Genomic DNA, 144,179 nt, shown 5'->3' with positions numbered 1-144,179 from the left:
ATATATATATAATTCTGGCTACAAGTGCAGAATCAAATTGCTGACTCCAGGTGTGGTTTATGAATCGCCACATTTTTATTAGGAATCAGACTGAGTCTCTGTTGAGCCAAATACTCACAATCTGTGGTCCTAGCTCACGAGGAGGCAACATTTTACCATGCAAATTAAAACTGCTTTGGGACAGGAAAAATCCTCCTCAATGTGCCTTTAAGGGAAAACAAACATAGATGAGCATAAATCTGAAAGAGTGGCTGTTTTTTCCAGCCATTATCCAGGTCAGTCAGGGTTTTTGATTATCCGTTACACAACTGCTCTCAGTTTATAATAACATGTTTGCCATGGACACATACTGTACCATGTGTTTGTTGAAGCAGTTGTCAGGTTAATTGGCCTTTTAAGAATCAGATGTACCTTCAGTGGAGAGCTATCGATTTCATAATCACAGCTGTAGTGCTTTCTTTGACCTCTCCTGTACGTGGTGAAGAGCGATCCACTATGTCTCCAAGAGCGTAATTAGAATGGATCTAATATCTTTTTTATATGCGTCCATGACTCTGCTGAACCAGGCTGCGCTCTTCCCCCTGCCAGACCTTTATTTACCCGTGTAGGCCTGGTGCATTTTGATAAGAGCCTCTGTCTGGAAGAATTAATGTAATGCCTACCCAAGGAGAGGGGTTTCAATTAGGGAGCAGGACAAGTTAGAATGGGATGAATTCAAGCAAAATGCACTAGCACCTCATCCGATACATGAGAAGAATATAGAATCCACCACACTTTTGAAGCCGAGAAGGCACCCTGTTTTTTTTCCGCCTCAGTGAATAGTCTTTGTATACATCCACATTTTGAACATCATTTCCATGCAGAGCATCCTTTCTCGTTTAGGTTGATGTACTGTCAGGGTCTGTGGAGCGCTGCCTATTTGTACACATTATGCGCTTATTCTTTATGTAAAATGGTGAAAACTCCCCCAAGTGCTGTTGAATGCAGCAAAGTGGTTCAACTTGTGACAGATCTGCAGGAGTTGAGTCTTTCATTTTTCAGGAGAGCAGAACTTTGGGGGATCAGCGAGGAATGCATCGCAGGGGCCTGTGTTGACTGCTGAAGGATGTTGCGAGCCAGTCCTCATGAATTCTAAATCACCTTAAATTAATGAATGTGGAAATGCCACGCTGCAAATAGGCATTCTTTGAAAGAGAGAGGAACCGGCTGTTAGCAGCAACGCTGCTCATCGACAGTAGAAGGAAAAAAAGACCAATGAGAGAATTTGCATGACTTTTAGGACAGGACCTCAAATGTCCTCCCGTAGCTCTTGAGCCATCGTGCCCCTCTCATCTTGTTTCTTCTCCCTCCTCCTTTCTGCTAACTAATGCTAATGCAAATTTCTTCATGTTCTTGGCCTTTCCATCCTGAAAGCACAACCATGTCCTTCAAATTTTGAAGACTGTAGAATATCAAGATCCATCATCATCCACCCATCTCAGTCATTAAATATGATATAAAAAAAAGCAAACTAACATACCGTATTTCACCAATTAATCTCCCGGGCGTTTAATATGCAAAATCAACTTGGACCCCGGGCGTTTAAAAGAACCAGGCGGCTATTCGCTGCAGGCCTTTATTTATTTTTGCACAGACCTGCACCAGGCCATTATTGTGATGACAGTTACTGTCCAACATATTTACAGTCGGGCAATTTAATATTACGGTACACCCTTTTTTTCTAACGTTAGCTAGCTCTCTTATTTTGACAGAAAACGGACGTGCCGCACAGTTATTGTGCGGTTAACTGTTTACTTCTGCAAAAATAAGGTGAATAGCCTTATTTTGGGTTACCTCATTATAATGCAAATAATCGCCCCGGCGGTTATTCGGGTGGGCGTTTAATACGCAAAATGGGTGCAGACCCCAGGTGTTTATAAGAACCCGGTGGATATTTGCGGCCAGGCGATTAATTGGTGAAATACGGTAAACTATATCAAACCATAGTCTGGATATTGCCAGAAATTATACGTTCTTTAAAAGGCTGAAAAACCTTTTACATCTTAACTTGTAGCTACCTTTTCTTTCCTTTCTATCCACATCTATGTGCTTGATCATCAAGGCCAGAGAAAAAGCTCGGAGTGAATATTCATCGTTTCAAACCCAGTGTATATAGAATGAGATGCAAACGCTTGGTTCGGTCTTTTATTAATTATCAGGAGAAACTAGTAGACAAAGGAAGTGCAGGGCTGTTATTGCCGTCCACAAGCAAATGAATTGGGCACTAACAGATGAATTAGGTGAAAGGCTCATGTTCAAAAAGGCGGGTTGTACCTTTTTTTTCTGCGGCTATATCTTTCAGTAGTAAATCCTTTCATAGATCTAAATGTAACGTGTCATGTCTGCTTATATCATCGGCCAATCATAGCACAGGTGTGTGGAGAAATGGCTTGTCTTGCATGTCAGCGTAGCAGAAATACACAGACATGACAGAAATCTAACCACCTGAATAACTTGTAACTGTTGAAAAAATAAAAAAAGAAAGAGAAAATCAAGAGAGAGAGCTCAACAATGCTTTATGTCTGCAAGACAGAGCGTATGTCATTTGGAGGACGCCTTTATCCAAAATGCCTCCGAGTGCTTATATTTGGGGAAATCAAACTCCTCATCCCGCAATCCAGTCACTCACTAAATCATGAATCCGGCACGGATGTTTACCAGTAAATGTCGTGCAAGTGAGAGTTGTTGAGCTGTCCCATTTAAAAGGTGAACAGCTTTTGAGGGTTTTAAATGAGGTTCCAATGAGGACACAGAATAGGAAATAAAGGAGAGAGAGGAAAGGAGATTTAGCTCCGAGTTAAAAGCTGCTTCCTCAAAAGAAACCCTTTGTCCTCTGCTAAAGGGAAATTTCAACTTCCTGGGCTGAAGTGAAGTCATTATTTGATAGTGCAGCACTCTTGCATTTGTATGTGTAATTACCCTGGCTTTATTTATCTGGTATTTTTAGTAATTTACAGGGTTGTAAATATTATGGGCCCTACCTTGTATGATAAAGATATATCATTTTGATGCACATGATCAGCCTGATCCGCTGGGACAAAACTGAATCATATGAAACTTTAACCTAGAAAACATCACACATTCTTCCTTCCTTTGCTGAGATGCTATGTGGTCATAGTCTCTTGACTTTCCATTCATACTGTATTCCCTTCGCTGCTGCTGGTTATATTTAATTGAAAGGTAGATTAAAGTTTAAAATCTACATTTGCTACATTGTTAACTTAGCGTCTTTCTTCTGCAGGCCGCCTTGCCAGAGAGGTTTGAAGCAGACAAAGCACAGCGAGCAGACCTCCAGAGGACGAGGGGTGAATCTGTGGCTTTGTCTGTGGATATCTGCCAAACGCTGTCGAAAAGGCAGAATAGAACACCAATAGGGCTCGTGCAAAGACCCGCTTTCGTCTGTTGTGCGGCTTTTGGACATCCTCGCCTTTTAAATTACCATCTGCTAGGGATCAGAAAGTTTTGTTCTTCTGTGGTTGGGAAAAAACCCCCTTTATGAGCAGAAAATCCTGACTCAAGAATCGGAGCAGCACACTTAGTGAAATGTAATCCCTAATGTGACTCTTTTAAAGAAAGTGAAAAAACAAGGCAACAGGAAATGTCATCCCCAGCTATAATACAGCCCCCCCTCTGGGCCAATCAGTAACTATATGTCACCTTGTTTTGACTTGAAATTGTGGCACCCCCTTGGGCAAATCAGTGGCATTGAAAAAAATAATGTAAAAAAAAAAGAAAACATAAACATCCATAAATCTGCCCACCTTCTTTTCCCATTGCATAACAATGCATATAGCAAATGGCAAAAGTCCATCAAGGGTGAAGATATTTCTACACAAAACAGTCTCTGAAATCTGTCATATATCTATATCTATAGATAGATAGATAGATAGATAGCCCACCTGGCCCATCACCTGGTTTTATAGAACTCAGCGTCATCGGAATGCAAAAAGAGAAAATGCGTGGTTGGCACTCGACATTCAGACTTGAGTTGATAGAATGGTAAGAAATAGTACACAAGCATCTGGCTACACCTCATTTACACTTTGGCAAGCAAAAAAAAAAAAAAAAAAAAAATGTTTGTTTGTTTGTTTGTTTGTTTTTTGCAGAAATACACAAAAACATTTCTGCGGAACTATGCAAAGAAGGGTTTTATGGGTAACCGCTGCCCGTCAAACTAAGCTGACCGGTTGAATTGGCCTACTCTCTGTCAGGAGGTGGGTTCCAGAGGAAACGCTGAATGAAAACTGAGCAGGGGAAAGAGGAGCGCCTTACAGATCAGGGTGGGAATTTCTTCTCACTGGGAGCGAAAACAGATTTTTGTTTTTATGTTTTCTGTATTTTGTGGTTAATGTAATGTGGCACCTTCCCTGAGCGCTCACATGAAAGGATCTTACCAGTGATTTTGCATGTTCAGCATCTTTTTCCACAGCAAGCGGTTGTATTTTTGAACTCTGATATCATTTTTCCCTCCTTTGTATCCAGCCTTTGGTTTCCATTCATTCCTTTATGATATGAAAATGGACTTTCAGAGACATCAAACTTTCTTCACTCCAGTATTCCATCACTGTAATAAAGTCCACATTCGTTTTTCTAAAAGCAGCAGCACTGTTGTGTTTTGATGACTTAAAACTGGTGGACTATCCTAGCGAGTGTTTGGAAAATAGTGCCCAAGGCAGTGCTTTCCACTGCCATTGATTATATGATATATATCTTTGTACGATGTGCAAAATGGTTTGTTGCAATGGAAAATGCAGGGAAACTGTAGTGAATGTGCCAAACATTCAGAGTCACTGGTATGATCCTTTTAATGTACACAAAATCTATACAAATTTAAAAGAAAACAGCCATATTAATGTCTCCGCATGACACCCATGCATGTTCACTGATGTGCAGATGGAGAGGCATGTCAGACCTTTACTGTTTGTTAGATCATTGTTACAGATCAATACCATCACCATTCCTAATGTGCAGCCTGATTTAGATGTGTGTTTTTTGTGCAGCACTCTAGGCATGGGGCTTGGCATATGCTCTGCTTTTAGATTTGTTATGTTTGTCAAGGGCAATTATTCATAAAAGTGCAAATACACATGCATTTTATGCAGGGTTTGGTTTTGGCACAGAGAAAGGGAGGATGGTTTATTTTACCACAGCATCAGTTCATCAGATTCAATTACCGCCTGGTTTAAGGTCAGAGTTTCCACCAGGGATTTTTTTTTGAAGACAAAAAACATATTTATCCAGCACAAAACAAAACCCAAAGTGTGATGCAATTTTCCTTGTGTCTGAGCACAGACTGTTGATACTGCAGTGAGAAAGTCAATATCAGAGTTTCTGTATGCTTTTTCACTGTGGCTGTTTTAAGTCCCAGTTATGTCCCACCTCAGATCACCACAGTAATTATATGAAGCATTCTCCAGTTAAGCAAGGACCACAGCACAATGCCACTTAAGATCATTTCTGAATTATTTATCAAGATTCTTCCTGCCCAACTTCCTATGCTGGAGATTGTGATGACAAATAGGTGGTAAAGTTGATGTGGCCATTAGAGAGGGCTCCTTCTCCAGCGTCAATTAACCCCTCGGTGCACGGCCTCAGCATTAGCGGCCTGGGACTCAGGCTCTGCCTCAGGGAAAAAAAGAAAAACAGGACCCTGCAGTGTGTCTTTCCTATCATTTCAGTGAACAAACTGAAGAAATGAAGCCCGTCTTGTTGTGGATCTTTCTCGTTTTGCTGCACAGAGTTTTCCTGTGTGGCTCCGAGGTCTGGATCAGGAATTCAGGAACAGTACGTTTTCAAACTTTTTCATGTTTTGAATCCCAAAGTTGACATTCAATAAACTGCAGGAGCCCACTGGAAGTGAGTTTGCCCATATATGAAGAGCTGTTTTGGTTCATGTTGAGCATTTAAATAAAATTAATCTGACATCGATCCAGCTTCACTGATCTATCATTTAAATGTATTGTTTTAAAAATGATAAAGTTATTTGGTTTTCTTATAAATGAAAGAAATGCTTTTTTTTTTTTTTTTGCTAATTTTGTAGTAATTTTTTTCACTTTTTCTGGTATTTTTCTTTCTTTCGTAATAATTAATAGTTAATAATTTTTGATAATTTTTTGATAATTTGCTAATCACTTTTTTCAATGTCTTTGTTCAAGTTTCAAAGGGTTACATTTTTTCGCTGTCATCATGGAACACTGACAAATCGTGGTGAGATTTAACAAGAAAGAAAGTCAGAAAAAATTACAAAGCTAAAATGATTCCTCATTTATTTTCTGCATTTTAACAATTTCTAGCAAATGAAATTACAGCGACATTAAAGTATTCCTCATTTTGCTGAAGGGCCCCTGGAGGCCCCTCAAGGGCTCCACTTTGAAAACTGAAGAACCGAGGTTATTTGGAGGACTCAATCACTTTAACGAAATACCAAGTTGACACCAAAATATTAATAATGCATATGCTCATGCTGCCAAAAAGCTGCGTGTGTAAGTAAGAAAATGGCCACGATCATTCAAAATCTGAACAGGTTCTGCCTCGAAAAATGTTTTTTTTTTTTTTTTTTTTTTTTTTTTTGGCATGAATTAATTACCATCTTTCTGGGGCTATAGGCAGCCACAAAATATTGTATTTATATTTTGTTGAGTGGCTGATTTGAATGCCTGGGGTCTTGTTTTGGATAGATAAACCTCACATGGGAAATTTGTCATCTGGCTCATTACTTCTTTCTAAAAGGTGACTCAAACTGGCAACAGCTACGCTAATTTAACACAGCTGGTTGAGAAAAATAACATTATCTACATGTTTCCAAGGTTTTTTCTGACTCTGATTGAAACTTTGATCAAGTTTAGGTAAATGATCCACGATGGCCTCAGCTGTTTCACAGCAATTGTATTCAACTCAGAACCTTTTCAGGACTCATGTCTTTGTGTGTTACAGATACCAGCCAATGAGCTTTGGTGCACTGTTCAAACGCTGTCATGTTTACTGGGTGATAGACCTTGAGTCGCGTCTGACTATAAGACACTTCATTTATCGAAAAAGGCTGAACGGAGCCAAAGGGATGTTTCTTTTGAGGTGTACTCTGTAAAGTGTCTTTAATTCAGGAATTTAAGATTTTCCTGTATACATTTAAAGGACCATACCAGTGATCTTCAGTGTTTGGCCTGTTTACTATAATTTTCCCCACATTTTACATTGCAACCAATCATTTTGCAAATCGTTCAGGGCTGCTCAAGATTTCATAACATACAGTATAATCAAAATTCTTTGACTTTCAAATATGAATTTTTGGTCAAAGCAGCTACCTTACAATGTTCTGCTTCTGTGGCTGACAGAGTCATGAAGATTTATTAATCACACAACTGATAATTGGCTGTGGAAAACAAACGTTTCCTTGGGTACAATTTCCCAAATAGTCCACCGGTTTCAAGGCATCAAAACACAACAGTGCTGCTGCTTTTAGGGAAATTAATATGGAGGACTTTATTATGGTGATGGAATACTGGTGTGAAGAAAGTGTGAAGTCTCTGAAAGTTCATTTTCATATTGTAGTGGAATGAATGGAAACCAATGGCTGGAGAAAAGGGAGGAAAATGATATCAGTCTTGCTTTGGGAAAAGATTAGCAGAAACGTGAAGTTTATACATTTTATAGATATTAGGCCAAACATGCAAAAATAAGAAAGATTAGCAGAAATGTGAAGTATATACATTTTGCAGTTGTTACAGTAAATGAAATGAAGAAGGTGGGAACTGTGATGCAGGGGAACAAAAAAGTTTTATTTACTAATTTTAGTGCTCAAAACTACAACAGCATTTTAGGGCCATTGCAGGGGGAACAAACATTTATGGAGCCGGTGGAGGGGGGTAAAGTCATAAATTTATGAGGAAAAAAAACTCAAAAATTCTGAGATTATTAAGTTGCAAATTTACAAGTAAAATCTGCAGCTGATGAGGTCATCAGCTGTGACTTTAAACTTAGAAATCCTGAGTTTCTTTATTGGAATTTTGCCTCCCCTCCCCCAACTCCATCATATTTTTCTCCCTGCAGTGGCCCCAATACACTGCCACAGTTCCCACCCTCTTAATTATACACATTTTCATCCACTGCTTTTCATGTGAATTCAGATATATTACACTACAACATGCAAAATCACTGATATGGCCCTTTAAGCCACACACAGTCCTCTCTGTCTCTGTCTCTCTCTCTCTCTCTCTCACATACCCACACACACCTTCTTGTGCCTGACACAGTGTTTAATGACTGTGATCAGTTATCTGCTGCACAGATAGTTCATCACCTGTCACGTGGACGCCACTCTTAACCTCACAAAGCATTAGACGTGTTCCCAGCCCACCCTTAATAAAGAGGATACGGTTGCTTCTCGGCAGGTAAAAAAAATGAGCGGCTGGTGTGTATGCAGAAGATAGTGTTATACACCCGCTGCAGCCACTGCCTCAGCCACGTGGAGTGTTGCCGTATGAAGTGGGATTGAATTAGACAGGCTTAACTGAGGAGAGAACTCTGTTTGAAGAGGCTTTCCACAATGTAGAACAATGCTGCAACAGACTCAAACGAGGAAAGGGGCTTGAAAGACACATTCAGATGAGAAGAATATAGGCTGGCCTAATGAATCATAATTCATAAAGTACCCCAGTCGCGCAACACCGTAATTGGATCGCACGTGAAGGCGCAGGGCACCGCATCAAGGCTGCCTTCCAAGCGAAAGTAGCCGCTGGCTTGTGTGTAAATCGCTGGGTTGAAAGGATTTCAGACCGCAGCTGGTAGAGCACGGCATGGTGGCCAAATGAATTTACTCTGAGAATGCAGACAGGCATGAGATCAATAGTAATTAGATTCCTAATGTGCCTCACTTTGCACAAGTTTGTTTACATGGCACAAGTTTGGTTATAAACTTCTCAAGGTGAAACAATACAGCGCAGGGGAGGGCTTTCAAGGACCAGGCTTCCCCCGAAAACCCCCCCGCCACCTCCAGCAGAGCAGATTAACACAGAAACTCATTCACTCTCAATACTTGTAAACGTCTATCAACAATCCATTCAAAGGCAGCGGCTTAAGTCACAGCGAAGTTTGTCATCATTTGCATTTCATATTGCCCCTGGAATTGTTTTGACTCATCGTCTCATTTGCTTTTATTCATTTTCATTACAGTTGCGAGCTAATGGAAGATTTGCAAATGTGCCGCGACACACCAGGCATGATTAGTGCTCAGCCGAGGGTGGCTTGACAGCTGGGTCGGCCCCTCATCCAGAGGTGGGGCCGTCACTTCAGCAGTGAGGGAGATGGAATGCACTTTTTGTTCTCTTACATCAATATTAGTCAGCAGCTTTGTGTCAGTGTTATTGTTTGTATGTATTAACCCTTTGAATCCCAGGAGCCTGTGGGTAGGACTTAATGCACATTAATGTATTGGTTTTTGTTTTGTTTTGTTTTGTTTTTTGAGAGGGTGGTGGTGGTTCTTGATTTTTATTTATTTTTATTCATTGATTTTATTTTTTCCCTAAATTTTAATGTAATTTTCTTGTAATCAAATTTTAAACATATTACATATTCATAATAATTATACACACTTTTCTTGTAATTTTTATGGTTGTTTTTTGTTTGTTTGTTTGTTTGTTTGTTTGTTTGTTTGTTTGTTTGTTTGTTGTCTACACCAGATGGCAGCCTGGAGGGGATCATGTGTTTGGTCGTGTGTGTCTGTCCACAGCTAATCTCACATTCTACAGGGCCTATCAGCCTAATATTTTTTTTTTTAATGTACAGTTATGACTGTATGATTAAGAGCTGCTCATGGTTGTGGTGATTTAAAATCTTTCAAAAATGAGCACCAGAGAAGGAGACATATGGAGACAGTGAAAATAGTTTTACTGTTTTCCTTCTAATTTTTCAGTAATGTCCTGCTAATTTTATGAGATTTTTTAATGGTGATTTTCTTGTAAAATTTTCCTAATTTCTTCTTTTCTGTTCATTGTTTACTGATTTGATTTGTTGCCTTTCCCCCCATGTTTTTCTTTCACACGCATCTGACCCCTGGCCCCTGTGAGCCCACTATTGCTTGTCAATGCTTGTCAATAATCTAATTTGACTGGCTCTGCTTGGAATGTGTGGTTTCTCTTTTGCTACGTGTTTTTGTTGTTGCACCTGTCATATACCTGTGTAGCCACATGTACCTCACCAAGATGTATGCAGGGAAACTGATCCTTATGTATTTGAGTCTTGAGTCATTATTACCAGGGGTAATATTCAGAGAAAAAAAAATCTGAGATTATAAAGTCACAAATTTACAAGAAAAAAAACAAAAAAACTTGGAGGAATAAATTTATATATATATATATATATATATATATTTATACTGCTGGCTTGCATAACAAGGACATCCTGGTGATTTGAGCCCAGAATCACAATCTTCTCATCAGCATCTGGACTCTGAAGAGACATTGCTGTGACTTGGGCAGATTCAGAAGAAAACAATGTTATGATTCTAGGCTAAAATCACTATTTCCTTGTTATTAAATCCCATTGCAAAGTAGAATCTGATGAGGTCATCAGCTGCAGGCCTGATACTCTGCAAGCAGCAGCGTCTGCAGTGTGAGGCTGATCCAGCCTTGCAAAATGAACCATGGGGTGTTGTGTGTGTTTAGAGTCATCCTGCTGCGTGAGTCAAATATGCATCCCCTGGACATTCCTGCATCTCCTCCATGACTTTGATTGAGATCCTGTTGCTTCCAAATGGGCTGATCTCCTCCCCTCCCTTGTCATCAAGCCTCCATGATTGAGGTCAATTTCCACGCCGACGTCATCTTTACGACCGGCCAAATGTTAAATCAATTTTCAGGTCACTTTTATCCTGCGGTAATCACATGCCTCTAATTGGCCCCAAGGAGGAAAGGGGAGGGCGGAGAGGGGCGGATGGCCTTGTTCGTTCCAGAACGCCGTGTCTAGTGTTAGAGCGCAGCCGAGACCAGCTGCAGCTCCACCACCACCAGCGGCAGCCGCTGGCAAGATGTCAGCCCGCTCAGGATGACTTCATCCCAGTCGGGAAGGCATGGAATCGCTTTGAAGCCGATTTGAGAAATCCATGTTGATTGTGACCCCCAGCAGGAAGGGATGGTCTCTTGAACTGTGGCGGTGGCTGTTGATGAGTTCTCAACAGGGGCCGGATGTGCTGGAGGGAGCCGTGGCTCTCTAACGTACCGAGGGCCTGGTGGTGGACGGCTGCCCCGGACACTGAGCTGTCAAGCAGAAGGCGCGACACTCCATATGGAAGGTGGACCTATTCAGCCACACTGATATGAGTCCTGGGGTTAGGCCCATATGTTGTCGATATGCAGGGCTGATACTGGCCTTTTATCAAATATCTGATATCAGCCACTCCGAGCTGTCAACCCACCCAGAAGAATTTCATTTTGAGTTTCAGTGTTGACTTTTCGTGTCACATGATGCTCTAAATGCTGTTTCAGAGGCTTTTCCACCCTGACAAGAATACAAATGTAGGACCAAATATCTTCACTTGTTCACATGAAAATGGTCAAATCATGAGGAATGCACTGCGAATATCTGAAAGTAGCAAGTCATTTAGTGTCATATTTAGTTTTCTTAAGGGACCATCTCAATGATTCTGCACGTTTAGAGTGATATCTACAAAATATATGACCTTCACCATTCTGCTCATCTTTTCCCAAAGCAAGCTGTGGTATTTTAGAACTCCAATATCATTTTTCTTGCCTTTTATCCAGCTATTGGTTTCCATCAATTCCACTACGATATGAAAACGAACTTTCAGAGACTTCAGACTTTCTTCACCCCAGTATTCCATCACCATAATAAAGTCGTCCACATTAGTTTTCCTAAAAGCAGCAGCACTGCTGTGTTCTGATGACTTGAAAATGGGTGCTTGTTGCCAGTATTTTCTTAAATCAAGTGTCATTTTGTGATCCTGGTGACTGATCTGCCTTCTTCTGCCTTGTTTCAACACATTTATGCTTGTTCCATGAAACTTCCTGAGACAAGTGAGACAGCATTAGAAACAAGTGGATTTTTTTCCCATTCCACTGGCAGATGTTTCACTTGTTTTAAGAAAAATAACATTTTTAAGGCTCAATATGGGAGCAAATGACTTGTTGGGGTTGAGATTTTGTCAGTGTACTGATACAAAATATCAGCTGTCAGGCGCTTCAATCCAAAAATACTTGTACCAGCCTTCAGAAATTGGTTGATGCGTTGTGAAACATCTGAGCATATGAGTCTACTATGGGAGAGGAAAGGCAAGGGAAGTCAACACCTGCTGTCATATCACTGTGCTGAAGTCATTTTGACAGACTGCGGTGTGTAACTCTCATTTTCTTCTTTTTCTATGAATGTGAATGATACAGTGTGGAGCTGCACTGTATCACTGAGTGTGAGGAAGACAAATGGATCGTGGAATCTGTTTCTGTTTGAGTTCCCTCAGATATGAGAGTCTGTGCAGGGCCGATGGGGCCCACTGAGCAAATCAGGCACGGTGGCGAGCGCCCTGCCTTCCTCAATATGAGACTCCCACAACCAATCAGATTTTTCTGAAAGATCATTTAAATGTCGTTAAAAGGCATCTGAATGAATTTTAAAGAATAATTTGATATGACCCTTCGAGTTAGAAAAGGAATCAGTATAAAGTGATCAGAAAACATTCAGAAAGTCAGCAAAAATCTGTCAGAAACTACCAGAAAATTTGAAAATTACCCCCCAAAAAACATGAAATGACTTGACTTGCCAAACTTTTCCAGAAAGCTAAGAAAATTTCACCATTATAATTGTCATAATTATATATTTAAGATATATTACAAGAAATATTATCATGAAAAAGTTACCACAAATATTGCTTAAAAAAAGGGAAAAATAAGTGAAATGACCATAAAATTACTACCAAATTTGTGGGGGGAAAATTTACAGGAAAACTGCCAGAAAATAATAATAATAATAATAATAATAATGGTAATAATAATGGACCTGTTGATCTATTCATGGTAAAGCACAAGGGTCCCCAAATGATTTTATGCCCAGGGACCCTAAACATTGAGGGATGGCACTGCATTATGTTTAAGGTGTGTGTGAGCTTTGCAGCACTGGAATGATGAAGTTTACTCAGTTTAGGTCTTCATATCCATCTTGGGTTATTTCCATTAGTTGAGTTTTGCCCCCCTCCCTCACTGTGTATCGATTCTGTTTTCCACCACTGTGAATTAAAGTGCTTTTCCACTCGTGAGCTGCTTAGCTGCACTCAGGCTTCACACACCCACCGTTCCTTTCAGTGTTCATGCACACAGTTTAGAACCAGAGGAGCAAACTGTGGCCGCCAGTCCAGGGGGCTTCAAACTTCTGTCACAGACCCCCGAGGTGACTGTCATGATGCCCCGGACCCCCGCTCACAGTGACTCTGACATGAAAACATATTTTGGCTTGTTAATTATGGAACTGTCTAGGTGTCACACTCGTCAAATACATTCAAAGTGGCGAAATTAAAACATGATGTTAAAATAATCACTACCACATATTTTTGTGTCAAAGCAATTTCTTACATTAGCAAATAATTACTGGAACATTAGCAAAATAAATGAATAAATAATAACAGAAATTAACAGAACAAATACAGAGAAAAAAGAAAAGCAAATTATCAAAATAAAAATGAAAATGTAATTAAAATAATAGGGCAGATCAGTGTTAGTGGATCAGATTTGTTGTGTTGGAATGCTCGTGAAATTAATGTGAAATTAAACTATTTTGCTGAGGACCCCCTTGGAAGGACCCAACTTTGAGAACCTATAAGTGCGACATGAACTCGCACATGAAAACATCTCTACACCATGTAAAGGTACAACGTAGAAAAAGAAGAATTTGCGTTGGAACTGTTGCAGTAATAAAAGAAGAGCTCCTGTTACTGGTGAGATCATGTTTCCAAGAAGATTGCCAAATTTGCCCGCACCAACGTCAGACATGGATCCAAGTGCCAAGTCAGAGCAATTTATAAACAAAGTTGTTCCTTTTGCTGAATTCAAGACACATCTTGTATGCGCAATCCTATCAGTAGCTTAGCAAGAAGCTAAATTCTGCCCTCAGGCAATCAAATCAAATGAGCTTATTGCAAAACGAAATATTTTGGACTGGATGTTTAACACGACTCCAACTGACTGTCAGCCAAAACAGAAGCTCTCTGCATAACTGTAATTAAGAGAGGATGGGAGTAATCGTAGGATTTCCCTCTTGGTTCAGCCCAGCCTCTCTGGTGCATGGAAGAGTGTGTGTCATCTAAATAATCACATCTGAATAGTCTTTAACAAAGTTTAATGAAGCAGGAAACCTTAACTCATTACACTAACTTAAGGGACTCTCTGCCTAGCCTTTCATTCAGTCAGAAAATAGCATGGCATCTGTTTCGTATTAACTTGATCTTGTAATATTTTGTAACGATTATATCATCATGTTGCCTTATGGTCCAGCTGACTTGGGTACGATACAGTGGCATTTTTCAAACCGTGGGTCTCAACCTTCTGGTTGATCCCAGCATGGAGAGCAACCTTCTGTTTTCACGACCAAAAGATGGATATTTTGAAATCATACAAGGCAGCGACCATGGATAGGTAATGTAGAAGCCTTGTAATCTACCTGACATTATGGACACATTTTTAAAAGTTTTCACTCTACTCTTTCCCACTTGACCCCATTAAGACCCACGCTCCTTCATGCACACCATGTTCAGGTAGATCTGTTTCAACCAATCAGCATGAAGCCCATGACTGGATCAGGTGTGCAAGAGTAGAGCTGGAAGAAGAACCTGCAGGACAGGGGGTTCTTGAGGACTGGTTTGGGAACCATTACTTTAAACTGTATCAAGCACTGAACAGGATGGGACAGCATTTTACATTTTCAAAAGTCATTGGCGGGATATGGAAATGAGACAAAAATACTGGACCATCATGCACAAATCGCTGTTTCACCGACATTGTCAGTAGTGTTGTTCTTTAATGCTGATCATGAAGAACCAATTGAATATTTCATTGTATCTACATTAAACTAAGGCGTGACAGATTTGATCATTTTATCATAGTTCATATTGTGTCCATTGTGGTTGTTGTCCATGTTAAAGCAATCACAAACATCAAGTAGTTCCATTTCCTTCCTCTTATTGGAAAATCTTCAGCAAATATATGTAAGAAACATAGTTCAGCTTCAACACTTTGGTAATTTAGAAATTAGCAAGAACCTCTTTCAAGAACATTTTATGCCTCAGACACCTCCACATGCAATGGAAAAGAGTACCAGTTTTTTCATTGCATTTTATACTATATTATAAAGCATACTGGGATTAAAAAGGTGTAATTTACCAGGTGTTATGTAAGTTCTATGCCTGAATTAGATCTTGAATTTTTAGTTTTAGTTTATAAATGGTATCTCTACACGTGGGTCCCACCATGAACAAGACTGGCCCAGCTTCACTGTCTGAGTCAGGCATGGCTGTCGACGAGGCAGCTCCAAACAGATGATATAGGAATATATATAATCAGCTGTCAGGGCGCTCAGAGCTCAGCTAAACGATGGATGTTATTAGCCTGAGGCTGGTTCAATACCTAATTTAACCTCTTACTCTCCTGTCTTTAATCATTGATCAATCAAACATGGCAATCGACTTGATTTACATCTCAGGCGCTACGGGCACACAGTCACATCCACACTTCTACACAGAAAAAAAATATGTACAATATACTTTATAACCTATATACTGGCATACATAACCTGTACACTTAGACTTTATAGCACACATTATGGTCAGACTCATTTACTGTATAGGGCTGATATTGACTTTCAGTAAAATCAGATATCAGCCAGCTCGTGCTGTCTAATGTCGATACAATGGAGGTTAACAGCTTCAGGACTGGGGACAGTTTTTGGCACACAGTTGTTTTAGCAGGGATTTTTAATAGAGAAGTTTTGTGCGGTGTAAATTCTGTTTTCCACCTTGCAAAGAATATAATTCTGGGAGGAACGCTGAAGACTTGTTGCAAATGCTTGGGAGATTCAGGGGCCAGATGTATAAACGCTACGGACTCAGAGAAATATGCATAGGCCATTTTCTACACATAAAAAAATAAAAATAAAAATACATACAGTGAGAACCTGTGTACTTTCCAACATACTTCACACAAGAAATACAATGAGTTTTAGCTGCAGGCTGGTGGAGAACTGCTCGAAAATAACATGAAAGCGAAAAAAAAAAAAAAAAATGCAGTATTATTGTAATAACTTTATTATTTCAATATATTAAGTGTCCTTAATATCCAATTTCATTGAGTCATTGAATGCTTTTGTACAAGCCTATTTACTTTTTTCTCCTTTAAATATTATTACAATTCTTAATGAGAATATGTGTATTGCACTGTATTGTATTATACAGATGGGCTGATGGGTGGATTTATTTAGACACACGTGTGTGATCATTTTAAAGTCATTATGATGAGCTATAAACAGGCTGAGCTGTGCATCATGGCTGTGTGGAATGACAGCGATGGCGGCTCTGCTGCTGTTAGAGGACCTCACTGTCCTTTTAGTCGCCGTGTCTAAAAAAAAAAAAAATGAATCAGCGGCAACAGGTATGTGGTATGGAAATGAACTAATTAGGGGTGTGTCAACCTCCATTTGTGGCTGATTGTGGGGGTGGTTGAGATTTATAAATCAGAAACATGCGTACACACAGCTTTAGAAATCTGACAAAAAGAATGTGTATGCATATTTCTGCCTTAGTGTGTACACACAGTTTTAGTCATGAATCTACACAGAGTTTCATGCACGTGGGCCCAGGTGTGGAGGTAAGTAATTTCATTTGCATGATAATTCTGAGTATCCCCATATAGAATATTCAGAATCATAGACCTGAAGCAAACAACTAGGAATGGCTAAAACCCTTTATTCTATCAGTTCAAAGAGGGGATATTACAATACAGGAAATCTCAGAAATGGAGAGAGAGTATTCAAGATTCAATTCCATAATAAGAGCGGGGGCCATTTGCAAAGCATCCACACTCAATTTCTCTGTTAAGGAGGGTTTTTTTTGTCAGATGTATGAATAGACACGTATACCTGTTTGATTGCAATTTGCGATTTGCAATCAAACAGGCGATAGGCAATAGGCTGTTGAAAAAAATCTAAAGCGCTACAATGTGAGAACAGTCTATAGTGCAAAAACAATAAAATCATAAATGGACTTGACAGTGAGTGACAGCAGAGATGACAGCGCGTCCAGGCTCCATGATGATGCAGTATATTGAAGTTTGCTGCACACAGAGCTGAATTTAACACTGACTTGTTGCCATGTCAGTCCACAGTGCTGTCATGAGCACTGGGGGACTGAATTCTGGCATGTTAAATTAACATTTCACCCCTTGTTTTGTTGTATATGATTGCATCTCTTATGAGTTTGGATGAGGAAAAGACAAGGCATGAACTCTTTTTGGCCAGAGCTGCTGAAAGGAGGGAAGGGCCCTTAGTGATGGAGTCTGCCTTTCTTTTTACTGCGTGACTGTAAAGGTCTGAAAATTGGGTTTGCGTGGTGCTGGTGATTTTGGCGATTTTTTCTTGTTTCTCTCTGAGAGAAGTAGCACCAGGATGTAATTTTGAATGGCTGATATAGCGCTGTTAGAATGTCCTTTCACATTAAAACCTTCCAGCGTCCTCAGGAGAAACATGTGCTGTTGGGTCTTTTCATGCACCCCATCTGCATGTTGTGTGAAGGACAGGTGGTGGCTCAGTCAGACAGTCTCAGTGCCCTGGTACTTGAAGACCAGTCCATTGCTATTGCAGGTGATTTGGTTTGTATATATAGAGAAGAGGATGGGTGGCAAGACACAGCCCTGTGAGAACCCAGCATTTAAAACAATGTTGCTGGATTCAAAACCATTCACTGACATGTCGGGGGGCTGCCCTATAAATAATCCTTAATCCATTAAACCAATGTTGACTTGTAGTCCTTGGAGTCAGTGCAGAGGTGAGTTTGTATTTACTGTATTAAATACAGATGAAAAGTCCATGAATAAAAGCCTGACATTTGGAGAGTGGAGGTCTCTAGCTACAGTATCTGGAAGAGACAAAGTACAAAAAAGACATTGGTTTAATGGGGTGAGATGAGGCCATGAATTAATTTATGAAATAAGTTAAACTCAAATTAACAAAAGAATTTACAGAAGGGCAGAACCAGATATCGCAAAACACAAATGTATAATAACGATAGTGCGGAGGACAAGGATCCACATCTCTGTAAGAAGCATCAACTCAAATGTCTTGCAATAAAATGACTAAAACCAGTGATGTTGCTGGTGCACTTTGTAATGTCCAAGTTTCCAGTTAAAAGAACTTTGTACTGTCATCCCTCTGGACATGCATGGAAAAGATCATATCTCACAATGTTTTAGTTTCAAAAAGGCAACTCAGTATCTTTTTACAGTACATTTCAAATGAGCTATCCTTTTTTTTTTTTTTTTTTTTTTTTTTTTTACTTTTACTCAAGCAGAATCAGTCTGTGTAATCAAAGTCTCTTCTTCGTACTATTCTCAATTACATAGAGGAAAATGGATTACATTTCTTTCTGATGTATCACAAGTACATTTCTAATCAACATCTCTTATTTATCATGTCAGACAGCATTTTAGCAAGTTTCATTACCTTTACCCAACAAAACTCTTTTTTAGTTAGGGAAAGGTTAGGTTTAGGCATAACCACTTTGTCTGGGTAACATAATGTATGTAATGTTTGCAACAAATTAACACTCACTCTCAGGTTTGCCTGGGTGAAATTCAGTTCTTTAACCCATCCGCCACCTCACCTGCCTCTTAGTGAGGACTTCAGACTAGACGATTGTGTTATAAGATACATTCCCTCCAAATGTAATTCAAAATGCAGTTTAATTTTATGAGACTAAACCAAAACTGTCAGCATGGGCCTTCAAAATCTCAGGTCAAATCACAGGGTGGGGTACACAGGGTGTCCAAATGAGTCTAATATATACACTGTATTATCAGATTGCCACAGATTGGTATATTATTAGAGTGATGGTGAAATTTGTATTCTTCTAAAGTGTAATATGACAGTGTGCAATAAAAGTGCATAATAGATGATCCACAGTGGTAAAATAAAGTGTGAACTGAATGAAAAGATAACACAGGGCTGTTTTTCCTCAGTGCCTTACCCACATAATGGCTTCAAGTTGTTCAGATTTAATGATATTGCACATTTCCCAATGTAAAGGTCACCCCTGCATAAAAGTCAGTCCTGGTGATGATCGATTTGCCTGCAGGTTAGCCAGCATATGCCATGCAGCTATACTGGATGGAAGCTCAAAACGCAGCTTTGAGTTTTCTTGGCAAAGGGGGGGTGGAAAGTTAAATGTGAGAGCAAGTGTGCAGAGACTTAAATCGTAACACTGTGGGTGGATCAGAGACTCAGATGATACACTCAGTGCACAAAATAGAGTTCAAAAAAGCAGTGTCTTTACTGGTGAGCCAGGCAGTCATACACAGGAAATCAGTCTGAAACAAACTTACAACACTAGGCAGGGAGTCGGCAAAGTCCAAAAAACATGACAACAAACACTGGGAAACTGCTGGAGAGCAATGAACACACAGATGAACAAAGACAATCTGGCAAGGAAACAAGGAAACCAGAGCATATACACATGGCTGACAAGAGCAGGGGCAGGTGAGTAATTGGAAACAGGTGTAGATGATCAATGGAGCGGGAAACACATGAAGACAGGAAATTGAGCGACAAGACAGGTAAGGACTTCAAAATAAAACAGGAAGCACACAGTCCAGACCATGATCATGACACAAACAAAAGGACCAAGTTCTAGCAGAGCTTTAACACAGCCATGATTTCTATACTCCAATCATACTGAATCCTTTTACTATGGTACTGGTTGACCTACTAAAATAATAACTGCTCAAGTGTCAAAACATAAAAAATAAAATTTAAAAAAAAAAGTGAAAAATTAATTCCCACCCATTTTTGTATGTATAAAGACAAAACACATTCCTTGTTTTTTAAGGGTATTTTAAGGTAACTATGATTTATTGGTAGTATATTATAACACTGTAGAAATAATAATGATTAAAATTGTAATACTAATTCTGGATGCTACTGCAACTACTGTACTACTACTACTTATACTGTGGAAAAACCTTGCTTTAACCATAGGAAAACTATGGTTTCACATTTTGAACACAAACAAACAAACAAACAAACAAACAAACAAATATTTTTACCATGGATAACCATAGTTTGCTTACCTTGGTAAATCCATGGTTAATTTTCAAAAGGGGATATGTTCAAGAGACTCTTATGGAGGTTCTGGAACAACATTCCTCCATTGGAATGCAGGCTATATCAGATGCAGTCTTACATTTCTTTGTTTTCATAGTCCATAATGCAGACATCCAGAATGACATCCAGTTCCAAGTGAATTTTCACCCTAATATCTAAACACAAATCAATCGCAGGGAGTGGATAGCTTTTTGATTAAGATCCTCCAGACACCTAATTAAGAAAGCTCTCTCTATATTTTCTTCCTCCTCTCCTGTTGCCTCGTTGCAGAGGAAGTTAGAATCTATTAAAATGGAGAGCTCTCATCTGGAGATGCTGCATGGTTAGAGAGAAGCATGCAGACCTCTGGACGTGAGGGATGAAGCGAGTGAGGCATTACAGATGGATAGCAGGCAGTGGGCGTATTGATTGCAACCCAAAACTCATCAAGCCATTCCAAGAAAATGTCCTATGGATTCAACAGCAAGTCGACTCGGGCCTCACGATTCCTGGGGCCCCTACTGATGGATCCACTGCTGTATGTCATGCAACCATCAGGCTGGCCAGCACATTTGTCACTTACGCCCGATACAAACTGATGGGTTTTTTTTCCACTGTAGGGCCCTGATTGCATTCATCTGTAGGGTGTGTGACTGCAGCATGATTCACACTGGAGTCCAGATGACAACAAAAGGTTGACAGCTCAGAATTGTGTATCATAGAACTTGCCAAGTGCATACAAAGAGTTCATTTGCAAAATCAGAAACTGAAAGTTTATTCATTCCCAGATAATGTCAATCGAAAATCATACTAGTGGTTAACCCTCAAAAGATGGGGATAAACACAGTTATTAACCTCTAAAAATAAGTAAATAAATGAATAATTTTACATTTTTTAATAGTGTCTTTGAGTACAGAAAAGCGCTATATAAATCCGATTTATTATTATTATAATTATTAAAAATTGTGATCAGTGATTTGGGATTGCCAACAGATTTGTGCATTCAAATGTTATGAGCTTATTAGCAAGAAATGACCCAAAAATTAACAAGAAATTTGTCAAAAGTTAGGCTGCTGATCCAGAACACTGTATCTCTATCTCTACATTCACTTCCATAGCAAAACAGCTCCCAAAATACCATCTTCAGCACATTAGACAACATAAAAAACAGATTATGCCAATCAGTGTCTTTGTGTTGTTTCTTCCTGTTGTAGAGTTATATGGGTGTTTCCTGCAGACGCTACCTGCCGGATATACTTTCCGATTCAAAAAGGAAAATAAGAAGAAAGGAGATGTTTCATTTCCTCAAAAAATGGGTACCAGAACTTGTTGTTTTTGAAACTGGTTGGGACTGATTTTGCAACACTATTGAAGTGATTAGAGAGATAGAAATACAATATAGAAATACAAAATTCTTGTGTCAAAACCTGAATAAATATTGCATGTCTTCTACTTTAGTAATATTTACTCCAAACTAATTTTAGTTCTTCCATGAGCATTAACTACATCATTTCCTGTGATTACACATCTTTTCCTGGGGATGAGGAACCAGAAACCACAAATATTAAAATATTTTTCAGTGAAATATTATTCACTGATCCTGGGAGACACTTTCTATTCTTCCATGTTTTTTTTAACATGTTTGAATGACATTAAAAATATCTGAAATATTAAAGCTGTCATGACTGTCATGACATGGCTATAGGTGGAATCACTGTTGTGTAGCATTAGTTGGGAAATAGGGAGTGGTAAAAGATACACTTCTTTATAGGGAAAAAAATGCATATTATTTAGTTTAGTGGCAGTTTTGTAGCACACATGATGAATAAAAGAAAAAAATTGAAATCACCGTTTATTTAATAAATAACCCTTTAACACCTCATAGTCTGTTGCTCTCTTGTTCAGTGCAGATGCCTTTTCATCAAGGAGCTATTTAAATTTATATGCCTTTTCATCACCTCTTTTAGTTCATTTTTGCTACTTGCACCTGACATAAACAAGTCCTTCACCACTTACAAAGCCACAGACTGAGGATTTTAACTGTGTTGCCTGCACAAGGGCTTCTTAATGTTTTCATGCCTTGGATCCCAGTAGACACACACTGACACCCCCCCCCCCACAAACACTGGATCTCCTGTGGACATCCATTAGATAAATATGAATCAGATTCAGTTGTACAATTGATACATTTTCCATCTAGTGAATCAACTTATTGTGAAATTAAAGAACCTCCTGCTGCTGCTTCAAGGACGCTTTGGTGCCTCCAGACCCCACGCTGAGAATTACTGGCCTATACATCTTACCCATCATGTGTCGGCCAGTGCCTCCCCTCTTTGCTCACCCTCCCTGGTTTCATAAGAGGCTTTCTGTGTCAGTGAATTTTCTGCACCCATGCCTCCCGTCCACACACTAACCCCAGGGGCGCAGCCTTGTTTTATGCATGTCCTCTTCCCGTTGTGAGGCCCATAAATGGTCTCACAGTAGGGAGAACTGGGCCAGAGCTGCTGCATGCCACTCACATGGGATATGCAGAGCTGCTGAATGCCAGTGATGGTCTGCCCTAAGCCTTGCTGACTGTGGGTGAATGCCCCCTCACCTCTCTCTCTCTCTATCTTACATACATGCACTGACACATACTACACACTCTGACTCTGGGAAAGCGACTGTAAAACAGTGATTGCCTAGGTCACTCACTCTGTTGCTGCTAGATTAGAGGCAAACAAATATCAGCACTGAAAGCATTAAACAACACCACAAGCGTGGAATTAGCACCCCTTGAAGGGCCGGGTGTGAGGGAGGTACAGCAAAAGCGTGCAGTTGTGGACACATCATGGTGGGTAATATTTTTTGCATGTATCCATGCAGATAAGCCTGGGAGTATAATTGTAAATCACATGCATAGGAAAATATTCTTTTTATTTTTTAGGTATTGATTCACAGTATCTATATTAAATGGTTCTATGATTACCATGCAGGCTTAGAGGGCAATACTCTGTGAAGTATTTAATGATACCATAGCAACTCCATAATAACCTAAGAACCACCTTTATTGTGACACCATAAAATCCACTAGTAATAACCTAACAACCACTCAGTCACACCCAAGCAACCACTAGGCAATCACAGTAAACACTAGGAATAACCAAAGAACTGCTTAAATGACACCATAGCAATCACAATAACTGCTTAGTGACACCATAGCAACCACTCCATACTAACCTAAGATCCACCATAGTGACACCATAACAAGTAGTAATAACCTAGCAACCATTTAGTGATACCATAGCAACCACTACGTAATAACCTGACAACCACTTAGTCATGTCCTAGCAACCACTAAAGATAATCTAAGAACTACTTAGTGACACCATAGCAACCACCAGTAATAATCTAACAACCACTTAGTGACACATTTGCAACAACTGGTACTTTTAATAACCTAGCAACTACTTAGTGACACCACAGCAACCACTCTGTGATAACTTAAGAACCACCAATAGAGTGACACCATAGCAACCACTATTAATAACCTAGCAACCACTTAGTGATACCATAGCAATCACTAGGTAATAACCAGACAACCACTTAGTGACACCATAGCAACCACTAGTGATAATCTAACAACCACTTAGTAACACATTTGCAATGACTGATACCTTTAATAACCTAGCAACTACTTAGTGACACCATAGAAACCAATAGGAATAACCTAGCAACCACTTAATGATACCATAGTAAGCACTAGTAATAACCAAACAATTACTTAGTGACACCATAGCAACCACTACAAATGTTTAGTGACACTAGCAGTCACTAGTAATAACCTAACAACTGTTTAGTGGCACCATAGCAACTACACAACTGCTTAGTGACACCCTAGCAACCACCAGTAATAACCTAAGTGACTGCTGTTTTTGGAAATACAACTGTGTGCATGCATTCCATTCTAGTGCTGCATATTTCTCTCTCCTCAACCAGCCACCCCTCCCAACTCCCGCAAGCATACTCTCTTTCTCTGTTTCTCTCTCTCGCTTTCACATACACACACACACACACACGCACACACACGCGCGCACACGCACGCACAGCACCACACCCCCATGGTGTGATTGAACCCAGCTAATCTGCACATGGATGCTGATATGAGCTATAAGCTATCTATCAAGGGAGCCGTATTCTGTCACATCTGTCATTTATGCATTTCTTTTTTTTGCCATATGCACAGTCCATGGCTTTGAATGTATACAAGTAGTGTGTTTATGCTTTCATCTTCTCGATATGTGGGCTATTGTTCAGTTTTGTCCCGCAGCTCCAGCCCTGCATCAGCAGTTGTATATGAGGAATTAAAGTTATTCTGTTTCTGGTACAGATTTTGTGTTCCCGCTGTGTCATACCTGCTGTTCTGTTGAATCTGATGCTCGAACAGATAGTGTTGTTCTAAACCTCCCACACAGCAGATTAATATACCTGGAGTAAGAATTATTTATCTGTGTAGATTCAAGACTTAAAACCTGTGTAGATAGATAGCTAGATAGCTGGATAGTGATAGATAGATAGATAGATAGATAGATAGATAGATAGATAGATAGATAGATAGATAGATAGATAGATAGATTTTAATTTTAGTTTCATTTAAATCAAATTTTAAAAATTACAATGTTCATAACATCACCTTCATCAAAACAACACTACAAAACAGAATGATGACCAATCCCAAGTAGTTATGACTCACGAGTCACATTAAATTACATAGGAGAAAACAATGCACAAGCATTAATAAGCATATAATTTAACATTACAGACTCATAAAAGGTTGTCTTCTTTTGATAATTTGGTGGCAGACCTTGAAAAATAACACACAATCTATTAGTATCATCTAGATCATTAAAATTAGCAACCTATTCTGAGAAAGGGAAAACAGTTGAGGGCGTATATCATCATAAAGACTACAAAGTACATGGGATTCAATAGCTTCATTATTACAGAGAACACAGAGACGAGCACACCAGTTTCTACTGCCAGTGGAGCACCAACACACCAAAAATTTAGCAAAGGTACTTTGAAGCTGTTTTGACACAAGATCCTGAATATGTTACCCTTCTGTTTATGTGTAAAAAATGTACAATCCAAAATGTATGGTCCACATGCTCATTATTCAACACTATCATCTTTTGTATTGCACTGTGATGTTGGGTGTGATCTGATGGCACTGTGTGTTTAATGTGCAATGTTTCTACTGAATTGCATTTTTAATGTATTAACCGATGAAGAAACATGAATTTCCACATAGGTGGACTAACAAAGACTCTATTCAATTCGACTATTTATCACCTGAAACAACTTCTAACAATACACCATCACAACTATACAAGTCATTTCTTGAGTGGCCCCTGTCTGTATTGGAAAGATATATTTAAGGACCAAAAAATAAATAAATAAATAAATAAATAGATTTGATAAGTGGGAGGCTCACAAAAACACTTTACAAAGCCTGGCATTGGGCATGTTACCAAATCTATGCCAGTTCCTGTAAATGCACAGTCATTGGCAATGCCATAGTGTTTTCCAGCCCATGTCTTTTTGTATGGCAGCATTAGTGGTGTGTTTACCTACTCCCAAATCACATCTACATGCCCAGTCAAAAACAGCATCAAGACAGGAGTAGCTTTTATAACCCCACATTACAGCTACGTGGGTGGCACTACTTTTTTAGTTGTACTACATACGTAATACAACTAAATAATCAAATGAAACATTTAAAGGGGAGACCACCCATAGGTTCAGATTTTGTTATTACAGAGCCCAGAGCTCTATTAGCATGCATGCATAAAATTTAAAGCATGCACACAAAGTGTTTGCCTCTGATTTATAAAACCCTGTTCACTGACCAGGAACATGAGCATAAAGGAATGAAAGTGAACTAGACAAAGTGCACTCGAGACACTGGGGTAGTCACCTACTGGTTGCTCTCTAGTGTTCAGGATAATGAAGCAAATGAATGGTTTGCAAGTTAATGCACCACTACATCGTTTTGAAGTCCCTTGACAGCCCTATGAAATAGTCTTCAGCAAATTGGCTTGCTGATTGCTCTTGCAAAAATGTTTTTTTTTAAACAGGGCAAGAAGCAACATTGTTTCTCCATTTCAACCCTACTGTAATATAACTTCATTTGTATGCATTAACATCACATGCATATGGTACAGAATGAATGTGCTCAGCCTCTAAAAGAGCACCTTTTGTTTCCAGTGTGCAAGTTAGCAGGCTGAAACTTATGTATGTAAGCATATACATGCATTATGCTGTTCACATCCTAAATAGGAAGTGGCATTGTGAAGCAGCTGTGGTGTATTGCATCTTGAATGCTTCGAAATACGTGCAATGGTTCCCCAAATAACCTGTGGTGGAACACTGAGTGTGCTTAGATGCGCAAAATACTGTGCATACTAGCTTATACTGCAGTTGAGATCTTATTTAAGATGAACTGTTCACATGCATCTCATATTCCAGTCATGAATATCCCCAAGAATGTCTCTAATATCGCCAAAGAAATGGAACTTCCATGGGCCACAAAAAGCAAAAAATAGGCTGAGGAAGGCGACTGAATGCCTCAGTATTCCGGCCTATACTGGCATGCCCCAGCAATCAAAGCAAGGTTTCCTCCTACTTCCAAACTCCAGGCATGAATGTATCTGGACTTTTGTAGATCAGATATGGTGATAGCACACAAGACACCTTAAATAGCAGAAATTGGAAAAATCCTCGCTGGAGAGGGGTAAAGTCTAAGGTATTCATAAGGTAAAATTTTATTACTCAGGCTACACAAATATTCAGTTCGTAGTGGGTTTATGACCCATCATAGACCAAAAAAAGTTCACTCAAAAATGAGTTTTTCTTTTGTTTATGTCCGCTAAAATGTCTGACCTTGACTTTACTGATTGGTGTCTGTGCAAAGTTTGTCACTAGGGAGCTGTTTTCACACTCTACTGAAGGTGGAGGTGTGTGTGCATGGCCCTAAAATCTGAGATTCAAACGAAGCCCGGGCCAGCTGGATTTGATATGTCGCAACTCTGACAGCCAATAGTGATGCTACTTGCGTGAACCACTGGATACTTTTGGACGGCTCTTTTGCATGAACAACGGGAACCAAATCATAGATGACAGCCGCTTTTTATTGCTTTTTATTGCTTTTTATTGCTGTGCCAAAATTTTACTGCCTGCCCTAATCCACTCCCCTTTATGTGAAGTGACGGAGAACAGTCACAAGGCCAACTTGGATTCCAGGAACACCCTCCCCTACTCTGCCTCTGATTGGCTAACCCCAACCCTAACTGTAACCTTAACAAACCTAAACCAATGGAGGCAATGAGTGGCAATGAGTACTAGCCAATCAGAGGCAGAGTAGGGGTGGGCATTACTGGAATCCAGGTGGGGTAACACCGTCACACTACGAGGTAGATGACGTGTTTGGGAAAAAAAAGAAAAAAAAAGAAAAAAAAAATGAGCCAAAAATGAAAACGCAGCAGCATCTGGATGAACTTCAGCAATAAAGGCAATTATAAGGTGGAGTGTAATATTTGAAAATCAAAAATATCATTTAAAGCTGCTTCACATGAACAACATTAGTGTGACTGGGAGAGTTCCTGATTTTTTTTTTTTTTTTTTTTTTTTTTTTTTTAATTTAATTTTTTTTTTTTACATGGTTAGATTATCAACTACAATACAACTTTCAGGAATGTCGCTATAGGGACTTGGCTGTGTGTGGCACAGAGCTGGCCTACACCAGTATTTTGTTTAAAAAAAAAAAAAAAAAAAAAAAAACAAGACCAACTGGAAATGGTTGCTTCAATATTAGTGTGACTAAGAGTCACTGAAAAAAAAAAAAATACATGGATAGATTATTATATATGATAACAGTTATTTAGCTATTTGTATAGTGATAGATGCAGGGTGCATTTAGTTCATGCATGTAGTTGTATCTTTCCCTTCATGCCATTTTAAGGCATGAGGGGATGTTTTTTTCATGTAAAAACACTAAATATGTAATAGTGGACAGAGAGTTATCAGTTGGCTGGTGGGGGCCTGCCATGCGTCGTCTTTAAGGCCCTCAGTAACTGCTCAACCATCTAAAGCTGATTGTGTGGCTGAATCACCTACTTCAGGATGCTAATTAACAATAAAAAACGATTACATAATGTCCTTTGATAGTATAAAAAAGCCCTATTATTGTATTGTTTAATGAAAAAAGTAAAGAGGAGCAGTCTTTTTCCCCCACGTTCTTGACATTTACAAGGAATCAAGAAAACGTTTTAGCACTGATGACTTGTGCTCTTGTTCCTGCTGGTGGAAGTTCAGTCGTGGTGTTCGGATATTTTTTTTTTTGCACTGTAATCACATAAAATTGGCTGCATGATGAATGGCAAATGAAAGGCTGTGATGATTTTGCTTCCTGTTTCTTCAATACTTAAGATAAAAAAAATAGATTAATGTGGTTAGAGTTGCAAGATTGCAAACCCAAGACTGCAAGACTGCAAATCCTGATTATTAAAACTATGGATCCCAGCGTGGGGACAGGTGGATCTTGGGAAAAATCATGCAATGTAGTCAGTTTCTATATCCACTATGCCCCTAAAACACCACTGACCATGATGCCTTTTGAAAGTAACAATAAAAACAGCCTTATTAGCTATTTGACGACATGGACAATTTTTTAAAAACCACGAGGAGCTGATATGCTGTATAAAATAATAATAAGGATCACTCTCCAAAAACAAAAAGGTATGATAGATCATATATTGATTATCATTTGGTAGCTGCTAAGGACCTGATGCTGTGGTCTTTGGCATATTTTCACAACACTGGATTGACTGTACATTTAAATGACATGCAGTCTTGAAGAAAAAATAATACATTTTGGTGATTTGCTCATATTGGATATAAGACAATATCATACAAGTAAATACAGAGCATACAGAATTCACCATAATGATGGGTACAGGTGCACTGACAGCTTAGCTTTTTTCCTGTTTTTTTTTTTGTCTTTTTTTGACTACTTAATTTTGCTACACCAAAACCCACCACGTATCACATGTTATAATATTACATATTGTTTATATGTAATCAAAATTTGAGGCACGCTTACTAATCAATTAGTTGGGTGCGTTTCATACAAAAATCTAACATAATTCCACTTTTCAGGACTGAAATATCACCAGTAAAAATGTCAAAAAGCAACACAGCTCAGGTGAATGGAAGACAGCAGACCTGATCTTTTGGCTTGCTGTTGTACTCTGCAGTGTGTGCATGCCTGTGTATAAATGTTTCATATTTCAAAGTCCATATCCAGCGTTGGCTGTTGCTGCATTACAAAGATTCTCTATGTAAAAACAAACTTCACAGGGAGCGAAGCTGAGAAAAATAGAGACAAATAGCAGGTAAACAGCCTCTGTGTTGTTTTCTCAGTGTTCACTGTGCTGTTTGCTGGCTAGATTCTGTGGTACTGACAGTGTATTTCTGTCTGTGATCTTGCCACAGTGGTAGGTCAATGGTCTTGAGCTATAAAGTCAGCTTCCTCCAAAAGCTCCCCTATTCTGGTTTAAAAAAAAAAAAAATAGAAAAAGAAAAAAAAGAACACATATAGAAGGGTGAGGCAAATGCTATTTGCATGGAGAGGCAGTGAAACTGATTTCAAGGCCAGCTGTAAAATCAGGAGGATTTTTCATTGCTTGTGCAAAAAGGCTTGACACTTCTGAACAATTCTTCCTTCTGCTGCCACACGTACATGTTTGCAAATGGGTTGACATTCCCATGTTGATCAAAGCTTTGGATTCATGTGTCTCTGACCCACCATGATCTACCACAGACTATGTGACACAGCAGCATGCCAGAACATGGCAGCTGGATATGAACAAGCGCTGAAACTGCGTATCAGCGGCCAAAAACATGAGCTGAAAAAAATATCTGACATGAGATATCACAAATATTTCAGAGATCACAAATATTTCCAGGCCATTACATCAGTTTTCACATTTTCCAGGTTTTCCAAGATGCATGGGAACCCTGTTTGAAATGCCACAATGGTGGTTCAACAAAGCAGGAGAGTTTTTCCTTCTGCAGAGAGTAGCATTAGCTAGTTTAGTAGCAGAAATATATCCATAAACAATAACCCAGCCTCCACATTCTCTCAAACTTTAAATGCCACAACAGCCATACCTGAACTTTGATCTTACCATTCAAAAAAAGGCTAATAGCCTGGTATAGATTAACACATTATAATTTTCTTCACCAATTGTATTTTACGCCAGTGAAAATCCATAAATCTAAACCTGAATTGTCAGATACATGTTTCAGGTGTGGCATAGAGGTTGGCTCCTTTCTACATTGTACCTGGCTTTGTGATAAAGTGAGGCCCTTCTGGCATGACCTCTGTCACACATTAACCAGAATTACAGGAGTTACATTCCCATTAGATCCAGAGCTGTGCTTATTAGGGAATTTTGCAAACATTAGTGACTCTTTAACTGGAACACAAATAAAATTTATGAGTATTGCTTTATGCATGGCCGGGAAATGCATAGCCCTGACATGGAAATCTGATTCCCCTCTACTTATTGATAGGTGGTCCTCGGAAATGAACAGCTGTGTTCCTCTAGAAAAAGTTACGTATAATCTGAGGAGAAGATACAAAACTTTCTTGAAATTTGGCAGCCTTATCTGGATTATATAATCACTTAACTTCTTAATAATGTTCTGATGCAGTGTCTCTCTACTCTCTTTTATTGGATCTGATGCACCGACCCTATTTCTCTGTTCTTTTTTTTCCTTTTCATTATATTTTTATTAAATTCTTAATTTTGAGTAGGGGAGGGGGGATTTGGGACTTTGTTTGTATTATTATGTATGTACCAAAATTGAAAATAAAAAACACAATATTTCAAAAAAAAGGCTAATAGAAATTTCTCTTCCGGACAAGAGGCTGAAACAACGGAATGGACGGGATGTACAAGAGCATCACGAGTGCTGAATCTAAATCTTAGATTATGTTTATATACTGAGATGTGCACTGATAAAATGCACATCTCTCACATCTTTAATTTTTCCATTTTGCCAATTTTGGCAAGGTCAGCCGGCTAACTCCTTCATATAATAAATAATGAACTTGGGGTTTGTTTGTTTTTTCCACTGATGCTCTGCCCTTCTGCATCCCCTTTGTTGGCAGCCATTGCAGTCACTGATCCATGGGGATGAACTTACTGATGGTACCAACCTAGCTGTGAACGGGGGGAAACACATCTAACGCTGAAGAGCATCGTCTCAGGTGCTCACTGTATCACTTGCGTGAGAGAACTGGAGCATATTACTGTTATTGAGCTTGTTAAAGACAGATGAGATTTTTTCAGAGGAGTGCCCATTAAAGATGCAAGATAATATAGTGAGTTTTAGAGGTGCAATAGCTGTCTAGAAATTTGTATCAAAGAGAATAGATTTAGAGATCTGAAACAAAGTCCACCATGTAGAGGGAGTTCTCGGTATGCCTAAGAGTGAAAACCGAATCCCGGGTGCCATACCTGTTATGAGTGGGCATGAAACATGTTGGACTAGATTAAAAGAGTCAAAAATACAATAAATAAATAAATAAATGATAAAAAATCATAGGTGAAGCTGTTTGAAGGGTCATCACTATAGATATAAAATCAGCTTTCATAATGATACTTAACAACAGAGGATAAAAAATCAGAAAACGTAGATAACTGTCAAGGTAAGGCTGCCTGTATCAGATAGGATAAATGCACTCAGGTTTATAAATCAGGATATAAAACCGGAGAAGTCCACGGAGACAAAACAAAGCATTCTCATCCCCAGGGCGTCAAACACCGACGCTTTGTTATGGCCCCGCATGTTTCATACCTGAGATGACACAAACAAACCAGGCTGTCTTGCTTTTAGTGTCACATGGTTAGGTTTACAAGCAAAACCACTTGGTTAAGGTTAGGATAAGGTTAGGCTTAGGCATAAAAAAACATGTTGTTGAGGTTACATGTGGTTAAGGTTAGGGAAAGGTTAGGCTTAGGCATAAAATGAGGCTGATTCACAAGGTTCAGATTTGCACCTAAAACTTGGTGGAAAAGTTAAGGGCCAAGGATTGATTGACTTTTCATACTGACTGGCCAAAACTGGGTGTGTCAGTGGACATGGCTGGCTAATATCCAACAAATCATGTTGTAGATACCTATTGGCTAAAATCTCTGGATTGTTGCATTGTTACAATTGGCCTTAGAGTTCGATGTCTCTTGTATTATCCAATGTATCTCAGAGTTCAATGTTTCTTGTACTATCCAATGTATTATATAGTTTAGGACAGCTTGACCGCTAGCAGAAGACAGATAAACCAGGAGCCAGATGTACTTTCTCTATCTTGTTAGTTAGGTCTGTTGCATTAGATACACGCCCAGTCAACATTCACACACTAGCATAGCACATTCCAGAAACAAGGCATGGACAGTGGTTGGCCTGTCCATGTCCGGGTAACTGGCCAATTATTCTCGGTTGCGTTTAAGTCCAACCTCTGTACGGGGCAGGCCCAGCCCAAGAACATAAATGTGTATCATTTCCTGATATCGGGGCTCTTTCTGACTGAGATGCTGCGAGAGCTCTGTCACACTGAGACCAGCGCTGCCTTGCTTTATATATGACCATAATAAATATTTCATCAGAAAATTCAAGATTGACTCCAGTCTGTTCTTGGGCTTTCAACAAAAGAATCGGGAGCTAACAGCATCACTTATGCTTGTCCAAAACACAATGCAATCTCTCTGTGCAATCTATTCTCATGTTTCATTTTTTATTATTTCCAATTTGTTTACTTCTCATGATATTCTCTGGGTGACACGATTGCTTCCCACTGGTTGTTGCATACTGTCCGTTTTAAAGCCCAGATGAAGGCCTACAGCAGCAGAAATGCATTGGCTTTGTGATGATTTCACCACTACAGTAAAGGCTTTTCAATATTTCCCTTCTCGCTGTGACATCGTCTTATATTTGGAGTGTCGGGATTGCTTTCTGCTTTGAAGCACAATGCAACCTTTTATTGCTGAATGGAACACAGGGAGCTGCCAGCTGCACACATACCAGCTTGTCCCCCTTTTGATTTTGCCCGTGGATGCAAAACAGCACATCTGTGGCAGTTGGCCATGACATATCACATATCATATCATTAAACTCAACCAGAAGGATGACCCTCAGTAGAGCACATACCTCTGCCAACACAAGACACGCCATTTCAATGTCACATAGCTGACCATCATCACTGCTTTCAGTCAGACACTGAAAGTTTGGTGCAATGGATTGATTTTATTTTTTACTGTGTATAGACGCTGCCACAAAGTTCAAATGCTATACAGCTGTCCCTTGCTATAATGAGGTCCACCTTTCGCGGCCTCGCAGTTTTGCAGATTTTTTTTAGTGCAATTTTGCATGCTTTTTTTTTTTTTTTTTTTTTTTTACAGCGCATTGTGTTCTGCGTCCTGATTGGCTAAGGGACTGTAGACCATTGTCAATCAATCTCCTCCGTGCCGTGTCCCCTGTACAGTACAGAATGCGTTCATTCTATAATACTGGAGTGTAACTCCCACGATAAACGAGGGACCACTGTATAAAATGTTCTCACCAGACAAATGCAAGTTGCTCCAGGAAAATAGACAAGAAGCTTAAAGAAACAACTAAATGATAGAAAATACCAGGTGAGGCGCCCCGGTAGCTCACCTGGTAGAGTGCGTACCACCTATCAAGGCCTTGGTTTGAATCCAACCTTCACTGCATGTCATCCCCTCTCTCTCCTCTGACTTTCCTGTCTCGCTCTACTGTCATCATCAAATAAAGCAGAAATGCCAAAAAAAAAAAAAAAAAAAATGCTTTTAAAAAAAAAAAAAACTAAATAAAACACCAGGTGGCACATATTTAGTTCCCACACTGTGCTGAATAACATACCGCTTTCATACGATTTAAAATTGAAATTCAGTGAGCTGAAGTCATTTGTGTGGTAGCCAATATAGTCCAATTAACTTCATGTTTTGGTGCTCTCAGGTCCCATTCAAGGCAGTAAATGAGAGGTGTTTTACACAGTGCACTGAGATTTGATGGGCTGTATTATTTCTGGCATGATTTCTACTTGGAGGAAGACACAAAAGTATTCATGTTTTTTTTTCTTTTTTCTTGCATCCTATGGTAAGACATTTCTAATGAGCAACAGACACTGAAGAATCTATACTGGTGCTATGGCTCAGTGATATTATACGCTTTATCTTAGAGTTTCCTTCAATCTGGCAGTCATCTGAAAGTTCTAGTACCACAGTAAAAAAAGGAAAAACAGGTATCAGGCTTTGGTAGAGTTGCTTTTATTCACTGAACGATGAATAAGACCCAGGTGTTGAACAAATTTCCTCATGGGTGTAACTGCACTGCACTGCTTATTTCCCCAGCCGCAATTTGACTTTCAGGCTTAACTGAACTACATGCGTACAAATAAATTAATTGACAACTGAGGTAGAATGAATGAATAAAAGCAAGTGACATTTTTTTTTTTTTTCCCAGAGAGATGTGAAGACAGGAATGGATTTGGTACGCACTGATTGCTGAAGAAATTATACCTTACCCAGCACACCAGCCAATCACAGCCCATGGATTTTTCAGCTATACTTGTTCAGTGGAGAATTAAACAAGATTACTTCACTGCCAAACAAATAATTGATCCCGCAGGCAACATTATCATATGAGGCAGCTGTATGACTGTGGCCTGCTATTTTATTTTTTATTTATTTGAATTTTATTGAATAGGGATGATGCAATTTAGCATAGCTTGAATACAGAGCATGAAGCTGCACAGTTAAAAGCTATTGCTAATTTTCAGCTCTAATTAGGCTTTTGCATGACCAGTGTAATTTAAAGTATACAGATTTTGTAATTATAAAATCATAATACACAACATATTTCGCATTTAATTAAAATGCACATGTCAAAATACACTGATTGTCAGATACAGTAGGATACAGTAGTTTTCACATTCCTCCACTGAAGGAGAGAGGCTTGTCCATACCTCCTTGAAATGTGGTATTGTGTAGTGCCCATACAAGCACAATTTGTCACATCACAATTGATTGTATAGAAAATAAAATTATTAAACATGGGGGAGTGCAGATGGTGTATTTAGTAGTCTCACAAAGTGCACGACACTGACTGATGTTACGGTGCACAGCGCAATGGTGCACTCACACGAACAGTTGCTAGCTGACAGCAGCATAAACAAATTGAGAAATGAATTTGCTACTCACATCATCACATCAACAAGTTTCAGATTTTGATGCAAACTAGCATCAACTTTTCTTCAGAATCAGAGTTCAACTGAAAACAAATTTGCATATTAGATTCTGGCCAACTCAATGAGGATTAGGAAATAGACTTGCTTTCAAGCCATTTTCAGTAGTTTATTATTATTATTATTATTATTATTATTATTATTATTATTATTATTATTATTATTATTATTCTCTTGTGGAATACCAGATAATTAATTAGTAACCACTTTCTAGGCATTTAGAATTTGTGTGTGTGGGTCTTTATTTAAGCAGAGCAGTGTTTCTCAGCTGGGGGTATGTGTTCCCCAAGGGGTTTGTTGGAGTAGTCTGTAGGGGGTATAAGTTTTCCCTCTGGGTTTCCTGAAGGTGTTAGATGTGTGTGGTTGTTGTAACAGTGATGCCACTGACAACAAGGAGAAAGAAGAGAAAAAAAAATGCAAAATCAGCCAACAAAATGTCTTTACCACGATTGAGAACCACTGAAGTAGAGCATGATTGGCTAACAAAAAAAAAAAAAAAAAAAAAAAATGGTGCACCTCTAATTAGCTTTTACCCTGCACGTAACTTTTGTTAGTATTTCTATCTGGAAGGAGTTTGATTTCTGTTGGCAGCTCTTTATGAAAAAGCTAATTGTCCAAATTCAGCTCTACAATGTGGCATTTTGTGGATGCCACCTATCATGCTCCTAGTTACTCTGTTACTGTCTTGTCTTTGCATAAATCTTTTGGTACATTTGAAAACTAATTTGAGATAACAAAAATTAATAAGGTCTCAACGCTATGTGGGTTTCATTTACTGGTCCAAAAGATAGAACTCTACCACTGGTATAATGAACATAGCCAACATAGTTGTTTTCCTCACTCTACTGACTCTCACAGCCTGCAGACACATGGGATTATACAAACTAATGCATGGTGCATATAATTTTATGTGATTAAAGCAAATTCCTAAAGCCAGGCAGTGAGAGGACTGCAACATCCAGTTTGTCTGCCAATGCCTAATGGCCTTTCAGTGACCAAAGCCAGTACCCAGTGTGTGGCATGACCTGCTTTTTCCAGGTCAAGGTGATGGATTTGTTTTTGTCCCACGGCCCCACTTAGCATTCTGGCTTTTGTCTCAGTGTTTGAACGTTCACCAAGTTACCTTGGTGGACATGCACGCAGAAAACAAAGAGTATGTTCAGACAGCAGACAAATGTGATTTATTTTCCAAATGTGATCATCTTAAAAGGAAAAAAATCCACCTGCTGATGTACTACCTTTCATTTCTCAGCCCATTTGAGTTGCTGCTGTATTCAGTGAGCTTAGGGTTTTGGCAGTCGGATTGACATGATAGAAAAGGCAGAAATACACATTTCTGCACTGACAGTAGCCTCAACAGACCATGATGCAACACAACTAAGAAGTGTAACGTAACTTTGACTACAAACTTCTGTCCAAACATGGAATTGCAGATGCAACCCATTTTCTGTATGGGGAAAATTCATGGCGTTTTCACGTCATCATCCCTGTCATGGTCTGGAATTTAAGCTGCCGTCCAAAACATTTAAGTTTTCATCTGCACATTTCCCTTTTAAAGGAACACTCCAACATTTTGGGCAAATTTTTTCAGACTTACCCAGACTGAGACCAGATGTTGGATATCATTTTTACCTCTGTCCATCTAGTGGTTCAGTTCTTATGGGTAGCATTTCCTGTTAACTTATGTTATGGGAGTCATTAGCCTGGTTCTGTCAAAGTGAAAAAATAAACCTTCCAGCAGCTCTGAAGCTGTCTTATTTACACAGTGGAGCATGTGGATTTGAAATACACGTCTTGGACTTTTGTAATATTGGACCTTCCTATACCTTCAGTGGTGCACAGATCACTGCAATAGATGGTAGGATACTTGTGTTCAGCGGTTACAGTTCCACCATCTAATGAATTCCAAGACATGCATTTCAAATACCTAACAGTGTAGGGTGGATTTTTTCCTTTAGGACTGACTGTGCACATTGTGATTAGCTCTCGGACTGGTTAAGTTTTTGCCCTCTGAGTGTTAGCGGGATATCTCGAAAAGGTATAAATGGATTTTCACAAAACTTTGTGGAAAGGTTAGTCATGGGTCAAGAAATATCTGATGGACTCTTTATGCTGACTGGACAAAAGGGGGTGTGCTGGTGGGTGTGGCCTATCACAAAAAGGTGCATAACTCCAGCAACAGAAATAATCCCTATATCAACCACATACATAAGTGTTAAATCTGTGAATTCATTAAAAAAAAAAAAAGAAAGAAAGAAAGAAAAAGAAAGACTTTCAGTTAAAAACATGAAATGTAAGAATTGACAAAAGTTCAATTTGCTCAACTATGTGATGTGGAAAACATATCTTTAGAATTACATAGTGTTGGTGGAGTCCGCTGAGTGTATCTCTCTAGTTTAATAAAGATGTATTCCACTGTTTTAACACTGGCTATCACAGGCATGCACACGCTGACTAAGGCTGAATTTTGCCTTTGCTTTATCTGACTGTTTTTTGACAGCATGTTCTAATGATGAAACCTCTTCACTCTTCTCTTGCTGACTCTCCTCCAAGTTTGCTGTTCTCTACTCCTCTTGTTACGCTGTGTAATGTCAAATACACATCTCATGGGAGGTGACAGAAAAAAAAAAAAAAAACCTGCTTGAAATCCAATCTAAGTGGTCAGGCTGGGTTTCATTTTCAAATGTGCAATTTGATTTGTACTGCAAACCGTCTCCGAGTGTGGTGTAAATCTGATCTGAAAAGTTCAGCTTCATGTTTGTTTGTTTTCTCTGTTCAGACTCTAGAAAGAATGTCAAACTCATTTTAGATATCAGATCTGAGCTGCCTGTGTGAAGATAGCATTGGTCCTTTTTGTCTCGTAGCCACAGCTGCTGCCGTTGCTCATGCCAACTACCAAAGTCTTCTTCTGTTTATTCCAAACAAACCCGAAACATAAAATGCATCACTTCCTGTGCAGCAGGGAAGAGCTGCCAGATACCGAATGGTTAGAACAGCAAATGAAAAAGCTTTATGAACTGGATATGAACTGAATCATGGTATTACAGAAATCACACAGAGAGGAGCAAATCGTAACTCATTTTGATAAAAATAAATAAATGAATAAATAAATGTTTATTTCTAGTTGCTACTTCAGTTTCCATGGATGATATACATTAAATATAAATTGACATATAATATTTACTATGTACTGCTATTAAACTCCCAGAACCTTTAACTTGGTGTTTGTGTGTTTTGACTTTTTGTTTTCAGTTTCAGTTTAGTTTTAATTTGTTTTTAAAGTGTGTTTGCTAATTTATTATTATTATTATTTTTTAAATAATGATTAGTTTTAGCTTAATTTTTATGAGTTTCATTGTTAGTTTTAGTCTTGACAGAAGGATATTAGCCATCTGCTGGTGTAAAACTGCCACAGCTAAAAAAACTGGAAAATAGATTTCATATCCACCCAAAATACCAGACTTATGTATGAAATAAACTAACAAAGACGAAAACTAAAGACATTTTCCCTACAATTTTAGTTTATTTTAGTTAGTTTGGGAAACTTGCAATACAGTTTCAGTTGGTCATAGTTTTTTTTTTTTTTTTAAAGCCTTGTTTTTGTTTTTATTTCAGTTACAAAAAATGTTTTTTTTTCATACCTAGTTTTTGTAATTTCATTAGTTTTCATTAATGATAATAACCTTGTTATGAACAAACATATCAACAATATTACATTGGAGGCTAATTTAAATCCACTGGCTGTCAGGAGGAGTCCAGTACCCACAATCATACATGATTTAAAACATTCAAAAAATATGCTATAAATATATTCAATAAATAATCAATACATACTCATCACAAATGCGCACATACATGCAATTTGCAAAATGTTGTTGAGTGCAAATATCACTAGCAAAGTGCCACTATGAAAGTGCATGGTTACAGTTGTTTGCTACAGTAAAAGTGCCATCAACACAAAGCCCCCATCGTGAAATAATTACAAGACAAAGCCACTGGTAATGAAGTGCCCTTTGTTGAAGTAATATGATAGAAAAGCCATTATGAGGGAATATTCATGAGTAGAATTGCTACAGTTCATATTTGGGCCTGGGTGAATGACTTGAACTGCCCTTTGGAGCCACAATAAACTGACTGTGTTCCCTGTAGAGGGAAGTGGCTCCTGAAGTCGGAACCATGATGACAACAGGCACAGGCATGCATTATTCTACAGGGAAAGATGGAGATCTGCTGAAGAAACAAAAATATTGCTTTCAGTTTGGACATCTGAAGTTCAAGAATGATAGGAGTACCAGTAGAAGCCATTTGTATCACAAAAACTGCTGAAGGGTTGGAAAAGGCTGGGCTTGTTAGAACCCAGGAAGTGAAGAGTGCAGTGATGCTGGAGTCGGTGGCCAGCGACTGGGCAGCAATGGTTCCACTGCAAACTGGTTCAAATGGTGGGACGCTTCACTGACTGGGAGCTCAGTTTCAAGAATCCTGAGTGGAACTGGTTCAAGAACCAGGACTGTTTTGGTTGAAATGAGCCATTGGACTAATTTTATCCATTTGGTTTAAGAACATCTGTTCAGCGGAACCCCATCCAACAGACCGCAATACAGATCGCATTGCATTTTATCCTGATCCAGTCCTTTCCTACTCAAACACACTTTAAACGACATCTAAACCAATAACATACACTCATTAAAATCGCTGCCAGACACCAGCTGCAACACTGAAATATGCTTCTCTCTTTAGATTTTATGATATCCCATGCATATTGTGATCCATGACGCCCCATCTGTCTGTCTGGCTGTTTGCTATGGCAGCTGCCATTTACAATTTGGATCAAAAGCCCCGTTGGTCAGCGTATAGCCCAGAAATGTTAGCGGGTCTAAGGTTGGGGAGGAAACTGTAGGCAATATCAATCCAGATTCATGAGGCTCACAGGTGACACGGGACGTCTGCAAGCTGCTCTTCTCTGTTTCTGAATTGAGCATCACTGACGGGTCAAGGAGACGGGAGAGTGGAAATATCAATGCGGGAACAAAGTCAAGGAGAGGAGGAAGCAAAAGAAGAGCGGGAATAAGAAGAAGGCTGCTTAACCATTCCACTGTGTCTAGACAAGGACAGCAACTTTTTAAAGAAGCGCTTTGTTTTAGAATATCATCTTGCCCTTGCTGAACTTATTATCTACACACACATAATGGATACTTCTAGTTATTCAAGCATAGGCTCCACTAGCCTTGCCATTTATTACATAGTATCTGTCGTCTTGGCTAATTCTATTGACAAAGTGACCTATGAAATTGATATGCATGGCTTCACGGTGTTTGCTCTTTTCTTTCCATATTGAACAATTTACATAGCATTATAACAAGAGAGAAAACTGCTGAGGGATCTCTTCTTTAAAGAACCCCTCTCAATTTATCTGGGTACTAAAGTTAATAAGGGATTATTTATTCATACTGGGATTAATATTTAACAGTTAGATCAAAATTAAGAGGAGCCCTGTTTTTATTCCATCATACAGTATTTACTGGATCCTTCCAACTGCAGTCTCTGCTTCATTGTTTTCTGGATTGGTGTGTAAACTTAAAAATAAATAAATAAATAAATAAATAAATACCCACGGAAGAAAAACTAATTTTACCATACAGTGCCATACAACACCTGCTGTTTTACTATGAATTTGATTACATTTGACCGATATGGGTTTGTGAAGGTCGGAAGACAACGGCATTTTGAATATTTCACCCAATTTAAATGTGATGGAGCTTCAGTGATGCACTGCAACCAGCAGATACACAAAATGGATGTGAATTATGTTTTTTTTTTTCACATTTTGAAGCTACATATGGGGAAATTTAATGGAAAATCAGTATTTAAGGTTAAGGCAGTTGAGGCAGGTTTTACAGAATCATTTGGCTGGTCACATTTGCTATAAAACAATGATAAATTCATGCGTACTTGGATGAACTAAAAGTCAAAATGAGCAGCTGGGCAAAGATAGGTGGAGGAGATAGATTGCAGCGGCGGCACACTCGTCTGCCTGATGTCTAATGCATCAGCCGAGACCAGAGAGAGTGTATGTTTAAAAATCCAATAAGACTGCTGCACTTGTTGCTAACTAGACACCGAAGAGGCCTCGTCCTCGTCCTCCCGCGTCAACAAGAGAGAGCCGGTTCGCACTGAAGAATCCCATCGTCATGCCTCAGTGGTCCCTTTACTTACTTTATGTATCCGTTTGCTACCCCGAGGCGACAGGAATCATCTGCGCTTAAACACAGAAGGAAGAGAGGAGTCCTCGCCGTCTCAGATCTACCCCCTCCCACCGCCGCCGCTGCCACCATCAGCCCCCCCCCTTCTCTCTCTCCCTGCATGTGGTTACTGCCACTGTTTGTCTAAATCATCACAGGCGAGCTTGTCCTCTCTGAAGTATTAGTCGCCTCACTTGTGCCCTCGTCTCGTGGCGCCCACTGCAAGTCTACAGGTCTGCCGCTCTCTTCACGGCACAAGAGCCATCCGTTCATCCAGCATCACCCCCCACCCACCCCCCACCCCCTTTCCACCAGGCATCAATATGCAACTCATACCTAGACTGTGTTTAAATCTGATGCCGCTTGATTGTATTTACACCAGGCATTAAAATGCGTCTCGTATAAACACTGAAATCCGATTTCTCTCTTTCCTGCCAAAACGCAGATCATCATTTATATCACTGCCTTAAGAAAATGAAACATGGATTTATTACAGTTAACTTTGTAAATATATTGTGGGAATTATTTCTGCATATACAGGGTGACACAAAAAAACGGGAACTTTTTAACAATCCAATAAAACCAAGAGTGATGGAAGAAAAATATTTTATTCATAGTAATTGAAACCTGAAAACATGCCATTTAAGAAACAATGATGGAATTTTCATTTTTTAAAAATTGTGCTGCCACTTGCTCATGTCTGCCAATACGCACTTCAAAGATTCCCGTTTTTGTGGGTCACCCTGTATTTTTTAAAAATATATATTTCAATATTACTACTTATAGAGAATTTTTAATTATTATTTTTGTTTGTTTTGGTAATATGTCAGCAGGCCTACCATAGTAAAACTGTGGTAATGCCACAGTTAGGAGCATAGTATCCACAGTTACCATAAAGTACCATAGCAAAACTGTGCTTACTCCGTAAAAAACACAGTGAATTTTGGTAAACGTAATATTTTTATCTTGCTTTTAAAGAGGCAATAAGTAAGATTTTTGCTGCCTCATAGCACAAAATGGTAATACTGTGGAGGTTGATAAGGTTGTTGATCAATACCAATGACTCAATGATTGCTTGGCCAGCTTCTCCTTCAAAACTTCCTTTCTGGCCCAACTCTGTTTTGGAACAAAACCTCTCCTCCCACTGGAGTTTCAAAGCACTCTCCCCACCCACCTACTGGCATTTCCAACTATTCATCAACGAGGAACACAAGTGAACACATTTCAGCTAGAAAGAAGAAGATGAAGCTATCTCTTCAAGTCAAAACAGAAGGAGATTTCCAGCATTTTGCCGGGTGATGTTTTACTTCGTTTTTGTACTGAATCTCTGCTCTAGACAGTAGCTGGGTTTCCATCCAAATATATTGACATTTTTGAGCGAATTTTGTCAAAATGCGCAAAAGAAAATGCGAATTTATGCCTGTTTCCATTAGTTTTGTTTTGCGATTATTGGGAGGAGAGTGCGCCGTGAGATGACATCATAAGATAGCGTCTGTGTGTCGACTGAACAACAACAAACACTCAGCTGACACTCAACAGCTGATCATGGACAGATTCCTGCTGAACTTGTCGGCTCTTGGGAGAAGTCTGCTTACTATTTTGGCAGCGCTAACTTCGTACCGAACCATCCTAAATAAGGAATAAGAGACTAATAATAATAATAATAATAATAATAACTAATAATAACACTGTAGCGTAGAAGTGTGACGTGGTATCCGGTCCAGTCATCGTTTATTCGCAAAACCTGTTTCCACAGCAAAAAGTCGCATTTTCTTTTATCGATACGCTGAGAAATCCACCCCCTCCAAGCGTAAAAACTGTTTTTGCGAATTTTCGGCCGTTTTTCGAATTCCTGGCGTTTCCATCCAAGTTTTTTTTTGTTTGTTTGTTTTTTTTTTTCGCAATTTCTGAAAATGCGAATAGAAATAGGTGGATGGAAACCCGGCTAGTGTGTTATCAATGTTGCCGTTCCAACTGGTAACCAACAGGGGTCAACAGCAGTCACAGATTAGTGTAACACTCCTTTAAAACTGGCAGTGAACGCCTCATCTTGCTTGCGCCCCATTTGGACATTTGAAGATAATCCATTTGTTACGAGTATGGTCATAATTCATGTTTATTGTGTTTTTTTTCTCTATACATTGGTTGTGTATGTCAGGTGTAGCTGTGTCTGCTTGCATGCTCTTGTGTAAATAGGTGTGTGGGTGAGACGAGGGACGAGGAGGTGATTGGCCCAGCTCCGAGCCTTGATGGTCATTGGCTGCTGCTTCAAGAGGCTCAGCTGCTATATAATGGACAGGGATGATGCTGACGCTGCACTGGGGCATTTCCCATCATCCTCCTCTCCCATCCAGCCACTCCTCCTACCTCCACATTTAGTTTGTAGTTTTGTTAACTTGATTTGGAGCTGGTAGAGGTGGACTGCCACTTTTCTTCGTAACATTGAGCATATTTGTCTTTGTGGCTGCTTGGGACTTGGGGAAGATAGGACTTTTTCATTTTTCATGTTGTGTGTGACACCCGTGGATGGGGCAGAACACCATTTTTGACAAGTATGTTACTATCCGAGCTGCCTGGTGCCTGACTGACTGGAGAGTGTTTCATTTCTGGATATGTGCATCTAAGTTTATTTTTCATTTCTTTTGTTGTTTATGGGACAGGTTTGGTATTTTTGAACCCAGGCTGTCGTAAAATGTTGATTCCTATTATTTATAATTGCACCAGAGGACAACGAACAAACTGTGCTGATTTCAACTCAGAGCACACGAAAATGGTGGAAAACAAATTGCATTTTTTTTTTTGTTAATATTTGAATCAATGCAAAAATGTTAATTTACTACTTAATCAAGAAAATACAGCTGCATATATTTTGGTATCCTCCTGGAGGAAAATACAAGAGTTCTTCTTGTTGGCATCCATTTTTCTCAAGTTAACACCATGAATGCAGTGTTGTCACAGGTTAGAAATTGAATGTCATAAATTCTGAGCTCCAAGCTCAAGTGAAAGCAGCATTACCAGCATTTGTTGTTAAAGGAAGAGTAATTTTGAATGTTTGGACTGTTTACTAGTTTCAACACACTTTACCTTGCAACAAACCCATCAGCAAATCATGCAGGGGTATTAAAATATTTAATTCACTTGATTTTTTTTTTTTTTTTTTTTTTTAATTTTTGGTTGCTTAGCTGCCTCTGTGGCTAAAAAAGTCTGATAAGTCTTCAGCAGAAAAAAAGATCTGATAATTAGCTGTGGAAAGCTCACAATTCCCTGGGGACTATTTTCCAGAGTGTCTCACTCCGTCCAATTTCATGTCATTGAATGAACAAATGAATGAATGGAATCCAAAGGGTGGATAAAAGGTTCTAAAAATGTGACTGCTTGCTTTGGGAGGAGGTTAGCAGAAATGTGAAGTATATACATTTTACAGATGTTACATTAAACATGCAAAGTCACTGGTGTGGCACTTTCATGTGATCAGAAGTGACTGGCCATGTCCAGAGCTGGCGTGAGTGATCAGATGCTCAGTCCGTCTCAGGCGCTCACACCCCTGGAGTTGACACGTTTTTGCGCTGTCCGATTCCAATCCGACCCTGCAGGACTCGTGTTAATACAGCTGGAAACCGGATCATCTGTTTTCCTACTGAGAACTTCCCTGCCACAGGTCACACATTACAGGTGGACCTCTGAACATTTCATTTGCCTTTACCCAAGCACCGGTGGAGTTTCCTCATCACCCTCATGAAAGTCCTTCAGTCAGTAATGGCCTGGCTGCTGACTGAGGTTGATATGTACTTCAGAAGCAAGACGGATACCCCCGACCGCTAAGGGTTACGATGTAGGAAGAAGGAATAAATGATGGCAGTATCAAAGGGAGTGCTGCCGTCTGTGCGGCACCAGATCTCCGCCTCCCTTATCCACGGGCTCTAAAGCATAGTCCTGTTGTAGGCCTGTTTTTGTATGTTCAGAATACTTCACTAATTTATTTATTTATTTATTGAGAAAACTTAACCTTGGTATCATAGAAACTCCAATCACAAATCAGCTTTCCAGTCTTTCATCATTGTCTTAACTTAAAAGACCAGACCAGTGGTTTTGATTGTTAGGCTTAGGGTTTTGAATGCTTGGCCCATTTGCAACAGGCCATTTTGCAAATCATGTGGTGGGTACTTTAGATTTCACAAAATATAATCAAAATCCAAAATTAAATTTGAATTTTTGGATGAAATGACAGCCTTGTAATGTTCTGCTTCTGCGGCTAACAAAGTTAATAAACCATTAATAAACCACACAAGTGAGGTTTGGCTGTGTAAAGCAAATGTTTCCCCTGGGGACTATTTTCCCCGGCGGAGGGAGCGTTTCACTCCGCCTAATTTCAAGTCATCAAAACACAACAGTGCTGCTGCTTTTAGGAAAATTAATGTGGAGGATTTTATTACGGTGATGGAATACTGGTGTGCAGACACGGCGCCCCGCACACGCTTATCACGCACTGCGCGTAGGGCACCAAGTGCCTGGGGGGGCACCAAAAAAAAAAAACAAAAAAAAAACAAGCTCGTGAAAAATCATCATAATAATAGTTATCATAATAATGATATATTTAAAACTGTGTAAAGTGTGTAAAACATGTTAATGGATATAAGCAATACAAAAATAACATAGGCTTATTTGCTCGAGAAAAACATGAATCTCCTGTGCGGCCCTCTCCCCAGTCTACCTTTGGTGCCCCCCTCCCCCCTCCCCTAGTGGTTTGCTCCATTACGCTTCAATCGCAAGTTTGGCAGACCTTTATTTTTGGACATGTCATCGAAAAGGCAGCAAGAGTCGGGGGCGGAAAAGAGGAAAAGAAAGAAACAACGAGATGATGCTCGCGCGTCACTTGCAGGTAAGACAATAACAAATGTTAATTTCGTTACTTTTAGCCCTAGTATGCATGTCTATGCTCGTGCCAGATAATACTACCGTCAACAACCTTTGTAACGTTAGCTCCCACTAGCCATGTTCAGATGTAAGTGTTACGTTTCAAATAATTGATGCTGGGCTCGCTAGTTATTTTTAGTTGTGTATATGGATATGTATCGGGAGTTGAGATGTCTGTATTTGGCGTTTGTTATTTTCTATGAACCAACGAGTATGTGATTGTGTAGTGAAAAACAAAAATAATGAGTTGATAAATGGAAAACGGGTCTTGGTAACCTGAACTTTGATGTGATATGCCAAATTAGACAGGTGATTGATTATCAGCCCTCTTTCACCGGCGATGTCGGCGCCGACAGGATTCGGCATGCCGACGTTACATAACGGTGTCTCCGTGACCGTTTAAGATATTCAGAAACTTTAAAAAACATCTGAAACCGGAGCTTTGCGCCTATATAGAGTGCCATTACGGTAGCATGTAGGACTACTGACACTTCGACCGTCCAATCACAGAAGATTCCCAGTTTGTAATGTGAGCTTGGCACTACCGTAAATCCTGAACCAATTGTGCTATCGAAAAAATTACAACGGTTTCCAAAAGCAGAGAGCCGGAGCTTTCCGATGGAGTGCGGATACACCAGTCATTACGGTGACCCACTGGCCGGCAGCTCACACAACATTTTCGTGAGGTTCATAGGCCAAGAGCGACATCTGCTGGTGAAACTGTAATTTGAAAAAATCAATATTAAAGTTGTGTAGATTTCCCCTCTTCATATTCATAGTTTTCAAACTATGTACAGAATTTTTATATTGTGCCCCATTAATCCTTGTCTATAAAGGTAAAATAATAAATTTTTCATGTACCAGTGTTTTAAATATAGGCCTACATAATACTATAATTAATTTTGAAATGTTTTTGTACCATGGTTCAAAACTGTATTTCACTGTAGAATCCCTGAGTATTTTGTCTTGTATTTGTGATTACAGGCTCAATGCTTCGATATGTGCAAGGAGGAACACAAAGCCAAGTGGAAGATCCAGATGATCAACCATCTACAAGCAGACATCAACCATCCACAAGCAGACGTCAATCACCAACCAGTTCCTTATTCAAGGATACTTAGTACTGTTTTTACAGTTTTGACAGATCTTTATTTAATAGTGGTGTCATTTATTTTTTATTTTAAATTATTTTATTTTATTTATTTATTCAAGTGTTTGGTGCCATATTTAGTTTGTGTTTAGTCAGTGTGTTATAAAAAAAATATTATTATTATTTATCTCTTATTTTTTCCAACAGTTTTTGAAACATAAATGTTGAAAAGTTATTTTGTAAAATAAAGAGAAACGCAATGACAAATACTGAATTATTGTTCATTTCTGGTGGCGGTGGCGGTGGCGTGGGGGGGGGGCACCACAAAGCATTTGTGCTTAGGGCACCCAAATGGCTAGCGCCGGCCCTGCTGGTGTGAGTAAAGTCTGAAGTCTCTGAAAGTTCATTTTCATATCATAGTGGAATGAATGGAAACCAATAGCTGGATACAAGGGAGGAAAATGATATCAGAGTTCTAAAATACGACTGCTTGCTTTGGGTAAAGATATTACACGTTATGTACTTTAGATATTACACTACAATGCAAAATCACCAGTATGGTCCTTTAAGTGTGGCCTGACAGCCAAGGGTACAGACAGCGTGCAGCACTTGTCCTTGCATGTTTTCAGTCAAATAAAAGCTCTATGTGAATCAAATGCAAAGGCTTACATCTGCACATTTCAAATAGTAAGCTCGCACTGCAAAAGAACCCAAGTTTGCATTACAGTGTAGAGCAGGAGTCACTGAAGGGGTGCAGACGCAGAAACAGGAGGAAAGAATTTCCAGATGCAGAGCTGTGCTGTCATCACAAGTATCCTCAGTGATATCACATCACCGTTCCAACATGTTCAAACCAGGGATCCAAGATACACATTAGGTTGACATTTCAGAAGATTTAACAGCCAGGATCCGCAGGGAAGTGGGGGGCGGGGGGGGGTTCTAGTTGTAACCTATGAATAGAAAGGAAAAAAAAAAATCACTCCTACACACTCTGTAATTGGGATTGTTTTGGGTGAATTAAACCACAGTTAAATTAAATTGGCCCATTTGGCTTGGGAGCCCCTGGAGGACCCTTGGGGGGGGCCTGGACCTCAGTTTGGGAACCAGTGCCACCACAGTCAATGCCAGAACTGCCACAACACAGGCGGCTGGTTAAGGGTGATGGAGAGAATGCGGCAATCCATTGGCTGCAGGCTTAGTAAATTTCAGTCGGTGTAGTCCAATGGCAACGAGAGCTAGAGAGAGAGAGAGAGAGAGGGAGAGAGAGAGAGAGAGAGAGAGAGAGAGAGAGAGAGAGAGACCTGGTTTCCCTATCACTAATCTCTTCCTCGCAATACACTCGCTCTATGACAGCAATTAGATTCAGCACAATTTCCAGTGCCTCTGCAATGACTCATTGAAACATCTTCTTCAGTGCTGATAAAGCCGCATCTCTATCTTTTTCCCCCACATAGGACGTCTAGTTTGGCTGCCTGCGTTTATCCGGACTGCGCTTCATTACTTTGGATTTGCAGAACAGTAGGCTGGACGTGGAGTTTATATCTATTTTTTTTTTTCCTATGTGGTGTCTATTTTGCCTGAAGTCGGGACTTACATAAAAAGAGTCAAGCGGTGGAAATACTGGCAAGGTAAGTCTGTTGTTGGGTAGATGTGATGCTGAGCGGCACCCACAGCCTTTCAGCATTTCCTCCGGCTGAGGGGAAAAAAATGACAAAATTATAGACAAGCCACTGAATTTCTGTCCGTTTTCTGGCGGCGGACTTCACCACCACCACCACCACCACCCTCTCCCTCTCCACCTCCGTTAGACGGCTTGTCCGGACGCGCTGTATGGTCCTGTTAGAGATTGAACGGGCGCATAATCCACAGGGAATTCATCCAGGAAAATGCTGTACGCCTAAAGTGCAGGTAGAACCGGTTTCTAGTCATTCTCACAATCCTAACTCAGTATAAGCAGCCGGTAGATACAGATAGAAAAAGCAAAAAAAAAAAAAAAAAAAAAAAAAAAATGCGATGGCTTTTAATCCAAAAATCAGCCCGGAGTCATTATTGCGCACTTTCAAACGCCTCATCCGGCTCCAGTTTGCTCTGAGGTTATTTTTCGCTGATAAATGTTGACTTGGAGGCTGAAGAGGAATCAGAATTAAAAAATGGAAGCAGCATCACTGTCAGCACTGAGGATGCTGATCATTTGGTGGCCAGATCACAGAGCCTGCAGTCTGTTTAGACGTTCACCTATGCGTGCAAATCTTTATCTCAAGCTTTATTCATACACGGGCACGCCGCTTTCCCCGTGCGTAAATGCGACCAAACTCCGTGCCAAAAGCAACAAGCTCAGTAACTTTGATGCGTCAAGGGGGGGACGGGAGACCGGTTAGGATCTTACAGCACCAGGCGCTTTCCCTCAAGATGGTAAAAGCGTTTAAACCCATTTCACACCTCCCTTTCCCTCCCAACATAGCCCGTCCACTCCGCTCTGTGTCTAAACGGTGCAAGGTGCAGCACAAACGGGCATCTTCCAGCTCTGTGCGCATCTCCATCCCAGTTATAAAGCAGCCACAAGATGGTGGTGTGGATATCTGGATTGGGGATTTTCAGGGAAACGGGGGGGAAAACAGTGGCTTGCATGAATTTTTACAGCCACCACGGGTAATTCTGTGAATTTACAGCTCGTATTCAGACTGGGTGGCATTCAAAGTTGCTCACATCCCTGCAATAAATGTGAACTGCAGCTTTAGAGGCCGGTTGCCCACATGTGACCTTGTGTGTGTCGTCATCTGTGTATTTCCTAAAGAGTGCACATAGCTCATAGAGATTTATTCCCTTCAGAGGTCTAGAATGACTAGAGTTCTTTCTTGTTCTTGAACTAGACTTTAAAAAATTCCACAAGGGCATAAATAATACCGTTTGATAGAAAGGGGAAAAAAAATAGAGCTGTGTGAATATCTTACTTCTCTCTCTCTCTCTCTCTCTCTCTCTCTCTCTCTCTCTCTGTGTGTGTGTGTGTGTGTGTGTGTTTTGGGGAAGTGATAGAGAGTGATCTGTTTTAAATCAACATCTCAAGCCAACCCAGGACTGCACTAGTAGAACACCGCATGAGGGATGATTTTGGAGAATAAATTCATCTGAAGAGAGAGAGAGAGAAAAAAAAACCTAGAACCTTGAACAGCTTCCTCCCGTGTGTTCTCCATTTTGGTGCACAGCAGAAATTGCTATTTGTCCTGTTTAGCGGCAGGAGGGGGTCTGGATAACCAACTGATGGGACACCCTGGTTAAGATGTTCATCGGATGTAGCCCCCAATTTTGTGTTTTGCTCACTCAGGCAGGGGGAAGAAACACAGAAATATGTACATCACATCAGCTGATTGCCCAATTGTAAATGATTCAATGATATCCAAGATACAGAAAATTGTTTTTGCATTTATATATCAAAACAATCTTGGAGGGAGGGGGATATATAGCTTCAGAATATGTAAACAGGCCTCTTGCCTTAAACATTTTGGTGAACCAGTGTGTGCTTATGGAAACTGCAAAGAGAAGGATTTTCATTTCCTGCAAAAAAAAAAAAAAAAAATGGAAAAAAACAAGTCTGACCACAGTCTTGTCAGTTTAGTGGATCACAATTAGAATAACTAACTTCTACGATTATTTTCTCACAGTCCTTGCTGCTTGTTTCATGGTTATTATTCAATTTGAATTTGTGGATTTCTTGTGTCATTACATCCATCATCCCACATGGCTGTGTGGATGCTGAGTGGTGCAACTATGATACATTAACACATTCATCTGATAGGGTCAGTGTTCGCATAAGGATGCTAAGCAGACAGCTGTCTACGGATGCATCTGTCCAAATCACATGTGCAGAGACAGATGACTAACAGGTAAACGGCCAGATAGTGCATGAGTCTCCCATAGTGTAACACATTGTGTTTACTTTGGCTATCTGCTATTGATCATTCATTTTGTGTAAGCTAAGCCTCTGGAGCTTTGAGGAAGGGATTAGTGCACAGCAAGACGTCCTGTTGTGTGTCGATCCCACGCTCACTCATTACTCAATCATCCCTCTGTCATGTGCACAGTACTTTTTCAGTACTTGCAGTCCCTTTTTTCCACGGTAGCCACCAGAGACCCAGTGGATCGTAGTAAAAAAAATGGCTTCTGTCAATAACTGTAGGAGATCAGTGAACAAACATATTTGGGTTGCAGAGGGGTGTTTAAGCACTACAGAGCATTGCTTCAAACCTGCCTTATCTTCAAAAAAAAAACATCATGCGATTTTTTTTCTTGATTAGTAAAATCAGCAGAGAGTGGCATGAGCAAATGGAACCGCGAGATTTAGCTTTCATTCCAAGCCTGTGATTGATTGACACGCTTTGATTGCGTTGTGCAACACGAGCAGCGGCTCCAAACTTTTCATCATCTCTGTGCATGTTGTAATCCTTTACCTCAGTGCAGGTTATCTCGTCCTCTGTGGCATGAACGCACTTTACAAACGTACAGACAGGCGTACCTGCCGGTTTTGGTTGACCTTGACACCTAAAGCTGCACTGCACATATAAATTGCCACGTGTCTTATTATCTAAACATTGCATGTAAATCAGAAAGTGGGGCAGCAATAGAAAAAAGAGAGTCCCGTTCCATCCCCACTAAGAGAGATGCAGCAGATTCATTCTGTTTGCCGAAATGAAATTCTGCTGTCGGTTATGGTCACAGATGAGGAACAAAATGCACAGGTATCTCCCAAACAAAGACCGGTGAACCCACCATTACTGGATCTTTTACCTTGTCCCTTTGGTTTCCTTTGGCATAAAGCATCACAGAATGGCCAGGTCGATAAACAACAAGCAGCGTGCAGTTTACTGCTGTCGCGTTACAGGGTGTCTATTGAAGTCCTCAAAATTTAAACAGTTGCCTCTCACAGCCATTTTGGATCAGCAGCATGTGGTAATTGCTAAGTGCAGCTTTAAATTTTTCATCCTAGCATCGCCACATTGTCTCCTTGTCAGCGGTGAAGTGTGTGATGATTCAGGGATGTGGCTGCACAGGTGTCTGTTTGTGTACAATCGTTTTTTGAATTGATAATTCTATTCATACATATACAGCAGTGAGTTGGGTTATGTCTGCTGAGTTTAAGGATACAAGGATACAAGAAGTTTATTTGTCATTATACAACAGGTTGTATAATGAAATTAAAATGTAGTTCCCTTTGATTGATTAATTGATTGATTGTGTAGAAAATAGAATTATATTATATTATATTATATAAAGGGTATATTTTCATGAGAACATTGCCATGCATGTGTGGTGTGGGTTCTGACTCACTGGTGGGTTCCAGTATAGAGACAGGTGGATCATGGGAAGACTCCATCAGTGGATTCAATTCTCAATTACAGAGAGCAAATTTGATACCATACAATGCAGGCACAATTTCTCCACCCATCAGACCCTCAAAAGGATCACTGACCATGATGACCTGCGAACATGACAGTGACTAGAGAATGGGCGCACGCTGCCAAACTAACTAACTGACAACATGGACACATTAAAAACAACAACAACAACAGCAGCTGATGCATTGTGTAAAGACAATGACACAGATTCTAACAAAGCAGCCGTCACATAGATAGTATGATGAATTGCATTTTGATTGCAGTTTTGTAGCCTGTCAAGGACCTGATGGCGAGAAAGCCTCCAAATGTCAAGTCGAGTCGTGTTTATTGCAATTCGTCCCATGACAATGTGTAAAACAAAAATGAATGTATGAAAATGTGCCATGTGGTAACACCAGATTCCCAAGAAATTGAAATGACGTGTTGTCCAAGTAATAAAAGTGTTTTATTGTTTTGTTCATATTGAATACAAGATGATTTACACCTAATATACAGTTCACCACAGTGATGGATATGCAGCACCGACGGCGTAACTACATTTTTGACAAAATTATTTCACTTCACAAAATATTTGGTGGTCTTTGGGACATGTGGGTCCTAGCACCATGTTCCCCTGCTTCTGAACAGGTAGACCGGGTCAGTCTGTCGAGGGTTACTGATTATATGTTGTGAAATCTTGAGTACCCCCACATGATTTGCAAAATGGCTTGTTCCAATGTAAAATGTGGGTCAATTGCTATAAATGGTCCAAAATTCCAAATAGCCAGTGTGGTATTTTAAAGAGTCAGTGAATAGTCTGCACCGTGTGAAAGCAGTAACTGTTAACACTCGAGGAGAATTTCATTAGCTTGGCTCTCAGTGGAGAGTTTGGGTGTCCCGTGATGGTCTAAATACTACAGAGGCTTTTCCACCTCGACATGAATTCAGCTCTGGGCAGAACATCGAGACACACACGCAGTCACATGTGCACAAGTGGTGCGCACATGCTTACACTCATGCACACCATACTTTGTACATGCAGCACATTATTACCTGCACTGGTTCAAAGTGTCTCTGACATTTTATACTTTGGAGAACAGAGTGCCTTCGATAGGATCATTTCATAATAATTGAAATGCAAATGACAGAGGCAGCCTTCATTGGTATTCATAAGGCTTATCTCCCATAATCATTAAGAGTGGGAACAATGTTCGCAATCTCCTGTGCGCCAGTGCCAAGGAGAACCACAGTACATGCTCTGCATTCAGTGTGGGGCTGTATGAAGGACAGTTTATCACAAAGCATCACATTATCGCAAATACTGTACAATATGTTCATTTATCACAGAAACATTTACTCCATTTGCCTGTGACCTCGGTTAACAATTAGCAACAGTTTCACCTATTTGACATTTGAACTGCATTCTCTGTCACTCTCTATTGAGGCTTCATGCTACAGTTTAGAGTTGTTTTCAACCAGGGCTGTATTTGTAGTCAGTAAGGTGGGTATACAATTAAGTACACAGGTATATCACTAAGGATGAAGTGAGTAAACTATATATTTCAACAGTTATTTGGCAGATACTATACTGTAAATTGCTAGAAAAAGTTGCTAAAAAAAAAAGCTATAATACTGTTTTCGATACATTATGCTGTCATTTCAGTCCACTGAAAAGAAAGCCGGTGGTATGCTGTTTTATAAATTCTATATTCTATCTGTTACATCACCATTTAGCCACCTTGGAAGGCAAACAAAACAAGAATGAATAATATGTGTTTGTAATTGAGCACCAGGAGCAAACAAGCTGTGTTTTGTAGCATGCTTATCCTATTGATAATGTAAAGATGCAACATTGTGACACTAACCAGCAGGAAAATACATTTACATTAGTGAAGAATCCCTATAGCAAGACGCCTAATGTCCTGTCATGATCACTATGATTTATTAAACATCACCGGTTATGCTAATAAGGTCATTCATTAAGCTAATTAATGTGTTAATTGGCGTATGTTTCTATGTTAGCATACTTGTCTTCACATAACACATGGGTCTTATTAATATGAAGTCCATGTCTTGAAGCATTAAGGAGTTACAGTAGTTTCAAGAAAATTAGTTTTTCCTTGTTAATATGCAAATTTATGCAGCAAAAGTGCTACAAAATCTAATCAGATCATCTACGCTATAGTGGAACCTGTGGTGTCAGAATGAAGTTTTTATCATGCATTGTTCTTTAATTATTGTGTTCATAGCAATGTGTCAGCTAGCAGACACACAGATGCCACCGTGACAGCGTAATGTCCCACATGCCATGTAACACAATGGAGGGGCCTGATCCAGTTCAGCTGAGTGTGCTGTGCTGTTACTGTGGCTGACAGCTCGCGATGGCTCCTCGTGCCCGGACCACGCCACATGACTGAACATATCTTTTCAAATGTCAACAATGCATGTGTGTCAATATAAAATGAAGCCCTGTGGTGTTTTCTTCCCAGGCAGCTTGATCAATACATGAACAGCTCTCTGCCAGTGCTAAAGACACTCTGTAGAGACGCTCCATTAGCAATGGATTGGAGCATGACCTGGTGGACTCCCACCATGTTTTCTTGTGTTTCTGCAGCCCTTTTATTCATAACATATAGCACTCATAGACCACAAAACCTACTTTCTGTACTGTCACTGTGTCCACAAATGCTTGACATTTCACGAATCACCATGTGATGACATGATTGAGAACGTCGGTTGAGATTTCTTCTAGTCTGGTTTCAGACCTGTCAACTGAACATAAACTTTGTTGTAAACTTGACTTGAACGTGTAGCCGTTCTGGTGTTGCCCAATTCAAATGCAGTTTTTTGGTTGAAATCAGGACAACCACCACCACTGTAGGGCGGGACAAACGTTGATGTAAAGCTGTGGCTGAACCACAGAGATCACAGCATATGAGCTGACACTGGCTCATATGATTTGTCCATACACAAATCAAGTCATTTTTTTCAAGTCACTTTGCAAAAACAGGTGTATCGCAAAGTGCATTAGTGAGCTACAAAGGACGTGGAGATCTGGAGACATGAGGCATGAGGTGTGTGAACCGAACTGACACACTGTCAGTGAGAACACGTGGGTGTTTGTGTTGATACGACAGCCCGCACTCCCGATGAAAACCTGTGTAAATATAGCACCAGAATGAAAGTTGAGACGACCTCTGTAGTCAACCATAGCTGCTACCTGGATCAGCGTATGGAATCAGGACATAAATATCTCTATGATATCAGGGCAAAACTGTTCCCAAAGCTGTTTGATATGAATTTCCCCCTATTCCTCAATATTTTTTTTATACTTGGTGCTGATATGTTCCCAGTACCCATGTAACAGATCCATGCAGCTCTTCATTTGTGTTGGAAAACTGTTGAATTTAAAAATCTTGCACTTTCAAAGATTGGCATGTACTTTGACTCTATTGGTGGAATTCCACTTATTTATGCATGTAACCCATTCATTTATATTTGATATCAGAGAGAAGTCACTGATGGTCAGCATGAGATTTAATAATTGATTTAGCCCGACTTTGAGTGACACACAGTGTTATTTGAGCGAGAGCGTAATTAATCAACATTTCGGACTGGAGCAGCCACGCATGAGATTTACTCCGACCAAGCCACTTTAAAAAACTGTCTCAAGACCTGAGGGCAGTGGAATGAGGCAAGAGCTCCGACAGGAAATTGAATTAACGGGTTGCATGCCATCTGGTTTTGACACAAATGTCCATGAGAAGCTTCCAAACACACAGCAGATTTCTAATTCATGGGGCTTTCCATAAGCTCCCTAGCAGAAGACCCTGAGAGATAAATGACACCAAATTATTTCTGCCAACCTAAAGAGCTGAGTATGCCTCCCATGGTTTTTGAAATAATAATTGTTCAGAAGAAATATATGGAATTTCAGGTCGTTCAGGTTGACAGGTTTCACGATGAATATTGAAAACAAAGATATAATTGTATGGGCATAATTTGGATTGAGTATGCAACTTTTACGATTGACAGACAGGACTGGGTGGGGTTTCAGCCCAAGACCCCATGACTTTAGTGTAGGGTGTCTGTGCTGATGCATTTCACTCTTAAATGGTTGCTGATGCAAGAAGTAACAACTGGCGATAAATCACCACGGCACATCTGCCACATGGATAAATGGATTAACATAATTACCAGTGTGGATCAACTGAAGGTTTTATCACTGTTGTGCTGTTGTTTTTTTTTCTTTTTTTTTGTTGTTGTTGTTGTTTTGCAGGATATAAAAGGAAAAGGCGAACCTCCATGCCAAACAATTCATGCTGGTGCTGGTAGCCTAAATTGGAACTTCATTCATTAATTCATTCAGACATGTCGTAGAGGACTATAGACACACTTTGTCTTTTTCTTCTGTTTTTATTCTTCCTTCATTTGAAACAACACGCCCAACACATCAGCCTAACACCTTCACCGGGGGCAAGGCAGAGAAGATAGCTCCAAAACAGTTTATTTATGACTTTGGAAAACATTTCAAGGCATTCCACTGGATAATTACATTAGTTACATCTTACCATCCCCTTTGCAGTACACTGACTACATTGATTACATTGGCATATCACCAGTTGAATGATTAAGGTCCATAAAAAAATAAAAAAGATGTAAAGAAAAAAGTATTTCTTGTCAAGGAAAAATCTTCAACTCTGTGCCTTGAAAACAGACTGGAACTTTCACCGCTGACTGCCAGGACTTGGCAGTATTTAAATGATGTTTTCTGCATATTTCAGTCTGAGACCCCATGACTTAAGATTGAGGTTTCTGTAGCCGTACATTTCATTCCTTATCGTTGCCAATGTGAAAAGTAACATTTAACTGGTACTCAATCTAGTGATAAATCACTGCAGCACATCTGCCATATGGACAAATGGATTAACATAAATACCGATGTGGATCAACTGAATGTTTTATCACTGTTGTTATTTCTTTTTTGCAGGATATCCCATCAAGCTGGAGCTTTCCCAAGGTAACCAAAGACCATCCTAGGCTCTCTCCTGTTCCCTGGGAGGACGGGGGAGTTGTGCAGCAGCCGCCGATCTTCATGCAGGCTCTCGGGATGGGGAGCTCTGAGAAAGCTGCTTCATTTGGCCGGAGCTCCGTTTCTCAGCTCGTGGCTTGAGCAGGAGCAGGAGACGTACCGGAGGCCTGCCTGGGTGGGTGGGGGGTGGCGGGCGGGCGGGGCTGGGGACCTTAGGGTGGACCATAACCACGACCTGCCAGGCTTGGGCTCAGCACAGCAGGAGCATGTCAGCGCCAGGAGGCCCTTCATGGATGTCTCGCGCCACGGCCAAGGCCGACCTGCTGCTCTGGTTGGGGCTTGTGTCCATCTGTTTGGCCGCCGTTGAGGCCCAGCAACACCCTGTGGTCACCACCAATTACGGGAAATTGCGGGGGGTCAAGGTGACGTTGCCTAATGAGATTCTGGGACCTGTGGAGCAGTATTTAGGGATCCCCTATGCGTTGGCTCCCACTGGGGAGAGGAGGTTCCAGCCGCCGGAGTCACCTATGTCCTGGCCGGGCATCAGGAATGCTACTCAGTTTGCTCCAGTTTGTCCTCAGTTCTTGGAGGACCGCTTTTTGCTCAATGATATGCTTCCCGTGTGGTTCACCGCCAACTTGGATACAGTGGTTACCTATGTGCAGGAGCAAAACGAGGACTGCCTTTACCTAAATATCTACGTCCCTACAGAGGATGGTAGGTTGATTCACTTTGTCCCTTTCTCTCCTCTACCTCTTGCCTCTTGGCTAGTTTCCCTTTACATTTCACTCCTCTCTGGGCAGGCATACCTTGAACTTTGAAGCCAAAGTTACTTGCTCAGACAAATAGCTTCTCCAAAGGCAACATGTCTTTCAGTCGTAGGATTCCCAGTTCTTCCATATCCAAAACCTCCAGATAAATTTGTTCTCAACCATGGATCTTCATTTTGTAAAGGTTATTTGTTGTTATAGATGCATTCTCCTATTAGTGCATTGGAGCAGTAATTCACACAAATTTTATTACTTTTGCAGTACACCCTGCAAAATTGGCATCCTCTCTTACCTGCAGAAACCCTTTCATATGAAGGGATGTTGTCATTCTATATTTTTGTCCACTCACAAGGAAAAAAAAAAACATCTTTACTACCATTTTTATCATCTTGGTTAACGTATAGGTTGGTCTAGCTCAGTATATTCCTGCATCAGTTAAAAAGATGGAGATGTCTAATTATGTTGCAAAGGAATAACAGGTCTCAGGTAAACCAACATCAATCTGATATTCAGAGGGGCTGAGGACAAAAGAAATGAATATTATTTTCCATTGCCCATTGTAATGTCACTACTCATATTCAGTTTTGTTACATCACTTGGTACTGGATAAAGAAACAATATTCTGAACTGTTTATTGCTTGCAACCAGCAGCCTATATGCTCTCTTCCTGTGTTTGTTCTTAAATCTGTATTTCTCTTTTACAGAGAGTATTTCATGACAACCTCTAGTGAATGACATAATGGCAAAATTAAACTCTTTCTAGATTGTGTGCATCCTGTGGGACCCTCTCTAATATCCCTTGGAGTCTATGGACCCCAGTTTGGGAAACTGTTGATTTTGCTAATGGTTCAGTCCCAAAGCAGACATTGACTGTGTCATCCAACAGAGAGGAAAAAGCAAAAAGCCTCTCATCTAACCGCTGAGAGCTCATGCTGGTTTATACTATAGCCACAAGAGTGCTGTTTGCTGAGAGTGATGTAAGATTAAAAGGGAAGAGAAAAACATACCGAGAATGCAAGGTTCTGTATTGCTTTCAAGGCTTGAAGGTCCATTTACTGCAGTTTTGCTTTCGCTTTGCCCTATGTGAGCAAGCACTTCAGAGACACCCATACAAGTCGAGCACTTTATCTATCGAGGTCCTGCAGTAACCACCACGTATAGAAAAAGAGAAAAGCGTGTTAAGTAAATTCTCAGCTTGTTCAACTTAACCTAAAACAGGTTGAGGTCAGGATAAGCAGGCTCGCTGGGCTGTTTCAGGAAGCAGGGCACGGTGGATGGCCTGTGGAAGGAGAGTGAACGTTAATGTGGCTGAGATTTTTGACAGCTCCATGCTAAATTTAGTTTGAGCTCTTGAGTACATGGTAGATTAAAGAGTGCAGGATAGGGATAATCTCGCAATCCTGGGTCAGACGCACAGGAGGGAGCTACTCTGAAATGTTTCAATATCTGCGACAAACAAAAGTTATTGTGCTCTACCAAGAATGTACAGTGTACTGTGTACTTTCTCACCATGGCTGTTTGAATCTGCTTTTGTAGTGTCAACAACCAATATTACAGCCAGTAAAGTCAAGAGGATATATAATATGGTATATGAGATCTTCTGATGTTAGCTCTCTAAACATTAATAAAGGATTCCTGCAGCGCCAATTGAAATAAGATAAGAAATTTCACTCTTTCAACAGTTACTGTTATCAGGTGAAAAATCTCTATCTCCACAATGTCTGGAGGTGGGGAGTGTGTGTGTGTGATCTCGACACCATGGTAGTGACCACTGTTATGTAAGTAGTTTTCTAATTTGACTGCAATACGGGCACATTCCAGTGTGGTGCTATACCATAATTAGGACAATGCACTCGGACATGCACTACCAAAGATAAAGAGCTCTGGGTTTGTGGAGTAAAACAGTTCCGTATTAAAATCTGTTCTGCACTCATGGAAAGGCTCAGTAGGTGGCGTATTATTATGGAACAGGTGGATGATTGATTCATTTCACTGAGGCATCCACAGTTGGCCTTGGGTTAAAATATAGTTTAAATAAGAAATAAAGATATGAGGAATGCGGACTGTGTCATTATCCCTATAAAGCCTGAACTATGAAAGAATTGGCAGAAAATTCCAATTTTTTAAAATTGAACCCTTTATTTAGTCCTATAACAAAATATATATATAAAAAATTTCAAAAAATATGTTATTATACGGCCTTTCTGGTGTATGATATATGGTATGTACTTGAAGTGCCAATGGTATGGTCCAGGGTGAACAGGGGAAGTGTTCAAAGGTATACAACAGTATTTTGGTCAAGTATTGATTAAACTGAAAACAAAAAACAGAATTGAAAATCTGTATCATATATGATACAAATGGCTTTGTAGGGTTAAATTAATCTGCATGTCATGATTAGACTTACTTGGTGTGAGAGAGGAGACTCAGGCACTTGCTTTTCATAAACTCGCTAAAATTAAAGGCTACAACAAAACTCAAGTTATTTTTTTTTTGGTCCTCATAGGCACAATAGCCAACTGGTAGGTTTGCAAACGTGTATTAGCCTACAGGTACAGAAATCCATCGGTTGAATAGCTGCTGCTGTTTTGCACCGTCAACAACTGTTTTTGTGTGCTCCGGGATGCAACTTTGTCTAAATGACATGACATGATCGAGTTCCCAGGCTTACACCCAGTCAGTTTTCCAAGTAACAACGAAGGCTGTTTTCATCTCTGCAAATGGAAAGAATGAAGAGGGCAGATAAAACACAATGCCGCAACATGTTGTAGGCTAACAAGCGCAGCGTCAGCTCCTACTCTGGATTCGCAATTCATGCTGCAGTTTAAGATAGTGAACTGCACAGGGAGATGATATATGGGAGAAAGATACAGCTGTACTTTATTAGAGTATTATTAACATTACTTTTTTTAATTTACTGGCCCTCTTTAATTAAAAAAAAAAATGCAGTGTCACAGTTTTCTGTGTGTAAATTATTAAACTGCTTAGCCTAAATTCACAGTCATTTTTCCATAGATGTGATTGAGTCACCATAGCAATATTACCGAAATATTAGAGGTGGTAGTGTGAAAAAACAATTTCATAATCACCAAAATTCCCACAATTACTGAAAATCACCAAAGGTGCAATTATACCACACAGTTGTGAGGTTTGCTCAACGTTCCCATTTCAGTAATTCTAGTCAACAGTGCTTCACACACAGAGATACGGTGCTACATTCCCTTTTTTATGTTTCATCATATCCTATTATTGCAAATGGAAAAACAAAAGTGTTAACACAGATGGAGAAAAAAGAGTCATAATAATCTGTCTCCACACCCTGAGCTCAGTAGGGAGTGACGTTTCTATCCCAGTTAGAGCTCCCTGCGCTGCCCATCATCTTTATATCCTCCGAGTTGGCCTTTTCAGAAATCCGGTGTAATGTCAAAATATCCTGCCAGCCGAGGATCATGGAGGGATTTATAGTTTTACTGCACCTCAAGTGGGTTGACAGATTAAGCGTCGCCTATTCTTTGTCATCTGATTTTAAGTTGAAAAAGGAAATCCACCCTGGCCTGCACGCAGCGCTCTCAAATGACTGCATTGTCATAGCCTCTCTGGTTTTGTGTTGAGTCCTTTGGCCGAGCAGACAAAGTGCTGCCTGTCTGGACGTTGGGAAATGCCCAAAAGCTCTTTTCATTTTAGGTGTGTGTGTGTGTGTGTGTCTGTAGACAAAGAGCTGCAGGTTATTAGGTGTGTCTGTGTGAGAAAAGAAAAGGAGGGAGTGAAGGTGTGTGAGGAAGGGAGGACATGTATGTGAGTCTGGAGTGTGTGTGGAGAAATAGGGTGAGGGGCAAATTATTGCATGTGTGTGTGTGTGTGTGTGTGTGTGTGTGTGGTGTTATGGCAGTAAAGCCAGCTTTATCAGCCTCTGCAGTAGCTGCAGACTGACTAGGGAGGTGGCATGCAGCTGTATTGTGAATTAATCAGAGCGAAGATGTTTCCTCGGGGGGTTTCTCGGTGAGGGAGACAGTACCACAGCAGCATCGTCTCCTTTTTTTTAATTGTCGACATCTCTGGCATTAGTTCTGTTTTACTACTCAACACTGAAACGTAAGACCCTGTTACCTCCATATACATAGTCTCATGTCTCAGTGGCAGGCATCTGATACTTTGAAATGAGACATTAGTGTACGCTGTCACCTGCTACTGTATTCTCTTTCCCCTGCTTGTCAGAGATGAGATAATATGTGTAAGTTGAGAAAATGTGTCGCTGCTTGCAGGGTATAGATGGCTACAACAGGCAGTTTTCCCAAATTTGGAATCATGAAATCAACACATTTTCTCTGAGGAAAATCAGTGTTGTTTTTGTTTAAATCTACATGTTTCTCTTTCTTAAAGGACCACACCACTGATTTTGAATATTTGGCCTATTTACCACAATTTACCCACATTTTTCATTGCAACAAACCTTTTTGCAAATCATGCTGGACTACTTAAGATTTCACAACATATAATACATTTTCAAATTTCATGTTTTGGTTGAAACAGCCACCTTATACGGTTCTTCTTCTGTGGCTTACAAAGTTGTCACCATTCATAAACCACAGAACTGACAACTGGCTGTGTAGAGCAAATGTTTCCTCAGGGACTATTTTCTCTGGAAGACAGTGTTTCACTCCGCCCCAATTTCAAGTCATCAAAACACAACAGTGCTGCTGCTTCTACGAAAACTAATGTGGGTGACTTTATTATGGTGGTGGAACACTGGGGTGAAGAAAGTGTGAAGCGGAAAGTTCATTTTCATATCATAGTGGAATGAATGGAAACCAATGGCTGGATAAAGGGGGTGGGAGGGTGATATTGGAGTTCTACGATTACTTGCTTTGGGAAAAGATTAGCAGAAACAAGCAGCACATTTTGTCAATATTGCATTAAATCACTGGTGTGATCCTTCAAATGAGACTGTAAATATCCTGCTAACAAAAAGCTAATACTGCCGCCCACATTAAACATATAGGGCTAGCTGACTGTTCTATTATTTATGACTAGATTCATTCTCATTCACTGACAAATAAAACACATTGTTGGCTAGTTACTACGTCTATTTCTGTGGAGGAGATTCACTGCAATTCTGCTGGTCATCAGCCTGAACAGGTCATCATTTAACCACAGAGCAATATTTTTTTAACACTATCAAATTCATTGCAATAAAATATTAATAATATGACTGTATAACATGTGGTGTCTGCATCAGGGCAATGTTTCATAGATATTAAAAGTAACTAAAATATCAAAATTCACAAAGGTGAACGTCATGACCAAATTTGAAAATAAAACCGATTCCACAAGGTGCATCAGGTGTATCAGTGTTTAAAGACATGATACACCACTGAGAGGATACATAAGTGTCTTATTCACATATGTATCCTCTCGATGTGCTCAAGGAGGAAGACATCACATACTGGCAAGACTTCTTCCTTAGTTTTGAGTGGGTGCAAGATGCAAGTAAAAAAAGCAACATTTTGAGGCCAGACAGGCTAGAGAAAACATGCTGTCATCTTTGGAGAGACTGATTCCCATAAGACTTCACCGTACCCCAATTTTGTGTGTGTGTGTGTGTGTGTGTGTGTGTTTGAGGTCTTTACACCAGAGCTGTGATCTTCCGTCCCACTCTTCAGGACTAAGTGGCCTTCCAATGGCCCAAAGTGCTTATGCAAGGCGCTGCCATACCCCCTTTTTTCACCCTGGTGTTTCTGACAGCCAGTCGTACACATGGAGAGGCGGAAGGAAATGACTTGAGGCCAGGTCATGAAACAGCAAAGACAGGCAAACATTATAGATGTGGTAAACTGCCCTTCTGTCCGTCTCCTCTCCGCTGCATCAAAGGCAGCAGATAAAACAACAGTCAGAAAATGACATTTGGAGCCTGTGATCTTGTGACATGCAGCGTTTGGTTTCCGACGGGCTAATCTCAAAGGTAGCCATGGAAAAAATAATATATATACACACACACACACACACACACACACACACATATATATGTACAGGACATGAATGCAAGTAAATGATGCAGATTAACATGGACATGTTTTGGACGGTTGTCATTTTTATTCTTTTACTTAAGTCTTTTCTTAAATATTAAGTATTTCTTAAGTATTTTCAAGTTTGTAAAGGCCCCGACTATTTTTTATAGACCAGCACGGTTTATAGATGCGTGTGTGCATGCATATTGCTGTATGCATGCATTTTAGTTTAAGTGCTTCCAGGCTGGTATGTATGTTTTGTGCATTTATGTGTGTGTGTGTGTGTGTGTTTGTGACCAGCCTGGGCAGATGTAGAGGTTCACGCTTTGCCGCCTTAAAGTGACATGCCACTTGCCTCTTGTTTGTATACAGCTTTAGGTCCTCCGCTCGCTGACTGACTTTGTGACTATACAGTGTAAACATGCCACCATCCCCGACGATCACGTGGCGTTATGTGACTGCCGAGACCTATTCGCCACTATTTACTGATCAGTGATTGCTACAGCACACATTCAGGGAGGTGGAAGCGAGGCACAGTGAGATGAGCAGATGATACATTATGAATAGTAAAATAGCTCAAGGACTATTGGGTGCTGTAGGTAATGGGCTCGATAATAAGAAAAAGAAAAAAGAGGGAACAACTGGCACTTTTGTGTCATGGCTGCTCCATTTTATTACAGCGAAGTAGCGCTGAGGGTAATAAGTCCATGTCATTTAAAGGTGCCGTGTGTTGCATTTAACCATAAATGAATCAATAGCACATTAATATTGAGACTGCGGTACAATAAGCATTCACAAACAAGACCCATCGCTGGCAGCCTCTTCCGGCCCCAACCCCGCATTTTACTTTGTGTGGGGGTCAGATTTTGTAGGGAAATCTGCTGTTCGCTTTTCAGCACAAAACACAAAGAGGAAGCGCTACTCATTTCGAAGGTAGTGTGTCCAGAACACAGAGGTCCCACATGTCCCAGATATGCAGCTTTCTTTTTGCCTGATTTGGAGGACACAACTGATGCATGCCGCCCCCCCCTGTATCCCATCATCCACTCTGCACTGTTGTCCTTTTGGAAAGCTCGTGCCAGGAGGTGAAATGAAAAGTGAAAACTGCATACAAATGTAAATGTATCTTGTTGTTCATGTTATCCATTGTAATCTAGAATAAATGTAAAATGTGTTAATGATATATTATTTATTCTAAAGGTTGAGCTTATCTTTTCACTAGCCACCTAAGTAAACCAGCAGAACTATAAGACTAACGTAGTCATTTTAAATGAGGATTAAAAGCTTTGCAATTACATTTTTTGAATGCAAACATGGTTTATCGTGGAATAACATAGGCATAGGCGGTTCTAGGGGGTGGCAGGGGAAAAATGCCTTGCCACCCTAGTTGCCACCCCAATTTCAGACAATTTATTTATTTATTTTTTAATTGTGGCTGTTCGGAAACTCGCTGTTACGAGACTCAAATGTCCAAGTGCAAGTAAACGCAGCAAAAGATGACACTCCCACTATTTAAGGGGTTGATAAATAAATAAATAATAAATAAATAAACACCTTTTGGTTTTCTATTCAATGCTTTACTCATGTACCACAATAATAGAATGTTTTTGAGTTAAAATATCCTCATTTGGGGGTTTTCCAAGCAAATACTAATATATGTGATTGTTTGGTATTAAATCAGCATATATATTTCTGCCACCCCTTAAAGTCTCCATGCCACCCTCTTGCCACCCCATGAATATTTGTCTAGATCCGCCCCTGAACATAGGATATGTTTCTGCTCATGAGGGGGAATTCCTAGTGACACAAGGGTGAATCCTCAGTGGCCCGTCCCAGTTAGCAACTGTTGGTCTAAAGGTCAGAGGGTCAGACCTTCAGACCTCTGGAGGCCACACCTTCACACACTGCACCTTTGGTAGGTGGTGTTCTCTGAGTTTGGACACAGCTAATGTTTCTGGTGGAGGCAGAAGAAGTGAAAAGCTGGTGGGCGGACGGGGGGGCCAGGAAGCAGCAGGGTTTCTGGGAAGTGTGGTCTACATTTTAAGAAAGCACTAACACTGCCAACACCACTGGCATGAGACGGAGTCCACCAATCATCTGGACCATAGTCATATTTCAGTGTGGCACAGTTCACTTGACAATGATATACTGATATTTTAAAAATTGCAGTGAGCAAGCCAAACACACAGAATGACTGGTACGATCCTGTAAGGATGGTACACTTTCAGAATACTAAGTTATATTTCATAAAGTTTACCATCCACCCTTCCCTCTTACAGTTTGCTTGAAAGCGCTGGTAAGGTATTCATTATGGATCTGCACAGCAACACACATGAATAGAACTTTAAGATTTCATTTGGACTCTAATGGTTGGGACTGTGGTCTATCATTTTTTTTTTTTTTGGTCTCTGGCAATCAGCTATGAAGCGCTTTCAGAATTAGCAGCACAGCAGCTAAACTCATTTGTTATGATGCTTAATTTTAATTATGAAACCTGAAGGGGACCAGTGAGAGTTGTGTAACAGAACTAATGCCGGTGTTAGCATGTGCACTCACCACCCAAAGTTGCATTGTGCTTTCTGTGTGCTTTTTGGAGAAACATGCTCGGGTGATTATCAAAAATGGAACAAAGTGGTGCATTCAACGCTTTTCATGTCTTCTGAGAAATATGAGCTCTTTATCCCTAACTGATGCCTCCTCCGATGCCGCACAGTAACTGGAGAGTTAATTAGAGTTTGCATCACACCAGTGTGGGAGATTTGTTTCAGCTGATGGAACTGTTTGGTCACAAATTGCTGTTTTGTCCCCCGCCAGACTGCTGCCTTGGTCCTTGTTAGTCGATGCACCAAAAGACAGTTAATCATACCACAGCTTGGTTGTACTATTCAACTTACAATGAATATGTTTCCACTTGTTTTTCTCAGCCTGCTCTCACAGCACCCCAAAGTTTTTAATGCATTTTTAAAGTCTTTTTTTCTTTTTTCTGTGAAAGCTGCTGTTTTTCTTTTTTCTTTTTTCTTTTTTTTTTGGTAAATCTGTTTCCCCTTATCCCCTCTACTTTTCTCCTATTGTCGACACTAGGAGCCAACTCAAACAGACAAGGCGCAGATTTCAACAGTAATGATGGTGGCGATGATGAAGGTATTTTTATGTCTTTTTTCCCTTTTTGACAAAAAAAAAAAAAGCCTGACACTTGTGCATGACAGAGAACCTATAGATCTCTTTTTGAATTGCGTTAATTTTGACCCCTTGCCTCCCCCTCTCTTTTTTATCCCCCCTCGGAGTGCATATCAGTGCACACCTCCTCGCTCTCCATTTTTGAATCGACCTCTTTCCTCTTTGGAGATTATTTAGACACAAACCAGAGGGTCTGGTCTGAGGTGAAAGGACACCTCTAAACAGGAATGAGGTGGACATTCCGATAAATCACCACTTACCAGAAATGTTCCTTTTCTCACCCGTTTTTGCCACGCCAAATGCAATTTCAATTAAACTCTGCATGCGATTTTGCCTCCTCCGATGAATTAATTTTTCAAAACTATCATGTCCCTCTCTGCCTTTCTGCATTTTTTTCTCTTCCTCCATTGCTCGGTGAAGCATGAGCACTAACCCATGTTGTTTTGACAGTGGAAATTTGTTCATTGGTGGCTCGGTGAAAATAACTGCCACATATTTCTTTTCTTCCAATATTAACACCTCGCTCTTGCATGGTAATAACCAAACGGTGGGTTTTGTTTCACTGTGTCGGGTGATCTGTGGGGATGGTGGATAGCAGGGACTTGGGGTGAGGAAGCCATAGGAGTCGTTGCAGTAAAAGGGCACCATTTGTCTTCTGGGGAAAGACAAGGAAGTGCCAGAAAAAGCACTGACATTTCTGAATCACAGTATTGTGGGCAGTTTTGAAGGATACTGCATTAGAAAGTGATATTTTACATAATCCTTACATCCTCTTACATGAGCAGGCTTTATCCAGGCATTTCTGACTTATAAGTGAAAACCAGGAACCGACCTTAGATGCTGATGGAATGAACCTAGAGGACACAGTCTCTTCTGTTCTGAGAATTTCACTTCACCTTCCTCACTGAATAAACTGGGACTTTAAAGGTACCATATATACATCAATAAATCATAATTTGTAGGACTTTACAACAATTCAACAGTGCAATATCCCTGTGTATATAAGGTGTATTTGCTTTTTTACATATGCACAATTTCGTATTTCTGTATTTATTGTTGTAAGGATTAATGGACATATTAAAACATAATGTGCATACTTTTTTACAACTAGGATTAATGCACAACTAGGATTAATCTACATATTTATACATCATTTGTATACGTTTAAAATACATTTCTACATATATTTTTATGTTTCTTATTTATTTTTCTATTTCTTATCATTTGGCTTTTCTCTTGGGAATTTGAGCACCTGCAAGTGACCCAGTTACCCCTCGGGGATCAATGAACTATTTCTGATCTGATTCTGTTTTTGACTTGAAAAACCACGTGGCCACACTTTGAACCAAAACATTTGGTCTCATCATAAAATAGTCAGGCCAATCAGCATCCTTTGAGGTGCTACAGGTGTGGCTTAGGTCAGCGGTTTCCAAAGGGGGATCCGGGGAACCTCCAGAGGTCCTTGAGGGACTTCCAGGTGGTCCTCAGCAAAATGAGGAATAGTTTATTTTCGGTACAATTTAATTTACAAGAATTGTAAGAACTGTAATGCAAGAACTGTAATGTTATGTTTCAATCCCAACACTTTTCCATGTACAAGTATGACATCTAAGTTATTTAACACCAAACACAAACCCAATTCAGTTTTGGGGGTCCAGAATGTGAAACAGTTTGGAAACCCCTGGGTTCAGGTGATGATGACATGCGAAGCTACAGATCGCTGAACTGCAACACTGAATCAACATCAACGTACATTTCTCTAACAAATACGGTAAGACTCGTACAGCTTGCTAACAAGCGAGCAGTACGCTTGCTCACTGTGGCTGCTATTTGTTTAGCTCTGCTACTTGTTTAGCTCTGGTGTTGTGCCATATGATGTTTGTTTGATTGGACAGGTAGCTAATGATTGGCAGATGGTTGATTCAGTCACCTGCTATGTATTTTTGTAAATGTCCATTGCTGCCATCCGCTGTTCCAAATGGCTTTAATCAAACAGTGCCCAGACTGTGTTTTGTGTAGTAGAGAACAGTAACAAAATCAGAATGTGGCTACAGCAGGCCATACTATAATCACAGTGAGTGAACAACGCTGTCATTAACAACACTGTCAGCCTCTACAGCCGCTCTGCATCTGACAGTCAGCTCGTGTGATTTGATGGGATACCCACTGGATTGCTCTTACTGCACATAACAGGAAGGAGGCGCTGTTCTCTCAAACAGAACTAATGCTGCCTTCATTTTATATGGTATTTATCTTTAGTACCATATGCCGCCATATAAACAGTTTTCATGTCAACAGCTTTCATGTCAACCTCCAACTTGTAATTACAGCTAGGAATTGGCATATGAATAACAGAGAAGGATCTGGAAAATGATTAATATTACATGTAAGTAAAACCACGTTTAACACCACTTTTACATGGGAATCTTTCCGACCTCCACCTTCCTTCCCATATGATGGAACCACAGTATTAGTAGAGTTTCTAGCAATGGCAGATGGTTTGAAAAGTGTAAGGATAATAGAAAAATCACATCTAATGCTCTTCCTCTTCAGTGCAGACAGACATGGCAGGGAGGGGCCGGGGGGAAGGACACAACAGGGTTAATGGGAAATGTGGCCTTAATTTTGTGAAAGACTAGCACTAACTAGAAGCTCTCAACCACAGCGGCCATGGCTTCGTTTGTTTATAATAATTATACTATGGCATCACAATTAATTTGACAAGGATGTGTTGATGTTTGTTTGTTTTTAAAAAGCTGCATGTTATATCTTTAAAGACTAATATGAAACACATTTTCTGTCTTAGCTGAACTTTAAATTTCAGAGAAGGATCCCTGATTTTTTTTGTTGTTTTTTTTTTTTTAACCAGGAAGTTTTATCTAGTAACACCATATTTTCGAATAACCTTCCAAAATGAAATACATTTTTTTTTCATTTTGCAATTACACCTACATTTTGAAATAACTTGCTGCATTTTGTAATAACAACCTTGATTGCAAAATGTAATGGTTGTTATTAAGTAGGAAAATGCAGGGGCTACATCTTATTGATGAATATGTAATAACATGCACAAATGCTGCCTTCATTTAAATCACGTATCATGCCTTTACTTACTTAAATGAAACTGCTCTACAGTGCAGAATTTAGTGCTATTCTACAGTGCAGAATGTGTCACTCCCCCTTGAGGCTAATCTCTTACTTTTTGAAGATAGTCCAACTGCAACTTGCAGACTCGCCCCAGACAAAACTAAGGCACCCGCTGCAGTCTAAGACACGCCCGCAGCAAACTAAGACACACCCACACCAGTCTAAGACACGCCCACATCGGTCTGAGACACACCCATATCAGTCTGAGACACACCACTGAGAGGGGTTAAGGCAAGGGAAACATGAGCGGAGTGCTTACAAAGCTTACAGAGCCTCTTATTATAAAATGCATGGAAATTTATTGTGTTTTGCCTGACATTTTTTATTACAAAATGTGGCAAGGTACAAAATAAAGCGAATAGGTAACAGCATGTCCATCGCACTGGGTTTAGTCATGTTCTGTCGTGAAATTCTAAATGGTTGCATTACCTCTGGGGCTTCAGAACAGTGGCTTGGAAATACCCTAATATATTGGATTTGCACCTAACAGATGCAGCATAGTTTACCTCAAATGAGAAGGGCCAGATCATTGGAGATGATACTCTGTTAAAATAGATTACAAAAACACACCATCTGCCCACAGCTGTTGCTGGGGAAAGACAATATGCGCTGTGGAGGCACAAGTGTTTGTTTTGGGACACTGTTATCTCATTCTTAGAGTAATGCGGTTCAAACATTAAAAGATATATGAGCAAAAAGAAGTGATTGTAAGCTTTTGGGGTCCATATTACAGAAACTTACTGACTTGCAGATCCCATCTTAACTGTTTGGTAACTATGGCAATTAGGATTAAGACCTGATTTGGGCGATTTCAAATGATTAAGTCAATGTCCCTATCCTAATTTATATGATACGATATGCTATGATATAATATGGTATGAAAGGAGAAGTATATTACACACGCTTCCTAACCCTAACCCTAACCTAACCCTAACCCTAACTTCCCCCAATAAACCCATCTAAACCTAAGGATAACCATCAAGCTGTTCTTCTCACTTGTCTATATGGCTGATTTGTATTGCTCTTATGAAACCAACAAAATGTCAACAATGGGAACTTGACTGAATGATGTGTTACAGTATGATGACCAAATGCTCATTAGTAGATGCTGATGCTTGATTGAGTATTGTGGATTTCCTAACCTGAGATGAGGTAGGATGAAGGAAGGTAATACAGGATACCAAAAATGAGTGAGGAGTTGCTTCTTTAATTCCAAATTTGGGAAAAATCCTATCTTAGACTCCTCATATCTTAACCGAAGACTTAAGATAGGGAGGTTCTGTAATATGGCCCCAAGGTCTCCGCCGTGCCGTATCAAAATGGTAGCGAAAGGTCATCGTTCCACACACTTGGAAAACAGGTTTGCATACCGCAGATACGACAGTGCGACCGTGAAACGCCTGGATAAACGCGTTTTCAGGCACAACGTAGGCCTTCCTGTGTTTTCAGGAGAGCGTGCACGATCGATGCACTCTGACTGTTTGAACATCTGCAGTGGCAATGAATTACACTCCCGGCTCCCCTGTGGTTCCACCTATACCTCAGTGCCTGCTGCAGAGCCACCTCACAGCACTGCAGACAACCTTTATCCAGCCGTATGTGCGTTTCACTCCAAAACACTCTCCCGGCCAAAATCATTTTTGTGGAAATTTGAATTTTATTTTTTATTTTATTTTATTTTATTTATTTATTTTTGTTCAGTATAAAATTTGCTTTTGTCAAAAGCGCTCGCCTGAAGAACACTGTTTGAATCAAACATATCCCTAATTTTAATTATTTCATTACGTCTCCAAAATACAGATGTTCTGGGGGTATTACTGGAATTGCTTTTTAAGATTTGGCTGTAATTACTTTTCTCTTTTGCAAAGAGACACTGTGGCTAAGTATAATTGTGGCTCGTTCAAAGCAGAGGGTGCATGTCGGGGTTTTTCCTTTTCAGGGATGGTTTGACAATATCCTCAACACGCTGTTTTCGAGCAGTTATTTAGCTGCTCCTGACAGGTTTCTGTTTGGCTGCGGGCCACATAAAGACTTTTTTTTGTGCCTCTGGAGAGCAGCGGCTGGCTGTAGCTGGCATGTCAGAGAACAGTTATCGAAGAGGAAGCAGTGGGCTCCTCTCTGTCGGGGAGGAGCGGGGGATGGGGCGGCTGATGCGGGACACACATTACGGTGCCAGTGCACCTCCATTAGCTGCCATTTCCATTTGTTCCCGCTAACAGTCGAAAATGCTGAAAGCAATGGAAAATTCACATGGACCCCCCTCAAACACACTCACTAGCCAACCACCCCCCCCAGTCCCCCCATCACCACCACCACCGCCGCCGCCCCCACTCATATAAAGATGAGTAATGTGCGCAACGCTGCGCAGCCAGTGGAGGAATATATTATCCCCCGGCCGGCGTGGCAGTGATGAATGTCCAGGACGAACTCGCTGCAGAGTCACCCAGGCAGCTCCACAGGCCCGAGAGAGAGAGACAGAGAGGGAGGGGGGGGGGGCAGGGAAGGGAAGGGGGGTTGGAGGCGTGCTGGGCGAAGAGCACTCGAAGCTGTTTGATTTCTTTAGTTTTAAGTGCACTCCACGCTGACAGGATGGGGACACTGTGCCCCGAGACCACCCTCTTCTTCCCTCGCCATAAAGCACGGCTCTAAATCTGTAGGGGATGTTTCTGCCGGATCAAAGTGCCCTGAGTGACCCCCCCCCTCCCGCCCTCTCCCTCCCCGTCCGCCCCCCCTTTTTCCAACCCTGTGACTGCAGCAGCACTACACCAAAAGAGATGGGCAGTAACAAGTCAATTTGCCTGTTTTTTTTTTTTTTTTTTTAGTTTGATGCAGAGCCAGCCCAACGGCTCTGTGTCGGAGCGCCGAGCCCTGCAGAGCCCTGCAGCGCCCGTCAGATGGGTATCAGTTTGAGACCCTGACAACTTTATGGGAGTGCTCCGCTTTTATGTGCATCCGGAGATCTCGCCGCTCCAAGGTTGTTTCCACCGCCCACAGTGTTCCGCTGGGCCTCCCCTAATGAGGAACTGCATGATAAACAGGAACTTATTGACACAATCCCATTGTCCTGTTTCTGCCTGTGTAATTAGCAGGTTGTATATAACCAAGTAAATCTATCCAGGGTCGCCAGGTTGACCCCGGCTCCTCCTCAGGCCTGTCGCTGCTAGCTGTTTAGAGCGCTGGCTCGGTTGCAGGTGAGGAGTTGTGAAATAGATGCAGACACATTAGTGAGCGCTAGGCACCCACTCAGAGCACAGCGGAGATTAATAACCTGTCACTGTGGGTTGTTTTCTACTCCTTCTTTTCTCACTGTTTTCTTTTGCGGAGGAGGAGAATGATACACTCCCCTTGCCGAGCACCAGTGCAGCCCGCCTGCCTGCCTGCCTGCCTGCCTGGCCAGCCGAGATGCTGCTTTGTGCCAAGCCTACCGAGAAGGTGCATACAGAGCCAACCTTTCCGTCGCCCGCTGTTGCATTGCACGTCTAGCCCCAGCCAAAGGCAAATGCAAAGCAAACCAATAAGCGGTGTGTGCAGAGCAGGCCTCCAGTTAAAACCAATTACACAAGAAAGACAGGAGCTGTGTAGCCGGTTTTTCCCCACTGCTCCATTTCTGGTGCACCCATGACTCGGTATAATAAGCGGCAGATGCTGTTTGAAATGCCCGAATGCTTGATTTTGAATAACATTCATATGCCTCTGTGCATAGGAGCTGCACCGTGGCTTTGAATCTCCCAACAAACAGTAACACAAACAGGCCAGCTCCCTTCTCAAGTCGGCATTTTTCAAAGCGGATGCTCTCATCCTGAATGACATTTGAGAGACTTCCAAGGAACCCGGGCGGCCGGGCTGTGGATAATGGGTTCGTTCAGCTGTTCATTCCAGGCAGCTGAACCTACAGTAGTGCAGGAGATCTGAGAGATGCCGGGCCGCGCAAGGACAACGATATGATACTTTCGGAGTTTTTTTTTTTTTTTTTTTTTTTTTTCCTGGGGTTGAATTCAGGAAAAAAGAATGGAGGGGGGGACGAAGCATTTATTCTGAGTCAGACCGCCTGTTTTCAAGCCTTGAGGTGGAATAGCGGATGCTGAGCTTAGCCTCCCCCAGACCCACAGGATTTCATTTAAAAGTCAGTCGAGAGATCCCGATGATGAAGATGCGGCTAGCTGATATAATGTGCCCGTCGGTTGTTGGGAGAAATGATATCTTCCCGTTCCATCTTCTTCAATGCTAAGGCTCCACTCTTAATTTATAATCACCACCTACACATGTACTAATCACCCAGCTTAATCACAACTGGAGAGCCTCGTAAACAAGGTATTCATCTGGCCTAATTGCAGCATTCCCAGCGTATTACACCAAGAACAAATGAAGCAGGCAAGGGAGGACATAGATGCACAGATTGCAGGGTTGAAGCCATGGAAAATGTCATCAGGTTCTGCTAGGGAATACCAAACCATATCTGCAGCACTCATAATAGACCCTGAAAGGGTAAATTTTATGATTAAATAAGAGATTCTGGATCCATTTTGTTTCCAGTTCAACCATGTCTGGCACTAATATTAAAGGATCACATCGTTGATTTTGAATGGAAAATATATCTAAGTTCTCTCTTTTTTTTAATAAACATCCTGTGAAGAATATGACCAGCAAACTTAAAAAACACTGATTTTGAATGTTTGGCCCATTTACCATTTATGCACATATTACCTTGCAACAAACCTCCGTGTCATGCACAGAGAAGTTCACTGGCACAGAGCAAATGGGGGAGAAAGAACCAGTATCAACTGAGATGTAATTTCAACTTAAGAAAACAGTGAAATCATGTTGTGTTTGAGGAGGCTGGGTAACGGTAGAGAGTGGACAAAGGGTCGGATTTTTCAGATTTCCATCTGAAAAGTACAAACTTGTTCTTTAAACTCCTGATCTTAACGTAGCAGTTGGCCTGACTGGCATTGAGATAGCACTGTTTGGCTTATCCAAGACACCAGCCATGCAGTACAGAAACAGAAAATAATCCTAAAGTAATCCAGTTAGAAGAACTGAAACGATGTTTCAGACCATCTTGTTTAACTGTTTATCTTTGAACGGCACAATTACATATTAATAGTGACCACAGAAATAAACAAATTGGCCGACCTCGCAAGCTTCCACAAATGAGCCGTCAGTTTTCTACCTGTGGCTGTTTTTAGTGCAACGTCACGGCAGTTTGGCCGTAAGAACAACGCAATACATAAATCCCGACGTTCTTATTTACTGATGTGCAGTTAGTTCCACTTAGCACCAAAAACTGAAGGGCTTGGCAGAATTTTTATTGTTAAAACCATCACAGAAGTATCAAACAGACATGCATAAACATTACTAAAAATGCATATACTGTAAGAGTTGAGATTGGGACCTTTAAAGGTACCAGGTCCCAATGTCTCTTAGAGGGGGAAAATCATCCAAGTGGAGACCAGATGTCTGAGCCGAGTGGTGGCAAGCGCAATGAGAGGCACATTGTCATAGCTTAGTAACACAGCATCAGCATAATGTTAGTTAGCAACTCATTAATATGCTAAAATGTTCTTTTTTTTTTTTTTTTTTTTTTTTTTTTTTTTTACAAAAACAATGACTGGCTGACAAGATTCAAAAACCGCATTCATTTTTGCCATGGGTGAAACACAAAAGGGTCCCGAAATGTAACAAAAAGCCACAAATTAACGACACAGTACAGTCTTTAGAGTGTTATCTTAAAATTTCACACTGCACATCGCATTTCGATTCCGTCCCTCTATCTCTCTATATGCGCTGTATTGTATAAATGATCATATTTGAATAATGAGTTGATACACGTTGTGTACAGGCCCCAAGGCATAATTGTGTGATTTGCTGATCCATCAGGGAATGCAAATCATGAGCAAATTGATTTGTTGTGAGGTGAGACTGCTAAAAAGGTCAATCTAATTTTCCTGTTGTGCAGACATGGATACTGTAAGTGTTTTACATTTGCCTGATTATTAAAATGTCAGGCATGAATGAATGCAGAGGATCATGATATATTCCATGTTCCCAACAGTTAATAATCACGATTTTGCTCCAACACTGTACTGATGGTTCTTTTGGACAGCAGCTTTGTTCAGCCTCAGTTTTAATAAACGATGAGAGTCAAAGGATGAGCTCAACCTGACGCCGGCTCTAAAGCCTGCACAGCAAACATTTTGACACTGAATATGTGTTGATATGACAACAGCTTGAAGCAACCCGTATAAATATAGCATCCAAATGAAAGCTGACGCGATGTCTGATGTCATCCAAACCTGCGACCTACATCGCTTTGTGAAACTGTGATGTTCATATCTTTATGATATCAATTCAAAACATCCATTGAAATATTCTGTTTGATATTTTGCTTGACGATATGGTTAAAAAATCGTATTACAATTAATTTTACAGATATTGCAATTGTGATATGATTCATGATTTCTGCAGGAATAGTAAATTAAAATGATGATAATGTGATTTTTGCTGAGGTCTGTACCAAAAAACCTGTTTTCCTACATCTGAAAAATACAATTTCTAAGCCAGGGCATCGTTTGCATAATACTTTATTTATTATAATTTGACAAACACTTTACCCATCAAAAAAATGCAGCTTGTGCAATTTGGATATCGTATTTGGCCATATTGCAATTTCGATGATATTTCAATGAAGTAACAGTTCAGCCCTAATTTTTTACTGGCCATATTATCATATTCTGAAAAATTTGAGATGAACTGGGCTCCCTCCTGCACGCTGCTGTCCATCAAATGCTTGCTGGGTACAATAGCAACATGTGGCATTTATTTATTTATTTATTTATTTATTTTGGGAGACTGCAGTAGTTACTGCTTAAGGACTCCTGTGTGTGTGGCTCTCTTTGCAGACATCCATGATGAGAACGGGCTAAAACCAGTCATGGTTTACATCCACGGAGGCTCCTACATGGAAGGAACCGGCAACATGATCGACGGCAGCATCCTGGCAAGTTACGGGAACGTCATCGTCATCACAATCAACTACCGACTCGGAGTTCTGGGTGAGTCAATTAATCTGAGGCTATATTTCATATGGGAAAAAGTTGATTGACCGATTGAATGAGACAGAAAGTGAGCGAGTTATTGATTTAACGAGTCACTTAATGACCGATTGATTGGCTTACACTATCGACCACAGCTGGCAGGTTGATTTTTTTTTTAAACCATAAAAGCTCCTGGAGGACACTTACAAAATGCCTTTCGTTTCAGTGTGTCTTCACTATTTAAACAACAAGTCTACATGCGAGGAAGCAGACAGTGAAAATCTTCCTAAGCTCTTTTTGATTACATTTTTGAATAACTGCATGAGAACATTATAATAAAACCGGTAGACCTTTCTCACTGTGCATTGATGGATCGCCTCACGCTTTTAATTAAGTTGGGCTTACTCGCGCCGTGTGTGTTATGTAAGTGCTGCAGTGGTGGATTTCTACTGTCATTCTCATAGAGCAAATATGCTGAAGCAAATCAGAAAGGTTAATCTGTTCACCTATATGCACATAATGTATGCAGAGATGTTTTAAACAGTTCACTTGTTCTTGATTGTGTCCAGGGTTTGTGCAGGCTGTGATGGCAAGGCACAGCTCGGGTTCTGCAGTGTTTTTTTTTGTTTTGTTTTTGTTTTTTTTTTTCCTTTTTCTTTAGAGTGATTGTACTCAAATGCAACGCTGAGAGATAAGCATGTGCAAATTGAATGAAGATGATTACATTTGCAGCTATTTCAGGTGCCTTAATCATTCTGCACAATCAAACCTCAAGCAGGATAAAAGTTGTACACTGGAAAAATCGATCTAATCAGTTTCAATGTGCCGATCTGAGCCACTATCTACACCGCTGTGCTTTTTTTATCCATGAGATGAAAGTAGTTTCTAGCACACATGGGAGCGCTTTATCTCACCTTTGACATAAAGATTTGTTGTTTGAATGTCTGTCGCCAAAGGAAAAAAAAAAAAAGTCTGAGAAGGGGATGATAGCATCGAACGTTTTGAGTGAGAGATCGTTGAAGTTTCCGACACTCTGTACCGAAATGCTCCTGGAGGGAGCCTGGCCGTGGCCATTTTCTGACTCCCTCATCCATTCAAGTCGAACCAACATGTAGTGTGGAAATGGTGGCTGACGAGTGGTGAAATGGAAAGGATATGCTTTGCCAGCTTGCACAGATATTGTGTTTGTCTGTGACATCTAAATGGGCAGGAGAACAAATGCTAGAGGTAGTGTCTCTCTCCATAAGACGCTTCACTCTTGTAAACGACTTTAATATCAGCCTATGAAGACTGAAGTGGCAACTGCAGGTGAAGTTTGTCCTTCAGCCACCAAGGTTTGTCCACCCACACTTGATATTTGGTTTTGAACTGCTCAATTATGTCTGGATATTAAAAATAGAAATAGACAGCGAGTATTATAGTGTCTGTCTTTTACACATACTCTGTTTAGCTTTGCACACAGACATAACAATAATGATGATTATAATGGAGATTATGATGTTGGTGGTGGCGGCTGAGAAGGCATCTGTGATGATGAGAATGACATTATTGTATCTTGAGGGCATATGCGATGCTTTTTAAAAGATTTTGGGGGAAAGAACCAGTGTTCATTTCATTGACTAAAACTATGACTATGACAGAAGTATTTGTCAAAGACACTTTTTCCAAGATGAAACTGAGATGAAAATGTAGCAAAAATGAATCCTTGGTGACAAAAACCGTGATGAAATATGATGATACTTTTGTCAACAAAAAAAAAAAAAAAAGACTTGAAAAGTCAAGAAACAGATGAATTAAAACAACTCCTGACCAGAGTTTGGAAGGGATCCAGTCATTACAAACCACTAGATAATACAGATGTAGCTAGGAGAGTGCAGATCTCCACCGGGTGCAGCTCCACTTCTTCGGTGCTCAGACTTAGAGGAGAAACCAGCTGATGAGTTAGATCCCAGTTAGGATATAACAGGTTTTTCAAAGGTTTTGAATCACTGCAACCACAAGAGCTCCATAAAGTTTAAATAAATAAATTAAAGAGGAAACTACACAGGAAAAAATGTAATTTGCAATAGAATTAGACTAAAACTCAAAAAAACTAAACTAAAATATTGTTAACACTGGAAAGAATAGTGCCATTGGACAAAAGGACAGTAGAATTTGTGCATACTGTATGTTTATCAAGGCCACTTGAAAGGTCTGTGCGTATAAAGTATAAAGTCAACACACTGTTGACTTTATCTCTTTTCAAATGAGCAGTTACGATTTGTATTGGTTAAGGATAGTGTTAAGGTTAAATCCGGCCAGTAAAACAGTTTGGTTAAGGTTAGGGTAAAATATATGGTACAGGTAAGGTATCTAAAACAGCTTGGTTAAGGATAAGGTGTAGTTAAGGATAAGGGTAAAGTTAGGTAACTAAAACATCTTTGTTAAGGTGAGGTTATGGTTAAAGGTAAGGTTAAAGTTAGGTAACTAAAATAGCTTGATTAAGGATAAGTTAGGGTTAAGTGTAAGGTTTAAAGTTAGGTAACTAAAACATCTTTGTTAAGGTTAGGTTATGGTTAAGGGTAAGGTAAAAGTTAGTTATCTAAAACAGCTTGGTTAATGTTAGGTTAGGGTTATGGGTAAGGTTTAAAGTTAGGTAACTAAAACAGCTTGGTTAAGGTTAGGTTAAGGTTAAGGGTAAGGTTAAAGTTAGGTAACTAAAACAGCTTGGTTAAGGTTAGGTTAAGGTTAAGGGTAAGGTTAAAGTTAGGTAACTAAAACATCTTTGTTAAGGTTAGGTTATGGTTAAGGGTAAGGTAAAAGTTAGTTATCTAAAACAGCTTGGTTAATGTTAGGTTAGGGTTAAGGGTAAGGTTAAAGTTAGGTAAGTACAACAGCTTGGGTAAGTTTAAGGAAACATCAAAATGTGCCTCGGGATCAGTGTTGATGCTTGGGAACAGAAAACAACCATGAGCCCATGTCGTCAGGGCAAATATAAAATTATGAGAGTGCATATTGTTTTTTAAACCTTATGTTACATTTATATCACTCACCCATTTTTTCATGCAATCATCATTTAGCTAGTTTAAATATTGTCATTCATAAAAATTGTTATCCTTTTGTCAGTTATCTGGTTCTGTTTTGTAGTAAAGTAAGTAAATCTGAACTCTCCCCTCTTCGCTGGTATTTTCAATCTTTCAATCTATGGTTGCATGAAAAAAAACAAAAAAAAAAAACAATCTTTGTCTAGCCATAAGAAAAAGAAAAAAAAACATATTTTTCCTTGGCCAGCTACCATGGCAACCAGTCCTTATGTGTGTACAAAGAAAAGTGACAGCTCTCACAGTGCCACTTGAAACATAAGCAAATGCACTTATGTTGAAATAACTTGGGTTTAATGGACAGATAAAGATTATGACTTTATTGTTCTCCTGTGGAATATTTCTTCAAGTGACATACAGCTGTCAGAAATGCCATACAGATGTCGGCTACACAAGACAAGCGGCAGAAATCACATGACAATAACATAAACACATCACATATTTTATGTCAAAGCATCGTATAAAAAGATTGTATCAGCAGGCACTTGGACTGGTATCCGATGCGATTTTTTATTCACTGTTTTCAGCCATGAATTTGATTTATCTGCCATACACTGTTTGCATGTGAGTCATGGTCTCTTAGCAGTGAAGGGAAGCCACAGTACATTCTTATTCACATGCTACTACCACCGCTGCTCTGCTCTGCTTACCATTTGTTATAAGGCCGAGCTGTCTGCACCAGTCACTATATTTAGTTGCCTGAGAGCCGGGGGGAAAAGGTGTTCTGGAAAAGTGTGCACTGCGGAAAGGAAAAAAGAAATGAGGGGAGAGAGAGAGAGAGAGGGAGGGAAAGAGAGAGAGAGAGAGAGAATGCAGATGAGAATACAGACAGAGACAAAAGAGAACGCTGAGAACAAATAGAGTCAGATGAAAAAGAACATAGGGGGAGCAAAGAGTAAAAAATGTAGGAATGGAGATCTTGTTAGGCATTCAAGCAACACTTGACGAGATTTTTGCATAAAGATCCGGTATTACCAGTCCAAATCACAAAGTAGGACTGCAGCGGAGGAGAGGCTCACACCCCCTCTGACCGAGATGCTGGAGATCCACCCTCTCTGGCCCGCTGAAGTTCTGCGCTCGTTCTCAGAGGCAGTGAGGAATCGAAGCCCAGCGTTGAAATCGGACTCACTGACGTTGAATCTTTCGCCTACCGGTGTCTCGATTTCACATCAGTGAAGAAAAGAACAAAAACATTCCAAGTTTCGAAAGGAGGACAGAGCTCAGTTGAGGACAGGATGGCGAAGCAAAGCGAGGGAAACACGATTTCAGAGGATGCATGCTTTGGCACTAGGTTGATAAACATGAGTGCGCTGTGCTTTCCATGATTTCTAGATATTTACACTCAGAATTCCCAATCATCCCAATTAATAGTTTGTCATTGCTTTGATCTTTAGCATTGAGCATAACCGCTGACCCAACATATTATAATAATCAATGTCAGCTTTTATGAAATGTTGTCGCTTTCAGTTACCCAGGGCAACCCACCAGGCATGTCTCAGACTACAGGCTACCCTATGTACAGAGCAAAACTCAGCAAAGACTCAGCAGCCAATTGTACTGTCGAATGCATTTCAAATTACAGATTAAAGTACTGTAGGATTCAAATATAATACAGTACAGTAGCCTATTGAAAATTTACCGTATGAACTCCCAGAGTCTCGAGTTAAGCTTTTTTCTTGTTCTCTCTCAGTGTTCGACTGTATTACACACATTATACCAGTGGAGGGGAACCTATGGCTCATGAGTCATGTCTGGCTCTCTGACAGAAGTCATATTGGCCCTTGACAGAAACTGTATTTCACAGAGAGCATGAATTACTTAATGAACTTACTTAATTAATAGCAAAAATCAAAAGTACTACTAAGATCTCTCTCTCACACACACACTCTCTCTCTCACACACATACATGCACACACACACACCAGCCTGCCCCACCCCACCTCTCTCTGTCTCTCTCCACTGACATATGAAATGGTGACAGCTGTTTTACAAGTCTTTTTTTTTTTTTTTACAGTTGTGAAGCATCAGCCTATTTAACCTATTTTAAATCCTTGCTTGCTGACAGATTTCATCATCCCCTGACACTTTTTACAGTGTTTTCCTCCTGTGTGTTTGCTCTGTGCTCTGTTGACTTCCTCCATCAGCAGTGTGTTTTATAAACTTGCCCAAAAATGCAATTCATGCCCTGGATTTTTTCAGCCATGATTGGCGTGAACACAACTACAATCAGTAATATATTATGGCATGCCATAATATGTGTGTGTGTTTGTATGTATATATATATATATATATATATATATATATTTACATATGTGTGTGTGTGTGTGTGTGTGTGTGTTTTCAAAGGTTTTGAATCATCAATTTTGAATCATAACTGTGCACATAAAATGTGAAATTGATAGACCCAGTAGGATACGAGATCAGCTGTTTACACACACATGACCAAACACATGATCCCCTCCAGGCTGCTGCCTGGCAGAGATATCTAACATCAGTTGAGTGTTATGTATATGTGCTCATGTGTCTCTGGAACAGCAAGAACAGACATGCGGACTAATTTTAATAGCACAATTTAATTGCATAATTGCATCCAATTGATCCCCTCCAGGCTACCGTCTGCTGGAGACAATAACTAATGTAGTGTAATGTAATGTACTGATTCAAAACAAAGCAAATGTGCTGCAAATTTAACACTGACACTTTTGCAAACTAGCTCTTGGCTGAATCACTGTTGTAAAGCATTACTTGATAAAACAGATAATTATTTACATGAAAAAGCAGTGCACTGTTATATCAAGTCCAGCTTTAGTTACCCCTCACTGCCATTTGGAGGTGCCAGTGTGCGAAGTCACCTAGTGCTGCTTTCCCCGATTGCTCCTCTGAACAGTGTGATGCAGAGTTCAGACATCTTGTGTTAGGACATGACAAGCTCTGCAGGCCGAGCAGCTCTCTGTGCTGCCTCGGCCGCCGGGCCGATAAGGAAGAGTGTGTGAATGGAGCGAGAGAAGTCATCAGACACTCATCACCCTTCACCACTTTAACCTCACACACTCTGCTGGACATCTGTCAGTCGCTTTATCGCTTGCACCATTCCCCCGTGCACGCTTTCCTTCAGTCAATTTAAAGATGCAGCACTAATGTACTACAATATCTGCTATAGGAACAGGATGTAGAGGAGAGGAAAACCACCTACACTTACCTTCCTTTCTATTTGTAGAAGAGTTGTTTACTACCTTATTTGCACTGATATGAATGTTTATAGCATAAATTAATGACATGCATCTGAATAAGTTCTATCAATCAAGCTCTATCTGTAATGCTCCTATGGTAATATAACTGATTCTGTTTATTATGGTAGTTTGCCTCATGATGTTGACTGTAAATTGATGGACAAATCTACATTCTTTCATGGGAAAATTTGTTTGTAATATGCTTAATAAGGTAGCTTTCAAAACATAAAAGCAGGGGTGGTGGCATGAAATGCATGTTCTCAAAAGTGTAGATTGTCTCTTTCTCTTACAACTGCATTACTGAGTTCATGATGTGGAATGTACATTGAATGACAAATCTACATTATTTCCCCTCAAAGAATGTAGATTTGATTCTATGGGAGTGTCTAATGTATTTGAAAAGCTGTAGCTTTTAACAGAGTGAAGCAGGTGGGGGAAGGTCATGAAGTGTGTGTGTGTGTGTGTGTGTGTGTGTGTGTGTGTGTGTGTGTGTGTGTGTGTGTGTGTTCTCTGAAGAGAAGATTGTCTCTTTCTGTTGAAATGGCCTGATGGCTCAGTGCTGAGGAAAAAGACTCCATTTGTGACTAATATAAGAGTTGTTATGTAATGAACGGTGAGCTGGATGGTAGAGCTGCATGCTACAGGCTTGTTAAGCAGAGATGAAATGGTGTATAGTGAGGTGAGTGGACTATGACTCCTAGCTGGCAATTTAAAACATTAAAATACTAATCTGTGACATTACTATATGAATTTCTGTTTTTGCCAAACTCTGTCACAGACTACTATCACACCATTGTGATCTCAGCCTATATCCAGTTCATGGAGGATTTTAAATTATAATGGCCTTAAGCTTCCCCACCCAAAAAAAAATACCTTGTACACAGGAAGTGATGCAATTTTTGGCATGTTTTTGGCAGCAGAAACAGTTAATTTTTTTTTTTTATAAATATGACAAGAAGTGGGTAATTAGGCTTATTTAGGACCACAGATGTCCACAAAACCAACAAAACACAAAGCTTACAGAAAACCACTTTAATTTGTGCTCTTCCCCTGAAAAGATCAGTAACTTACATCATGCACATTCCACGTACCATGCTGTAAAATATGAAATTACATCATTAAAGTGGAATTCCCTAAAATCCTGTTTTTCACTGCATTGAATAAATAATAAGTGAAGCATTATAGCCTGATGGAATCCTCATGGAGTCAGTGGACACTTTGGGGTTTGATATAATAAGACTACATATGATCTTCATTCATTATGAGGCAAAGTACTTTTACCAGACTGGGTTATGGATGTGTAATGCTATAACTTGCTTTTAAAACCTTAATTTAACCAAAAGTCAATGCCAGGAAAATAATCCACCCGAAACGACTTGATATAGTTGTTGTCCCTGGGTTTGAAGTGGATTAGAGACAAATTTTGACAAAACACTGGCAAAGAGCTACCCAACATGAAGTGTTTACAAGAGCAAATGTGGAAGCCTTTTTTTTTTTTTTTTTTTTTTTTTTTTTATCAGCTGGTTATAAATCACTGTTCATATGAAAAGGCCATGGTTTCTTTAAAGACAGCAAAAGGAAAAATTAAGCTTTCACCTTGTTAGCTAATTTTCATACACCTACCTACCCATAAGCCAAACAATTTTTCGTGAAAAAAAGAAAAAGAAAACTCAAATTTGTGGTAGGCAAGAGGCAAATACAAATATACCAACTGACACCACATATCAAGAGAACCAATACAAACCTTCCATACAGAAAGGCTCCCATAAAACCATTAAACTCCATATAGAAACCTGCCTGTCCCGCCTGAAAGGGTTCCTGCTGTCCCGTTGGTTTACACTGTTGACAACAACTTCCCCCCACATTACTTCCTGCCCAAAGATCTTCTTTCAACCAGAAAAACATTGAATTACAGAATCAGGATGCTGTAGAAAATGCAAGTTCATTGTAACCTAAAAGACCACAGCAGTGATTTTGAATGTTTGGCCCATTTACTTCAATTTCTCCACATTTTACACTGCAACAAACCATTTTGCAAATCATGTGGGTGTGCTAAAGATTTCACAATATAAACTAGGCAAAAAAAGTTCTGCACCGCTTTTTCAGTCTATAATTTCTCCCCTTTATTTATACCCAGTAGTGTTGTATCTTATACCGTTGTAAAGCCTCATTCGTCCTCTTTCCAATGGGATTTTGCTCCCCGCAAAAAGGGGGGGAGGGGACATGTTTAGCCATGTTGGTCATACCAATCGATTGACAATCCTTACAACTTATTTCTCATTGAAAAGGGGACTAATCAGGCTTTCTAACGGTATAAAAGACAACACCAATCGGTATTGTTAAATGGGAGAAATGATCAACTGAAGAAATACTGCAGGGGATTTTGTCAAAAAAGAAAAAAAAAAAAAAAATGGTCGCTTCCCACACATTTACCAGTGTCACTCATTCCAGAAATGCAGGATCCTTACAAGTTGTATCTCATTGGAAAGAGGACGCATCAGGCTTTACAATGGTATAAGATACAACACTATTGGGTACAAATAAAGGGGAGAAATTATAGATTGAAAAAGCAGTGCAGAACTATTTCTGCCTAGTATATAATCAAAATCCCTCCATTTTCAAATATGAATTTTTGGTTTAAACATACACCTTATCACGTTACCTTAGCACATTTAGCAGGATTCCACTCAGCTGAACTGTAGAGGCGTCCCGTCCATCGGACTGGAACAGGATCGAGTGCACCGGGTCATCAGTGTGTGCGAACTCCAACTCAGGCAATCAGATGGAGGATGGACAGGGGTGCCAGGACTGGGCCGTGCAGGCCTCGTGGACTTGCTTTCATAACACCGAGTCCCATCTGCCTCAAGAAAGCTGTCACATGGGCCAGGGCGACGGTGAGCTTCATTACACAGTGCTGGGATCTGTCAGAGGCACATGGCGCTCTCCATTTTCTCTCTTTCTAACCCCCCGCTGCCTATTATGGCCAGACGTGAGGCGACTACTGATGGCTGCCTGATGTAGACACTTGCCTCCTTCACTGGTCCTTCGCTTGAAACCGAGGATACAGTGAGGAGATAGAGCACCTCATTTCAGTCTTACCCTCTTTAAATTTGTAATACATAGGGCTACTGAATTTACAAAATCTCAAGATACATCCTCTTGTCATGAAGTGCACAGATGAGGTGAAAGCCATTAATCTCTTATTGATTTCCTTTATTAAATGCATGAACAGAGAGATGTGGAGCGAAGCAGATGAGTCAGAGAAGCATATTGAAGCTTTGAGACAATTGAGATGTAACAACATCAGGAGGCTGTCTCTCTGTGCTGGCAGTGTGATGCCCTGTAAGCAGATTACGCTATTGACTCAGAAACAAATATAAACTGATACAACATCCTCATCAGGCAAACATCAGAAAATTACAGTCAATTTAATTACAGTCATTTTAATAACATGCCATTAACTGTTTGGTAGATACTCAACCAGTATGGGTTATTTAAGAAAATAACAGTGCTGATATTTTAGTTTTGAAGCTGCCAGTATATTTAAGCTGACATTTAGTATTGTTTATCCTTTCCACTGCCATGTGAACAATTACAATTTAAAGAATTTATTCTGTGGAAAAGACTCAGAAGAAGCATTTAGACCTTCATGGGACAGGAAAACGCTCCACTGAAACCCAGATTATTGAAATTTTCCTGGGATTAAGTGAAGAAACACATAATTCAATAAGTAAAGAAAAAATAAAATCATGTAAAAGGTGGAAATCGTAAGTAAGAAGTGGCACACTGACCAGGGTTACTGCGCTGTTTTGTGCTAACAATATTGACGAGACAGGGCAAGGCTCTGTCAGCCAATCAGATTGGAGAGTTAGTCAGTGATTCCTTCACCTATAACGAACCACCCTGCTGGATTTTGCGATGGTTTGAGAATATCTTTGTAAACTACGGCCCCGTTTGAGCTAAGCCCCGCCCACTGCCCTATCCATCTGATTCAGATTGGCCCATAGAGTTCATCCCTTCTTCATTGGACCATGGCCAACCTCCCCAGTGGGTTTCATGGTGTTGCATGGATAGAAACAGCAGCCCTTTTTTTTTTGTTTGTTTGTGCTTAGCCCCGCCTTCAGGCAATGTTGTTGACATCGGACACGCCCCTTTTGGCCAATCAGTGGGAGCGTTGGTCAGTGCTGCCTTGACCTATGACCAAGCTCCCTGCAGGGTCTCATGATGTTATGTAAGCCTAATACAACCCCCAGTTTATTCATGTTGTACTTATTATATCATGGTATAATTATAGTATCACTTCAAGTAGATTTAAGGCATTAAAAATGTATTGTGAGCACATTGGGAGTGCATGATAATCATCATCATCATTAGAATGTGCCATAATAAGCACAATATAGAAAAAAGATTTGAGGCTGAATACTTGATGTGGAAATGGTGCAGTTATTAACATGATACTGAATGCAATTTTCTTACGTGTATCAAGATTTTGGTGAAAGTGAAGTTTCTCTGTGGCGCTAATGGGCTTCTAATGTGCTTGTAGTGCATCAAGTTGCAAGGATCGTGCATATATTAATGCGCCTGAGAAATAGATTTTCCAGTTAACACTGGTGGCTGTTTGCCTTATGTTAATTACTGACTCCAGTTCACGTTTTTTACCAGTTTTACTTTTTACTGTTCCTTCACTGATTGACTCCCACAGTCCCCCGCCGCCCTCCCTTTTCCCATCATTCCCCTCAATCAGACTCCGCTAAATGCCTTCTCAGGGTGCCTTGCTAAAGCTACAGCATAATTATGACCTAGCTGTTTCCAAGCACTCTGTGATATAACAAATGCACTTGTTTTCTTGAAGACTTGTGTTTTGCTTTTATAATCCCTGGGCTTAGAGAGGCCAGCTAAGATTTATTCCAGTTGATTGATAAACGGCATCTCTCTCTCTCTCTCTCTCTCTCTCATCATGTCTTATTTGGGAGAGATTTTCTTCAGGGTCACTGACTCATATTAACCAAGCAGTTATTGTGCCATGAAAACGACACCACCAGAATTTTTTTTTCTCCAACTCAAAAGTGTCAGTACAGAACATCATCTTTTTTCATAACAGTTGGAAGGGGCCTTGGAAGGAATAAGCATGCTGCTTCAAAACAAGAATCAAAACCATCTCTAACAGAGCGGGATGCATGTTTGGTATCTGATGGGAATATTTGTATCAACATGATGTTACTGATCCTACCACAAATGCTATAGTGCATTACTGTAAATCAGTGAAAGTGAACTGGCGGCCCACAGGCCTCAATCGGCCCACCAAAGCTTCCCATCGGGCCTGTGGATTATGAAAGAATTCAGAAAATGTGAGGAGGAATAAAGTGCATTCTGGTATTTAAGACATTTAGCATTTTTTTTTCTTCCTATATTGAAGAAATACTAAAAACAACTGAGGTGGCAATAATTCTATTGAGAACGATTACTGACCCCAAATATGAGTTTAAGTTGATTCTCTGCATAAGTAAGTTGTTATTATGTAAAAAAACGATGTGAGTCTTTTTATAATGATATAGGGTAATAAAAATAAATGTACATATTATTTTAAAGTCTGGAAAAATTCTGGAAAAATTCTCAAAAGTGATTGATGATCTGGTATAAGTCATAAGTTACAGTCTTTTCCTTCTAGATCAGCGGTTCCCAAATTTTCTTTAACCAAGGCACCCCTGAAAATATTACCCTTCCCAAGACACCCCATGTCTTCAAACATAAAAAAAAAAACAAAAAAAAAATGCCTCAGAGCTTAAATTAAAAACAATATGCCGTAAACTGGTTTGAAAATGTGTATTTAAAACAATCCGAGTTCAGGTCCATTGAACAAATTAATTGGTAAAACACTAGAAAGAACAAGAATAAGCCTATAAAAACTTCAGCACCATTTCGCTGAAAATTATTGATGAACAAAATATTATGAATAATGTTCTATATTCTACTCTATTCTGCTCTGGTCTATTCTGTTGTGCTCTACTCTATGCTATACTATTCTATTCTACTCTGATTTATTATATTCTATTGTTTCCACTCTATTCTATTCTATTCTAATCTATTTTGATCTATTCAATTCTATAGTATTCTGCTCTGCTCTACTCTGTTCTGTTCTATTCTATCAGAGGGCTGGGTTGTAGCTACTCTATAGTACTCTGCTCTATTCTATTCTATTTTGCTCTATTCAAGTCTATAGTATTCTGCTGTGCTGCATAGTAGCCAGAGCTCAGGTATTCAGACTATTCTATTCTATTCTATTCTATTCTATTCTATTCTATTATACCCTATCAGAGGGCAGGGTTGTAGCCACTGGGCAGCTATTCAGACTCTTTTCTTTTCTATTCTATTCTATTCTATTCTGTTCTGTTCTGTTCTATTCTATTCTATTCTATTCTAGTCTGTTCTATTCTATTCTATTCTATTCTATTCTATTCTATCAGAGGGCTGGGTTGTAGCTAGAGGGCAGGTATTTGGACTGCCAGCCTCCTCCTCCTCCTCCATGACTCCTGCGTCTCTGTGAGGAAGCTCGTACTTGGGAGGAGGTCATCACTACTCTAAATTCCTCCCCGGCAGCAGAAGGACGACGGCGACGGTGATGGCCGCGGCGGCGTGTGAAGGGGAAGAGCGAAATGTGCCGTTTGCGGTCGGCGTCTCACGACAGCGGCGAGCGGCTCCTCACTCTAGTTGTGAGTCAGAGGCTGAGGTGATGCCTTCTGACATGACACAGAACGCGTGGAGGGCTGCAGCTGCAGCTCTGATCCCGCTGAAAAAGCCCCACGAAAGCATGCATTTCCTCTTGGCCGGCACACGCGACGAGGGGCGAGGGGAGGAGGGTGAATGGAGTCATCTGTCGCTTTGGCAAAACAGTCATTAACATGACAAATGGTGCTCTCTGTGTGCTTTTGACAATGTGTGCCACTTTCATAGCACCAACTAATCAGCGGCGTTCACTCTTGCCTCCATTACATCAGCCCTCCTCCTCCTCCATGTGACGGCCTGCACAACTCTGATGCAGTTATTGGGTTAAAACGGCACTTCAGTCAATTCGCTGACACCCATAGCATTGCCACAAGAGTGAAGTGCAGTTTTTATTGTTTTTTCCCCCTGCAGAGCTGTCTTTCACTCACCTCTATTTACTTCATATCCTCTTGGAAAGTTTTTAGTTATATAACCCGCGGCCTCTGTGTTTTTGAACCAAACCTTGTTTTTAAAGGTCATTGTTGTCACTGGCCTTTGGTCAGCCTTCATTGTAATTCCAAACAGAACTTGAAGTATGTTGATATTCATGTTGAAATGGTGTATTCTCTCCCCCTCTCCACTGTCTAAATGAATAGAAAGTGCTAAAAAAAAAAGAGATTGGCTCACAAACAAAAAGTGGCTCAAAAAAGTCAATGTTACCCCACACCCCACCCAAAAAAAAAAAAAAAAAAAGAGGAAGAATTTATATTTCAAGCATTTATTAGCTTTTGAGCTGCTCATAATACCGGCTGTGTTAGCTACGGCAGAGCTGCACAACGCAACAGATGTACTGGAGGGATTTGTGAGGGTTGAAAAAGCCCAGATGGTTTTTCCCTGGGAGAAGATGGACGTCACTGCCGGCCTCAACCTGCACATGGAGGCTGGAGCAGAGCTAATAACAGCTGATAAAATGGCCGAAAGTGGGATATAGCATTTCAAATGTTTTTTTTTTTTTTTTTTTTTTTTGGTCAGCGGCTGAGTAAATCTCCATGATCCGAGACTATGTTTTTAAATCTCCCCAGGCTCCGGTGACAGATGATAGCTGCATCAACCCCCATCGCTCCCTCCGCCCCCCCTTCTGTTTTCTCAGCTAATGCGTTGGTTGTGATATACTTTGGCTTTGAGTAAATGCTGCAATAAGCAATGGATAGTGAACATAATTGTATGCTGCACTGAATTTTCACCAATTACAATTGCTCGAGATGGCCGCTCATTTCGCTTGAATTGAGAAACGGCCCAGCAGGTCTGGTGGATAATGAAAGAGAAGAGCAAATAGCCGCAGCCAAATGGACACTTTGACAAAGCAAAACAGAAAAATCCAAAATGTCTAAATCAGAGATGGCTAAGTGGAGCAGCACAGTGGCAAAGACGGTGACATTAGCTTTTAATCTCTGACAGCAGCGTGCCAGAGTGTTGATCTGCTATTTTGGGCCATGCTGAACTGGTGTCTTTATTGGGGTTCCAGCCACTGCCTGAATAGTTGCAGTCACTCAGAAAATCAGCACAGTCCATTTCCCCCATTGACTCCTGGGATTGTTGTTGTGTGTCACCTCCCTTGACCCTTGTGCATTTGGATTCAATCACTGCAATCAAATATGAAGTGTGAAATTTCTCTGAATCATACAGACACACATGCAATTTACTCAAAATGGCATGGAACTTATTTTTTACCATGATGAGGCATAGAATTTGTGCTGAAGCCAGAATAATTGGGACATCTTTTCATCTAGACACTGCAGGTAATATGTCATTTGCTCAAAAGTGTGTTACAGTCTTGCATTTGTAACAGAGATGGCCCCAGGAAGACACAGACCCTCTGGACCCTGGCAGTGTTTGCCTTCCAGATTACAGTATAGATCAGCCACACTGACATAACACAGAGGCCACCAGAAGTGGGTCAGCAGCCAGCTTGGTGTTCCCGAATGAAGCTGTAAAGACAGGAAGCACAACGTATATTTGAAAAATGCCATTCACTAACGGAGGTGTGAAAACAATCCACAGGTGATAATCATAATAGGAGAAAGCTTATGATATTATTGTTGGCATTATTATAGATCACCTAAATGATTTTGCTCTCTAATGATAATAATGGTATTTAACAGAATAGCTTTGTCTCATTTGCAACGAGGCTTCCTGTCACCTTGCTACCTATTTTGTCCAAAATAATGTATGAAATGAAACAACCTTTATTAGTCCCACAGTGGGGAAATTTCAAACATTACAGTAGCAAAGTGGATAGCAAAATATGAAGCAAATTTATATTATAAACAGATAATAAATAGCAGCAAGCAATATAAACACTATAAACAAGGAATATAGAAAAAATATAAATATGAACAATTTAAACAGCAGAAAATAACCTGTGCTGGTCACCATCATGTGACCAGCACAGAATACATGACTGTGTCTGTGAAGTTCCACAAGGTGTTGCTAACAGCAGTCCAGTCTTCTGAGAGGGGACCACCGTCAGACTCCTTCCCCTGTCCCACAACACTAATGTGGGTCAGGCTCAGTAGGACGGCTGCAGAGAACAGCTGCTCATTCACACCACCGGAGCTGCAGAGGTGCAAATCAGCAGTGCATACACAGTCAGTTCATCATAGCCAACCACACATGATGATTTGTTAATCATGCAGATCAACCTTGTATGCAGATTAGATGATGATGTCATCTAGAGACTTGTCGCTACTTTTGGGACGGGCAGTAGTGACTTTCTTTGCACAGGAGTTGGCACTAGTTCCATACATGAAACCACCAACTAGCTCAGTGAGCTGCTGCATTAAGATATTTTTTGTGGTTGTCAAGTATCATCTATCTTTATATATATCATGCTTATATTATTATCTTATCAAGGCTGCAGGTTGAATCTTTTCTTAACAATATTGCTAACTTAGATCTAATGATTTTAGATCATACTAATGATACAAGATAAAAGAGAATAATGCATTGAGTCACTTATAAATTTGGTTTGCTTTTGTTCTGTTTGTTTATAAAGACAAGAGATACCTGTGTAAGGTAAACTAAAGTTTTTACTAAAGTTTTTTTTTTGGCCCTCTAATAATGCTCATAACTGACAGAATGCCTATATCTTGAATGGGAAATTATTTTGAAAAACTGTGTCTATGGGCGCATCAATATGGCATCACTATGACCTCACTTTCTTACAATGACATCAGCAATCCAGTTTTTAATAGAGAGCAGTGGTTAGTGCTTTGCCCTGACCAGAACCTCATATGAGTATTTTCGGCAATTTTGACCTACATCAAAACCAAAAACCACAAAAAAAATAAATAAATAAATAAAGCTTAGCGTTGTCTGATCGAATTTTCTTTTTGCTTGATTTGCTCGCTTTTTTTTTTATCTTTGCAGGTGTTCTTCTCTCTGCACAGCTGTGTGGTTCTATTGAACAACGCAGTGGGTGCCACTGCTTGGTTACACGACCCCTGAGAAATAATCAATACACAACTTCTTTGTACCATCAAATGTAAACCACAGACACCATTGTTCAGTGTACAATCCAAACACAAAGTGCAGCCGACACTTAGAAATATTGATTGATAAGAAGTACCTTGTACCACAGTCATGCAGAAGTACCACAGCGCCGCTTAGCTTTGTCTCACTGAAATCGAAGGAGGCTGCAGTTTAACCTGAATTTTTGTTTGCTTATGCCTGTGGTCGACCTTCATCCCAAGTCTTCAATTATTTCATTTTTGAAAAAGTGTCACCCATTATCCAAACATCAGAGCTGATATGCCGCATTAGCATTTCATTTTCAAAGCATATTCATCCACACAGTTTAAGGTGTCACCACATCCCAGGCCCCCGGATTTCCTGAATGATAACTAAGCGAAAAAGTGATAAGATCAAACAGTAAACAGCGTTCTAAAGAGATCAGTGGGTTGGTGGCTTTGTTGCAGTCGAGTATGCTATGGTATTTGCAAATGTGAAAATGATATTCAGTCTGGTATGGCTGAAGAGTGGGGTGTCGGCACAAAAGCTCGGTATCTTATTCAACTCCTGCCGACAGTTACTACATCAAAGACAGCGGTTCCTTACACTAGCAGAAAGGCATAAGCTCCCGTCAAAGGATATTACTGAAGTTCTCTTATCTGCATGCTGTCATTCCTGCATTAGGATGGAAGTGGTATGGAAATGAGAGAGATGTAAAGAAAGAATATGAGGATGGACATTGCTCCTCTTAGCCATTTCTCGGGGATTATATGATCAGCCGGTGAACTGTGCATGTACTTGTACAATGGCACAATGTGCGCAAGGGGACAAAGACATTTGCACTATGACAGTAGTGTATGTAAATGTATTTTGGGAGGGAAATTCATCCTAAAATGCTTTGATGCTGTTAAATACATCGATTTGTGATGCGCCTTGCATTCGGGTGCCCATTTAATGTTCTGCTATTTCTGGCCAAACGTCACGTCAAGATCTTTCCCACAGCTACAGTGGAGTTTAATAGCAGGAAATGTTTCCGAGATCTGAAACATCAATGATAAATGTCAGGTTTTGGTGTCAGCTGCTCACAATCAAAAGAGCGAGGGTTTCTTTCCACAGCTGCCATTTTGCACCAACGTCTGACAGTCATACAGGGAAAAATCCATCGCAGAAGAGGCCCAGACGCACATTTCAGTAACACTGCATAATAACGTTCATTAACAATTGATCCACATGACATTCAAGAATATTTCAGAGATTACATCCCTACATCTATAAAGTCATTATAAATACGGTTAGAAATATGTGACTATTTACAATCATCATGAAATTATGAACATATCTGTAATAAGTTCACAAGTCATTTGTTAAGGAACATTATCATAGTGTTATCCCAATTTCTCCACTGACAGTACCCTCCATAGACCAGAATGCAATGCAGCTGGAGGACTTGTAACCACAGCCATTCTATAAGTGAAACCTGTGGTCTGAAAAGCACCAGGAGATGCTTTAGCAGACTGTTATCTTCAATACATTTGTCATTACATAATTCATTTTTGAGGGAGTATGGGGTCGTGCACACAGCTATGACAACATGTGACATTATGGTCAGCTTCTTACCAGCAGTAGATATAAAAATCCATATAGCTGGCTGCCTTATTGCTGGAACAAAATTATATATATATTTCTTGCTATTGCATTAAAGCAGATTTTTGATCTCAAAGCAAAATTGTCTGATAGAATATTGGATTGTAAGTTACCTGGTTGTGTTATGAGTCCACATGGTAGTGAAATACCCTCATGGACTGATAATCCAGAATTCAGACAAACAAACAAAGCAGGTTCTGCCAATATGAAGAACAAGTCCCAGTACCTAATTTTTATATAATTACAATTATCTCTGAAAGTACTCTCAGATTGTTTCTTCCTGGTGCAAGGGTACCATGCAGAAGTTTCCTGCAGACTACCTGCCGGATCTACTTTCCAAATCAAACGGGAGAATGACAAGAGCTGTTTAATTTCTCTAATAGATAATCAAAGCAAAATAAAAAAGAGCAAAATGAGAGAACAAAGATTTTTTTTTTTAATAAGGTGTGTGAGGGTGGTGAGGTTTTTCAGCAGCTGAGCAGTTTTAATTGGCAGCACTACGTTTGCTTTGACAGGTTCCACTGTCAAAGCAAACGATGACAACTACTGAGAAACTGTGAAGAATTCCGCCGGGGTCACAGATTTGTTGTAAGTGGCTGTAAATGGTAAACGTCATACTAGCCGTTCTGCTTTCCCCAATGTTTAAGAATGAACAGTCTGTGTATACTATATTAGATCATCTGTGATATAACTGCGTCCCTGTGTGCCGCCTCCTTCGAAGGTTGCGTTGACCACATATGTCACTGTCGCTTGACAAGGCTGACTAAAGTGTCATGTGTTTGTGGCCCAGATCAACATCCATTTCCCACAGCTGTCATTTTGTAAAGTTACAATGTGGGCAAGTAAAAAGGAAAGTGAGGGCACATACAAATACATTACAAATTAAAGCGGAAGTTGTTCTTCATAAGGTCATCCATTTTCATTTCATTCAGAATTAATACAAAATTAAAAGACGAAATTGTAAGTTAATGGTACATTTAAAATAAAGACCAAAAGTTTTCCAATTTTATTTTCACCCATTTTTTGAAAGTCAGTTATTGATCTTGTGGGGCTATGCTATGGGAAACCTGTGAAAACGCAAGGGGAATCCTCAGTAAACTGTGTGAGCAGTATTACTAGTGACATTAATTAAGGTTCCATTAGACCTACATGGAAGACAACCTTAATTAACATCATTACTAACACCTTTGTTTACCCTGCTATTCATGTCAGAATGGCTGCTGTGAACCAGGCCACTTCAGATGAGAGGGACGGTAGAGGTCAGAAAGATTCCCATCAATATGACTTGCAAGTGTTCATGTCAGTTGGAAAGTAGATGAAGTAAGCGTAAAATAGGCTAACATTACAACTCTGTCCTTCAAAAGCTAACACTTAACTCTTAATTTAAAGACATGGTAAACCCAAGTAAAAACAGGGATTTTCTTATTCAGTATCAAGGCTCATTTATGCTCAACAGATGAAAAGGAGCCGTAGCACCAGAGATCATGGGGGCACTGTGGCCAGTAGTTCAAGTGAGACTGGTGTATGGCCTACAGAAAAGAATATTCTGTCCTGTCGTGATGTGTTTGATGGCCTTCATAGATCACCGCCATCTGCAATGCTGCCTTTTCTTTCATCTCTTTCTGAGCAGGTCCATTATTACAACCTCCTCCGCCTTCGCCAAGTTATTTGGTTGTCAGAAACTTTCGACTCTGAGCTGCCCTCTAGTGGATTTACTGCTTAACATCCATGCCGACGTAAAGGACACATGGAATTATGTGAACAGTGAAGCTGGCACTTGCTAACACAGGATAGAAGGTATGGTTGAAGTGTCAATCAAACCGGGGTGGGTGTAATAAAAACTGAAGTTGTATTCTGATTGGATCGCTCCACTGTTTCACGTGGAAGTAACTTAAGTAAGTTTGAATCTGGAGAAAACAACCACCAGACCTCTCAGTCACAATGTCATGATGATTTCTTCACCCAATGATGACAATAAAACCATTTTAATGAAAAAAAAAACATTTTAGTTCACCATCCCTTGAACAAAATATTCTCTGAATTATGATAGGCAGAGTTGATTTAAAAGCATGCAGGAAAAAAATCAAATTTATTTACTTTTATTTTTACCAGATGGTTCTATGTTATTTACTGCCTGGTCAGGTATATTGGAGCTTTCAGAGAAACAGGAGCTTCCTAGTTCCTATATCGCTAGATGGTACGTTCAGTAGACACTGCATGACGGAGTGCGACATAGTTCTGGATTCTCCTGTATACGTCTGCTCTCAAGGGGATTGTCAACGGCACTGAAATGTAGGAAATCCCTAACTGAGGCTGATGAGCCATGTTGAAGGAAAGCAGGTACACCAATAGTGTAATTTCCCAAATCGCATCACAAAATAACAATAACTCCTGGATTGCAGCGAGCATTGTAGGGGATGATATCTGGCATTGTAGCAATATCTGGGGGTTAGAGGGGGTCCATTAAAAGTATTCTGCTGACAGACAAACCAAGGAGAGCCATTGCCATAACACCAATTAAGGCATGATCCCCTGTTAGTCTGGTTCTAATGAAATGAGTGTGTGTCTGATCGGGGTTTTCCTTTGATCCATGACTCAACATTTCAGAAATATTGATCCACTGTTAAAGTCTCCTTTAGCTACCTATGAACGAATGACATGATGCACAGTTTGAATGAGTTCTGAATGGCGGCTGCTACGGCATTTCAACACCTAGTCAATTTTGTTAAAGGTTATGCGACTGACACATTAAAATCAAAATGGGATTGTGGCTGTGGCCAAATCAAAATAAACCAGAGGCGTTTTCATGAAATCAGCTGAACACATCAGTGACAGTGCTGCTTTAAAATGCATGCTGTCTGGGTAGCAAAGACATCGATTTTTGTTCTGGGAAAACTGTGACATTTCTGAAGAACTTTACCTCCAGTGAAGCAATTCAGTTTTAGTTCAGTAATAAATATTTTACTTTAGCGAGAACTGGGAGACAGAAAATAGATAGTTCACATTTGTTTTATCTTGAAATTATAGGAAATTATGACGTTTATTTATCCTACTTTCCTTATGGTTGCTCATTTTGACATATTTAGTTAATAATCACGTCAAATGCATTTGTTGGAAATAAAGTGTGAAATTAGTTTTGAAAATGGAGTAATCATATTGCAGTTACAGTTGTCTGAGCTTATGAAAACAAAATGCGTCCATCATCCAATATTCATCATCTCCCTCCTCCTTCTCCTCCCCCTCCTCCTCCTCCTCCTTCACCACCTCATCTTCATCATTGTCTTAAAGGGGTGTGCCACGAAAATTAAAGAGTCATGTATGTTGTTCCTGTGGGCTAGGGGAGCGAAATCAATCAGAGAACGCCAACAGTTGTCTCCCCAGACGAGAAACTCCAAGCACTGATGTCATCAAGACAGAAAATTGTGTGGAGCAGCTCCAGATTGTGCGGGGGCTGATTTCTGGCCACAAAGTGTTTGTTTGAGTGTTTATACCCAAATGAGACTGATTCTGTGTTAATGTTGTCAGTCGGTGCCAAGAAATGTACTTGTATCCCAAGAAAATTCCCCTGGGAGCTCTTACATTCACCTTTAGTTCCAGGTGGGCCATTTTGATGCCAATGCAGTTTTACCTGCTCATGTACACAAATATTAAGCATTAGGAGGCATTATAACTACACTTTAAGAGCATTTTGGTGGATTATAGTTGTTATATGAGCTTGAGCTTGATACAATAAACACAAAAATAAGCACAATGAAAAACCAAAGTAGTAGTCATCATTTTGTTTCATTTTGCATGTCATAAAGTAGATTAGTATCTGTACAATTTGGCCTTTAGTGTTAAATCCGATGAAAAATATCAATGAGCTTTGTAAAATACCAAAAATAAAGGCTGTGTTGAAGAGAATAAGCTGTAGAGTCAGCTTTGGAGTATTAATCTGTAAGTCATTTTTAATGCTGATTTTTGGTAGCAAAATGTGGCCTGGATCCAGTTCTCATGGATCACCATGGCCATATTTTTGAATTATGTGACAATTTCTGAGGTCTGAAACTGCTCTCATTCCCACGGGCAGATTTGACTGGAATCTGTGTGAGATGCCTGATTGGCCGGTTGACAAATTCCCTAATGACGCCTTCACAGTGAGAGATTTGATTGGTTTAATGCTGACCAATGGTCTTGGCTCATAGGCGGGAGAAGCACTGACTTGGGTAAATTATCTCAAAACCCATAGAATTACAGTGGGCCTCACGGGGTCTGGAAACCAGGCTACACAAAACGCTAATCATTTCAGAAAACACACCACAGTGAGAGACTTCCTCACCATCTAAGCCTTTGTGTGGCAGCATTGTTTTTTTTTTGTTGTTGTTGTTTTTTTTGGTTTGTGTGTTTGTTTGTTTGTTTTGTTTTTTCAGATCTTCATATTTTGGATTTTTGACAAACCAAATTTAACCACCAATGTAGTTATGCCATTCATCAGCTCTCTTTGGACTTAATCCATTGAAATTTTTATTCAAAGCCATTTGATGCCATTCTTCAATGGCTGCAGCATCCCATCAAACTGAAAATATCTAGATTCCCTGTGCATCATTTTATACACATTTCCCTGGAATTCAGCCAGACATGTTTGATATCTCTGAAAAACTTGGGACCTCTACTAGAAATTAAAATGAAGTTCTAAAAATCGTGTTCAGAGTGGTATTCTCTGCAATCGTCACCACCAACATCACAACAGCACTGCAGGATATGACCCATTCCATGGCTTTTTTTCTTTTCTTTTTTTTTCATCCATGCTGTACTGTATATGGCTCTTTCAAAGCGACGGTCCTATAATACCACCAACTGGTTCACACACCATTTCTCCAGGCATCAGCAACAGGGGTTAAGGATCCCTGGTGTTCAGCTTGGATTCACCGCTACCGACCAAGTACGCGAGCAGCCACATATCTATTGAAAAAGCAATGGTGAATGAAGCTGGAGCCAACATGTGCGATGACCCAAGAGTACACCCACAGACACCTCATGAGCCAACAGAAAAGATCACTTTCCAGCTTCATCCATCCGGAAGCCCACACAAACAACTATATTGTTGCCAGACCTGAACCGAAGGTTAAAAGGTAAACTTTATGTTCCGCTGAGAGTGAGGCTGGAAAAGCGGCGCTGGCCTCGGCTCAGGCCGGCGGAGGTTGATTCTTACACTTACGTAAGGACAGAGTATTTGAACGCTGGATGCGGTGCACCAGACCACCAGAACGCAGCAAGCCTCGCCAACCGGAGCCAAGCATAGCCCGACGAAGTCAATGAACCAAAGAGCGGCCTCATTTGCATTATATCTGTGGGGTAGAGCATTCCCCAGATGCAAAGCTGATTAAAGAGTGATGTCGCTCAACAACTTGAGGGCAGAGAGAGAGAGAAGAGAGAGATGGCCGACCACCAAGCGGGCCAACGGTGCTTTGATGTTCTGAAGACACGAGCGTGGAGGCGTCGTCTGTTTGTTCTCTCCCTAATTAACCCGTCTGAATCATAATGAATGTGCATATGTTTTCACCAGAGCGCTCCTTGACTCAAATTCATAGGGGTTCTGAATTCATGTAATAGCCCTCTTTTAACAAACAATTCTTTCTGTTTGCACCGTGCCTTTGAATGTATGCATCACCATGTGTGCATTATGCTGTATGTAGAATACAAATCGTACTGCGTATACATTATTCTATGTGATTCTATGTATGGAGAATAAATCATGCTTTATGCTATAGTGAAAACCAAAGCCCCACTTTGGTTCCGTTAAACAGAATATTAATTGATATACAAGGCAAATATTAACAAGACATTACTGCTGCATTATTATGAGACCCACCAGTGCTCTGGGCAAGATGGCTACATGGTTAAGGTTAGGGTCATGGTTGGGTTAGGGTTCATGTCAAGCCTGTTGTAGTGAATGGGCAACAGGCCAACCGATGTCATTGCCAATCATTGCATTGGTGAGTACTTCTTTCCCAGAACCCTGGTGAGATCCATAATAACACTTTACAGACATGTCATTTACAGCTTATTGATATTCTACTGACCCCTTGTTAATATTCAACTTATATATATATACACTATATTACCAAAAGTATTCGCTCACCCATTCAAATGATCAGAATCAGGTGTCCTAATCACTTGGCCTGGCCACAGGTGTATAGAATCAAGCACTCAGGCATGCAGACTGTGAAACAAGACATTTGTGAAAGAATGGGACGCTCTCAGGAGCTCAGTGAATTCCAGCGTGGAACTGTCATAGGATGCCACCTGTGCAACAAATCCAGTCGTGAAATTTCCTCGCTCCTAAATATTCCACAGTCAACTGTCAGCTCTATTATAACAAAATGGAAGCGTTTGGGAACAACAGCAACTCAGCCACGAAGTGGTAGGCCACGTAAAGTGACGGAGAGGGGTCAGCGGATGCTGAAGCGCATAGTGCAAAGAGGTCGCCGACTTTCTGCACAGTCAATTGCTACAGAGCTACAAACTTCATGTGACCTTCAGATTAGCCCAAGTACAGTACGCAGAGAGCTTCATGGAATGAGTTTCCATGGCCGAGCAGCTGCAGCCAAGCCACACATCACCAAGTGCAATGCAAAGCGTCGGATGCAATGGTGTAAAGCACGCCGCCACTGGCCTCTAGAGCAGTGGAGACGCGTTCTCTGGAGTGATGAATCACGCTTTTCCATCTGGCAATCTGATGGACGAGTCTGGGTTTGGAGGTTGCCAGGAGAACGGTACATTTCAGACTGCATTGTGCCGACTGTGAAATTTGGTGGAGGAGGAATTATGGTGTGGGGTTGTTTTTCAGGAGCTGGGCTTGGCCCCTTAGTTCCAGTGAAAGGAACTTTGAATGCTTCAGGATACCAAAACATTTTGGACAATTCCATGCTCCCAACCTTGTGGGAACAGTTTGGAGCGGGCCCCTTCCTCTTCCAACATGACTGTGCACCAGTGCACAAAGCAAGGTCCATAAAGACATGGATGACAGAGTCTGGTGTGGATGAACTTGACTGGCCTGCACAGAGTCCTGACCTGAACCCGATAGAACACCTTTGGGATGAATTAGAGCGGAGACTGAGAGCCAGGCCTTCTCGACCAACATCAGTGTGTGACCTCACCAATGCGCTTTTGGAAGAATGGTCAAAAATTCCTATAAACACTCTCCTCAACCTTGTGGACAGTCTTCCCAGAAGAGTTGAAGCTGTAATAGCTGCAAAAGGTGGACCGACATCATATTGAACTCTATGGGTTAGGAATGGGATGGCACTTCAGTTCATAGTATGAGTAAAGGCAGGTGAGCGAATACTTTTGGTAATATAGTGTATATAAATTGACGTTTTGTTGAATATCTATGGGGAAAAATGCAGAAAAAAAGAATTTGTTGGCTATTCTCACTTAAGTTGAGAGCTTCAACATTTGCCAGGAGCAAGAGGTTTTTTTTTTTCAGCCCAGTTACTACATTAACAATGTTACAGTAACCAAGATTTCAGTACGCCTTCAATACTATTGCAATTCAATACTTTATTCTATTAACATTCAGTGCATTTATCAGATGTTTTCTGTGAGCTGGAATTTTATATTTTCTTTCTGTGTCAACTTCAAATGCGCAGAATATTTTAAATAGTTTAAAAGTAGAAGACAAACTAAACAGCACGCTGGCTTTTGAAAGTGGACTGCAGCCTTTAGATCTGAAAATATGCAAACAGCAGCGGTGCACCATGCCCTCAGCTGAACCTCAGACCACCTACTCTGGTTGACAAAACTGGTACCAGGTGCAAAGCATTTGGCAAAGACAGACATCCAGCTGACAAAATCAAAAAAACAAAAGTTGCTACAGAGATATCGAAGTCAGGCATGGTAACACACTGCTTAAAGGACCAGTCCAGTGATTCTGCAGGGCTGGTGCAATATCCACAAAATGTTCTCATGTTAATGTTTACCATATTTTAGAAGTCCGATATCATTTTTGCTACCTATTTCTTCCTCATGTTGAGCGAAGGAAGCGTCATCCTCCTCCTCTCCCTCAGTGCTCGCCAGTGAGTGAAAGCCAACCCCAGATTCACTCTTGTTGTGCAAAGAGCTTTCTCCACCTGGCGTCCTGCCTTACCAGATTTCCTTTTTTCCCCAATTCACGGTCTGCGTCCATGATTTTCGTAGCTTCCTACTGGATGCTGTGCTATCCATCTGGCCCTGCGCTGTGATTGGCTGGGAGCCACACACCCACTGCCCAAAGGCCAACACCCAGAAAAGTTCCAACCTCAGCAAAACAAGAAAATGCAGACAGAGTGCAGGATCTCTCACACCAACACACACTTCTAGTGGCTCAGAGGTGATAATTGAGGGGAATTATTTTTTTATGAGTCTATACATTATTCTTAAGAAAATCCGGCTCATTCTGCCTTTAAACTTCAACAGCCCTACACTATAGGTGCTGATTTCACTGCAAAGGAGAGACTAAACAGAGATCAGCTGCTGTCGTCTTTGAGTGGAATGGAAACCCTGCAGAATGTGTGGCTGTGTGATGGCACGCGTTTGATGGCTTTGGCACATGGCACAGCGCTTTAGATTAATGACGTGCCGTTGTACCTGAGTACCTGGGAGATATCACCTGTCAGAGCCACTGGACTTGACTGCATTCATTCATGATCATCACAAAAGCAGCCATTGAAACGTGGTGACAATGCAATCAAGCCATTAAAAGCTGCAAGGGACAGGATGCGGTGTTTGAGAGAATATACATACCTCCTATAATTGTAACCATGACAACTTCATTGCATTAAAGAAGAGTAGGGCATGCCATCCTGCCAATTAGAGATCCATTATTGAAGGGCAAATCACTTTCAGTAAGTACCTTGAGGCAAACCTATGAACTAGCACAATAAATAATGCCAGTGTCTCTGTTGCAATTATTTAGACATGTTTTGCATATCCCAATTATAGGACACTATGACACATTGATTTCATACTGTGTTTTGGGGGGGATTGAGGGACGAGGGGCACATCAAGTCATTTCGAAACCTGTCAGCTTTCATGTAGGAGTTGGTTGTCTCAAAGAGCCGCCGCACTCCACAAAGAGGATTAGTAGCTGTCCTGACACGGTTATATGTGTGCTTAGTATTGATTCCCGGTGTGATGTTTTCAGCATTTGCGCCTCACTTCCGTTTACTGGGCACGCTCGCTGAGGTGACGGAAACCACACGGCAGTGACACTGACAGGCTTTCATCAGTGGCCCTTGAAGGCAATTTGACTCCATCATCCACAATCACAGTGATCGATTGTCTATTAGATCATACTATATTTCTTCCCTGTCAATCCACATGAGTTTGAAGCCTACACATTACATGGCTGCATTTGATTAGTGTGGTAAAGCAGAAAGGACTACACCAGTGAATTTGCATGTTTAATCTATTATCTGATGTATATACTTCATGTTTTTCCCCAAAACAAATGGAATTATATTTTTCCTACCTAATCTAGCCATTTGATTCCATTTATTCCACTACAATGTGAAAAGGAACTTCTCATAAATTTCTTCACACCAGTATTCCATCACCACAATAAAGTTGTCTGCATCAGTTTTCCTAAAAACAGCAGCACTGTTGGGTTTTAATGGCTTGCAATTGGTCTCCGTTGAGAAACAGTCCCCAGGAAACATTTGCTTTACACAGCAAATTATCAGTTCCATAGTTAATGAATGCTGATGACTTTGGCAGATTATAAGGTGAATGTTTCAAGCTAAACTTCATATTTACAAACTGAGGGATTTTGATTATATGTTGAAATATGAAATCTTGCATGATTTTGCAAAATGGTTTGTTCCAATGTAAAAATGTGGGGAAATTGTGGTAAATGGGCCAAACATTCAAAATCACAGGAATGGTTCTTTAAAAAAAAAAAAAAAAAAAAAAAAAAAAATGTGTTTTTTAAGGACCCACTCAGGCATTGTTGATGGATCAGCGTTCTTGCTCAACATAACCAATAAACGTTGGCTTAAGCCTGTTTGAGTGTATTCCCCTGCTTTACAATGGAGGTCCGTTTTCTCATCCCCCCCGCCTCCCCCAATTGATTTGCTGGGGTTGGAATGAACATCATAACAGTTCATGCATTATACACTTGAGTTTGACAGTGGATACCGTCTGGAAAAACACCAGCCATGCTGAGAATCAGATTATGGTTATTTTTTTTCCCCTTCATCTTGATCTCCACCTTGATTTTTTTTATTGCACCGCTAGAATGTTGTCAGATATTCTGCACTGTGGCTCAGCTCAGGATGAGAATGTTCTTCACGATGTTTTGCAGAGAAATGGAGGCTTGTTGAAGGGCATTTATTGAAGGAATTTCCAGTCTAATTTCTCATAATATTACTCTTTATCAAATTCTAAATCTAATTCAACTGCAGCAGTTCAAATGCTTCAAGCAGCCTGACTGAAGGATTTTAGTTTTGCTGTTTGTCCTTAAAGTTAAATGATCACATTACTTAGTATGATTTTGCTTTGTTACACTGATTATAAGCAGCTCAGTAAAAGGCAAAGTTAATTTGTGCGAAATGACTTTACCAAACTATGACACAGTCAGTGTTAATCTTGACAGCCAATTTGTATATCATTTTAGTGTTTTGATTACATTGTTTTTTTTTTAATTTTAATCACATTTTAGTCATTTGACTTGGTTAGAATTGGTCTAGTTTCAGTCCACAAATACTACAGTGGCTAACACAGTGTTCTAATTCTAATGAATTATTTTAATAAAATTATTGTTGATCTCTTTTTTAAACTATCTGTAAGTGACCTTTATACACAGGTTAATCAACATTTTCTAATGCAGCCTCTTGTATTTTGTATCTAGTTTTTGTTATTATACTATATATGCTAAACTGAGGTCTGGAGCTGAGTTTTCATGTCTGTTTCTGCTCATACATTTATTGGGTAACAAAAATGTTATACATTTGGTCAGTTTCTGTGAAAAGAAGGTTTTGTTTTTTGTTTTTTGTTTTGGTTTTCATCTTGTTTTTGTCCTTGAAAAAGTGTAGCACACAGATACTTTCATTCACAGTTTTGGTCAAATTAACACCGGACGAAGTTTCACAGGTTGGACAGTGTGCTGTGTCTGGTCTCTGGCTGTATCTGCCTCTTTGGGATCGTGGTGCTGTGCTAATAAGGGCCTGGTTGGCTTTGTGCTGCGTCGCTATGACAGAGAGGTGCTTACTGTCAGATGGCTGGTTCACGTGCGGCTGGCAGCCCTGTGGAGGGTGACCTGCAGGACCCTGATGGATTTGATAGCCTGGCTTTTGGAGGACAGATGGCGTGTGCTGAGGTGACGGTAGTCGGATGCGGTGTGTGCACACGCACGCTTGTGTGTGTGTGTGCATGCGTGTGTGTGTGTGTGTGTAAGGGCAACTGATGAACAAGGGGATTTAATGCCTTGTGACCCAGATCCACCCAGCAGTGATGTGTTGTTGTAGGATTTCACTCTGTGTGTATTTATGTCAGGGCTGGGGAGTAATGGGTTACGTGCAGTGGCATTATGTAATTAAGTTACAAAATAGAGGGAGAGGAAAAATGATATACTTAAATTACCGTTACTATTACATTACCATTACCAGTCTAGAGATAATTTTTTTTAGATACAAAGAAACTGACCAAACTATGGTTCATGCTTCATCAGAGCGGCTCACCAACAGACAGCATAGTCACTCTACATTACCATATTTTATTATCAGCTTACTCCTCAGTTCTACATTTCCAATCATTTGAGTAAACTTTCTCACTTGAGTCAAGCCTCGGGAGTTTTGCATAATGCACCTTTAAAGGCACACGCCTCAGTTCTGATTGTATGGAACAAGAGCACCTGCAGTCTAAGCTTTCCACCCAAATTAAGAACTGCAGCTGTAAATAAGGAGGGAAAATGTGAACACAACCAAAGGGGGCACTTTTTCTTGAGTTCAAAAGCAGAACGACAATGTTTTTGTAGTGTTTGCCTCAAACACTAGGGGCACTCTTAACAAAAATCAAGAAGTGTAGTTAAATGAAAAGTTAGCGTTCGCTAGTTCACAGGATTTCAAACGTTTTCATATTCCGGACTCCCAGGCTCACAGTGATTAAGCAGGGACTCGGGTTTTAAGTGCCTTTTGAACTGGTGATCCTGATATGAAAAGATATTGTTTAGATCTCATACTCAAACAAAGACAAAACAATTCAAATCTTGTTTGTTTTTTGTGATAATCAAATGCAACCTCCAGCCAAAAGTCAATGAATCGATTAAAATCGAGAACACATAAAGTTTTCAATATTTATTTCCAGTGTGGTGACATTAAAACAATATTAAAATAATTATGAATGTTTTTAATTGTAACAATCTCTCGTGAAACAAACTGCAGTGAGTCATTTTGCTGACAACAGCGCAGGACAGATGCTGCATCAAAATGCTGCAATAAATATAGGAATTCTTCATAGAACGCACATGATCTGCAGTGAAATGATAAATAAATACAGCTGACGAAGTCAACATTTTTGGTCGTGCTTCAAGATGAAAATCTTAATTCATGCTGAAGAACTTTTAATAAAACATTCGCAGTAATCACATCGTTATGAGGTTCACGCTGGCTGGTTTAAATATTTAAGACTTTTCAAGCTTAGCCTGTTTAAAGCATTTCTTGGAAAGGTAGTCACATGTAGTAAGTTACATTGCTTTGATTGAGTAATTGAAATAGTTACTAGGGATAAACGATATGGTAAAAAAAAATGTTGCAATTAATTTTTCAGATAATGGGATATGATTAAGGATTTTGGTTGGACTGATTAAAATGATGGTGTGATTTCTGCTGTGGTCTGTACCAAAGAAACATGTTTTATTACGTCTCAAAATGCAGTTTTCTGAGCTCAGGGCTTCTCTGTAGGATACTTTACTTACACATATTTTACATTAATCCAAAAAATTGCAGCTCCTGTGATTTGGCCATTTGTGATTTTGATTATATTTCAGTGAATTATTCAGCCCTCATAGTTACATTACTGGTAAAGAGTAACCTCCTCAACGCTGGTTTGTGTGTTTACTTCAGTTGGACGCCTAAACATCCCCATTCTGCTGCACAGGATGTTTACACCCCTGCATTATCTGCTGTGAACACACAAATCCCTTTCGCCTCCTGCTTTTTCAAGCAGTATAGAAATCGTGCAAAGACTGGGAGCAACCGCTGCGACGTCGTGACAGTGTGTGTGTCGGAGCTACTCCCCCTCCATCACTGTCACTCGGCTGTCCCCCACCTGGACGAGCTGTCATTCCGATGGAGAGCCCCCTCCCGCCCCTCTCATCCCTTCACCCCCCCCCCATTACTTCCCTCCGTCCCGCCTGTCCTCCCCCACTCTTTGCTACAGTCTGTGGATTCGCCACACACAGGCTTGATACCTGTGACAGCTCTGTCACACATCATACACCCCTGCAATATGTACTCCATCGCCGGCAGAGGAGTCGGTGTAGTTGGTGGCAGAGGGGCTGCGTGCAGCTGCATGGGGTCAGAGCAGAAAGCTTGTTAGCCGCCCCGCAGGCCGGCCGCCGCTTGCGCACCCTCGCATTTCCTCCCGTTTTCTTTTCTTTCCGCAGATCCCTCTCCCGGATGACAAGTGCACGTGCCGAGATGCCGGCAAATTTACACTCGCCGCACCTCAGGACGCCCCTGTTTCTGCCCGGGCGCTTCGCATTGTGTCGTGTCTGCATTGCTGGCTGCGAAAATGATTTGAATTCTAATGTTTGTTATTAATTTATTACCCATGGAGGCGAATTAACTTGCATCCTCATTAGCACGCTGTCAAGGGATAGGCTCCATTACACATAAAAATATACCGAGATATTAGAGCAATATTAATCAAATCAACCTAATCGACTTGTTGTCCTTGTGCAAGTATCCTGAAGGTCGGATTTGAACCGTCGATATGACTAAGTGACTCCTTCAGCCTGTTTCCCAGGGGCTGTCATGCAGAGAAACAGCTACATGTTTCATTTCAGAAACTTATTCCTCTCCATGTGCCCTCATTCCGTCCTCTGCCGCATGCACATCTGATATGGCTGGCTGGGTTTCAGCGCCAATTTGGAAAACTGAGAGGGGGTTGACGTTCCCACTCAGCTCAGCTGAGCGAAGGCAAGAGGGGTGGGCAGAGCCACGGGGCCCGATAGGCAGATCATGCACAGCGCCTAGGGCCCCAGCTTCCTCAATATAGGGCCCCCATAACAAATCCAAACCACAAATCAGATGTTTATTTGGTAAGATACATATAAACCGAACATTTCATATATATTATATTGTCATGTATCATAACATTTATACATGTTATAACTATTCTAATTATTATGTAGTTATAAATTCTATATGTTAATTATATATGCTGTTAAAAATTATTAAGTTACCCCAAAAATGTATACTTCACACACACACACACACACACAAAAGTGAAATAAAAAGAACTGAAGTGAATTTTGTTGAGAGGGTGAAAGTCTCTCACGTTACATTGGCTACACTGATCTATTCATGGTGAAATGCAGGGGCAACCAAACGATTTTTTTTGCCACGGGCCCCCAAATATCTGGGGACGGCACTTGAGGTGGGGGAGGCAAAGGCAGAGAGGAGAGGGAATATTTTGAAGGGGAACGCACCCTGTAGGCCTTTGGGTTCCTTTGATTCCTCTCCGCTGGCTGTTTAGGAGGTTTGTTAGAGATTTCTGCATCGGGCTTGTCAGTCTCCTGGCAGAAGTGCGGGCATGTGTGTGTGTGTGTGTGTGTGTGTATGCACGATCATATGGAGCGCCTGCAATGATTTGGCTCTAATGATGTGAGTGTCAGAGCAGCTGCAGCCCGGCCCCTCCTGAATGTAAGCTAAGGAGAGGACAGACAGACAGACAGAGAGACGGTGGCCCTGACTCAGACCGACACATGGTTGGAGTGTGACAACTCCTGACGTTTATGAAGTGACAAACTCTTGAGAAGTCACACGCCTCAGGATTCGCCGTCACGCTCTGAGGTGAATGAGAAGAAATGAGCGTGCATCTCGCTGAGCTGATTTCTCCCGCTTTATGCCGCTTGTAAATTGATATTGAATCGCATCACTGTGGATATTGAATGCAAGGGAGTGTGCGATGTTGTGAGCCTCTTGTTATTGCTGTGTCAGAACAGCATGCACTTGATGTACAAGTCCATCAACTCGGGATACAGTCTGACTGAATCACGTTTCACCTGCCACCTCCATGTGCTGCTAACTAATTTGACACTTGCATTTCTTTTCTTCTCCTGTGATGCTGTGTTCAGATGGAATCAGGGGGACAGCAAACAGCAGCAGGCAATAGTACACCACAGGAAAAACAACAAACAACTACCACTGAATGGTAGGATAGCAAAAAACACGACAGGGCCATGGGTTGCTATGGTGATGTATTGTTTGCAGAAAAGAAGTGAAATCTTGTCCAACTGTTATTCTTTTGTTCTATATAGTTATATTCACTAATACTGGTAATTCATGTAGCAGAAAATGTCTATATTAAATTGAATTGTAACCCAATAGCTTTATATCCTCAAAACTAATGTCATAGCATACACTGCAAAAACATAAAATCTTACCAAGATTATTTGACTTATTTCAAGTCAAAAATGTCTTATTACTAGTCAAAATATCTCATTACACTTAAAATAAGACATGATCACCTCAGAAGTAAATTGTTTTTAGACTCTTTAGTCTCTTGTTTCAAGTGAAAATTTGCTTGAAACAAGTGAAAATTTGCTTGTTTCATTGGCAAAATTTGTTTCTTGTTTCTAGCTAATTTTCACTTATTTCACTTGTTTCAAGTGAATTTTCACTTGAAACAAGTGAAAATTGTCTAAAAACAAGTTACTTCTGAGGTGATCATGTCCTATTTTAAGTGTAATGAGATATTTTGTCTAGAAATAAGACATTTTTGACTTCAAATAAGACAAATAATCCTGGTAAGATTTTGCGTTTTTGCAGTGTAAAGAAAACAAAAATTAAAAAGTGGGGGGAAAAATCTTGTTTTATTAGTTTGTAAGATTTTGGTCATACTTCCAGGTTTTAAGGACGCAGAATCGTAAAAACTCAATTAACCATAATGAATTGTGCTTCACACCTCGGTCAGCTATGCCCCTCTGAAGGCTGACCAGTGGATGAGGATGTGTTTACCAGAAAGTTTGCCCAAAAACAATGGCTGGAATTCAACACGTCATTCCGAAAATCCCGATTCAAATGGAGTCGATGCTTTTTACATGGACCTTCAAGGCTAAAAATAATCGTGAGCGTGACCTACAGTCAACATGACTCAAGATGTTTTAACTGGGTGAACTGTCACTTTAACATAATCTACCATTGCAAATCAAAATGTTTATATCTCCATTGGATTTCAGTCCCAGGTCATATGATTCCCACTTGTTCTCATTCCCAGGGGGTCAAATACCAGCACTTTGTCATATCCTTCTGCGTCAAATGTGTCAGTATGAAATGAGGGGGATGGTTACATAGTGTAAAGAGAAAGAAAGTTGGGCTAGGGAGGGTAAGGGTGGATAGCAGGCATATCAGCCACTGGATCTTTAAGCCTTTAAGGACCTTTAAGCAAACGGGAAGTGAGACTGTGCTGTGTGTGACCAGGACCATGTGCACTCTCTGTGTTGGTGCTGCTTTTATGCCTAAACCTGACCTCCCCCTAACCTTAACCAAGTCGTTTTGTTGGCTAAACCAAAGCATGTGATGTGAAGTGTGGTAAAAGGGTGCCTTTGGCATCTGGTGCTAAGTGACGTGACAAAGACTTGACGCCCTGGGAATGACAATGCGTTGATCATTATGAGTACCGTTGCACCTAGATTATCCTCTTGTCATTGTCCCAATCCACTCTGTTTTCTGTGCTGTGGTGAGTTACATCACATCCCGCAAAAAGTTTCAATATGTTAACTTTGGATGACAGTGCCTTCTGCCACTGCCGTTACCGGCATCATCTGGTTTTACCATCCTGCTCTCATCCACGATAATGACCTCCAGTTTTCCATCTGCCATCTACCTGATTCCATCTGAATGCAGCATCAGTCTGCCATTTGCTCACGCAATAATGAAATTAATCACCTGATTAATCAAATTAATCTGAAGAGTTTCATTCTAAAATTAGATGTCCACTGATGGAAAAAAATGGCTCTAACGTGTAGAACATTTTACTGGCATAGATGTACAAAATGTTTCAATTAACAGCATCTTTGTAGGAAAAGAGTAATATTTCTGAAGAGTGAATAATCTGTGTTTTGCATTAATGATTATTAATTTTACATATTGCCACTTGAGATGAATTCAAATCTTAATCTGTTTTTAGAGGTTAATTGGCAAGGCGACTATTTGTCCCTGGAAATGTTAATTTACATAAAAACAAATTCTGTTGGGATATCACCAAGGAGGTGAGTCAGCCATCAGGGAATACAACATAAACAACAATAAATATTGGCTGTCCGAGCTGCTTGTATTGTTCAGGGAGGAGGAACAATCAAAAATGCTTTCATCATACATGTGTGGCTACGGCTAATGAGACATTTCCAAGCCGAGGAAAGACGCTTGCTTTATTTACTTACCTTACAATGCCGTGCGTGCTGTAACGGCATCTTTTCCCATAGAAAATGCCTGCAGTATGGGGGACTTGTGCACGGGTGCTTGTGCTTGTGAATTGTTTGTGCAGTTCTGCAAGCTGTGCAAATGTCTCCCTGCGGATGTCAAATAGATTCTAATTAGCTCTGCAGAATTTAATGAACATACGCCGGTGGATCACTGGGGTAGCGCCCCGGCTGAATGAATGTGTAACCAATCGCACTTTCCACAGTTCAGAGGGGCTCACTGCAGCAAAGTGTCTTTCTGGCACACACACACTCACACTCACACTCTCTTTTATTCTTGCACATCTTTGACTATCCCTCTGCCTGTGTGCATCCCGGCGAGCGTTTAACGGATGGCAGCATGCAAGAGGAGTTCAACATCATATGGCACGATAAATATGAACATCAAAACAGCTTTGGAAACTATTTTCAACTGATATCAAAAGGATGTTTAGGTCCTGATGTCACCGAACGATGCAGGTAGCAGCTATAGATGTCTTCAGATGTCGTCTCAACTTTCATTTCGGTGCTATATTTACACGGCTGTTCAACATTGCTGCCGGCTGCCGGATCAACTCTGGTCAACGTCTGAATGTTTGCTCCGATCTGGGTCTCTCTCTCTCTCTCTCTGTCTTTCTTGCTTTCAGATTTTCACACTGATTCACCGCATTCAAACTTGTTTGCACTAGTTCAGGTTAGTTCAGCGGACGGCAGCTGCCTCTCCACTTGCATCAGCACGTGATCAGATCGTAAGTGGAAGAAAAACTTCAAAGCCGGCGCTCAGGAGCCTGCATGCCTCCGCCAACGCCAGGCAGTTTTCAAGATGTGACATTTTCACACCACATACTTGAGCGAATGAAACTTTTCATGCTTTTCATTGAGAGAATTTTTTTTGTTTGTCTGTTCAATCAATTCAAACGTCAAACAGTTACGTGTGTGCCGTTGATTCAGGGATTATTTCTGTTGCTGGAGTTGTACAATTTTTTTGTGATAAGCCACGCTTACCACCACATTCCTTTTGGTCCAGCTGGCATGAAAGATTAATCAGCTCGTCCTTGCCACATGATCAAGCTTTTCACAAAATCTTGCAGTTATGTTAGGTGAATCCATTTGGAAGTTACACACCTTTTTGTGATATTTCAATGAAGCCATGCCCCATCTTGGCCAATCGGCGTAATCGGCTCTTTCTTGGCCCACGACCAAACTTTCCATGAAATCCTGCCATTTGATGTGAATTTGTTGTGAAGTTACATGCCTCTTTGTGGTTTGTGACACCCACTATCACGGCCCCTTTTGACCAATCAGCATGAAAAGTTCATCAGTGCCTTCTTTGCCACAAAGTTTTGTCCATTCATAACCTTTTGAGATATCCTGCTAAACCACCTTCAGAGATGCTCAGAGGTGCTTTTGGCCACAGGAACATATAAATGCCACCTGGTGTTAAAATGCATCTCATATCCTTCATTGAGGGTAGATACCATCGCATCCAGCTGCTCTTTCCTTCAGCAAAATGCCACACATGTCACTTTGAATATTTATTTGAATATTTGGTTTGTCTTTACTTGTCCTGGTTGAATTTGTAAACTGCAGTTTATTTCTATTAGCGTACCTCCTATATGTGGACCGGAGTCTCAAAGTGTTCCCACATTGTTGTTAATACAGCCGAACCCATCTCTGACTACTCCTGTTTTGGATGATTGGATTTCCACTGTGCCTTGGGTGCATTTGAAATGTTTTTGCTCTATTTGATTACAGTCTGATCCTCTAAGGTGTCAAAGGGGCCAAAATGTGATTGCATTGAGTCAGAAATGGAACTCTAGCATTCACATCTGACAAGGAAATGAATACAAATCAAAGACGGGGAGGAGGAGGAGGAGAGGCGTGAGGCGGCACAGACACTGAGCACTGATGGCTGGATTGTCAGGATACTTGTGGATGGGGAACAAACAAGTTGAGGAGTCTTACAGAGCGTAAATATTGCAAAAGGAAGCGATGTGTAAAGCAGTCCACGGTTTGGCAAGAAAAAGAGAAATCGGCTTTCATAGTAGAGCCAGGTGTAAAGGCTGCAGGATCCAGCTGTGCCCTGTCTGTACTGTTAATGCCTCATGTAAGAGGGGCATTAAACCACTGGACTGCAACACACATTATTCACACACACATTTAATACACTGTGGATTTCTTTGTGTTTTTTGTGCTCAAAGCTCACTGGTCCTGGATAAGCATAAAAACGAATGAAAATGAACTCGCGCGCCGTTGCCTTTGATGCTGCGAAACAGGCATCTTTCATCGTCAAAGTAAACAACATGGAGGAGACATTTTGCCTCCATATTGGGAGGGAAGTCAGATCTCATCAAAAGGAGCCTTGCTAAAAAATGATAAAAAACCAAGACACCAGATGCATATTGTTTACCAGGATCAAATAGTCCCCAAATAATTGAGCGGAACAACATCTGTGTGTGCCTGGTGCTGTTTGAACCATCGAGAGGCTGCGATTCAGAGGCTGCTGCCGTCTGATGAGTCACTTCAACCCCCCATTAAAGAAGACCCAGGCACCTTTATTTTCTCTCGGTCTATTGTTAGCCACTGGTTTATTAAGCTGACCTGAGATCACCTTGCACTTCAACAACGACAGTCTATAATGTTTTTCCCTATTGCCATAACGTCCCACTGATGTATTGTCCATAGTGAAAATGAATTATAATTCAAGAGATCTGTAATTACAATCCGACTACCACTAGAATGGTAAATATATTTGTACTTTATTATAGTTAGAGTCAAAATATCTTTTAAGATCTCTTGAATTATAATTAATTTGCCAGTTTTCACAGCTTGTTTTGATTTAGTTTTGGTCTTTTAACTAAAATGCATTTTAGTTAGTTACTCTTAAAAACTTTGGGTATGGATTAAGTTTAAGTCCAACACATTTTTCCTCTTCCTCATTAACCCCTTACTGCCTGAATTTATTTACAATTATCTGCAAAAATAAATTGTTTGTGTTTTTGCCTTCAAGCAGATGCTAAATTATTGGTGGTAGAGTGCTTCCAATCCAATTCTTGGTATGTGTGAAATATGCATCAACAGCATCAGTGGGATACATACACCACCTCGGCTGCATTAAGACTGGAAGAGGTTTGAAGCAAATTCGCAACAATAGTCTACAAGGGGTTAAATGAGGTTATTTGTTAGTGACCTTTACACACAGATTGATCTGCATTCCTTATTTATGCTTCTTCTGTTTTGTATGTAGGTTTGTGGTCAGGAGTTATATTTTCCTTTGCCTTTTTTGAACATTGTCCTCTGATTTTTATTTATTGATGAAAATGACATCATGTTTTTGTCAACAGAGGCTAATTTCTGTTGAGTTTTTGTAGTTTTCATCCTTGAAGGAGTTGACAAATCCTTTTCGCCATAGTTTTCGTTAACCTGTCAATCGGTGTGATTGACAGTGACGTCACACGTCACATTTGATCAAATTATTTCAATTGTATGAAAATGAATTTTAATTTGAACAATTGTCAGTGTAGCAGATTACTTTTCGTACGACTTTGTTGTAATGCATTGGTAATTCCATAATTATGCTGTGTTTTGTCTTTTCCCTTTAGATTTCTTACTTCTTACTTTTAGGCAGCCTGTATGACATCTGGCCAGGGACTGCAGATGAAAACTTGCCTTTCCTATAAAATCCTATATAGGGGCTTATACAGTATTATACACAGCATTTTGACAGATATTGGTTCTCTGTCTCTGAGTTGTCTTATTGAAAACAATGAATTGTATAACTTGTTGGAGGTGAGACAAGCCCTCAGCCGGACAGGCAGTCGTGGCCTCTCACTTAATAAATACATCAGTGGGTTTTACTGGTGACGGGCGGAAAAAAAAGCCAAATTACATCGGTGTTATCCTTTAATATAGCTTCAAAAAATCCCTGGTCTGTGCAGAGCATAGCCTAGCCAACCACAGCTAATCTGCAGCTTAAGTGTAAAAAAGAGAGGTCAAGGAACTTGTAGAGGAATGTCCACATTTGTCTTTTTCAGTCATAATCATAATGCCATTTGGAGTGTGAGTCACCGCCGAGCCGTCATCCAAAATCTGCCAGATGATACGACCCCCCGACTGCAGCGGCGTGGGCTGATGCACTCTGACAGCTGTGGTGTGTTTGTTTCCCTGCTTTACTGTCAATCACAGGATATTATGTGTAACACCAGGCAACCACGTGCCCCAGATGTGCCCTCATGCTTTACCATAATCACCGACGCCGGCCGCACAAAATGTCCGACTTTGATTGTTTTTTTTTTGTTTTTTTTTTTTTTTGTTTTTTCAAATTTCACCTTCCTCTTGTATCTCCTGTCGTTTCTGTGATCCTGCTTGTTAAAATGTGCTCTGACCCAGCCGGGGACATTCACATCTGATGGACGCCGGGTCTCAACATGGCTCCGAATGAGCTCGGCTGACCTTCCCAAGCTTATCCCAAACCATTTCCTTCCCATCACTCCCTTTGATAATTAACGTTTCATCTGGGGGCCGCAGGAGAGATTATCTTCTGGACAGAGAGCACAATTAACCGCTATTACTGTCATGTTGTCACTGTGCTCTGCCTCTCTCCTGAGGACTTTTACTCTGAGCTCACTGCCTTTTGCGTCTCCGTGCTGCGAGTGAAATTACAGATAAAGCCTTTGAGAATCAGCCTTTGCATGTTATTCCTATGATTTCCCTTAAATCAATATTCGCGATTGCAAACAACTGTCTCCTAAAGCGAGAAAACCAGAGAAGCGAGCCTCTAATCTGCGTGGCGCAGAGCCGCTCCATTTACAATTAATTTGGGACCGACTGTGTGGTCTCGCCGTGTTTTTGTTTGAGTTTTAATGCCCGAATCATGATCTCTCATTTTAATGCTGAATGTTATGAACCAGAAAATTGTGCCCACAACCCCATGAAACCACCCAAAGTTCTCCCAGAGTCCAGAAAGTCAGAGCGCCTTTCTGTTGCAGGGGGAGCAGCGTTTGATTTTCTGTCTCGGTGTCTCTTTGGTTAGTCTTTGGCTTTGGGGGAGATCTGCTCATATTTGACCGAGTCGACGAGGTAACTCCACTGAGTGAAAAAATAGTAGATATTTTAGTTACAATGTTTACTAATGTTTGGTAATGCTATAGGGGAGAGTGGGGTAAGTAGTGCCAATATTTACTTAAAGTGCCTTTAAAGCGAGGGGATTACAATAATGCCTCCAACTAAAATATGCACATATAGTTTAGGATGTTGTGCATCCCTGGGAACAATCACTTTGGATCTTATATAAACTGTTTGAGAAATATAGCTTTAGTAAAAAAAAGCGGGGTAAATTGTGCCATTTGAGAGAATACACTGGGGTAAATTGTGCCATTGATAACTGAAGTAAAACAGATCATTTTAACCTCACAAATGATAATGCTATATAAAATCAAAACGAATTCAATACAAAAATATTTATTTAACATTTATTTATTATTTTAACAAGATCACAGGCCACTTTTCTATAACGAGGCCGAGCGCCACATGAACACATACCCAGAACAAAATAAAAATTCCAAAATGAGCACCTGCAAATCATCTTCATCTGAATCTGAATAGTTTTAGTGATCAAAGGTAAGAAGGCAATGTACAATAACAATAAAATACAATAAAGTAATATATAGTATATAATCACAAGTTGTGCCACTGGCACAACTTACCCCAGGCCCTTTGGCACAAATTACCCCAAGCCCACCATTTTGAAAAAAATGCATCCCCCAGCTGTTTTGAGCTAACATCATGCTAACTGTATAGACTCATGGTGTAGCTTACTAAAGTACTAAAACCTGTGTGAACTGTTTTCAAAGTTTTTGATAATTGTTCAAACACAGCAATCAAAAAACCTTGATCATAGAAATTTTACTTTGGAGGGCAAAAAAATGTTTTTTGAACTGAAATGTTCTTACCTCTGAAGCCATGTGTCTCCCTTCTTTACAGGATGAGTGAAATGGATGCCTCTTCAAAAATATGTGCTCACATGACCAACTTCTTCTATGGTTTTCTAGATAACTACTGGCACTACTTGCCCCTTGGCACAAATTACCCCACTCTCCCCTAAACACACGAACACAATAACTATGCAATATTAAGCATAGATAGAGACATGATATTTGGTTCATCATGCTCACACCAACACACACACCCTGGACAGGCACAGTGTAATACAAATGCAGCAGGAGCGAGGTTACACACACAGGAGGAAAGTGTGTCGTCTCGCCCTGCTTCATAGATCAAGTCCTCTTGTTTTCATTCATTCATTCATTCTCAGGATATTTCAGTTCACTAAATTAAAAAATAGACATTAGAAAAAAAAAGAACGAACTGAAATGATAGTGTGTACTTAAAAAACTATGGAAAATAAATTAAAAATACACACTAATTCTCCATTGTTTTAGTCATTATCAGTTTGGTCAGACGTTGCTGCTGATGTTTCCAGTCTCCATGAAATGACCTCATGACTTCCTGTAAAACAGAGTATCTGAAGTGATGACATCATCCTGCACTAAAGGGTGTCAATTAAAATTTCAACCAACTAAACCTTCACAAATCTGTAAACATCCTCTCTCACCCTCCTGTTTCTTCAAATAAAGCTGTGTTTCTCTTCCAGACTGAGATCCTAGTCGTGTGAGAGCCAACCAAACATCCTGTTTCAACAGGAAATACGTCAAATCAAGAAAGTAACGACCCCGGTGATGAGTCCATCACCGGGGTCTTAAGTGAGACAGTCCACATGACAGGCAGTCAGTGAGTGAAGTGTTTGTACTGTAATACCTATTCTGACCTTTTTAAATCTTGCTCCTGACGAACATCCCCTAGATTATAAATAATAATAATAACAAGAAGAAGAAGAAAATGAAAACTAATATAAACTAAACTAAAACAGTTAGTTAAAAACTAAACAGAAACGAGCAAACTGCCTCAGGAAAGTAAGTGAAACTAAACTGAGTTGAAATAAAAATTTAAAAAAAACTTATGAAAAATACAAAACTATAATAAATCTGATTCATTCACTGTTTTGCTTTGAAATCCATAGCTGTCCTCTTGTTTGAGGGAGCTCAGCTTGCCGCCGCTGTGTGTTTAGGTGCCACTGTGGCGGTGCTGCCTCGCCCTGATGGCTGTCATTAGCTAGTGTGCAGCCTCAGAGGCAGTTTGTCTCTGTCCTGACTCTCACGCGTGCCGGCCTTTATTCCTCGAGCTGAGTCTTCCTCGTTGGTTTGGATCTCTGTGTGTTCATCTGGACCCCGCCTTTGTCTTCCCCTCAGACTCGCGCTTGCCCGTTCTCCTGCCTCACCTCCTGCGTGCTAAACTACTGCAAGAACATGGACTTTGATTTTGCCCGGTGATGGCTTTGAACTTCCCACCTGTCTGCTGCCTCTTGACTGTGCACTTGGGTCCAGCACCTCTCTGCTAAACCAAGACTCAAGCACCACACTTCAATCCAGTTCTCACACACTGGCACTGGATTGGTGTATTTCTCTTTTGTACAGCTGCACACTTTTCCTGCACTACGTTTCAGAGCAAAACATTGCACTTTACCGCACTACATCGAACAAGAAAACAGAAATTACAGCGTTACTAGTAGCCCTTTCATTTGCTTTTACTGTCTGTGAGCATGGTCGCTCTCATTATAAGATTGATATTCCAACTCTCCATCACATCAAGCATGCACCAATACTCACGCCTCGCTCAGCGTCCTGCAACTCCACGTTCAAAAATAACAAAAACAAAAAAGTCCCAACAACAGTTCTCCATTTGCAGCGTGTGCAGTGTTATGAAAGTGAAAACGTGTGCTGACTCATATGGCACTATGGCTGCCGAACATTTTGTGCTCAAAGCTCAAGCACTTGGCATGAGGCCAGGCCGCTGTTTGTCCGCAGCCTTGTAGTGCCATTTTGTGTTATTTGTGTCATTCATGCTGCTCGGCTGTCATCTGATAATGTTAGTTTTTAACGTGTGTACAGTGACATGCTGTGGCATTTAGATAACGCATTCATGGCATTTCAGGATTGGGTAAAAGTGCATTTCATATTTCAGTTCTGATGCTTCGTGGAGATTAAATCAGTTCTAGTTGGTTCCAATGGAACAAAGTGGCTGTGCTGTGGCGATACAAAACCTATTGCTGCTGGCTGAAAGTCTCAAAAAATGTCATTTGGGAAAAACACTGTTGCTCCCACATATTTTTGAGTTTATCCGATGGATGTCATAAACCCAAGGGTGGTCATTTTTAATTTTGGCATGTTTAAGCAAATTGTCACTTTGGAATAATAAGGGTCCATCTGACATTTGAGTTATTCATATATTCTGTGACAACTTCTTGAAGTTTTACCCATTTGTGGACTATAAATTTATTTATTTATTTATTTTAGAGAGAGTTGCCCTGATTATTAGTTTCGCTATATGAGATGCAAAAACTAAGTTGTGCTTATTAGGGGATCAAAGAAAATATATATCAGTTGCTGAATTGTTTGTAATTATGGTACAGGCACTGGTACAGCCACTTGACCCATATTGAGATTTTGGAAAACTGATTTGAAAGAGAGGTCCAATGTAATGACAAGAACAGCCTCATATGAAGCTGAAAAAAATAAATAGTATAAAGCAGGAAAAGGCAGCATCCTGGGACCATTTTTGGAAATGTATATATAAATTTATGAACTCACAATGTGAACGTTCAGATTTTCCTTTCGTTATTTCAGATTCTTTTCTGATGTGATTTGTAAAATAAGCCACAAGGAAATGTGACATTGAACTGTTGTGCCACACCACACCAATCAATTAAAAAAAACTTAAATCAATGAGATCAAATCAGTTAGAGTTAAAATATGAAATGCAAGTGCACAGGATGCCACCCTAAAGTGAACTTTAAAGATTCATAATAATATTAAAAACATGTTTATAGTCAGTCCTCCATTTTTCCAGTGGCTTTAAAAGACGGAAAGCGCGGTCAGCTGTAAGACATGCCGTCTCTCTGCCATTCAAACCTGGGTTGTGTCCAGTCTGTGCTTTGTCGGGAGTGACCTACATTAAGCTCCCGGCCCTTGTCGAGGCAGCATTAATACAAATAAGAGAAGGGAGGAGGAGGAGGGGGATTAATGCATTCCTCCCAGAGCAAAGGGAATGCTGTGCTGATGATGAAGCTCCACCTCAGGGCCCAGTGAGACATCACAATGTCACTGTCAGCGCTGCAGAAGCCTTATCTCCAAACAGTGTTGTTCTCTTTCACATATTGCACTGCATCATGTGTCTTAAGCTTTTTTTTTTTTTTTTTTTTTTTTTTTAAATCTGATGAAGTCCCCTGCGGTTAAAAGGATAAAATAATCCATGACATTTTTCACATAAGCAAATGTCCACTTTGATACTCTTTATCGTGACATACACGACAGCAGTTCAACCTACTAATGCTTTCATTTTGTAGTTTTTGGTTCAGAGCCCAGTGAGCAATATGTAAACTGTGAGCAGCCCGTCTGGGTGTTGACATATGGGCCACTTTGACACGATAGGGACAATGGAAATTAACTTAGCATCATTTCAAGTGGTTACAAAAACAAACCTACAAATAGTAATGCACTATATTTCAGTCAAACATTTTTTTAGGAAAATCCTACTCATTCTGCCCTTAACAAAACTGACAGCTGAGAGCAATGGCAGCTTAGTCAGGTATTAAGTCTACATACATCTTTAAATTTGTTTAGGCCATCCTGTAAATCTCACTTTAAGGTCTAACTAAACCCCAAACCCAAATCTCTGACATCTGCCCTCTAAATAAACATAGCGTGCCTTTTTTTTTTTTTTTGGTGGCAGGTGATGTGACCACCAACCAGAGAACAACAGGTGGTGACATCACCTGCCAGCAAACACCAGGCATCCTGCTTTACACTATTAGAGGTCAGACTTCAAAGAGATTTGGATTTGGGATTTTGGGATTTTATGCTTTAACGAATTCCACATTTTAGAGCCCTAATAATGTGTTAACACTTTACAATAAGAGTACAACAATTAACATTGGTTTAACGTTAACTAATGTTAATGTCATAATGGTTAATTAACTGTTAGTTAATGATTATTATGGCATTTACTAATGTTAATAATATCTACAATAACCCTTAAATAACATATAAATTAATACCTTAGCATGAACAGCATTAGTACATGAGTCTTAGACACATTTGTTAACGTTAGTTAACTGTTACTTAATGTTTATTAAGTTTATAATAACTTTAAGTTTATTAATGTTTATTATAACCCTACGTTAATTGTTGTACTCTTATTCTAAAGTGTTTCCAATAATTTCAGCGCTTGTAGTCAGACTGTTTTGTTGCTATTATTTTGTGTAACGAAATTGGTCAGAAATCACATTTCAAGTGGCATTAAAAAGGTCTTAAAAATACTGAATAAAATTGATGAAACCTGCATCAACCTTCCATGACCAGCTTGTGGCTAACCCTAACCCTTTACCTAAAAAATAAGCCAAAGTGACCACCTAAAATGTAAAAAAAAAAAAATCTGTCACCCACTGAGGGAAAAAAGTTGGCATTGGAGTTGAGCAATCAGAAGAAAATGGACCTTTTGGGAGGGGGACCTTAAAGTGACTCAGACAGAAGATGAACTGGGGGGCTAATACAAGTTTTTAAAGCTTTGAATCATGTAGAGTTACTCTTGTGGAATCCCAGAATAAAACCTAGAGCTGCAAATGAGCACAATAGGTCCCCTTTAGACTGTAAGCTTTTGATTGGGAAAAAAAAAATCTTAATGCATTCACCAAACCCGCTGACAATAATTCATTAATTCTTTCATTGATTCATTTTCCAAACTGTTTATCCATAAGGGTCGTGGGCAGTGCTGGGGCCTGTCCCAGCGCTCACTGGGTGGCAGGCACCAGAGCGCCCCGCACAGGTCGCCGCTCCATCACAGGGATGACAGTAATTGAGCTGTAATAATTATTATCTCTTTGCTTTGGGTGGATCACAAGTTCTGAACACTGGCTTTGACTTATTAAAGCAACGTCTGGAAAAGTTTCATCAGCCAAGCACTTAGTCCAGCTCCCATCCTGCAACAACTGCCATCATTTGTTTAAATCAACCGTTAGCAATTCTGTAAGAGTGAGTGTCATTTTTTTTTTCTTTCTTTGTAATGTTAGACATTAGACATTTCATTTTGCTGAAAATATTCCTCTGTTTTACTTAAGTGTCCAGTGCTTTTCCATTTTCTGAATTGCCTGGACTCCTCTGGCTCTGATTTCAGCAGTGACTCTTTTATAGACGCAGCAGGGGTAAAATATCCAATGGATTCCCATGTCTTCGGCCTAAATTAAAGCAATATTTCATTATGTTTCACCCTTACACTTAAAGCGCCGTCAATATTTTACATCATGAACTTGTCAGCGGAATGAATGGTCAAACTGAGAACTATATGTGACTGATTGAAACTAACACAGCACATCGAGCATAGATCACGCTGTGTTCACAACCCTTTCTTTCCATCTGTCACTCCTCCTGCATTTCTAATGGCGCAAACAAGGACTTCCAGTGATTCATGCGTCACAGTGATTTTATTTTAACCTCACCCTCAAAACACCAACCAAGATCTGTCATGTTCTACGTCTTATTTTTCAAGAAATACAAGTTGGATATCAAAAGCCATTTATGGTATTTATAAAGGACATTTGTCAGAGGATGTATCAGTATGGTAATCGACGACGAGTCTGTCTGAAGCGTCCTCCTCTGTTATCCATCTTGTCAATTTGAGCACTTGCACAGATATAATTGAGCACTGGAACTTCATATTGCTAAACTAACATAATGCACGATGCTATTTATTGTTATCATTTTACATTTCAAGTGCTCTCTCGGTCTCTTTGGCTTCAGATAAGTCAGATAAGACCCTTTTTTTTCTTTATTTTATTTATTCATTCATTTATTTATTTATGCATTTATGTTATTAATTTACTTATTGAGAAGCTTGTCCACGATGCATCTCCAGGCGATAGGCTTAGTAATGTATTCAGCCTATTTTCAGGACATGGCGCTTTGAAATAGAAGCTTTGACTAATCTTCACACATCCTGGGGAGCGCCTGGTAGGCACGCGTCTCTCTTCAGTTTTCCTTTATGGGGACAGATGGGGGAGGGGTTGTGCGGGGTTGCAAGACAGCAGGAGAGAAGTGAGAGACTGAGGTTGTTTTTTTTTTTTTCTTCTTCTTGCTGCGGAGGGGTTTAAGGTGAGGGAGGGAGAGGCGCTGAGGGGAGCGAGGGCCGCCAGAGCCTGCGGTCATCCTACAGGGTGCGTTCGATTGCCAGGGGCCTTGTAATCCACCAGCTCCCCATCACCCCCTCCACCTTCACCATGACAAACTGGATCTGCTCTCTATCAAAGAGCCACAGGCTACCTTTCCTCTTTTCCACCCTTCTCTCCCACCGGTCCTCATCCCATTTGTCATTTTTCACTGACTCCGTCTTGGTCGTCTCACAGGGAGTTGCTGCCCAGCTGCCAGGCTTGGCCGTAGCGCTCCCGGGCCTGGCAAGGAGGACCACCAGTTACCCTTGTGGCAGTATTTAGGAAGCCGCGTAATGGGTTTAGGCACATTTGCTAATTTGTCAACAAGTTTCTGATTTCGAGGACGCCGCCAAGCTGGTCGGACTGGCACTTGGCTGGAAGAGATTTCTATTTAAGGACTTCAATTCTTGAGCCACGGTTGAAATCGAATTCAAAGGCCCTTCACATGCTTGACACATGCTATTGGTTTCGTAGAGACTGAAGGAGCAAACACAATGTTCAGAAGCTTACAAGTGGGCTTAGACTGATATGCCATTAGTCTGGGTTTCAATCAAAAGCACAGGTTTCATTTCAACACTGGGAGTAACAGGGGACAAAATCATTAAAAAAAAAAAAAAAAAAATCTTCTGAAGTTTCATAACAGATTTTTGTTGTTATTTGATCACAGATCAAATTCTGGCATGTAGATAGATTATTCTGATGCGTTTACTTATGTTTTTTAGCTTTTGAAATTTGACATTGGTGGAATTCTACTTAATAAGCCCAACACAAGACTGGTTGTGCAACGTTATCTAGTGCAGCACAAAGGTTAAGGTAGCAATTTGTGATCATATTGGCTCATACTATAACTCTAAAGCTTTAATGAGGCTATTTATTCATTGAGAGTACACCCTGCTGGTTCTGTGAAATACCGTAGATAAAGTAGATGAATTCAGGCGAGAGCTTTGATCTGTTATTGATTTCACCAATTAAACTCTCTTAAATCAGGAAGGGGCCAGGTTAAAAGGGGATTCTCACCCTTCACACAATAGAGATATGCATTATGCAGCAGGAGGTGAGATTCATAATTTGGAAAGTGTTCATAATATTTCAGATTTTCATTCAAAATTACATCAATGCCAAAACTAAAAAGATGGCACTCCTTAGAGTATATACCTCTGCTAAGGCTATGCAATTCTCAATATAAATCAAAGATTCCCCACATCACATTGACTGAATTAAATTTGGTCAGTTGTTAATTTTGCCAGTTAGACTTTTTTCATGTTTTTAACTGAAGGTGATGCTGAGTATATCCAAATATTAAACCAGTGTGTGTGTGTGTGTGTGTGTGTGTGTGTGTGTGTGTGTTTCTATTGCTGGAGTTACACACCTTTTGTGATCAGCAACGCCCACCCCCACGCCCGCTTTGAGCAATCATCATGAAAAGCTGATCAGCTCTTTCTTGGCCCATGACTAACCTTTCAACAAAGGTTCATTGATAACTTTGGAGTGGAGAGAAAACAGAGCCCTCGTCTAACTCCACAGGCAGAGGTAATCCAACAACAGCAACTTGCAAACCTGAGATGATTTGCTCTTCCTTTCTCTGTTTTTGTCCATCCAGGGTTTCTAAGCACAGGAGACCAGGCAGCCAAGGGGAACTATGGACTGCTGGATCAAATTCAGGCTCTCAGGTGGATTAAAGAAAATATCCAGGCCTTCAAAGGAGACCCTAAGAGAGTGACCATCTTTGGCTCGGGTGCCGGAGCATCATGCGTCAGCTTACTTACCCTCTCACATTACTCAGAAGGTATTTCCATCCTGTCCTGTCTGTCCGTCCTGGTTCAAAGGCAACGGTCAGACACACACTTTCGACCATTGCCTCATTTTGCTGTATTTCTGCTATTCCTCATGTGATGAAAAGCTTCAGTACAGTGTGGACTTCACACTGAGGGGGCATTAAAGGACCATCCCAGTGATTTTGAATGTTTGGCCCATTTACTACAAGTTCTTTACATGTTACATTGCAACAAACTATTTTGCATGTCATGCGACAAAACTAAAGATTTCACAACATATAATCAAAATCCTTCCATTTGAAAATTTGAGTTTGCTTGAAAGACCCACCTTATAATGTTCTGCTTGTGTAGCTAACAAAGTCCCCGCCATTCATGGAACAAAATAATATTGGAGTTCTAAACTACAGCTGCTTACTTTCTACATTTTATAGAAATTACGTTAACGTGGCATCACTGGTATGGTCCTTAAACACCAAGCTCTTGAGTTTTAGTTTGGTTTGTTTTGGCCAAAAAAGAAACCCAACCTTTAGGTGTGACTGCACCATGAAGCAGCCAATCGATAGAAATGCAAGGTAACTATCTGAAAACTGTTTAAACTTCAGCGCCCGAAAATCCTGTAACATGGCCTCAGTAACCCTCACACGCCAGCCCAGCCGGTCTGTGATGTTTTATGCCACAGAACACCACGGGGATGAGAGAGACAAAATATCTAATGCTGGGGAATCCGGCTTTTCCTAAACTCAGCAGTCACTTGCTGATGCTGTGTAGCGGTAACATTTTTGCTTTTAGGTTTCAATTTATCATTTTCTGAGCAAGGAAAAGATTTTACACCAGTGTCCATACCCGAGAGAAGAATTTAATTTGGGCAAATCGGGTCAGTCTGCAATGTCTCTATTAGCGAGGAAAGGATGCTGCTCTGTGTTGCAGCCCCGTTTTCTGATTTGAACTAACAAGGGTGAATTTTTTACTTAAAAATCTTGCCTAGTGCAGCTTTAATGAGTTTGCTCTATTTTGACATACAGTGCATGAATACAGGACTGGAAGTATAACTGAATTTTGGATCAAACACCAAAAGAGCAAGCAAACACTTGCCAGAATCCCAAAAAGGAAACCACGACGGGGGCGTTGCTGTTGCTTTGATTCGGTAGCTAGAAAAATGCATAGAATGAGCAGAAGCTGTCAGCTCAGTAGTAACGGAGTATCGCTTATTCAAATTGCCTGCTTTCACCTTTATTACTTTTCATGAGATTACGTCTGGCATCACGTTCGATAGCCACATGTAGTGAGATAACAACCAAGAGTATGTGTCCCGGTTCACTCGAGTGTGAAGTTCTGCCTCAGTCGCTTGATATTTTTGTGGCCATCCACAAGGAAAGAGGTGGGCGAGATGGGAACAGATACCAGACTCACATACTGTATTTACGTCTTCATTTCTTTCTTTCTTTCCTTCTTTTTTTTCATTAATGGAAATAGGCGTTGCAGATAGTTGAACCAGAGGGTTATTCTAGTAAAATAACAGTTCCTCTTGGATTTCCCCCTTGGCCCCGGTGCACACTCAGACTGACAAATGAATAGTTATGTGCAACTGAATCTTGTCAGAAGAAATTGATGTGACCTGCAAGGAAAATGGCTGACCCGACGTGTCAGTAAAGAGAGGAGGAGGCTTGGCTCTCAGAGGCACATCTTGCAGTTCCCAGGTCATTTCTCAATGTGTGGCCTCACCAAAACGGCACCTTTCCATTATAATCAACCTTACAGCCCATCTGGTTGGCAGAAAGTCCATCAGGTTTACCTTTTACAAAAAATTTCTAATCGCTTTTATATCTTGTATTGCATTTATTAGGTGCAATTGATATTATTATAATCTTATCTTTATAATCTTTCTTCATTGTTTTTTTTTAATCATCTTTTGTGGGGAAAAAAACAACAATCACGCAAACAAAGAGAACATTATAGATAAATACAAGGGATAAAGAAAGAAAAGGGGAGGGGGACGTTCCCTCTTCTTTCAGGTACTGTACAAGTTTAAGATGAATTTTTACACACACACACACAAATAGATAGATAGATAGATTGATAGATAAATCATGACAAACAAAACATCAAAACACATATAAGAAAAGATTCAGAAAGCTTTATTGTCTGTCGTAACAGAAAATTTTCTCTGCCGTGGCTCAACATATAAAAGCAGTAGACAATACACTGACTAGAAACAGTCACGCAACACAGATTTCTGAAAGCACACAGTGTGTATGGATTCTTGAAAGCAAGTATAAAAATTAAAACTATAAAAAATAGACAAGGTAAAAGATCTGGATATGTGTAAAGTGACCTAGTGCGTCAGAGTTAATTTGAGGCAGGTAAAAGGTAAGAAAAAACTAAAAACAAAGCTATACAAATGATACAAAACTAAATAAAAAAAAAAAAACACGAGAGTAAATTAGAATGAAAAATAATAATTAATAATACAACAATAGAAATAATAATAATAATAACAAATATAGATAGATAGATAGATAGATATACTTTATTGATCCCAACCAGGTAAATTCTGGAACCCAAGGATGATATAACATTTACAAACCTATATAAATGCTCTAGTCACTATAGCTGATGTGTTTATATCAGTGTAATCCAGAAATTGTCCTCCATATTTTATTTAAGCCATTTGTTTTAGAATGCAGGAGGCAGGTCAGAAAATCCAAGGGAATATGCTCCATTATTGTCTTGTCCCAACCCAAAAACTGAAGGAGCTTTATCCAAAACCCACTGAAGAAATATATTTCTCTTTGCGCAAAATGTTTCATCTTGTTTTTTAATCATGCTGCTAAGATTCCCCTTTCGTCCTGCTTCCCTTTGTTGGTGATGTATAAGGCATATACTGCAATCTATTAGAGAGATATTGCTCTTCTGTTGCGTTTGCTCCTGTAAAGTTGAGCTCTGTGCAGCTATTGTTGTAAACTTGCAGTACAGAGGGAAATCATCAGCTTCTTTCTTTGGCTCAGCAGCCATGCATCAACAAATAGGTAATAAAAAGACTGACAGGTATGCATAGTATTTAAGTTAACATCTTACTCCAGGCTTACGTGATATTCCTCATCCAGCTAACAGTGGGAGAAGTGAAAGCTCCACTGCTGCTAACTAGGCCTTGCGGGATGTGTCTGCTGTGTGCTCAAAACATACTTTTCAAGTCGCCCTGGTTGAGTCACCACTGTGTTTGCAAGAATATAAATAGACTCCGTGGGAAAAAAATAATACACATACTCCAGTGTTCCTGGTGTATTGTGGCCTGTTTGCTGAGTGCCAGTTCATGAAGCCGCACTACCAATATTTCAGGATGTCAAAATTACCCATTGTGTCATTCCAGTATAAACAATGAATATCTATTGTGTTTGGTTTTACTCATTAGGGACGCAGAAAGACGTGACGTCAATGCTGTGAATTGTCTGTTTTTTCACCTTCAAATAGTTTCACACTGGAATGGAAAGCGATCGAGTTACAGAATGGTTGACTGGGCTGCTATCTATTATTTGCAGATTGAATTGTGACATTCATTATTCATCAGTAGAGTCTGTGTGTCTTCTGATATTCTGAAAACAAAATAAAATAAAATAAAATGAAATGAAATAAATGAATAGCAAGCAGTATGAGAGCTGTTTTGCCATTGAACAGTGTTAAAGCAGAATAAAAAAAACACTGAACTGAATTATGACTCAGGAGCTTATTTAAGCCCATTTTTATGCTTTTAAGCAAAGCACATGGTTGTTGCTTTTTACCTAATGTGAAGCCTGAGTATTTTGCTGCCAGAACAACTGTGTGTGTGTCACTAATATAAGCTCCAATCTCAGATCTGTTCCAGAAAGCCATCATCCAGAGTGGCACGGCACTGTCCAGCTGGGCGGTCAACTACCAGCCTGCCAAGTACACACGAGCGCTGGCTGAGAAGGTGGGCTGCAACATGCTGGACACCATTGACCTGGTGGAGTGCCTGCAGAATAAGAACTACAAGGAGCTGATTGAGCAGTACATCACGCCGGCCAAGTACCACATCGCCTTCGGCCCCGTGATCGACGGCGACGTCATCCCCGACGATCCCCAAATCCTCATGGAGCAAGGAGAGTTCCTCAACTACGACATCATGCTGGGGGTAAATCAGGGCGAGGGCTTCAAGTTCGTCGATGGCATCGTGGACAGCGAGGACGGGGTGTCAGCCAACGACTTTGACTTTGCCGTGTCGGACTTTGTGGACCATCTGTACGGCTACCCAGAGGGCAAGGACACTCTGCGCGAAACCATCAAGTTCATGTACACGGATTGGGCAGACAAGGAGAACCCGGAGACCCGGCGCAAGACCCTGGTGGCTCTGTTCACCGATCATCAGTGGGTGGCTCCGGCGGTGGCCACGGCCGACCTCCACGCCCAATACGGCTCGCCCACCTACTTCTACGCTTTCTACCACCACTGTCAGAGCGACATGAAGCCCAGTTGGGCTGACTCGGCCCACGGCGACGAGGTGCCCTATGTCTTCGGGATCCCCATGATCGGCCCCACAGACCTCTTCAACTGCAATTTCTCCAAGAACGACGTCATGCTGAGTGCTGTCGTCATGACCTACTGGACTAACTTTGCTAAAACCGGGTGGGTTCTCCTCTCCTTCCTCTTGTGTTTCCCAGCGTTTCTATTCAGCTATGTTATACCTTCAATCCTAGAGCATATTCCTCTGTGAGATTCTCAAGGTGTCTTTCGTGTCAGCCTGCCTTTGTGTTTGTTAAAACTGGAACAATCACAGGACTACGTAATTAGCTAAACTCAACAACAAAGTTTTACAACGATTAGTGTTGCAGTGATTAACTTATGAGTCACAGAGATCAAGTGTAGGTTAATAAAAAAACAAGTAAAAGCCTCCCTTGGTACTGCAGCAGCGGTGGATTTGATGAGAGGATTTGTTCCGTGTTTATATTTGGATCACGTTTTTGTTTCATGCACCTTGAGATTAGGTATCTGGGTGTTTGCGGCCCAGTCATACTGAAAATTCACTTTAAGGTGAATAAATAAAGTCTTGATCAGCTTCATAGGCTGTAGCGTTCGCTCCCTTCGCTCCCGGGTTGGCTCACATCCAGTTGATGCCAGATCAGCGGGGGATTGCCTGCCTTATAGACATTTTAGGAAGGCTCCTTTCTCTCAGTGCTGTTTCAGTGATCTTCCAATAAAGCAGCAAGTGAAGGCAGATTCATCACTGAGAGGGCGCCCATTTTTCAGCTAGTCTCTCTCACTCTTTGCAAAATCTCCTGTTGTGAATCACGGGCAGATTGATGTTTTCAAACTTCTCCTGATCTCAGTACAATGGAGTCAGTTTGGTGTATACACAATAAAAGCCTGTGTGCTATTGTACACTATGGATATCAGTACTCCAAAGTGTATATGTATAAGGGATAGGAAACACGCAGCAGTCTATAAAAGCGACTGTTTTCAAAGACATAGAAAACCGCTCTTTTGTCAGATGATACAAGCCAGTGCTGAATATGTGGTACATCTCATCCTTGTGCTTGAAAGAACCTGTCACCCCCCTCTTGTGATATGTACAGCCTGCTCGAAAAACATAGTCCTAATGACTGTGAATCTTCTGTTTCCACACACCTATATGGCAAAGAGGGGTGCCTCATCCTATAGCAACTACCACCATCATCAACAGATTGCACGCTTAATGGAAACATATGCAAGCAAAGCATGTATTTAGCAGTTCAATAAGCACCAGAAGCCTTGAGCATCATCTTTTTTAAGCAAATTCAGTGGCAGAGGCGCAGCATATTGTTCCAGCATATGTTTGTGCTGAGATGACAGGCCTTAAGTGAAACTCCACCACATGTTACCATGCCTTATGTGTCGTGCAATATGTAGCCACCAGTTGGAGGGCAGACCTTGCTTTATGGCAGAGTCTGACATTTTTAATGAGGCTGAAATGCCACAACCACTAACCACTTGGGGTTTCGCTCACAGTGCAGTGATTTTGCGTTTGCTTGCCACACCTTAATGGAGAATTCCTCTGCCTTCTGTAGCACCGGAGCTCAAAGAATGCCATGTTTATCCAGTGTAAGAAATTATGAATATCACTGGAATTGGGGAAGGGGAGTGTAGGGTTGTTATGTACCACATCCTAGGAAGGAATGAGTTGAAGGTGAGCTTGCTAATTAAGTGATGACAACAGACACCAAAATCAAACATAATAGCGCTTTAGTTTGCATTCTGTTGAGTGATAGTAGTCTCTATTGTATAGGATGACCAGACGTCCCAAGACAGTCCTCTGATGTAATGTTTTGTCATATCTGTTCTGTTTAATAGTGGTCAGTAAATCACAAACATCCAAATCACAAGCATCCAGCATGTTTAAAATATTTGTTACTAATTTAATATCTTCATTTATTTATTTATTCTTTAATTGATATTTTTTCTTTTATTTTTTATTGAGAATTATTTTTTACATTTTTTGATTACAGCACATTTTTTTTGCTAATGTTACAGTGAGTGAGTAGGTCCGACAGTGAGAACCATGTAGGGTAAACCACCAAATTACATGTAAGTTCCACATATTTTGTCACTTGAATCTGAAGGGTTCTCATCCTCAGCAATTCTGCACAGTGTATTTTGAAATAGAGAGATGTGTAAAGGCTACTGCATGCTGAAACCACACTGACATTTATTCAGCAGAATGAGATGGAGAGAGCAGGGCTGAGACACACATACACACACACACACACCACCCACATACACTTAAAGACAGCCTTCACAGTCAAACACAGGAATATACACATACATATAGGACATGGATTAACACACTCAACCTTATTACTCCAGTGAAAGTTTGCACACATATTCATATGCACACATGCATATGCCTTCTCACTCAAACATGTACACTCAAACAGACACACACACTGACTGTCTGCCTCTCATACGCAGGCGGTGGTTCATCAGTGTCCCTCAGTGGCCCCAAACTGCAGTGCGTGACTCAAGATGAGTCCTGCCTATTCAGTATTCAGATAGAGACCCCCCTCCCCACGCCCCCCACACACCCCTAGTGTGTCGGCTTCAAGGTTGTTGTCTAGCCTTCACTCCCCCTCACCTCTCCAAAGTTAATGAAATCACTGCCACAAAGTCGCCAGAGAGCCAGCTCATTTTCCAAACTCAAGTAAAGAAACACCACGCAGTGTTGAATAGGAAGAAACGGTGGCAACAGATACAGAAACATGTCATCGGTATATAAAGGACACTGAGCATTTTGTCAGCTTGCGCATTCAAATCGTGAGTCACCACGAAACACATTAGCCATGAACAGAGAGGGTGGAAAATAGAAAATGCTTTGGCTTTTTTGGAGCTGTGACTCATCTGGAAGTGTCACAAATTAGGGCTAAGTGAATCTAATGGACAGTTACATTATTGAATTGTATTACCATGCTGCCTTAAAATGATTTGACTAAAAAGTCCATTTACAGATTCACACATAGGGCTACTTTTCAAATGTGGTCGTTAAGATGAACAGAAGATTGTGCGACCGAGCATGTTTTCTGATTATTTTCTTTTAATGTTTTCATCCAAGATAATTATTGTATGATGATGAATTTTGGGAGAAGCATACTAAATGTCCATCCCTAAAGGAAGATTGGCACCTTGGTTTCATGCTGTTCTGTCTGATCTCTTTCGTTTTTAGGGACCCAAACCAGCCAGTTCCACAGGATACAAAGTTCATCCATACAAAGCCCAATCGTTTTGAAGAGGTGGCCTGGACCAAGTACAACCCCAAGGACCAGCTTTACCTTCACATTGGCTTGAAGCCTCGGGTCCGAGACCACTACCGCGCCACCAAGGTCGCTTTCTGGCTGGAACTGGTTCCACATCTCCACAACATCAACGAGTTATTCCAGTATGTATCTACTACCACCAAGATACCCCCGCAAGACACCACCCCCTACCCCTACACTAAACGTTTCCCAGGGAAGAACAATTGGCCCTCAACCACCCGCCACCCAGGGGTGCCCCCCGCTAACACCAAGCAGACCACGGACCAGCGCAAAAGTGGCGACCTGACAGATGAGTCGGCTGTGGTGATCGAGACCAAGCGGGACTACTCCACTGAGCTCAGCGTCACCATCGCCGTGGGCGCCTCACTTCTCTTTTTAAATATCCTGGCCTTCGCCGCACTCTACTACAAGAAGGACAAGCGGCGGCACGAGTCCAACCGGCGAGTTCCCACCCCGCAGCGCAACTCGACGCCGGCCAATACACAATCCGCCGCCAACGACGTGGCCCACCTGCAGAGTGAAGAGCTGATGTCTTTGCAGATGAAGCAGCAGCAGCTGGAGCACGAACACCACCACGAATGCGAGTCGCTGCAGGCCCACGACACACTGCGTCTTACCTGCCCGCCCGACTACACACTCACTCTGCGTCGGTCGCCTGACGACATCCCCCTGATGACACCCAGCACTATCACCATGATCCCCAACTCCCTGGCTGGCATGCAGCCTCTGCACAATTTCAATACCTTTGGTGGCAGCCAGAACAGTACCAACCTGCCCCATGGCCACTCCACCACTCGGGTATAGCTCCGCTGGGACAGGAGGGCACCGGTCCCGAGCTTTTCTGGATCAGTTGGGCCTGGCCGGCACTATTCTCACATGGAAAATATGAGTGACTGACTGTGTGAAGCACAGACTCAAAAGTCTCAGCGGATGAGATGCTATTTTGCTACCATGCCTTCTTGAAAAGTATATATAAAATGAATATGAACTTCTCATGAAAATATAAACAGTGAATGTTACCATAGTAATACTGTATTTGGAGCTAAGCTTCATGGAAGGTTTCAAGGAGTTTTACCAAAAGAACAGGCAACCAGGGGATGACTGTTAATATCCTTAGAATACAATCTGAACGGTTTTAGTGTTGACAAAGAAGCCTTTTCAGAGGCTTTTGTGCCATAAAAATACATAGTTGGAGAACAGTGGCAACAGTTGCTCAAAAGCAACAACTGAACAATTGAACAGCAACACATCATCCTGTCATGATCCGCCATGTGTTATACACCCAACTTGGGCACAGAATTTCAAACTCCCCCAGCCTGAAATGTATTTATGAAAACTTTGTAAAAAAAAGAAACAAAAAAGGGTATATAGTTGTGAGTGGAAATTTAAAAACAGAACAAAACAAAACAAAACACAAGATATTAAAAAAGCTTCTTCTATTATTGTTTTCATTTCGGTTGGAATCTTTTGCTTTTAATTTTCAGCTTGTGCTTTCTGTTGAGGTGTGTGTAAATATATCAGTACCAGACATTATCCATTCTGTTCCAATTACAACCTGTGTTTCATTATTTTTCACGAAATGACCAAAATGCGAACACAATCCCATTCTCTGAGGGTGCACGTTGTGGCATCTATAGGTGACCATTACATACTGTCTTGTGTGTTCCTTTGTGTCCACTCTTGAGACATCGCATGTCCGAGAAGAGCTTTACTCTCCATTTTCAGACATTTATATTGTCTGAGAATGAGGACTGACTGGATCCACTCCCATCACCCGCTATCATCTTGTTATGCTTTCAATAGTTTTCTTTGTGGGCTTTTTATGTCTTGCAATCTCAACACTGCCTGAGCTTACAATGTGACCAGCAATGTATTATTTAGAAATAAAAAGGCAGTGAATTTTTGGTATCAATATTAGTTGGATATGTTTGTAAAGAAATATATGTTAGATATTTCAAATTGTCATATGCTAGCAATATGTAAAGTATTGTGCCAGGCTTGTGATATTTTGGGTTACAAAAGCAAGTGAATGAGTGTAAATATTAATGATATTAATTATTATAAAAAGTACAACAAAGGTAACCATTAACCCTCTTTTCAGTTCTGCATCCTATTACAACAACAAAAAAGAACAAAAAACAAAAGAAAGTACACCAGAAAAAGATTTTAAGCTACATTTGTAAATTCTATAAAAGATATATTCTTGCCATTGGTCCCTAAACCAGTCAAGATAACAAGGGTTTTAACGTAGAGTTTGAAAATCCTCAGTTTGTCTGATATTTTTTTTGCGGTTTTGCCTTAAGTGATAGAGATATTTCTGGCTGGACACCTGTATAAACTTTTTCTGCAACATTTTTAATAAAATATCACAGTATTTTCTAAAAAAATAAAAAAGAAAAAAAGAAAAATGGTAGGCATCATTGGGTTTGATTGGATGTGAGTCCACTATGTGTGTTTTGACGTATGGATGTACAGGTGCATGCCTGAGAATGATCATCTGTAAAGCAATAAGGGCAGGAGCTCAGGCTGAATTATAGGCTATTACACTATTGCACTGCTATCACTACAATGGAAAAACACTTTTTCATACATAGCAGACTGACTCATTTAGTTGCAGTGCCATTTGTGCAGACGTGGATGCATGCTGTTTCACAATGCGCCAAATGGAGTTATCGAGTTAGAGTTAATCAATACTGGCAATCTAGCACTCGAAACTTTAAAACATTGAATAACATTTGCAAACAGTTTGGACTGCTAGCTAAGCTAAATTCTGCGACTCTTTCAGACTTGAATCGCTGCTGTGCTCGCCAAGGGAAAACAAGAGGCTCTTCTGAGCAGAATAGCAAAGTGGGCTCGCTGCTTTGGTTACAAGGTCTCCCCTGATATTTGCATACACACTCAGAGTGTCCTGTATTCAGTAAAATTGCCTTGAAATCCCCCCACCTCCCTTCTCACTATTCAATGTATTGATCCCTTTTGGAACAAGCCAAGCAAATTAGCTTTTGACTTAAAACTGAAGTGACAGGGGGAAAATTGAAATCCTTAATAGTAATCTGCAGTTACTGAGGCGCAGTGGATGTCTCCATACAATCTCCTGTGACATTTGCAAACCCTTCTATAAGTAAAGGCTGATGCACAAAATGGTTCATATGAGATGGGAGAACTTTCTTTCATTAGCAAAATTGTTTGATCCATAATATATTATCCACCGAGCAAGCCTAATAGAAATGAATATTTATTTCAAAACTTGTGTGCAAACAAAGCAGCACGAATGCGCGGGCCCCCTTTTAATTGGCATGTTGTTTATGCTTAGGGTAATGGGTTGGGGGGGTGGTGCGGGTGTTTGCGGGGGGGTGGGAGGGTGGGATGGGGGAGGGGGTGTTAGGCGGCTGAATACTGGAGACTCGACTGGAAGTTAATTAAGCTGGCAACAGCGCTCCATCACTCAACCGTGGTCCCAGAACTGTCATTCAAGTGTACCGCTCTCCAGGCAGCCATTACCGAGGCATATCGATCGTCTCGGTGACAAGGTAGTGCACCAAATAGGAGTGGGCAGGGATGAAGAGTGTGTGCGCGAGTGTGTGTGTGTTTGTGTGTGTCTACGGGTTGTGGTGGTGGTGGGAGGGTGTAAGGAGTTTCAATGCGCTTTCTCTCTGGAAGGACGCCGCACAAAACTGCACTGTGACCGCTTGCCGTTCATCGCAGAGCTGAGGCGAGAACGTTCGCTTGTGTGTTCCCCAAACATGAATTAAAATGCAGGTAAATACCACGGCAGCAAAGCCAGTTGATTGCATTCCTTCCCCGGGTGGCAGGCGCCTTAATAGATGAATATGAAATCTTCAGAGCCAATATATATGCAGCTAAGTGGTGAGGAACCCTCCTCTCTGCATACCAGCCAAGGTAACGATAATGGCCTCCAGAAATCACCCTCCTTTTTTTTAACTTTAAAAATACTGTTCCCCAATCATAGTCCTCAATAGTTTCCTCATCAGCTGCAGCAGAAGGTACCTGACCAGCAGGAATTTTCTACATTAGTTGTTGTCCATGTAAATGAGTGACTCAGAGGTGATGGCAGCAGGGGATCATGGGACACATGCCAGCTGAAATTTTAAATTCCCTGGCACTATGGCTTCTACACACACAAAACGCGCCTCCACAAAATGACTAAACCTGGCTGCCTGCTATTAATGAGTCAGAGAAAGTGTGTGTGTGTGTTTGGATCTTTGTATAGGTTGCCGGGATACTGCACAGATCTCTCCTACCAAAAACCCTCATGCCACCAGGTGTTTTTATCATATCCAGAGATAAAGAAATACCTCATAATTCCACCCCCGCCCAGGTGTATAGAGGGGTTATAGGGCTGCTGGCTTATGTAATGCACCATCTGGCGGCCATGTTGGAGGTCTATCTATGTTAGATAACAGTGGTGATGAATGGCTAATTGTGTTTCTAAATGTACAACTCTGCCATCTGAACAAAACCGAACAATTATGGGTAACTTATGTAATGTTCTTGACAGGTAACTAATTTCTCTGCTGATACATTTGACAGATTTATGTTCCTAAGGTCTTATAATCCCTCATTGTAATGATTTTTCAAACTGAAAAAAGCTCTGTGTTCCCACAATCTTATATTCCCCTGACAAAACAAGAGTAATGCCCATGTGAATGGAAATGTGTAATCTGCTGTTTAAGCCTTGAACCCTGGAACTAGGACACTGAGAACATACCATGGAGTGGATCCTGTGGCTAGTAATCCTGTTAGTTAGATATCCTTATGGACAAGCTGCTTGCAAAGATTCTTACTTGAACACACTTATGTTGTGACGATAAACCCCATTTCAGATATTATTTGCTGACTATGCATTTTTGTTGATAGACCAAACTTATGGACATTATCTTTCTTTAGAAGTTGAGGGAACATATGTTTGCGATAATGTGGTTTGCTTCCAGTTTGACCAAGTACACTGAGGGAACATAGGGTCCTCGGAACCTTGACTAGAACCTTAGGGACATACCTTGTTCCATGAAATGAATGGCAACCAATGGCTGGATAAAGTTCTAAAACATGACTGCTTGCTTTGGAAAAAGATTAGCAGAAACAAGAAGTTTATGCATTTTGTAGTTATTATGCTAAGCACGCAAAATGTCTGGTATGGTCCTTTAATAGACAACTGTGGTTTGGAGGCAGCAGCAGAAATAAGATTGAAGGAATCAAGGTTGCAAAAGGCACACCAAAGATGGTTGCTGGCTTGTTTCATCCATTCATTTCTGTTGATTTCAATTGGACAAATATGTTGCTTGCAATTTGTCGCACCAAAATTGGACTTTGATCTCATCCACTCCCATTGACTTCAACCGTCCATTCTATGGGCTTCATTTCCCTGTAATGGCCTGGCCAGCTGGACCCCAGTGATCCCGAGATGAACTAATGCTGAAAGCTGTGGGCATCTGGGGGAAGCAGCTGGGCTTTTCTAATGTGCTCGTTTCTCTTAATGTTTCACTTTCCCATCGTCTCGTCACAACAACATCTAACTAATGCCACTCAATTAAAATCTATACAATCGGCAAATGCAAATCAGGAGAACAGGATGGGGGGTGGATGAAAAGGTCTCCTTTTGGCCGGGGAGGGATGAAGTGCAATTATATGGGTGAAAGTGCCTGTCTGACTACTGAGCAGATGTACTGCCATCTTGTGTGCTAAGCTGTTTTGTGATGGATCTCATCCAACCTCACATCCCCTATTCTGATGACAGACGTGGGAATCAGTTTGGCACGACTGTGTTATTATTGCTTGGTGTATTTCCTCTAGTCCAAAGAATTATAGTCCTCTCCTCTCTGTGTTGGGGTGTTTTAAATGCCCCGAGACTACTTGAAATTTCTTTCCAATATGGTAATTGAGCGCACAGTTGTCCTGTTACCACATTTTCCCGACCAAGGTATATTAAGAAAGTTACTGAGGAAACTGTGACGTGGTGTTTTTACTCCAATCTTCTTAATTAAGTGGAAGCACTTAAATTGGAGCTGAACATTGAACAGAATCTTTGGGCTTGGAGCCAATCCTGAAGCTAGATATTAGCAAAATCTTTAAGGGCTTGTCAACCATCTGAGTGAGATTTAATTGAATCCTTCACAAGAGCTATATCTCAGTTTGTTTAGCACTCTACAGGCTTATATGCAATTCAAATCCTTTGGGGTGTAAATGTTCTTCACCAACTGTACACAGTATAGCAACTACTATGATCGCACAGAATACACCAAAATGTACTGAAAAATCCTCCCAAGGAAGTTAAGGCAACCCGTCAAACCATTTTTGAATAGATGATACAATAACCAGAGGATTGAATGTTCAAAACAATGCAAATTGATTTATGAGTTAAATATCAATAAGAGTTCAGAAGAATATCAATAAGACATAATAAGACATTTCAACAACATATTGACATGTCTATTGACATTCTGCTGTATGTGTTTGCTGAAACATGTAGACTTTGTCGATATTATTGCTGCATTATTATGAAAACCACCAAAGTTCTAGGCTGAGTTCATGGTTAGGGTTTTGGTTGGGTGAAGGTTTATGTCAAGCCTGTTATAGCAAATAGGCAACAGGAAAAGAAATGCTATGACTAATCACAGCGGTGGTGGGGGTTTCTTTCCCAAAAATCTAGTGTGATCCATAATAACACACCCCTACTGGGGGGGAGGCCTAGAAACTGGTATGTCAGTTCTTTGACTATTTACAGATGACATTTAACTTATATTTCAATTGACATTCTGTTGGACATCTATAGGGGACTGTTCAAAGAAAGTGTGACCAAAAAACCTCTGGAAAGATAGTGGCAAAATTGAAGCTCCTATTGCGTCTACCGTTGTCAATAGCTCTTACCTGTGTTGTCATAAAATCAGGACCTAAATAAGTTTCTCATACCAGATGGCAACAGTTTCCCACAGTTTCAGTTTATTTTATCATTATATTCTGAAAATGTTGTGCTTGTCTTGGCTGATTATGAATGTGGCCTCCTCCTGCACATCAGTGTCCATCAAATCAAGCTGGGAACACTAGGAATTATTTGGGAAATGCTGGTCAGCCTGAGTCTGCATCGAGCTCGTTGTTGGCCTGCACAGAGAAAGAGTGGGGAGACTGATTCTCCCTCTGATGGGAGCCATAGCATGTAGGACAACGGGGTCAGCAGCGGATGATATTTTGTCCCGCCGCGCTTCGTCGCCAGATGAAACAGCAGAGATGATTTATGGTGGATCACCGGATGGCAGGAGCGCAGGGAGCTGCATTTCACTGGCCCCAGCAGACACTGCCAAAATTGGGTTACTCACAAAATGTAAAGGGTCTGTCTCCGACTAACAAATTCAATCATGGCCTTCCGTCCCTCCAGGTCATTTTAATACTGCTGGATTACAGAGATCTCTGTCCAAACAAGGAGACCGTCTTCCTGTGCCTCCTTATGGAAAACAGACAAAGTTTTGTCAGGGTGGCTACATGCAGCTGAGATATGGATGATTCTTTGCACACATTCTTTGTGGTCTTATTTTTGGGACACATTTGAACGTAAAAGGCATCTTGACACAACATTGAATAATTATTCAAAGCTGCGCAGTCTTAAAATTGCAGGTTATTTTGTTATCACTTGAACCATATTGGTCGACTTGATAAGCATATCACTGTCACATTTTACACACGGGGGTGCACAATTCTTACATTATAATCAGCAGTGGCGTCATGCCCATTTAAACTGAGGCGGACATGTACACTGAAATTTTTTGAACTCTGACTTTTTTCCATAAAAAATTACGTTGTATTGGACAATTCAGTTGCAATTGCAGCACAGAAGTGAGCCTCCAAAGTGGGCCTCCAAAGCAAAATTTGGCTGGGTATAGCCTGATCTCTGTCTATATGACTTGATCCCGGTTGAGTCGCGTCTCCTCTGAAACAGACAGAGCGGCGGCTCTT

The 144,179-nt window shown here is 40.5% G+C and overlaps 1 protein-coding gene across 2 annotated transcripts; it reads left to right on the top strand.

Moving 5' to 3' along the window:
- The first annotated feature begins 58,653 nt into the window (after positions 1–58,653).
- On the top strand, positions 58,654–137,620 carry nlgn4xa (neuroligin 4 X-linked a). 2 transcript variants are annotated; one of them, XM_030074530.1, is made up of 7 exons: positions 58,654–59,104; positions 68,244–68,291; positions 71,548–71,550; positions 78,386–78,538; positions 128,244–128,429; positions 132,267–133,056; positions 136,124–137,018. In XM_030074530.1, the coding sequence occupies exons 1-7, from the start codon at positions 58,654–58,656 to the stop codon at positions 137,016–137,018; spliced, it is 2,526 nt and encodes an 841-aa protein (XP_029930390.1). The 2 variants fall into 2 exon arrangements, with proteins under 2 accessions (XP_029930390.1, XP_029930381.1); XM_030074521.1 differs by lacking the exons at positions 68,244–68,291; positions 71,548–71,550 and having other exon boundaries at positions 136,124–137,620.
- Positions 137,621–144,179: the final 6,559 nt, after the last annotated feature.

Source organism: Myripristis murdjan, chromosome 2 (assembly GCF_902150065.1).
Source record: "Myripristis murdjan chromosome 2, fMyrMur1.1, whole genome shotgun sequence".
Lineage (NCBI taxonomy): Eukaryota > Metazoa > Chordata > Actinopteri > Holocentriformes > Holocentridae > Myripristis > Myripristis murdjan.
The sequence above is the reverse complement of the archived record's forward strand: the minus strand, read 5'-3'. Positions and strand labels throughout refer to the sequence as shown.

What these genes read in the sequence shown, in the direction of transcription:
- nlgn4xa (XM_030074530.1), top strand. Translation starts at nt 58,654, where the DNA reads ATGTCAGCGCCAGGAGGCCCTTCATGGATGTCTCGCGCCACGGCCAAG. An exon ending in CTACGTCCCTACAGAGGATG is followed by an intron (nt 59,105 to 68,243) that starts GTAGGTTGATTC and finishes TGTCGACACTAG; the next exon opens with GAGCCAACTCAAACAGACAA. An exon ending in CTACCGACTCGGAGTTCTGG is followed by an intron (nt 78,539 to 128,243) that starts GTGAGTCAATTA and finishes TTGTCCATCCAG; the next exon opens with GGTTTCTAAGCACAGGAGAC.